This window comes from Talpa europaea (assembly GCF_964194135.1).
Source record: "Talpa europaea genome assembly, chromosome: 7".
NCBI classification, from domain to species: Eukaryota; Metazoa; Chordata; class Mammalia; order Eulipotyphla; family Talpidae; genus Talpa; species Talpa europaea.
Window position 1 is genome coordinate 91,536,141 of NC_140074.1, and position 139,102 is coordinate 91,675,242.

A 139,102-nucleotide genomic window follows, 5' to 3' on the forward strand; every position below is an offset into this window, starting at 1 on the left:
CCCTTGTGCTCTTCGCTGTCCTGATCCTTCTCCCTCCTCCTTTCCTACAGAATGTCTCTGGTCTATGGTTGCTTGTTGATTTTGATTTTTACTTTATTATAGTTATTTTTTTTCTGATCCCTTATTTGGTTCTTCTACATTCCTCCTGATACCGGAATTGTCAGGCCTAGTCTCCCAGCCAGGAACAGATCTCAGGCTGCAGGGGCAGCGCTGAGCCCCAGCCACTAGACCCCCACGGGTTGGTGTCTCACGAAGCCGCAGCAGGAACTTTGCAGACGCTCAGGCAAGCAAGCGAGAAGAGGTAGGTTTGTTTAGAGAAAGAAAAAGTTTGTTGAGGAGAAAAAGAACAGAAATAAAGTGGGACTCCCAGGCCAGGGAACCGGGGAACCAGGGCTGGGAAGGGCAAGGAAGCCCAAGTGGAGTCGTGTCCCAGGGAATATAGACCTTCTTTCCCTCATTATTCTAAAGCTCCACCAGTCTCTTTGTGATTGGTTAGTTCTCAGCTGTCTCACTTAATTTGCTACTGAGTGGGGGATCTTCACATTCCTTATCTAACAGCTTTCTCTTTCCCCATTTGTTACTTCTTTATCTTTATGGCCCAGTCCTCTGGATGGGCATCCCTGCATTGAAGTTAAACAGCTGCCCTTCTAAGTTGTCCATAAATTAAACTACTCTCCATTTCTCCAATCTCTGCCTCCCTTTATCACCTGAAGAAAACCAAGGCCAGCATTAACAATGTTGTCCTTGGTCCTGGGATGTTTGTTTTTCCAGGTGGAATTAGTTAGATTCCTCTTGCTGCCCTTATTTCTGAAGCCTTCCTTAGTTCTCTGAGGTCCCCTCCTGCAGTGTCCCTAAAACTGCCTAATTCCTAGCTTGCCCTGTGTCTCACTCCTATAATTATAGTGAAATCATCCAATATTTTTCTTTTTCTTTCCGGCTTATTTCGCTGAGCATAATCCCTTCCAGCTCCATCCATGTTGCCACGAATGGCATGAGTTTATCTTGTGTGATTGCTGAGTAATATTCCATTGTGTATACATACCACATCTTCTTGATTCAGTCATCTATTTTTGGGCATTTGGGTTGTTTCCATAGCTTACCTATTGTAAATAGTCCTGCAATAAGCATAGGAGTGTAGGTGTGGGTGTCCTTTCGAATTAATGTAATAAAAATAAATCTTTAAAAAAAGGAAAGAGGGCCTCCCTGGTGGCGCAGCAGTTGAGCGCCGGGTTGCGAAGCTGCCCGCAGCCTCTGCAGTGCCGGTTCAATCCCCTGCAGCTCCCCAACCACCGGAGGAGGGTCCCACATGGCGCGCAGACCTCTCCTGCCGCCCGCTGCTCCCCTCAGCAGTGTACTTCGGTCCTTCTGCCTGCTCTGCTCCCTGCTCTGGCTCTGGTGAATTCTCTCACCCTCCCGCACTTCTGACTGTACCCAGTGCAGGTATAAATAAATAAATAAATCTTTAAAAAAGAAAGAAAGAAAGAAAGGAAATGTGATCATAATAGAGACTCAGTTCTATAGGACACAACATTTGTGGAGACATTGTTGATTGCAAACAAAATGATCAGTGATTCCAACAGCAAAATAGATTTTTCAGGAAAGAATAACAGACCAGACAGCAGATTGGAAAGTCTATTTATGGCAAGACCCACGTGCACTTCCCTAAATCCAAGGTTCACAAGCTGTTGAAGAACATTTGCAGGACCTTTCTCACAGCATCACCTCCCCTGGGAGATACAAAGCACACTGGGTCTTCAACTTTGCTTCCTCTACAGATGTGGGCGCTATCTTTTCAGCCTCTGGACCTCAATTCAATAGGGTTCTGAATAAATGGGTCTCACAACTTATAAATGAATGCCTAATTTTTTTAATTTTTATTTATTTATACGTACAAAAACTGGGGTACAGGCCAGAGATGAGAGGGTGAGAGGATTGACAGGGACAGAGTGGGGAGCAGAACAGGTGGATCTACTGCAATACACTGCTGAGGGGAGCAGCGGGTGAGACAGGAGAGGTTGCTGTGTCATGTGGGTTTGCTCCCTGGCCAGGGATCTAGCTCATGCCACAGTGGCTGCCAATAGCTTGATAGCACCAAGACTTTAACCCCCTGCACCACCAGAGAGGCCCCTGAACATCTAATTTTTTAAATGAAAGATACATAGCTATAACTATATTTGAAGATGATAGTTGAAAGTTTCGGAGGTAAAGAAAAGAAGATCCAGGCCAAATTTCTCAAAGGTGGGGAAAATTTATTGCACCCCTGGGCAGGATTCACAGACCCAAGGTGGGGTCTCGCCCATTGTCAGGGGAAGGCAAGTTTTTATAGGGTGGGGAGAGGGAAACCGGTCTTGCAGTTGGGGGAAATGATTTGATGAGGAACAGAGTTGTTTTCTGATGGTATCAGCAGGCCCTCATTCTTGCCCCTAGGTGGGCTTCCGCATTCCTGTCCCCTGAGGCCTCCTACATTGACCTTTTAATAGTGGCATAAGAGAACTGATCCCCAACTCTCATAACAGTTAATAAATGGTCTGACATTAACAAATCCCCTACTCCACCTTGTCATATTGAAGCAGGGCACTATGGGTACTAAATCCCTGCAAGGACAGTGTCCAATAGAGGAAACGGGTCACTGTCTGTGAGTTCTTCACCTGCGTGCACTGAAAGGAAACCACTAATCAAATGATATCTTTCCTGTTTCCTGGTAAAAGAGTCACAGGTCTGGTGCAGTAAATAATGCAAAGTAAATGTAAACAAGTTTTGCCTCTCTAAAGCCTATCTAGGGCCTCCCCTGGTGGCCCAGCGGTTGAGCGCTGGGCTGCGAAGCTACACACAGCCTCAGCAGCGCCGGTTCGATCCCCAGTCACCGGGTGAGGGTCCCACATGGCCTGCAGACCTCTCCCGCCGCCCGCTGCTCCCCTCAGCAGTGTACTTCGGTCCTTCTGCCTGTTCTGCTCCCCTGCTCTGGCTCTGGTGAATTCTCTCACCCTCCCGCGCTTCTGACTGTACCCAGTGCTTGTATAAATAAATAAATCTTTAAAAAAAAATAAAATAAAATAAAGCCTATCTAGATGAGATTACCTAAACTAGGTTACATTTTAACAAAGCCAGACAGCTGCCAGGCTGATTGATCTCCCAGGGCATCCTTGAATACCTGTCTTTTGTCACAAACTCTTGTGCTTACCGACCAATGTTATCAATGTAAGATGGTTATGTATAAAAGAAACCCTTTTATACATAAAAGCACTAGAGTGCCAGTGCTCAGAAGTCCCAAACAAAAGCTGTTCCTCCAAGATGAACTCATCCCACCAACAAGCAGCCGTCAAGTTGCTGGGATCCAACTCACCGCAGCTGCGCTGTCTGGAGTGGCTCAGAGATGGGGCTGGTAAAACGAAGCCTCAGCAGGGCCTCCCCAGTGGTACAGCTGGGTGAATCCTTTCACCCCTCCCGCGCCTCTGGCCTGTACCCCAGCTATTGTATAAATAAAAAAATAAACCTTTAAAAAAAAAAAAAAGAAAAAGAAGCAGCCCACAGCAACAGTCCAAAGGTGAGAATGAACATCAGGGACACCTTTCACCTTTGCGGGCTCTTGCTGGCTCTCACGCGAGCGCTCTCTCTCTCTTTCTCTCTCTTTCTTTCTCTCTCTCTCTCTCTCTCTCTCTCTCTCAACAACAGCAACAAAACTGTAGGCAGATTCAGCTGCCAAGCCACCTGCAAAGCTCCTTAGCTTCTCAGAGGTAAATTGCTAGAAGTTTCTTTCTTCCAAGGCCAAGAACAGTCTGCAGTCTGGGCCTCTCCCGTCTTCAAGACTGGACCATTGGCGTGGGGGGTTGGGGGGTTGCCTGGCAGAGTACATGCCTTGGGGGCTTTCTCCTGAGCTTTCTTATCTTTTCAGAGTCACTTCCAGTCCCCATTGATATTTTGCCTATTCACCTTGGTCCTTTCAACCTGGCCAGGACCCCAGGTACCCCCAGGGCAGGGAACGCCCTCATGCAGCAGCCTTTGGCACAAGCAAAGGTCACATTTTCCTAAGCTTTGTAAAATGCCAGTCTTGCCCTATAGTGAACTTCAGGGACCTTAACAATATGGTCGCATAGAATTGGGAGAGCAATGGAACCAGTCCTTTTGCTCAATGAAAAGTTGACTTGGCATGACTTGTACATTGGTAGAAAGCCATTTGGAGAACAGATATCCTAACATATTGCAGACTCAAGTCTCCTATATTCTTTCTTTAAACCTGATTAGTGGAGGTTTATCTAGCTTCCCCAGCCATAATTAGCATGCTCGCTCCTGTCACGCTGACAATACACCTCTATCTTAGCTCTTCCATCATACCGTACTTACATCCTTAACTTGACCACAAGTTTATATGCTTCTTACATGTTATTCATCTTTCCTCTGAAGTGCAACAAATAATAAATTATTGACTTAATAAAAATAAATTATATGAAAGAAACATAAAAGACTGCCAGCAAAATTAAAAAAATATATAGATTGGCAAGGAAAAAAAAACTCTAGTTACAGACAACATCACTATCAACATCAAAAATTCTAAGAAGTCTACACAAAAGTGATGGAAGCCCACAGAGATTGAGTGCCCCCAATTTATGACAGAATTCCCTGCTCTCTCTGCTGCTGCTGCTTCTCCCAGCTTGTCTTCCTCACATCTGTCTTGTTCTAAACCATCGCCTCTCACCCCATGGGCTCCCTTTCTCTGTCTCTGGCTTGTCCGCTTGTATATCTTAAAGCAGATATGTGTTTACCATTGAACTGGGGGGAGATCCTGAGTGCTTGTTAGATTCCTATGGGAGGAGTCGGGAGACGTGAGTCACAGAATCATGTAACATCCTAGGCCACCCCAGCCAGCTGCCTCCATCCAAGGAGAAGAACCGCAAGCCCAAGGAGGAGGGGATTGTTCAGGGCCCCACAGACCATCCAGGTGATGAGTCTGGACAAGACAGCGAGGATGAACATGAGCGTTCACTCACTAGATCTGCCCTACTGTTATAGGACAGGGAGAGGGGCAGCCCAAACCCCGCAAACCTGCCTATTCTAAATGGGTTCTGCCATTCGCTGCATCAACACAAAACATATGCGACTTTAATGGGAAGGAACTTTAATAAAACTAGGAAACAATACAGGTAAGGCAAAGAATCTAGTTTTTAAATGAAGTACCCAGAGTTACCCGTCCCCTCGTGGGTAAAACTCCATCCATATGGGATTGGCCCAGAGCAAGGCCCCAAAGCCTGCCACAAGTCTAAAGCATCTTCCAGTGGGGACCCACAGAAAAGGGTCAGAAACAACCAGACAATCCCAGAAGGAAAAGAGCAAAATCAACATCAAGATAAAAGCTGCCATTGTCACCTCCCCACGGGTCTCACCCACATCTGTGTCACCCAGTCCACGACCAAAAGACAAGCGCAGTTTCTTCACGTGTCTCCTGGCTCCATCCTGCTTCCTTCCTCAGTCTCTTCTGCAGCTTCTCCTCTTCCTGCTCAGTTCCACCCTCCCTTTGGTGGGGCAGGGAACCTGGAACTTTCCCCTTTCCTGGGGACCACCCTGTTACACTACCACGCACTAGCTTTAACAACAGAAAAGTATTCTCTCAGTCTGGAGACCAGAAGGCCAAGATCAAGGTGTCCATTGACTGGTTTCTCCTGGGCTCAGCTGGGCCTCTCTTTCCAGTGAGTGGGAGTGGGGCACATTGACAGTGCAGGCTGTGCTGGGTACACCTTTGTGTTTGAGGCCCCTTGGTGAGGATGAACTGGGGGTGGGAAGGGAAGGGAGGGTAGAACAAGGGACTCCATCTGGATTCTTGCCCTAGGTCTCAAAAATGTTAATATGGACCTGGATTCAAATGCTAAGAATAAGAGGTAACAAAACAAACATGGTTCCTGTCCCCAGGGAAATTTCTCTCTAAAAGGAAGACCAATTATAGACATGCATTAAATGGAAAATAATCTAAGGTCAGGGGCTGATTGAGTGCTTGAAGAAAATAAGAGTGAGGTCAGGGGGAATCTTCCCAGGGGAACAGCCAGACCATAATCTGGAAGAAACAGTGTGTGCAAAGGCCCCAGGCAAACAAGAGCTGAAGGTGCTTGAGAAAGAGCTAGAAGCTGGTGTGTAAAAAGAGGGTTCAATGATCAGAGGTTAGAGAGGTAGGAATATTGTGGGAACACTGAGGGGATGGAAGGAGTTTGAGTTTTACCCTTCTCCAAGAAATGGGGTGACATTGATGAGTTTAAACAAAGAGTTTAAATTAAATGACATGGTTTAATTTCTTTTTTTTAAAGATTTATTTATTTATACAAGAACTGGGGTACAGGCCAGATGTGTGGGAGGGTAAGAGGATTCACCAGAGGCAGAGTGGGGAACACAACAGGCAGACTGACTGAAATACACTGCTGAGGGGAGCAGCAGGTGAGACAGTGTTATAGGACAGGGAGAGGGAAGTTCCCAGTGTCTTTGGCTTTGGCCTGGGGTGGGGGTGGAGTCCACAAAGCCTGTATGGAATTAGCTTTAGGGCATCCTTTTCCCCCTAACAATTGGAGCGGTTTCTGCCCTGCCTAGTGGGTTGTTCCACAGCTGGCAGAGATGGAACCAGCACTGCAGAGGCTACAAACAGCTTCACAGCACTGTGCTCAACTGCCTGCACCACCAGGGAGGCCCCTAATTTCCATTTTTAAAGGCTCATCAGGGTTCCTCTATATGAGGATGGACCAATAGGGGCAAGAGCGGAATTTGGGGCTTCCCTGGTGGCTCAAGGGGTTGAGCACCACACTGTGAAGCAATCCACAGCCTCTGCAGCACGAGTTCAATCCCCGGAGGGCCAGGGAACAACCCACATGGCGTAGCAGACCTCTCCTGTCTCGCCTGCTGCTCCCCTCAGCAATGTACTTCAGTCAGTCTGCCTGTTCTGTTCCCCACCTGTCTCTGGTGAATCCTCTCACCCCCTGCATCTCTGGCCTACACCCCAGCTCTTGTATGCATAAATAAATAAATCTTAAAAAAAAAAAGAGTGGAGTTTGGGGTGGGTGGAAGTTGGTCTAGATGTAGCTGGAAAGAGATGGTGATGGTTGGGGCTAGGGGTTAGCAGTGAAGACAGTGAGGTCAGATTAAAAGTAGATTTTGGAGGAGGAACTGTCAGCTCAGCATTGGCTGGGGACTTCAATGGACCTTCAGACATAGCTGAAAAGTGGATAGATTTAAGTGTGTTGGGATGATGAGAGGGAGTGGATTTGCAAGCAGGGTAGGAGGAAGAATGAAAAAGAACTGTATTAAGGACATGGAAGTGTGAAGATCCTGTTAGACGCTGAGGTGTCAGGAGGCTTAAACATACAATCCAGGCAAGGTCATACACACTCACCCCAATCGTGAGAGCCTTATTCTCCTGAAGAGATACCCCTGCTCCTGCCGGCCAGTCCCTGACCATTAGCTATGCTGGTCAAGGATCTGGATCACCCTCCAAGCTGTGCTTCCTGGGGAGGCTGGCAGGGAAGCCCAAGTCGCTAGATCTCCAGTGCGAACACTGGGAATTGGAGTGTGGGGGACAGGAAGTCCCGTTACAACCACCAAAACAGCAGCTCAAGCTCCTCAAAGTCCCCAGTTGTTTGGACTTGTAACAGGAAAAGGAGAGGTTACAGGTTCCCTGCCCCACCCAAAAGGAGGGTGGAGCTGAGCAGGGAGAGACGAGGCTGCAGAGGAGACTGAGAAAGAAAGGAAGCAGGATGGAGAGACAGAAAGAGACCTGGAGGAGGCGCATGGAGCTGAGAGACACATAAAGAAAATGCACTTGCCTTTTGGTTGTGGACTGGGTGACACAGATTTGGGTGAGAGACCCATAGGGAGGTGACAATGGCGGTTTTTGTCTTGATTTTGATTTTGCTCTTTTCCCTCCAGACTTGTCTAGTTGTTTCTGATCCTTTTCTTTGGGTCCCCACTGGAAGGTGCTTTAGACTTGTGGCAGGCTTTGGGGTCTTGCTCTGGGCCAATCCCATTTGGATGGAGTTTTACCCGCGAGGGGACGGGTAAATTTGGGTGCTTGATTTAGAAACTAGATTCTTTGTCTTTTCTGTATTGTTTCCTAATTGTATTAAAGTTCCTTCCCATTAAAGTCCCATATGTTTTGTGTTGATGTGGCAGATGGCAGAACACATTTAGAGTAGGCAGGTTTGCCGGGTCTGGGGTGCCCCTCTCCCTGTCCTATAACAGACAGATGTTTCGTCTGAGTGAAGACATCCCTGCCTGACCTTCCACCTCCCTTCAAGGGACCTGTGCTGGGAGGTTAGCAGGTTTGTTTTGTTTTGTTTTTTTAACTCTGCTCTTTCTTCTCTTTCTGTAAAGTAGAGCTCCAGTCACTCCCTGAAAGGCCCTTGTGGATCTCATGCCTCCCTTTGTCACCGTCAGCATCAGCACGGGCTGCACTTACCCGCATGCACTAGGTCTGTGGCCCAGTTGACAAAGGCCATGCTCCCCTGGCCCAGTTTACAGAATGCGTGTCACCCGGGACTCTTTGTGGAGTGGATATGCTATGGTGAGAGAACACGTGTGCTCCTGAAACGTCACCCTGGCACTGGGAGACTGAATGGTTGGGCTTGTTAGTCATGTAGGGGGTGTTGGAAGTAAAGGCCAGCATGACCACAGGATTCTGTGTCTGAGATGAATGGATAAGGATGTGCTATCTACTACCGAGCAATTAAAAAAAAAATGAAATCCTGTTATTTGCAACATAGATGGACCTAGAAGCTTTTAAACTAAGTGAAATAACTCAGAAAGACAAACACTACATGGGTTCACTCACATGAAAAAAAAAGAAACAAAACTAATGAACAAAAATGAACAAACAAAACAAAGATAAACATTTAGACTCTAAAAACAACTTACTGCTTACCAGAAAGGAAGAGTAAAGGGGGTGAGTATATCAGGTTAAAGGGGAACAACTGTATGGTGAAGAATGGAAACTAGACTTTTAGCAGGGAATGAAATACAGTATATACAAATGTTGATTTATACTGACGTACACCTGAAGCCTATGTACTGTTATGAATCAATGTGACTTTGATACAAAGAAAAAATTTAAGAAAAAAATAAAATGCTTAGAAAGCAAAAAGAGGGGAGAGAGAGGTTAAGTATATACATTTTGATGGCCAAATATATGAAATTTCAGAAAAGCCAGAAATATAATCAATCAACAAATCACATCAGTAAAAATTTATTATTTACTGTATTATATATTTTTTAAAGACTCTCTGAGGCCAAATACAAGCAGAGGGTCCTGGTGATGGTAGTGCATGCCCACTGCGGGCGCCCTGGTCTTGTGCCCAGGACAGACGCCTGCAGGCACCCTGCCCACAGCACCTGCAGAACCTGGACAGGTGGCCCCGGAACTACGGTCCTGGGTGCATATCTAACAGAAATGCATCTATATTTTCACCAAAACACCTTTTCAGCGTTTATAGCCACACTCTTCGTAATAACCAGAAATGTGAAATTACCCAATGCCCATCAGTAGCAGAGCAAGTGAACACAGTGGGGCCCGTGCACACAGTGGGACATCACTCAGGACGAGCTGTCTACCACCATGTGAAACCACTGAGGTGAATCTCACAATCAACGATGAGTGAAGAAACCAGACTCAACAGAGTACACACATCCGTGTCATTTACTTAAGTTCAAAACAGGCAAAACTAACCTATGCTGTTGGAAATCAGAAATGCAGCAATGACTAGCAGGAGGCCCGGCAGGGCGCTGGAGGGCACACTGAGTTCTTTCTACCATTAGGTTTCTAGTTGAATGTGGCTGTTCAATTTGTGGAAACTGACCTATGCATGTTTCTGTCTGTATGGAAAGAGCAATAAAAATTCTCATCAGTTAAGCGCTGGCATCCTGAACATTCGGGATGACAGCGCCACCGTGTGGTCAAAGCTGCATGATGCACCCGTCTGCAAGGACTGAAACGCTCCTGTCCCCCACAAATATTTTTTTTTATTATCACGCTTGTCTCCAGATAGCTGGAGTGAAACATTAAATAGTAAAGAGATAAATTCTTACAACTTTTCAACAAACCAACTCCTTAGAGCAATTGGCAACTTTTCCTCTGATTATTTTTCGTTCATTACCTTTTATTAATTTCTACTTCAAATCCTACAGGCTTTCTGGTTACTCTGGCACAGATCTTAGAGTCAAAGAAGGTTTACAAAGACCCTGAAAGTGTCAAAGCAGACCCTGAATGTGTCAGGTCTTTACAAAGACCCTGAATGTGTCAAAGACCCTAAAAAATGTGGTATTGTCTCTCAGTTTAATCCCCAGATCTACTGAACTTAAGTTCAGCAACCAAGATGATGAGTTGAAGTCCCAGGTTTACAAAACTCCAGTAAAAAGGAGCCTCTTGGGCCTCCCTGGTGATGCAAGGGGTTAAGCACAGCACTTTAAAGCTATCTGCACCCTCTGCAGCACAAGTTCAAACCCCTGGCCAGCCAGGGAGCTGCGCACATGGCACAGCAGACCTCTCCTATTTTGCCCACTGCTCCCCTCAGCAGTGTATTTCAGTAAATCCTGCTTGTTCTGCTACGCAGTCTGTCTCTGGTGAATCCTCTCACATGCACCTCTGGCCTACACCCCAGTTCTTCTACACAAAAAGAAAAAGAAAGAAAGAAACTGCCACAGACACCAGCCCTCAGCTACTGGCGCCACCAGCGGCTGTCAGCATCAAGGCAAAACCCTCCACCAGCAAAGGTGGTGACTCAGTGAAGATTAAGAGAACAGTTAACTTTTAGTAATAAAGTATTTTTTTAATTAGGACATGCACTTTGGGGGCACAATGCTATTAAACACTTAATAGAGTACGACATAGTGTAAACATAATTTTTATATGCGTTGGGAAACCAAAAGTGTGTATGACTCACCTTATTGTGATACTCAATTTATCCTGGTAGCCTGGCACCAAACCCAAAATATCTCTGCAGTGTGCCTGTACTTGATTAAAGGAACATAAATTTGTTTCGTTACCCAAGTTGATATGTGTTAAAAGAAAAGAAACGACAGGTCCAAAATGGAGTCACTTGTGCTAAGCCTAGGTCACCAAACTGAGATGTTAAAACCTAGTTGAATGATAGCTTCAGCCTCTTCCAGAAATGGAAACTTAAACCAGTTAATCTGGAATTTCCTGGTCAACACTAGTGGGTTTATCTGCTGTTTCCTAACCAATCCACATTTTTACCGGCATATCTTCCTTGTTCCTGCATCTTCTGCCAGGAAAGGTTTTTCATTTAGTACAGGTCCTCAGGGCTCCTTTAGAAAATCTGCTAAACAGAACACTGCCTGATTCATGAAACACTGAATAAAGTCAACATAATATTGAAATGCCTTCAGTTCTATTTTGTTTCTTAACACATGTAGAAGCTACTGACAAATTCTTTCTACCAATGGCCTCACAGGAGGTCCTTGCTCTATAGGATCTCTCGCCCTGCTGACGCCCCTCAGTTGGTTAAGAGGGAAGCCTGCTGCTGCCCACCCAGGACGGGCCCAGAGGTTCGGCTGATACTGTTTCTCTCCTTAGGCCTTAGTGCAGAATGAGCTGCTGAAAGGTCGTGTGTAGTTTTCAAAGGGCCAAAGAACTCCTTTAGAATAAAAAGATTGAGTTGTCAAGTATACCTCAATAAAACTGAAAAAATTAAAATTAACTTAAAACATATTTTAAAAAAAGGGGGGGGATCAAAAGCTTAATCTTGGGCCTCCCTGGTGGCACACGGGGTTAAGTGTCAGCATTATGAAGTTATCCACAACTACTACAGCAAGAGTTCAATCCCCAGCCAGGGAGCTAACACACATGGTGTAGCAGACCACTCCTGTCTCACCTGCTGCTCCCCTCAGCAGTGTATTTCAGTCAGTCTGCCTGTTCTGTTCCCTTCTCTGTCTCTGACCTGTACCCCAGGTTCTTATATGCATAAATAAATAAATCTTTTTAAAAAAGCTTAATCTCCTTCTTTTGGAGGCTTGGCATCATCAGAGCCTCCCTTACAGACAGAGCTCTGGCTGTGGTCTGCTGACAAGGAAGGTGCCAAAGGGCGCAAAGTGAAACCTCCACGAGCAAAGGATGAGGCAGGAGAAGCAACCTGTGTCATGCTACCAGCCACTATAACAACACTCCACAACCAGGGTGGCTTAAATAGCTGACACTAATTTCTCATAGTTTTGGAAGGTGGGAAGTCCAAGATCAAGTCACCCATAGACTCGGGGTCAGGTGAAGGCCCATTCCCCAGTTTGCAGACAGCTGCCTTCTTGCTGTGTCCTCACATGGTAGTGAGTGTGTTCTGGTCTCTCTTGCATCTTATAAGGGGCTCTACCCTTCGGATCTAATTACCTTCCAAAGACCTTACCCCCAAAGACCATCACAATTGTGTCCATAGAGTCAACCAAAGAAAAAAAATTTTGGGAGGGGGCACAAACATTCAGTGCATAACTCCTTGTATCAATGCTAAGGCCTGGAATGGTTTGTGGGGGAAGCCAGGTTTGGCACAGGTTGAAGGTGTCCCCTAAACAAATAGAAGCCTAGAAGATGTGGATTGAAAGCCACAGCTGAGCAGGGATATGAACCAAAGTGTTATGTGTTAGGGACCCAAAGACACAGAAGGAGCGGGGCACTCTGAGCAAGCTGTGCAATGGCAGTTAAAAGGTTGAAATGCTCACAGCCCAGGCATCTAGTGGCTTAAGAAGGGCCAGAACTGAATGCAAGAGGGGAGGGATAGGGCCTCCCTGGGGGCGCAGCAGTTGAGCACTGGGTTGCTAAGATGCGCGCGGCCTCTGCAGCGCCTGTTCGATCCCTGGCTGCTCCCAGACCACCAGAGGAGGGTCCCACATGGCGCGCAGACCTCTCCTGCCACCCACTGCTCCCCTCAGCAGTGTACTTCGGTCCTTCTCCCTGCTCTGCTCCCTGCTCTGGCTCTGGTGAATTCTCTCACCCTCCTGCGCTTCTGACTGTGCCCAGTGCTTGCATAAATAAATAAATAAATGTCCCTCTAGCATGTTAAAAAAAAAAAAAAAAGAGGGGAGGGGTAGACGTTCCTCTTCCTTTTAAGCCTTGAGAACTATAGCCAGACCCATAGTGGCAGCAGCACAGCCACAAGCAGGGACCTGTTAGCAGCAGCAGCGGGTGGCATTGGTGGAAGCAATAAGGCAGTAGAAAACAGAACCGACTGTGGACAAATGAAATTCTCTGGGTATCTCCATCAAGGCATACGGAGGCAAGTCAAGCCCTTTCAAACCTCATAAACCTCTATGGGTCTTCTGAGAACTTGACAAGAGACTTCCCACTAATCTGGACTTATGAGGTCTTGAACAATAACTTTAAATACAAAAAAGAGAGATTACCTTAGTTGTACTCCAAACTGGGGGAGTCAGCCATGTCAATGATTGTCTTCTGTCTCCCATCCTCCATGACACAGAGAAGAACAGCAGCACTGGGAATTAGTGTGGTATCATTTAATAAGGATAAAAACTAAGCCCCTACTCAGCAGGAAGGTTTGGGATGCTTAAATAATGGGAATTGGTAAGGTTGCTGTAGAAACCAGGCCATAGGACTGATCACTTTGACCATCAACGCGGAAGCAGTACAGGACACCTTCTGTCTCAAAGGTCAATGCTCAAGACGAGACAGCCCAGCAAATAACTGGCCCATGAAAAGTCTGCAAAAACAAATTATAAAAGGGAGCCCCAAATCCTCCTTCACACACAGATCTTTATTTCACCCACAGCTCCCTTACAGGGTATTTCAGTAAATCTGACTTTTCTGTTCTCCCATTCTGTCACTAGTAAATTCTTTCACCCCCGTAGATCTGGCCTCACCCCAGTATATCTTCCTACTATATGAATGAAGAACTAGACTTGGGTTCTGTCTCTAATAGCTACAGTTGATGACCTTGCTATCATTTAAACTCTTTGAGACTCAGTGTCCTCATATACACCTCCACCTACAAAATCAAAGTCATCTCACCTACCCAATAAGGTCATCCTTAAGACTGAGAGTGTAGGGCCTCCCTGGTGGCACAAGGGGTTGAGCACCACACTGTGAAGCAGTCTGCAGCCTCTGCAGCACAAGTTCGATCCCCAGGTGGCCAGGGAGAAACCCACATGGTGAGACAGACCTCTCCTGTCTCGCCCGCTGCTCCCCTCAGCAGTGTACTTAGGTCAATCTGCCTGTTCTGCTCCCCGCTCTGTCTCTGGTGAATCCTCTCACCCCACCCCCACATCTCTGGCCTGTACCCCAGCTCTTGTATGCATAAATAAATAAATCTTTTAAAAAAAAAAAAAAGACCGAGAGTGTGTCTATAAAATAGTAGACACCTAATAAACCCTCAATAAGAGTTCCTTCCTTCTTAACAGGCGGCATATAACATTTCCAAGCCTTCTAAATTTAAAGTAAATAAATTTATTTAAATTTAAGATACATGACTATATTTTAATTGCATCTCTAAATATCCATAACATTTTTCTCTCTTTCCTATAAAGCTTATAAAATTCTGCCTTGGATTAGCTATTTGTGCATTTGCCTAACCTTTTTTTTTTTTTCAATTAGGGTATAATTGACTATAACATTATATCAGTTCCAGGTGCACAACATAATGATGCATCTATTTGTGTATCTTGAAAAATAATCAAGTCTAGTTAACAACCATCACTATACATATAGTGGGGGGAAATAGCAGGGTGAGGCAGGTGGCATGGGGGTGAAAGGATTCACCAGAGATAGTGAAGAGCAGAAAAAGAAGATTTATTGAAACACACTACTAAGAAAAGCAGCAGGCGTAAAGGAGAATTTGAGGCTCTCATTTATACTCTGTTTTAATGGGCTTTCCAAGTTAGGGGTGCCAGTTCGCACTGGTTATCTGCTGGGACTTCTGGTCTCCAGCAATGACTTTTGACATGTGCCAGAAATATGTCCTGGACTCTGCTTCTGCATTCCTGGAGCTGGTCTGGTTTTTCCGGTCATGGTGGTCTGTCTTATGGCCTTATCCCCCTTATCAGTTCCTTTTCAGCCACCTTATCAGTTCCCTTATCTATTCAAGCCTCCCATGCCTCCCTGCTGGGCAAGGAGTAGAGGCTTGGTTTCTAACCTCATTAAATTATACCCCCACAATACATAGTTACAATTTTTTTTCTTATAATGAGGACTTTCACTCTCTATCCTCTTAGCAAGCTTCAAGTATGCAATACAGAATTATTAGCTATGCCACACACAGCCTTACAGCGCCATGACTTAATTACCTCAAAAATGGAAGCTTGTAATTTTTGATTCCTTTCACCCATTTCCCCCATCCTCCATGGTCCCAGACCCCAAACCCTTATCCCCGCCTCTGGCAACCACCAACCTGTGCCTGTATCTATGAGCTCAGGAGTTTTCCGTTTTGTTTTGCTCTTTCATTTGTTTGGGGGTTTATTGTTGGTTTGTTTTGTTTTGTTTTGTTTTGTTTTGTATTCCACAAATGAGTGAGTTCATGTGTTTGTTTTTCTTTGTCTGACTTATTTCACTTACAAAATACCCTCACGGCCCATTCATGTTGTGGCAAATGGCAAGATCAAAAGTCTTAGTTTGAGAAATAACTTTCTTAAACACACAGCTAAATCGCTTAACAAAAATACACAAATTTCCGCCTTGGAAACCATAGTAGATTGTACCTCATGCCTGTCTGTGTAGACTAGAACTCTTGTTGTGTTGTAGAGCAACCCCGATACTAAACGGGGTGCCTGACTGTGGGTCCTCACCCACGTGCTTAAAAGGACTTATCATTGCTCTACTGCAGGCACATGCAAAAGGTTAATAAAAGGTTTATTTACAAGGGAAGGGGAAATGAGGAAATGTACAGCTCTGGGAGAAAAGGGGGAGACAAAGTTTTAAATGAGTCCTACCCAATCCCACGATCAGGAATCCCAAAATGGCGCTCTAAGTTGGCCGCCAGCCAGGAGCCCTGAAGCTGGGAGGCGAGCGATTGCGAGCCAGAGAGAGACCCCAAAGCCCACGTGTTTGGTTTTTTTTTTATATATAAATATAGTAAAACAATTTTATTGCATTTTAAATGGGTAAATTTATAGCATTTGAATTCTATCTTTTTTTTAAATAATAAATTTTATTTTTATATTCCCCCATACAATTGCAAATGCCCCATTCTGACCCCAATCCTTCCCCTCCCGCCCCCCACCCCCCAAAAACTGTCTCTGGTTCATAGTTTTCTGTTGATTTTGATTTTCACTTTCTTATATTCATTTTCCTGGTCCCTTATTTAAGTTCTCTAGATTCCTGCTATGAGTGAGACCATCCGGTATTTTTCTTTTTCTTTTTGGCTTATTTCGCTGAGCATGATCCCTTCCAGCGCCATCCATGTTGCTGCAAATTGCAAGTGTTTATCTTTTTTGAATGCTGAGTAATATTCCATGGTATATATGTACCACATCTTCTTGGTTTTTATATCCAACCTGGCTGCCCAACTCCACCCTCAGGTCCCAGCCACCCTCCCTTTGGTGGTGATGGGATTTGTCTTTCCCAATGTCCTGATGGCTTTGGTTTGGAGTGGGAGTGGGGTCCACAAAGCCTGTATGGGATTAGCTCAGGACATCATTTCCCCCTAACAGTTGGAATTCAGGTTTTAAATGTTTGTTACAGTTTGTATCTTTAAATGTTTAAACCATGTAAATATCTCTTAAAGGCTTGTTTTTAAATGTGCACCCCTCATCACCAAACACAGAAAGTGCTGATAATGAAGAATTCATTTATTCCTAAAACAAATCTAAGCTTTTATGTCCTCTCTATTTTTTGAAGTACTTAAAAGTGCAATAAAAATACAATTAGTCAGTCTACCTAACGGATGTGTTTAAGGATTTAGTGTCTCACTTGAATAACGAAACATAGAGTTCAATTTTAAAAAGTCCTTTTGTTAAGGAACATTGAAACATCTGCATTGTATTCCTAAACAGTATCCAAGAAAAAGAACTCCAGCTTTTAAATTAAAAAAAAAAAAAAAAAGTCACGGTAAATTGGGTTGAAGCTTGAAGAACTAATTTTGCATCTCAGGTTTGCAAGGGGTTGTCTTTCCCTCCATGAAAAACGCCCCGCTGTGGAGTAGAGGGAAGGCAGACGGTCACCCTGGCGATAAAGCCTTCAACCTCAGCGGGGAACGAGGCCGGCAAAATCCAGACCAAAGTTAAAAGCTGCCCACTGAACTTTCACCTCAGGAATTTTTCTACAGAGAGGAAAAAAAAAAAAAAAACCCACTAAAAATACAACAAAAGCTTGTTTGATAGCAAAGCCCTGCGCGCTTTCTGCCTTGAGGAATGCGGGTTGCTCCGACCTTGGGGCCTTAGGTAGGAGGGGCTTGTGCAGAGGAAAGAAGGAATTTCCTCTGCTCTGGGATTTGGAAACTGCAGGGCTGGGCCAGAGCAGCCCTTTAACCATCGCCCATCTAGAACCACCGGGTCAGAGAGCGAGGTCAGTGTGCCACATAGTAATGTTATTGATATGCGTGTACTAGAGATTCTGTGATCACCCAGTAAGTCCAAGTATCTTGAGTGGATGAAATCTGATCTCCACCATGGTCCATACTCACAGACCATTGAGATGATACCAGAATTTCCCTAGTCTGATGCAGAGATCATGTAGAGGAAGAATATGAACGCTGGACCTTGGGGGCTCGTGGGGGTCGGGAGCTGAAGGGAGGACCAGCCGGTCACCCAACGAGTAACAGTTTATCAAATCAATTTATCAAATGTGGTCACTGCTCAGGATCTAGGTTTGCCTTCACTGCCTCAGTCCTTCTGCCAGCACCAGCACGCAGGTTCAGAACCGCCTGTGGCTTAGAGAATGAAAAGACTAGTCACACTGGGAAAAAATATTTGTATAACACAATGATCAAGGACTTCTATCCAAAATATACAAAGAACTCTTAAAATTCAAAAATAAGAAAACAAGGTGATTCAATTGAAAAACGGGTAAAACATCTGAACAGAGACCTCACCAAAGAAAATGTACAAATGGAAATCCATATGTATACACACACACATATAGATACACACATGAAAATATGTCATTAAGGAATTCAAAATTAAAACAACGGTGGGAAAAAAGACACTCTCTCTTTGCCGCATCTACTACGAGAATGAAGACCATTTTCAGCCATCAGACTGTTGACATTCCAGAAAATGTCTCCATCTCCCTGAAGGGTCACACTGTTACTGTGAAGGGCCCCAGAGGACCCTTTAGAGGGACTTCAACCCCACCAGTGTTGAACCCAGTCTCTCTGGAAAGGGAAAGAGGCTCTGGGATGACAAATGTTAGAAAAGTAGAAAGGAACTGCCTACTGTGGAAGCTATCTATAGTCACCTTCTGAACGTGATCAGGGTGTTGCAATGGGCTTCCATTACAAGATGAGGTCTGTGTGTGCCCACCTCCCCATCAACACTGTTATTCAGAGAATGAGTCTCTCATTGAAGTCTGAAATTTCTTGGGCCTCCCTGGTGGTACAGGCGGTTAAGCGCAGTGCTGTGAAGCTGTCTGCAGCGTCTGCAGTGCGGGTTCAATTCCTGGTGGGCCAGAGAGATTCCCACATGTCATGGCAGACCTCTCCTGTCACACCCGCTGCTCCCCCCAGCAGTCAGTCTGCCTGTTCCATTCCCTGCTCTGTGTGTATTGAATCCTCTCACCCTCCCGCGCCTCTGGCCTGTACCCCAGCTCTTGTATAAAAATAAAGAAGGGAGGGAGGGAGGAAGGAAGGAAGGAAGGCAGGCAGGCAGGCCTCCTCTTACTTCATTTAAAAAAAAAAAGAAATTTAAAATTTCTTGGTTGAAAAATACATTGACAGGGTTCAGATGAGGCCAAGTGTTGCTTGTTCAGTATCTCAGTCCCAGAACGATGAGTTAATTCTTGCAGAAAATTACATTAATTTGTATCAAATTCAGGTGCTTTGATTCAGTAAATCACAATAATTAAAAGCAAGGATATTAGGAAATTTGGGATGGTATCTGCGTTTCTGGAAAAGCAATGTGTTCAGCCAGCTGATGAATAAGACTTAAATTGTCCAACTACAGAAACAGCAAGAAGCTGGGCGATTTCTCAGACCTATTTGTGATACATCTTTAAGATACAATAAAATTCATTATTGAATAAAGAAATAAGTGAATAAATAAAAAGTGGGATACCAGGCTATACCTATTAGAATGGCTAAAATCCAAAATACTAACAACAAATGCTGGTGAGGCTGTGGAAGAAAGGAATGTCCATTCACCACTAGTAGGAATGCGAAGTGCCACAGCCACTTTGGAAGACAGTTTGGCCTTTGGAAGACAGTTTGGCAGTTTCTTTACATTTTTTTTTTAAAGATTTATGTATTTATCTATTTATTTATACAAGCACTGAGTACAGTCAGAAGTGGGGGAGGGTGAGAGCATTCACCAGAGCCAGAGAGGGAAACAGAACAGGAAGACCGACGAAGTACACTGCTGAGGGGAGCAGTGGGCGGCAAGAGAGGTCTGCGCGCCATGTGGGACCCTCGATCGGCAGCCGGGAATTGAACCAGCGCTGTAGCGCTGCAGAGGCTGCAGACAACTTCACAGCCTAGCGCTCAACCGCTGCGCCACCGGGGAGGCCCCAGTTTGGCAGTTTCTTACAAAGCTAAATATAGGCTCACTATACAATCTGACAGTCACACTCCTAGGTATTTTCCCAAATGAGCTGAAAACTTATGTCCACGCCCAAATCTCTGCACTCTAATGTCTATAGCAGTTTCATTCATAACTGCCAAAAATTGGAAACAGCCAAAATGTCCTTCAGTAGCTGAATGGAAAAACAAACTGTGATATATTCAGTAATAAAAGAAATAAGTTATAAAATCATGAAGAAACTTGAATGAATATTACCAAGAAGCCAGTCTGAAAAAGCTACACAACTATTAGATATGATTTTCTGAAAGAAAAAAAAAATTACTGAGACAGTGAAAATAGCGGTAGTTGCCAGGAGGATTGGGGAAGGAAGAAGGAAAATTTTGGCCTTTTTATAAAATCCTGACGTGTGTTTTTCTTTCTTTACTTCTAATGCCATTTCTTCTGGTATTCAATGTGAGTTTGCAGACATTCAAGGCTAGCTTGATTTTTGTCTCCTATAAGTGACTTGACCCTTTTTCCTGGTTGCTTCAAAATTTCTTTATTTTTAAAATTCAGTAAATTGATCAGTTTTCCCTGGCATGTTACTTCAATGTTTAGGCTTTTATTCAATATTCAATATTTCAGGAAAACTTTCTTAAATTATACATTTAAATGTATGTTCTGCCTGTTGATTTGATTCCTCAGAGAGCCATTTTGGATTTTATTTGCATGTCATATATATAGAAAACTAGTATATAACATCAATAACTAATAAATAATATGTGTTATATATGTTATATAATAAAACACACAATTTTTCTCCTATTCTTTTTAGTGCCACCTTTATTCCCACTGCATTTGTTCACCCTTCTCATTTCTATCCTTTTTCTATCCACCTTTTCTATCCACCTTTCTCATTTCTATCCATTTATGTCCTTTTGTGACTATTCTCCATTATGCTGCTTCCAATTTCATTTTCTTTTTTTTTTAAGATTTTTTTTTTTACTTATACATTCAAGAACTAGGGCACAGGCCAGAGGTGTGGGGGTGAGAGGATTCACCAGAGACAGAGTGGGGACCAGAACAGATAGGTCTACTGAAATACACTGCTGAGGGGAGCAGCAGGCAAGACAGGAGAGGTCTGCTGTCCCATGTGGGTTACCTCCCTAGCCAGGGATTGAACTTGTGCTGCAGCAGCTGCCAATAGCTTCATAGTGCTGAGCTTAACACCTTGTGCCACCAGGGAGGCCCTCCATTTCCATTTTTTCTAATGTTTGTGTTGTCTTCCATTTCTTTCTGAAATTCAAACAGTTCCTATTTTGTTTACTCCTGTTGTCCCACCATCTCTTTTCTGAACTCTTGCATTTCTGCCTTATTATTCCTTCTTCAGAGTGATTGCTTAGTTAACTTTTTTTAATTCACAGCAAAATGTTTAGTCAGTTTCAACTGGACCATAGCAACAATTTTTCTGGTTAGCATTCTTCACCTGGAGATGACTTCTACTGCCACGTCCCACATTGTATCCTTTGGGGCATCTTACCAGGACTGTGCAGCTTCACTTATTTAGGACCATCCTGGAATGGGGTTCCAGCCTCTCCTCAGTTTTCTCTAAAGTAAGCCCCACTGTGGGATTCCTTATGGGACCCAACACCTCTGCTCCCAGTCTTGCTCCCACCAATTCCTGCTAAACCCAGCAGTGCCCCAGAGGGATCTTCTCACCTCAGGAAGGTTGTTTTTGCTCAGGTTGGGGATCCTTCACTCTCTTTCCATGTTTCCTACTTCTCTTTCTCCTAATCACAGTTTCCGTTTATTCACAGCAAGGATTTTAGAGTTTGTCAATGCGCCTGTTTGTCTAGTTTTGCTGAAAATGCAATTTCCCTTTTTTTTTTTTTAATTCTCCTTATTTTAGCTGATTTTCAGATGAACATTTTAAAGCTGACTATGCAGACATGTTTATCCCTTTTGAAGATTTGAGGATGTTAAAAAACAATCGCCAGCATCCCTGGCTCTGGCCTTACTAGGTATGAGAATGAGTGAATGACGCCAGCAGGCGGGCAAGGATGGGGGAACCCTGACAACATGCGGGTCCTTCAGGGGCCCCCACGCTCAACTCCATTCAAGTCCTTCACGGAGCTTGATTCTATGGGTTAATAAAGCCTCCCTTTTGTTCCTGTCACTTCCAAACAGGGAGCTCTGACCAAAACAGGATGTAGCCACACTCTCGAGTGCTCCTGCCTCGTACGCCAGGTTTCTCAGCTGCCAGCCCTGGGCGCTGCCGGCCCTGACTCCTCAGTGTCTGATGCACCACAATAGAAGCAGAAAAGAGGTCACCTCCCGTGGCCGGCACCATGCGCAGGAGCAGGATTCGAGAGATGGTCAAGCATTTGAGTCCTTAAATCCTCCCACCTTTTCCAGCACGTCAACGTGCATCCTCCGGGCACTTTTCACTCGCTCCCCTTGTTCTCACTGGCCTGCCTGCCCGTTCCACCCTTTCATGTCCACCCCTCCTAGCTGCATCCAAGCTCAGGATGATATACTAGCCAGGGGTGCTGGAGCCACTGGTTAGAAAGACTTATTATAAAATTATAAAAGATCCAATTTCCCTGGAAAATACAGCAATTGTAAAATTATATAAACTGAATGAAATAACCCCATCAAATAGAAAGGAAAAACTTGATAGAACAAGAGATAAAGTGACAAACCCACCAATTTGGTGGAAGATTTCAACATGCCGCATATAACTATTGAGGTCAAGTTTTTTAAATAAGGAAGATTTGGAAAAACCAGTTTAAAAACTTGATTTAAGACCTCCCCTGGTGGGCTATGAAGCTGTCCACAGCCTCTGCAGCGCCGGTTTAATCCTAGCCGGCCGGCGAGGGTCCCACATGGCGCGGCAGACCTCTCCTGTCTCGCCCGCTGCTCCCCTCAGCAGTGTATTTCGTCATCTGCCTGTTCTGTTCCCCACTCTATCTCTGGTGAATCCTCTCACCCTCCCACGCATCTGGCCTGTACCCTGGTTCTTGTATAAATAAATAAATAAATCTTAAAATAAATAAATAAATAAAAATAAAAACTTGTTTTAATGACATGTATAACCCTGCTCCAAATAATTAAAGATTATAGGGAGGGGCGGGGAGAGGAAGGACTAGAGTCAAAATAAGGGGGGGTGCAATTGTATGGGGAATATAACCATAATGAAAATGCATACATTATGCGAAGATGAAAATGATGTAAGAATTATATAAAAAAAATATTAAAAAACAAATAATTAAAGATTATAGTCAATTCAAGCACACTTGTACTCTATGTTAAGCTGACCAAGTAATAGGCTATAAAGCAAGTGTCAACAAATTTCAAATAAGGAAATCATGTAAATCTTTGACTAACGTGCAATTAGTAAGAAGCCACGAACAGAAAAATTCAAACATATCTGTAGAGTTAGAAATTTTTAAATCTACTTCTAATATCATGTAGATCAAAGAAAACCATAACAATAAATCTTAAATACTTAGAATTCAGCAATGTTGCAAAGATTATAGATCAAGACTCGTTGGATACAACAAAAACAGAACAAAGGAGAAAATTTTATTCTGACATCTTTATATTAGAAAAGTATGAAGATTAATATCCTCATTTAAAGTTTAATGAAAGAGCAAAATAACCCAAAGAAAGCCAAAAGGAGATAAGAAAACTGAGAACTAAGACAAATTAAATAGAAAACAAAGACTATCAACAGAGTCAAAGTTATTTCTTTGAAATTGATAATATCTGAAGACACCAACCAAGGGAAAAACTGGAATTAAAAAGGGGTGTAATTCCAGATACAGCAGAGATTTAAAAAAAGGTGGGGGGCCTCCCTGATGGCGCAAAGGGTAAAGCACAGCACTGTGAAGCAATCCGAAGCCTCTGCAGCACAAGTTCAATTTCTGACCTGCCAGGGAGCAACCCACATGGTGCAGCAGGCCTCGCCTGACTCGCCCGCTGCTCCCCTCAGCAGTGTATTTCATTCAGTCTGCCTGTTCTGTTCCCCAGTCTGTCTCTGGTGAATCCTCTCACCCCCTCCCACCCCCTCATCTCTGGCTTGTACTCCAGCTCTTGTATGCATAAATAAATAAATCTTAAAAAATAAAAAATTAACATGCATGTGTCTTTTCTTAAATATGTCATAAATACATAAACCTAAACACAAAGACCTATAAAGCTAGATGTTGGGTACATGGGACTTAAAAAATCTTTTTCTTTACATTTTTCTGTAGGTTCATATTTTTAACTTTTGTTAAAAGATTCGTAACATTAATTTTTCATTTAAAAAAAGGATAAGAGGGGAGGAAGCAAAGCCAGTGAAAAGGGGAGCTCTAAAGGGAGGCAAAGAAGCCAGAAGTGGCGGAAGTGGTACATGTTCGGCAGTGTGGGTGGCTGAGATGGAAATGAGAGTTTGTTTGTAAGCTCTGGGGAGTGATCCTGTCGGGAGAGAAAATATGTGGACACAGAAGAGAGGTGAGCCCTGGAATAAGTACTTGAGTGTGGGCGCCAAGTCCTTTGAAGGGAGCAGAGAGATTGCTCCCCTTTAACATGAGGGAAGGTGAGGTGTGTGGGTGTCGACACAGCATGGTAGCTTGGTATACTGGGGGTGGGAAAGTGAGTAAGTCAGGTTAGCTGCTGTCACGACAACAAATCTTGGTGGTTTAAGACTATAAAATGTTTCTCACATCACAGTCTAAAACCAGTCAAATCCCCTCATTGGAGGGACTAAGGAAGGCAGAGTCCTTCATCCATAGAGCCATCGCGGGATCGCACTCATCTGGCCAACCAAGGATCAGAGTTGAATGAGAAGGCCCGGGTGTGGCACAGGGCAGCCAGGCCTGGAGGCCCACAGCTTCAGACATCATGTAGCCAGAATCCAGTCACCCTGCTCCAGCCTGCCCTCCAGGGACGCTGGGAAAGAAGTCCCCGCCCCAGTGCTCACCAGAGGAGATGGGGTTAGGGTGGTCTCCACTACAGACCTTGAGGGGAGCACTACTGCATTGCTTCCATTTTCTCCCTGAAACAAAAAGTAAGGTCATTGACTTGAGTGAGGAGGATCAAGAGCAAAAGAAAGGGACACACAGAGACCTAGTCCCTTGTCTTGCAGGTTTGTTCTGTGCTCCTCGGGCCAAGGTCTCCTCCGCCAGACCCTCAGTCTGGTCAAGAAGCACCCCAGCCTAAGCCCCTTTGCATTTACTGGAGCCAGAAGTGCTGGAGCAGCTCTGCAGGTCATGCATCTGGCTTTGTTCAATATCAGTCGGGACAGAAAGAATAACACTGAGTCCTGGAACAAACTAAGTCCCTATGATCAATACCGGTTCCATTCAGCGAATGTAGATGACAGCAAAGTGAAGAAGGTCCAGGCTTGTAAATGAAACATTTCACTCTACAGCTGCTTAAAATGAAGGTCTTCCAGAAGCCATCTGCACACTTTTCCACTTAACCAGGAAATACTTCCCCTCTAAATGCACAAAATTACATTGATGTGTTGTGTTGGGGTTTACACAGATTGATAAATATCTGAAACTTGGGTGAGGGGAGAAAGAGAAAGAGAGGATGAGAGAGGGAAAGAGAGAGAGAGAGAGAATTTGGGAGAAATGGAGGGTAAATGTATTCACAGAATCTGTAGGATTCTGTGTTGAAAATTCACTTGAAATTGGCCCTAATTTTAGCCAGGCAGCCCATCGTGCTGTGGTGTTTCGGTGGTGCTGGTAGTCCTGACAGCTGCTCAGGTTAGGGACAGAGTAAGAGGAAAGAGCTTAACCAGCACTGGGGTTACTAAGTGAGAAAGACAGGAAAAAAAGGATTCAGGGAATTCAGGGTATGAAAGAAGTACAAGTAAGATGACTTCAAACCCACTGAGAAGGGCGGTGAACACGACAAGGGAAGGGCCGTGTGGAGTCACCGCAATGTCCTCAAGAGCCGAGCTCACCCAAATGGCAGCGCCCTATGAAGGAAAACTTGAGCAAAGTTTTGAAATACTGGACTTTGCAGAATTTTGCTTTAAAAAAAGTCATGGGGGCCTCCCTGGTGGCACAGGGGTTAATTTCAGTGCTATCAAGCTATCATCAGCTACTGCAGCATGAATTCGATCTCCGGCCAGGTTGGTGACCCACATGGCGCAGCAGACCTCTCCTGTCTCGCCTGCTGCTCCCCTCAGCAGTGTATTTCAGTAGATCTGCCTGTTCTGCTCCCCACTCTGTCTCTGGTGAATCCTCTCACCCCCCACACTTCAGGCCTACACCCCAGTTCTAGATGTCCCACTATGGAGGTTGAGCGTTTCAGGAAAGTCTATCCCAAACTATACATTTGGAAAAGAAATAGGAAACGCATCGATGGCTTCTTGTTCTGTGCTGTGTGAAAAGGAACTGAATGCATTTGCTTCTAGGTATGAAATATTTTGGTATCCTGGCGTCTACTTTCCTTTTTGGTTGGTTTTAGGATTACAGAAAGAGAGCTATTTATACCTGTTATTATCCTGACAGAAATGGCAACATAAGCACCTACCATTGAAAAAAAATCTGGCTATAGAATGAACTTAGCCTACAGGTATGTGCTGTGCTGAAGGTATTGAATTTGGTGGAACGTTTTAGAAAACCAACTGATAGCAACACATTGAACAGTCAGACTTAGTGACTCATTTAGGGGCATTAAGGTATTATCCACAGGAGGTTTTCCACCATGCAGGTGGAATGCATTCTGTAGCTATTTCAAAAGTGCTTATTTATGGTAAAACATGTGACGTTAGAAAAGAGAAAAAGTGCTTGGGTTTCATTTCATAGAAAAGTGTTTAAGCTTTGACACTTGAAGTTTTTACAGTTTATTAAAACTGTAAAAGTTTTACAGTTTATTAAAGTTTTTACAGTTTTTACAGTTTATTAAAACATTAGGTGTAGGGCCTCCCCAGTGGCGCAGCGGTTGAGCGCTGGGTTGCGAAGCTGCCCGCAGCCTCTGCGGCGCCGGTTCGATCCCCGGCTGCTCCCCGGCCACCGGAGGAGGGTCCCACATGGCGCGCAGGCCTCTCCTGCCGCCCGCTGCTCCCCTCAGCAGTGTACTTCGGTCCTTCTGCCTGCTCTGCTCCCCGCTCTGGCTCTGGTGAATTCTCTCACCCTCTCGCGCTTCTGACTGTGCCCAGTGCATGTATAAACAAAAAAACAAACAAACAAATAAATAAATATAAATAAACATGCCTCTATAAAAAAAATTTAAAAAAAAAATAAAAAATAAAACATTAGGTGTAGTCATAGCCCCTTTGTACCTATTTTGCTATTTCTTACCCCAGTCATATGAAATATAATTTTTTAAACAGAGTTATTCAGAAGTAGCATTCCAGACCTTCAAATTGAGAAAGATAGCACAGAAGAAATAAATTACTTTCATTCTCAAATATTTCTAGAAAGTAATGAGGTCAACGAAAGAGGTAGCAACTGTCCCACCACCATTTACTGCATCTTTTCTCCTCTGAACCCAAACTTCTCCTCTGTTATTAAAGGAAAACTTGTCTCCTCTATTCACCCAATTTCTGAGAACAAATGTGTGGGGCTTTGCCCCACCAACCCATTCTCCAACTCTACAGACACCAACTGGGTATCCAACAATTCTACCGCAACCCTAACCACATGGAGTCAGTACGGGTGAGGGCTCAGCCCCACAAGACTGTCCCCCATTGCAGTTGCCATGACACAAGTGCTAGGTTGTTACCCATGACCAACCAAGTAGAGATCAGGGGTTCCCATAAGCCCTTCTTCAGATTTTATCATTTACTTTAACTGATCACAGATCTTGAGGAAACACTTACATTGACTGGCTTATTATGAAGGACATAGATGATCAGTCAGATGAAGAGCTACATAAGGTGAGGCCAGACAATTTTTGAGCACAGGCACTCCTGTCCCTGTGAAATCTAGAGAGCACGCAACTCTCCTGGCACATGGACATGTTTACCAACCCAGAAGCTCTCTCTCTGAACTCTGTAGTTTAGGCATCTTATGGAGGCTTCTTCACGTAGGAGTGAATAATTATTAACTCAATTTCTGGATCCTCTCCCCAGAGGATGGAGGTGGAGCTGAAAGTTCCAAGTTTTTAATCATGGCTTCGTCAAATTTTGCTGACCAGCCCCCATCCTGAGGCTGTCCTGGAGCCCATTAGAAAACAAGGCTCTCCTATCACCAGAGAGTCCCAAGGGGTTTAGAAGTAAGACACTTCTATCATCCCCATCCCTCAGGAAATTATAAGGGATTTAGGAGCTCTGTTTCAGAAACTGGAAACAGAGACCAAATACATACATACATACATACATACATACATACATACTTACATACATACATACACACACATATATATATAATACATATATATTTAAAGATTTTTGTTTATTTATGCATACAAGAACTGGGGTACAGGCCAGAGGTGCATGGGCACCTCTGGGTGAGAGGATTCACCAAAGACAGAGTGGGGAGCAGAACAGGCAGACTGACTAAAATACACTGCTGAGGGGAGCAGCAGGAGAGACAGGAGAGGTCTGCTGCGCCACGTGGTTTACTCCCTGCCTGGCCAGGGATCGAACTCTTGCTGCAGTGGCTGCAGATTGCTTTATAGTGCTGTGCTTAACCCCTTGTGCTGCCAGGAAGGCCCCAAATATATATTTCTTATCATGTCACAGCTATCTACTAAATTTCTCTTGTAAAAAGGGATATTCAGACTGAACTGACTCTACTTTGATGAACTTTTAAGTAAAAAAAAAAAAAAAAAAACCTATTTATTGACTAGCAACAACCAGTTTCCAGCTAGACATGACCCCTGAGAACTGTGCAAATATAATTTTTTTTCTTTTTCTTTTCTTCATAGTAACCAAGACAACCTTGAGTAAAAGCCAATGAACTAAAGGAATGTAATCTATAACCAAACCTAGTTCTTGGTCAATTCTATCTTTCTTCCTCCCATTTTTCCTTTAAAACACCCTGAAACAAAGACCCCAGCTGAACAGAGTTTGTGTTGATTACTGAATTTGTGCTCCCCAATTTGCAAATATAAGAGCATCCCCAATAAATGCCATTATTTTATTTTTGCCTCCTCGTGTTTTTCTTGGAAGACATTGTATGTGCTTGGATGGGACAGAGCTCTATTGTTCCACTTTCCACCCCACTTTTTACCCTCCCCTATCACCACATTTCTGTGAAACTTCCCCCTCCTTCCTACGTGCTGTTAAGCAGCCCATGACATGACCCTGCCCTTGGCTTCCATTCAACTGGCACATTGTTAGTCAGCTGACCCCAGAGAGCCAATCAGTGTCTTCCCTGAGAACCTGGGGTGGAAAAGAGAATTAACATGTAAGCTACAAAACTCAGGAATGTTGTAAAGATGTGAAAAATAGAGAAGCTTGTCTGCAAAAAGAGCGAAGAATGAGAGTGTCCTGCACACAGACACACAAGTAAACACAAAGTTGTGAAAGAACTTCCTGGGTGTGCTCCCGAGGCACAGTCCCCACTTTGATTCACCAGGCCCAGTTGCAGTCCAGCCCAGAGATCCCATGAGACACCCCACAAGCCTCTGATAAACTCCCTTCTTTGTTCCAGCTGGTTGTGCTCGGATTCCTGTCACAAACAAGCCAGCCCAGCTCATTTCCTGGATCCCTTTCTGGAGTCTATTGTGTGTCATCAGCTCACCTGCCCATTCCTATGCCAGTGCCAAGCATGTGTTACTTATAATATATTTTAAATATCTGATCAGACAGATCCTCCTGATTGTTGTTCTTTTTCAATTTTTCTGCATTTATTCTTCCAGATAAATTTAGACTCTAAATTTATTATTATTACAATTATTTATTATTTTTTCAAATCCTTAAAAAAAAAATTGGAGAGCCTCCCTGGTGTTGCAAGAGGTTAAGCACAGCACTGTGATGCTATCCACAGCCTCTGCAGCACGGGTTCAATCCCCGGCCAGCCAGGGAGAAACCCACATGGTACAGCAGACCTCTCCTGTCACGCCCGCTGCTCCCCTCAGCAGTGTCTTCTGCATGTCTGCCTGTTCTGCTCTCTGCTCTGTCTCTGGTGAATTCTCTCACCCTCCTGTTCCTCTGGCTTGTACCCCAGTGCTTGTATAAACAAATCTTAAAAAAAAAAAAATTGACATCAAGTTGCTCTATTCTGGTCTTTTTGTGACCTCCATTAGTTTTGGCCCTGTTTTCATGCACATGGCTCATATTTCCTAAGTTCATCCCTAGGCATTTTATGTACAGGATGTCCTCATCCTTCTTTCTTGAGTTTGGGTGTGGAGCTTGTAGCAGACACCTCTATCCACTATATCACATCCCCTTGACTACCTCCAATGGGCGCCCACAGCTTCTCATGCTGATGCCCTCCCCCCTCCTCCAAGCTGAGCACACCTCCCCCAGGGCCTCTCCACCTCACAAGGAGCTGGGCCAGCACAGGAACAGCCCAGAACTGCTGGGCAGTTCCCACCCACTCGGAACCAAGCTGGTGGAGACACACTCCCTTCTTTAGTTCCTGTTTCTGTAAGCTTAGGGGGTGCTGGCAAGACCCCTTCCCAAGGTGTGTAGCAAACTTGGTGATACATCCCCTCTGGTCTTTCCCTTCCCATCTCATCTCCCTCTCCTTCACCCCTGCTCTCTAGAATCAGCTCTGGAGAAAACTCCCTCCCTCAAGCCTTTCAGGCTCTGCTTCTGAGGAACACCCTGAGACACAAATTCTGTTTCAAAGTGAGGCAGTTGTGTTTTATAGGAGAATAGTTTGGGCCAGTTGGTTTCCCCACTCAGAAAAGCACCACCCCAGATGTTGAACAGAGCGGGGACCAGTCTGGCCTGTAGTCAAGAGCTGTCCCTGCGTCACTTGAGATAGAAGAGAGCGAGCACTGGGAGAGTCCTCCTCTCAGGGGCCACGGTGAGGGCAGGAATGGCTGACTTGGCCCTCCAGAGAGCCAGGGTGAAGAAACCAAAAACTCCTGATGTATACAATATCCTCCCCTCTGACTCTCCTTCCAGCTCGTTCATGCACACAGATAGACACACAAGTAAACACAAAGATAGGCACAGACACATACACACAAAGGCACACACATGTCAGGCTGTAAACCAAATAGCTCCATCTTCTCTTGTCTCTGGAGTCTTGCTCCTCCTTAACAGTCTGACCAGCTTACAAATCCTCTGCAACACTGCAGCCCTCGTTGGCCTGCCTCCCCCAAATCCAGGAATGACCCCTTCAGTGAAGAGGGAGAATAACCAGTGGCTAGAGAGGGGCCAGGGAGTCAAGTGGGGAATTTTGGTGAGAAAGTCTTGGAACATGGAAAGAATACAAGAGGGTCAGCTGGGGGTGGGGGATGGAGGACCAGGATGAATATTCAGAGAAAAACAACAATCACTGGTGTGAGTTAAGGAAATATAGAACAATTGTGAGGGTGAGGACTACTTGGATAGGATTATCATGTGTATTATTTTGCAGCCTGAATTTTTTACTTAATTTCTTTAAGATTTTAAATATGACCCCCATCCCCGTTCCAGCTATCACCACAGATTTTTGTCATACATTCAAGAATCAGTGTTCTGGGAGAGGGTCCAGTGAGTCACAACTAAAGTGCATGCCCGCCCCCAGCTCCACCAGGGAGGAGACAGGGAGAATGTGCTTCCTTTGGCTGCTGTGTCCCCCAAATATGCATATCACAAAGGAGCCCTTAAAACAGAGGGGACAAATGTCTACTCTAACACCCTATTTCTTTATTGGGTTGCTTTTTTATTCTTGTTATTTACATTAGACTTTATATTCTGGATATTAGCTACTTGTTATAAATGTTGCAAATATTTTGTACAAGTCTGTTGATGGTTTCTAATTTTAGTTGTCAAATCTGACTGTCTTTTCTGTAGAAGCAAAATATTATTGCTCCATACTACACTTGTAAAAGATCTATTATCTATTGCAGTAAGTGCTATCTTTAGGCCCTGCAATTTCTGATTCAGCCCTCCTGAATAAAATAAACACAAAAGTTGAGAGAACAGGGCCTCCCTTGTGGCACAAGGTGTTAAGCACCACACCATGAAGCAATCCACAGCCTCTGCAACACATGTTCAATCCCCGGCCAACCAGAGAGAAACCCACATGGCGTAGAAGACCTCTCCTGTCTCGCCCACTGCTCCCCTCAGCAGTGTATTTCAGTCAGCCTGCCTGTTCTGTTCCCCACACTGTCTCTGGTGAATCCTCTCACCCACCCACCCCCACATCTCTGGCCTGTACCCCAGCTCTTGTATGCATAAATAAATAAATCTAAAAAAAAAAAAAAAAGCTGAGAGAACAGTATAATGACCACTCACGTACTCACCGCTACTTCAAAAACCATCCCCATGTGACCACCTCCAAATTATTTCAGAGCAAATTCTAAACCTGTAATTGCACCTGTAAATATTCCAGCATGTATCTCTAAAATAGAGAAGCCTTTGGCTTTAACATACCACAATACTGTTATAACTAAAATAATTGATAATAATGTCTTATTCAATTAGTACTCATATTTACCTGATTTTCCCTGTCTTTTTACAATTGGTTTGTTCAAATAAGTGTGCAAATCCCAGCATCAATTGTACCGGATATGTCTCTTAAAGCTCTTTTATTCTAGAACAATCTCCTCCCCCCCTCCTTTTTTTTAATTGAAGAAACCGGAAGTCATCTCTGTAAAATCTTCTACCCTCTGGATTTGTAAGATGCATGGCTGTGTGAGTGCTCACCTTTCCCCCTGAATTTCCTACAAACTGATAGAAGCTTAATTAAACTCAGGTTCAGGGTTCTCAGAACAAAATCTTTCACAGGCAGCTCCCATTGCATCACAATAGGAGAGGTCTTGTGTCTGCACATCTCTAAAAAGTGAACCTCCACCCTTCTAATATTTGTATTCTTTTTTTTTAAAGATTTATGTATGCATACAAGAACTGGGGTACAGGCAAGAGGTGCAGGGGGTGAGATGATTCACCAGAGACAGAGCGGGGAGCAGAATAGGCAGATCTACTGAAATACACTGCTGAGGGGAGCCACGGGCGAGACAGGAGAGGTTTGCTGCAACATGTGTGTCACCTCCCTGGACAGGAATCGAACATATGCTGCAGAGGCTGTGGATTGCTTCATAGTGCTACAACTTAATTCCTTATGCCACCAGGGAGACCCCTAATGTTTGTATTCTTATTTCTCAGTCTGCATCCACCTCAAGGGCATGATTCATCTCAATCTGGGCCCTCTCAGGGGACTGTTCCTCATCTCTCCCATTAAAGCCCAGGAAGCGTGGCGGCCGAGGTGCATGTGTAGCCTCCCCCTGAACCAGAAGTCAGCTTTGAGTTTCTCCCACTCCTCAATCCAAGGCACACTCCTGGCTTCAGTCTGCTCAAAGTTCTTTGGTTTTGATGGTCCTCTTTCATCCGGGTGGCACTCTTCTAAGCTCCTCCCTTCCTAGAAGACCCTCTTAAATGGGTTTGACGTGTCCTTGAAAATATATGCATCCTTGAAAATTATTAGAGCTATGGGGAGGAGTGGAGAGGAGATGTTGATTTTATCTCTCTATTGTGTGCTTGAGTATCCTGCTTACTTTTTTTTTAGCATAGAAGAACTGGGGTGTAGGCCAGAGGTTTGAGGGAGTGAGAGGATTCACCAGAGTATGAGCAGAGGAGGCAGATTTTGCTGAAATGCACTGCTAAGGGGAGCAGTGGGCGAGACAGGTGAGGTCTGCTGTGCCATATGGGTTAGCTCCCTGGCCAGGGATTGAACTCAGGCCTTAGCAGTGATAGCACTGAGATTTAACCCCTAAGCTACTAGGGAGGCTTTTCATTCAATGCTGATTTTAGGTGTCTCCACACTGCTGTGTGTATGTGTACTTCTTTTTTTCTGGGCATTCCACTTCAGTTGCTCTTTTTCTCCATCTTTATGAGGCACAACTAACAAAAACCTGTCTATACTTTAGATCTTAAAACATGATTTTTAAGGCATACAACATTGAGGGTATAATATACATATACACTGTGAAGTGATTACCACAATCAAGTTAATTAGCACTTCCATCACCTCACATAGTTACCATCTGCCTGTGTGGTGAGAACACTTAAGAGCTAATTCTCTTAGCACATTTCAAGTATACTATACAGTGTTATTAACTATAATCACGGTGCTGTACATTCAATCTCCATAACTTACTTGCCTTATAGCTTAAACTTTGTACCTTTTTGAACAACTTCCCCCATTTCTCCCACAGGCCCTAACCCTTAGCAACTGCCATTCTACTCTGATTCTGAGTTTTACTTTTTTAGATTCCTCCTAAGTGAGATACAGTATTTGTTTTCCTGTCTGACTTATTTCATTTCGCATAATGTCCTTCAGATTCATTGATGTAGTCACAAATAGCAAGATTTCCTTTTTTATGACTGAATAATATTCTGTTGGATATATAGATACATAGGACACATTTTCTTTATCCAATCATCCATGAATGGACTCTTAGGTTGTTTCTAAGTCTTAGCTGTGTGAATAATGCTGCAGTGAACATGAGGGTGCAAGTACCTCTTGAAATACTGATTTCATGCCCCCGGATATACCCAGAAGGAGAATTGCTGAATCATATGTAAGTTCTGGTTTAATTTGTCAAGAACACTCCATGCTGGGCCTCCTTGGTGGCACAGGAGTTGAAGTTTCAGTGCTATTAAGCTATCGCCAGACACTGAGGCGTGAGTTTGATCCACATGGCACAGCAGACCTCTCCTGTCTTACCCACTGCTCCCCTAAGCAGTGTATTTCAGTCTGTCTGCCTGTTCTGCTCCCCACTCTGTCTCTGGTGGATCCTCTCAACCCCCACCCCCACATCTCTGGCCTGTACCCCAGCTCTTGTATGCATAACTAAATCAATCTTAAAATTAAAAAAAAGAATCTATGTGTTGAGAATAGTAGAAGAACAAAATAGAAGCAGCTGAAGTCCTAAGAGACTCTATCATAGATCTTGAACTTTTGCCAACTGTTTATACTGAATTATGTCATTTTTCTTTTGTACTCCATTAATTCAGTCTTCTTTACTCCCTAAGTATATTTTAGTAATACATTTTTCTGATGCTAATCCAGCTTTGAATTCTTGGCATACAGACTACTTAAATGTGTTATCTTTTTTTCACGATTTATTTATTTATGCATAGAAGAGTTGGGGAACAGGCAAGAGGTGCAGGGGTGAGAGGATTCACCAGAGACAGAGTGGGGAGCAGAACAGGCAGATCTACTGAAATACACTGCTGAGGGGAGAAGGGGGTAAGACAGGAATGGTTTGCTGCGCACTGTGTGTCACCTCCCTAGCCTGGGATCGAACTTATGCTGTAGTGGCTTCATAGTGCCAACACTTAACCCCTTGTGCCACCAGGGAGGTCCATTATCTTTTTTAATATACCATTTGATTGGGCTATAACTCCTGTAAGTCCTAATATTTTATATAGGATTTTTACATGTCTGGTCATTATAGTGAATATTCTCTATTTGAAATTTATTTTAAAAAAGAAATTTGTGGAGGGTGCAGAGCTGTGAAGCTGTCCACAGCCTCTGCAGTGTGGCTTTGATTCCTGGCCCACCAGGGAGATACCCACATGGTGAATCCTCTCACCCTCCTGCCCCTCTGGCCTGTACCCCAGCAATTGTATAAATAAAAAATAAATCTTAAAAAAAGAAAAAAGAAAAAAAAAAGAAATTTGTGGGGCCAACTGGTGACACAAGGGGTTAAGTCAACACTATCAAGCTATGGGCAGCTGCTGCAGCAGGAGTTCGATCCCTGGCCAGGGAGATGACCCACATGGCGCAGCAGACCTCTCCTGTCTCACCCGCTGCTCCCCTCAGCAGTGTATTTCAGTAGATCTGCCTGTTCTGCTCCCCACTCTGTCTCTGGTGAATCCTCTCACCCTCTGCACCTCTGGCCTGTTCCCCAGCTCTTGTATGCATAAATAAATAAATATTTGAAAAGAAATAAATAAAAAGAAATTTGTTAAACTTACTTTATACCCAGTATTTGCTCAATTTTTCAAAAAAGTATCCCAATATACTTGAAAGGAACCAGTAAGTACAATGTACTAAATACACCTATTAGATGGTAATGGTTCCATTTGGGCTTCAAAATATGTACCTCTAGTTTGTTTTTGTTTGTTTGTTTGTTTGTTTTTGTCTGCTCTATCTACAAATTAGTCAGAGAAATGTATTATATTACAATCTTTCACTATGAATATAAATTTGTCTGTTTTTTTCTTTTCACTTTATATATTTTGTGACCTTGTTGGTCAGTGAACATATATTTAACACTAATGTAGCTTCCTGTTGCATTAAACCTTTTACTCATTAGGAAGCTACTCTCTTTATCTCTAGTAATACTTTTTGTTATAAAATATACTTTAGGGCTTCCCTTGTGGCACAAGAGGTTAAGAGGCAACCTATGAAGCTATCTTCAGCCACTGCAGCACAAGTTCGATCCCCAGCCAGGGAGCTACCCACATGGTGCAGCAGACCTCTCCTGTCTCACCCGCTGCTTCCCTCAGCAGTGTGTTTCAGTTGATCCACCTGTTCTGTTCCCCACTCTGTCTCTGGTGAATCCCCACCCCAACACCTCTGGCCTGTACCCTTGTTCTTGTATCCATAAATAAATAAATATTTTAAATATATACATATATATACTTTATATGGTGATTATTTTGGCAAAAATTTGTCTAACATATCTTTTTCATACTTTTATTCTCAACCTCTGTTTTAGATGGATCGCTTGAACATATAGTTGAACTTTATTTTTTATTCTGTCTGGAAGTTTTTTTCTTTTTTTTATAGCAAATTTTTTTTTTAAAGATTTATTTATTTATTTGTTTATTTATACAAGCACTGGGTACAGTCAGAAGCGCGGGAGGGTGAGAGAATTCACCAGAGCCAGAGCGGGGAGTAGAACAGGCAGACTGACGAAGTACACTGCTGAGGGGAGCAGTGCGCGTGGCAGGAGAGGTCTGCGCGCCATGTGGGACCCTCGCCTGGCAGCCCGGGGAGCCCTCGCAGCCCAGCGCTCCACCGCTGCTGCGCCACCAGGGAAGGCACGAAAATTGTTTTAAAACAACCCACAATCTCAGAATAAAGTGCTCTCCTTTTCTAAATCATTTGACTTTTTCAGTTTGATTCTCTATTGAACTCAAAGTTATCTACAAAGATGTTAAGAAATTTATATACTAGTAAATCTTGTGTTCATGCTGCTGCTGCTGCTTTTTTTTTTCCTGCCCCAGACACAGACCCGGATGAAGCCCCACAGGGTCTCCCACCCACACCCCGAAGCAATTGCTTGGCCTGTCAGATGGAAAAGTGTTCAACTGCGCTTTCAACACAGCAGTGCAGCGATTCCAGAGCCTGTTATTATGTGGATTATTGCTTTTTTTTTAAAGTCTTATTTATGGACTAATAATTTGTCACTTTTTGTGGGTAAGCCCATAAGTGTCTATAAGGCCTGTTTGTCCTATCAACTCCCACCCTGGACTGTGAACTGTTTAATTGGAGCTTCTCTTCCATGGTACTGATTTTCTTTTTTGTTTGGTGATCCTTGCTCCTTGCTTGTGGGCTGATCTTTGCATCTATCTTGGAGCTACCTGTCTGTGGACACTGCTTCTATTCACCAGAAGACATGCAACAGTCACCCGCAAGTAGCATTCAAACCCTCGGGGTAGGATGTGTTGCACTCAACACATCAGGGTAGTTCTGTTCCTGGGGAGACTGGTGCAGTTAGAATAGTCCCCAGGGGGGCCTCCCCGGCGGCGCAGTGGTTGAGCGCTGGGTTGCGAAGCTGCCCGCAGCCTCTGCAGCCTCTGCAGCGCCGGTTCGATCCCCGGCTGCTCCCCGGCCACTGGAGGAGGATCCCACATGGCGCGCAGACCTCTCCTGCCACCCACTGCTCCCCTCAGCAGTGTACTTCGGTTCTTCTGCCTGCTCTGCTCCCCGCTCTGGCTCTGGTGAATTCTCTCACCCTCCCGCGCTTCTGACTGTACCCAGTGCTTGCATAAATAAATAAATAAATCTTAAAAAAAAAAAAAAAAAAAGAATAGTCCCCAGGGACAATACTGTTTTACAGTCAAAACTCAGAGAGCAGAATAACTTGCCCTGACATATCTGTGAGTTACAAAGCCAGATCCCTAACCCAGGCTATCTGGGTTCTGAACATGCCCTGCTGCCTGCCCAAGCCTTCCTAGTGCCAGCCTATCCACTCCCGATTCATACTCCCCAGTAACCAGACAACTCATAGAATGTTTAGTATTTTTCTCTTCTTTTGACTCTTAAAAAAAAAATGACAATAATAACCTGCAAACTGCAGAAAATGGCATGGGTTTCAATCTCCTGGCCCTCCAAACATCATTCTACATTCCTCAGACACCATCCTCTCCCCTGCCCTTAAGATCCTAGAGGAAAATCCCGAGAAAGAAGAGATCCCCCCCAAATAGGAAGATTTCCAAGCTCGGCCCCTTTAGCAGGTGAAGCATTGAGGAAATAAATTAAGGGGAGAAGAGGCTCCTAGCTGGTGCTGTCCAGCCCTGTCTCACAGACCCAGCGGTAGGGCCTCTGGCAGAAGTCATCGTTCCAGCGGCCATCATCTGTGAAATGGGCACAGTCCTCGCCTCCTCCTAGTCCGTGCCCATGCCAGTCATCAGGCTGGTCTGGTCTCCAGTTCCTACAAAGACCAGATGGACGTGGACCCCAGGAGCCCCCTTGGGCCCAGGAGGAGGGGCAGGGCTGCGGGGTGGCACACACTCACTTGAAACCCTTCTCGTAGTCCGACCCATCTACCCATCTCCAAGGCCCATTTTGGTCAGTGAGACCAATCCAAGTGTTCACAGGACCCGTGTGGTGCTGGACAAATTTCTGGTGAGAAAGGGAGGGGATGTTGGTGACCTCTCTTTAGACCAGTCAGCCTCCCAGAGGAGCCCCGGTGCCTTCACCTGCTCCTCCATGGAGCTGATCACCACCAGGTGGGCGTTCTCCAGCCGGCAGTAGTTGTCAGCCTCGGGCCAGGCCTTCCCAGAGCGAGAGAACCAGTAGCAGCTGCCTTCATACTCCACCCAGTTCACTGGGCAGCAGGCCTTTTCAGAGCCTGAGTGGGCAGAGAGAGGGAGTGGGGGCTGAGGCACTGGCGAGAGAGGAAAGGGGGCAGGAAAGCAGGACAGGAACACCCGCCTCTCACCATTGCCCTGGAGGACTGCCATCTGACAGCTCAGGCCTCGCAGGTCAAACAAAAACTGTTTCACGTGGAGCAGCAAGGAGGCGTGATCTGGGGAGACCCAGGCAGGGGGAGGAGAGGAGAAGGAGTCAGTACAAACATGGGGGTTGGGAAGGTCTCTCTCTGCTGATCCCAAGATCAGTCACAGCTGCCCCTCTTTCAACTGAGACCCTTGGTTTGGCCTGAGGGGCCCGATGCCCTGCACAGGCCTGCAATGCTTCTCTGACCTTCTTTCAGGTCGTGCTGCTGTCTCTCCACCTGGGACTCCAGGGATTTCATCTTTCTGCCCACATTTTCTCCTAGGAGAGAAACGTGCTCAGTATCCCCACATCCCTGCCCTCCACAGACTCTCAGCCTCCCAGCCCCAGCCTCCCGCACCCTGAACGTTCAGGTCCTTGACTTTGACCTCCGTGGTCTCTGTGAAGTTGCTGATCGTCTCCCTCAGAACCTCCATCTCCTCCTTCAGCTTGGAGTCTGCATGGGACAGAGTGCACATGGGATAAAATAAGGTGAGGGGGTGTCCACCACCACAGCAGCCAGCACTCCCCAAACCCACTCCTCACCAACCCCCCAACACTACTCCCTTCCCAGCGCACCCCACCCCAGGGCACCCACTTTGGGCTCCAATCACACAGACAACCACCAGCAGCAGGACACTGAGGCCCAGGGAGAGCAGGAGGAGGCGGGGTCCGGAGCAGAGACGCCGAAGCAGCGGCTGGGGAGGAGCCGGCACTGCAAAAGGAGAGGGTGCGGGGCTCAGGGACTCTGGGGTCTGAGGAGGGAAGGATGCTGAGGCTGCACTAGTAACCCAGAAGCATTTAGATTAAGAAATTTGTGTAGTGGGTGACCTTGAGGGTCACTGGAGGGTGAAAGGAGAGAAGGTTAGGAAGGGGTGAGAGGCTTTGACCTGCCCTAGCCCTACCCAAGCCCTAAGCCTTTGTTGACACCTAGTGGCCTGGCCAGGTCACTACAGCTGATGAACTGAGCCTTGGGGATGGAGTTTAAGGCTGTGACTTGGGGAGTGGGCAGCCAGCTAGGGGGTCATGTCCCCACCCCACCCCACGGCAAAGCACTGAGAAGGAGGCTTCTTTCTCTCTCCATGAATCCCACTCTGCTCTGGGTGTAGGGAGAGACGGCAGGGTCCCGGATGACAGGTCTCTTGGTTACTCCCAGCCTGGGAGTCCTGTCCCCTGTGAACTAGAGTATGGGGCCTTCTCCCTTCTCCCCTTTCCTGAGGCGCCTTCCACCATCAAAGCACATGTCCACTGCCATGCCCCAAGAACTTCAGAATTCTTTCTCAACCAACCAACATCTTTGCTCCCGTGGGGGCGGGGCGGTTTGAGATAGTAGAGCGTCCCTCAGATCAGAAGGCCCTCTGCCTCTGCATACAAACCTTACCCCCTTGAGCAAATGGATCACACACACACACACACACACACACACACACACACACACGCAAAGCCAAAAGTCTTAGCTGGTGTTGGAAGAGGGAAAGAGAGGGAGCCTAATGTCATCCGGTTACTCACACCCCCTCCCCAGGGTCCTGAGAAGCAGGTATCATGGTGAGGGTCACAAGGCACATGGAAGTCATGGGTATCCGTCACCAAGAAAAGGAAGCCAGCCCCACACCCTCACCTCTCCTAAGGCTGGCAGCTCAGGCCGCACATTCTGTGAGTGGAACAGACCCAGAGAGCGCACCTGAGTCACAGAAGCAGGAGCTGAGACAAGGAGGCTGTCTCCAAGTGCTCATCTTTCAGAAGTGGGGGGCGGCATCCCCTCACCTTTTCTGAGCTGATGGTCATTGTCCTCGTCCAGATGCTGAAGATCTTGGTACTCCTTTGTCATGGTGGGGCAGCAGGCTGGACCTGGGGCTAAGTCAAGGCTGGAGCTGGGTTGTGGGGTCTACTCCCTTTCTAAGTGATTATCAAGGTACATGGAGACCTTTCTTCTTTCCCCCTTTCCCTCCCAGGCCTGGCATCCAAAATTCATCCACTGAATTTGCCCACCCAGCCCCCACCCCTCCTGACATGAGGTCTCCTCCAGGCCCTCCCTCCCCCCCACCTCCCCAGTCACTCCCCCTGCCTTTCTTCCCCTTTTACTTGCTGAAACTCTTGAAGTTGACTCCTGGGTCTCTAAATGCTGTGCAGATCTCAGGCTAAGGAGAGGACTGAAGCCTGGAGAATTTAGGGTGTGTGGACAGCCCTAGATAGCTGAGCAGGTCAGACCTGGCATCTCTAGTGCCAGGACTTTGGACGGTAAACAGAGGTGAAAATGGATTTGGACCTCAGAGGGTGTGTGGGGGTGGAACCAGGGGATGGGTTGTCTTTGCTTTCCTCCCTGAGAGGGGAACTCCTTTGGTCTGTCCTCCCACACCCCCCACAGGTTGGTCACCTCACTCACTCCACACTGCCCAGTTTGGGAGGGGGTGCTGAGCCAGGAGGGGCCAGGGGTGTAGTTTGCTGTTCCCCCTCTGTCCCTCCCCCATTTACTTCCTGCCTCTAAATTTCCCAGAATTGTAGGTGTCTCCAATTATCTTGGCCAGGATCAGAGGGACACAATCTCTGTTCTTACCCAATGCAGGCCTGTAACCCTGGCATCTGAGTAAGGCCCCAGTTTCGTACAGTCCCGATTGCCAAGCTGCTTGGTTGAGGCTGACTGGCCTCACTCTCCTGGAGAGTCCAGAGCTCAGGCAGCATGAGAGCAGGGAGGAGGCAGGAGAGCAGCTTACCCACCTCCACTGGGAATGGTGTCTACAATCCTCCTGACTCCTGCTATGTGCTGGAGCTTTGCCTTCACTAACCCCTCTTATTACCATTACAGGAAACCCAATTTGCAGAGGAGGAAACTGAGGCCTCCACAGAAGTCACCATTCACCCAGCGTCATACCGAAAGGAAGCAGCAGAGAGAGGACTGGAATTTGGGCAGTTCTGACTCCAGGACCTGAGGGCTGGCCCTGAAACCACACCCAGGATGGGGATACCATTTCATGGCTAGGCCAGGACCCCAGTGATGCCCCGCACAGGGGACTCAGAAGGGGTTGTGCTCAGAGAGGAGTAATTACGCTAAGGTAGAAATTGGGCAGTGTTGGATATTAATGTTTCCCTTTTGTTACCAAAGGTGAAGTCCTGCAGTTATTTCCATGAGAAAACTAAAATTGAATTGTGAGAGTTTTATATTGTGAGATATTTAAAAGTATGTTCCTTGCATAAAATTGGAAAGCCCTATGTACCCCTCATTTGTCTCTTGAAAACACCCCCCCCCCGTACTCCCCCTTCCCATTGTTTGCATGTACTGGGACTGTGGCTAGTCATTTGGTGGCTGCTGCACTGTTAAAGTAGCATTCACTGATATTATCTCTTATAATCTGGCTTACTCAGGCAGGTCGGACTAATGGTTTCACTTGAGAAGTACTGGCTAGAAAGAACCTCAGGGGGGCTGGTTGCATGGGTATGATCAGTGTGAAACTGTGCAAGTTGCACACTTAGGATCTGGACATTCTTCTGTTTGCATGTTATACTGGAATACTGTTCTTGCAAGCTGGTTTCTACCCTATGACCACATTCCCTAAACTCATTGGTTAGGAAGCAGTGCTGGGAACAGCACTGAAAAACACCTCCAAAGCCAAAGGTCCCACTGATAAACACTGGAAAGAAAATCAAACAACATGCTATGTGGGTCACTAACTTACAAGCTAGCCCCCTGCAAAATACTAGCGATAATCCTGAGAATCTAAAAAGTAGCTAAAAACAAAACTATACCACAGCCATGGTAGATTTATATTCTGTGAACTTGTTCCTTTAAGAATATATTCATTGAATTACGTAAAGGACCTCCCTGCTCGTCTGGGGGTTAAGTGTCAGCACTATAGCCTGAGTTCAATCCCCAGCCAGGGAGCTGACCCACATATGGCTCAGCAGACCTCTCCTGTCTCACCCGCTGCTCCCCTCAGCAGTGTATTACAGTAAATCTACCTGTTCTTCTCCCCACTCTGGTGAATCCTCTCAAACACACACCACACCACACCACCCCCCGCCATGCCTCTGGATTACACCCCGTTCTTCTATGCAAAAATGAAACAAAATAATAATTTCATATATATTTATATATATATATATATATATATATATATAAAACGCAGGGTGTTCAGGGACAAAGCATCATGTATTAATTTCCTATTGCCAAGCAATAATGCACCACAAATGCAGCAGTTTTAAATCAATACTCATTTATTAGCTCACAGTTCGGAGGGCAAAAGTCCAAGCACAAGTCATGGGTTCCATGCCCAGGTGCTGGTAGGAATGTGTTCCTGTCTGGAGGGGAAGGAAAAGAATCTGCTTCCAGTTCCCTGCATAGTGCGGGTATGAGGTCCCCACTTTCTGGCTGGCTAGCTGGCTGTCAGGGGTCACCCTCTGCTCAAGATGCCTCATCATGTGGTCCCCTCTATCTTCAAAGTCAGCAACAGTGCATGGCCCCCTTTTCCTGCCATCTCTGATTTGCTCTATTTTTAAAGGCTCGTGTAATTAGATTAGGCCCCCCTGTTTGCTGTCACCTGTGTATGCAACATATTTATGTGAGTATAGGTATGAACACATAGAAGATCAACAAGACAGAACATAATTGTGAGAATTTCATCTTATCTATAGTTTCCAAGGATGACAGTGAGGGCTTGGGGACCACATTCAGAATTCTGCCTATTGCACTTCACACAAAGCAACCCGTCAACTGAGTACTTCCCAGGAGAATGCAGGCGGGGTTCTAAACATGTTAATACATCTCCAGGACGATCCAGAAAGGCTCCCTAGAGGATGTCTATAAGGTTGACCTGGGAAAGCAGTCAGATCTTATCAGTGGTTATAAGCAAGTACTGGGGGAGAGGGAACAGTAGCAGAAGAGAAATGGTCAAGAGAGGTAGCTTCCAGATCCAGGAGGATCTGGAACCTCAGAAGGAGGCATTTTCAATGTCAGTCAGAAAGCAGTGGTCTCCAAAGTGGGGGGACCTGCACCCCTCAAGGATTGCCAGATCATTCATTATGAGTGTGGCAAGAAAATATTAGAACTTCATCTATGTATTTTTTTTTATCCCCTTTCTTTAGATTTCTACTTGGTAATGTTTTGTAACATACAAGAGACTTAGACAGTGGTGCATATTATTAGTGACAGTCGCTAAAAATGATCACCTCATAACTTTGCAACTTAAACAGGGATTATTTCTCATCGCACTCCTGAGGGCCAGGAATCTGGGTACAGCTTAGTAGGTTGATTCTGGCTCTGGGTCTCAGGAGGTTGCAGTCAAGATGTCAGTCAGCACTACATTCCTTTAAAGACTTGATTAAGACTGGAGGACAAACTTTCAAGGTGACTCACACGCCTGGCAAGTTGGTACTGTCTGTATGTGGGACGCCTCAGGTCCTTACCACCTGGGCCTCTCCACGGGCTGCTTGAGTGTCCTCACAACATGCCGGCTAGTGTCCACCAGAGCAAATGATCCAAGAGCACAGAGGGAAGCCATAATTTCTCTTATGACCTGGCCTCAAAGATAATGCTCCATTATCTCCACAGCCTCCTAGTGGTTGCATAGGTCAGCCCTACTAGGTGCAGGTGACTAAACAAGGGCCGAGATACCAGGAGGTGAGAATGAGTGGGGCCACCTTAACGACTGACTACCACATGTACAGAATTATAAAGACGTATATATATGTTGGGGTAGACACTCAGAAACAAAACTGCTGGGGCACCTGAACAACTAAGATGAAAGACAGACTGCAGGGCCCTATGAAATGTTGCAGGCCAGGCAGTAGTGCAGTCAATGGCCTGACCTGGGAGTGGGTGAAGATTCAGGGATGGATCTTTGAGAGTAAGGAGTTCAGTCAGAAAGCTGCTGTGTTGGTCCCAATGAGAAACTGTGAGGCTTGAGGCCAGAGGAGGATCACTTGGGTAGTTTAGTAAAGGAATGGAATGGACCTGGAGACTACTGCGCAGGGGTGAGGTGGGGGGGGCGGGGCTCTAAGTACACAGGATCAGGAGACACTTGAGTGTGGCCGGGTGTGATGGACCCACCCAGTGACCAAGCACAGTGGGAAGGAAGCAGCTGTTGCCTGTAGGAGAAGCAGAGGAGTGAGCCCAGGACTGCCCATATACCAGCCAGGTAGTGAGGGTGCCCTTCATTCTGGGGACCAGGTGTGCCCAGTGAAAAACTGCCAAGGAACAAGGGGAAAGGACCTCCTCTAGAGTAAGTCAGAAAGAGGGATGTGCTTTGCAGACTGCGGGGGGGGGGGGGGGGGGGGAGGGGGGGGAGGCTGAGCAGTTAGTGAACAGAGAAAGGACTGATAAAAAGACATCACATGGGCCTCCCTGGTGGCGCAGCGGTTAAGCGCTGGGTTGCGAAGCTGCCCGCGGCCTCTGCAGCACCAGTTCGATCCCCAGCACCGGTTCGATCCCCAGCACCGGTTCGATCCCCGGCTGCTCCCCGGCCACCAGAGGAGGGTCCCACATGGCGCGCAGACCTCTCCTGCCGCCCGCTGCTCCCCTCAGCAGTGTACTTCGGTCCTTCTGCCTGCTCTGCTCCCCGCTCTGGCTCTGGTGAATTCTCTCACCCTCCCGCGCTTCTGACTGTACCCAGTGCTTGTATAAAAAACAAACAAACAAAAAAAAAAAGACATCACAGACACCAAGGAGGAGGATGAGGGCCAGAGGTGCCAAGAAATGATGTTATGGAGCAAAAGACAAGGCAGCAGAAAGAGCCCACAGACCTCTGGCAGAGGCCTGACTTCACAAAGCCCTCATGTGGAAAGTGAGATTCACGGCCATCTCTGAGTTATTGTTAGTTAAATGAGAGGAGTGACAAGCACTTAGCACAGTATTCAGCACTTACCAGTGCCCAGCATCAGCTAGCAGTTTTTAATTTTTTTAAAAGATTTATTTATTTATGCATATAAGCGCTGGGGTGCAGGCCAGAGATGTGGTGGGGTGGGGGGGATGAGAGGACTCACCAGAGACAGAGTGGGGAACAAAACAGGCAGATCCACCAAAATACACTGCTGGGGCCTCCCCGGTGGCGCAGCGGTTGAGCGCTGGGTTGCGAAACTGTGCGCGGCCTCTGCAGCGCCGGTTCGATCCCCAGCTGCTCCCCGGCCACCGGAGGAGGGTCCCACATGGCGCGCAGACCTCTCCTGCCGCCCGCTGCTCCCCTCAGCAATGTACTTCGGTCCTTCTGACTGCTCTGCTCCCCGCTCTGGGTCTGGTGAATTCTCTCACCCTCCCTCCCGCACTTCTGACTGTACCCAGTGCATATATAAACAAAATAAACAAACAAACCAGCAAACAAATAAATAAAGCATGCCTCTATTAAAAAAAAAATTAAAAAAAAAATACACTGCTGAAGGGAGCAGTGGGTGAGACAGGAGAGGTCTGCTGCACCACATGGGTCACCCCCCTGGCAGGGGATGGAACGCATGCTGCAGGGGCTGCGGATAGCTTCATAGTGCTGAGTTCCAACGCCCTTGTGCCTCCACCAGTGAGGCACCTCTATTCTTATTTTCATTAAAACTAGAACTAGACTTCAGGTGTCTCAATATCTGGAGCAGAAGTGTCTCTCCCCATAACCCAGAGGGTAATTAGCAACTGGGACAGAGCTGGGGCCCCAGGGTGTTGTTTAAGACAGCCCTGTCCCCTTCGATGGAGGAGACCTGGGTTGAGCAACCTCAGCTCTTGCCCACCCTCTCAGGGTACTTTCAAATTCACATTTGGAGTGGGCCTCGCCCTTGCCCCATACCCACAGGGCTAGGGCTACACCCCATGGCTCTGGGCCAGAGTTAGGTACCCAGCATCCTTCAAGAAGCCTAGACAAATGGGCAAAGAGACACAGTGATAATATTCCAAAGAGGGAAGCAGAATGGCCTGGGGCTGGAATATGATGGCCACTGAGCACCACTTTAAAATGTAAACTGGGGGTGGGCCTCCCTGGTGGCCCAAGGGGTTAAAACACAACCTATGAAGCTATCCACAGCCACTGCAGCTCGAGTTCGATCCCCGACCAGGGAGACACCCACATGCGTGGCAGATGTCTCCTGTCTCGCCCGCTGTTCCCCTCAGCAGTGTGTTTCAGTCTGCCTGCCTGTTCTGTTCCCCACTCTGTCTCTGGTGAATCCTCTCACCACCCAACCCCCAATACCTCTGGCCTGTGCCCTGGTTCTTGTATGTATGAATAGGTGGGTATTTGGGAAAAAAAAGTGTCAACTGGGGGGCCTCCCTGGTGGTGCAAGGGGTTGAGCACAGCACTGTGAATATATCCGCACCCTCTGCAGCATGACTTTGATCCCCAGTTGGCCAGGGAGCTACCCACATGCCGCAGCAGACCTCTCCTGTCTCACCCACTGCTCCCCTCGGCAGTGTATTTCAGTCCATCTGCCTGTTCTGCTCCCCGCTTTGTCTCTGGTGAATCCTCTCACCCCCCGCAACTCTGGCCTGTACCCCAGCTCTTGTATGCATAAATAAATCAATCTTAAAAAAATAATGTAAACTGATGAATTGATGTTCCTCAACATTCCCTCCCTTCCAGTAGCCGGACAGAACTTTCCTGCAGGGTGGGCCTGAGGGCCTTATCTCCATAAGGGTCTTTCTCTATCCAGACTCACCCCTCCCCAACGCCACTTGCATCTACCCCAAGCACACCTCCTCAGCCTTGGGATAATGGAGATTGTGGCCCACAACCCTCTCCCCTCCTCTTTCCTATTTGTTAGAGGGTGAAAAATTAATTCCAAATGTTTCCGAGTTTTATTTAACTTTCAAATTTACCAGAAAATGAGAATAGACCAAGAGGCTAAAAGCAATAATTATCGTGTTCTCACGTGCACTGTCTGCCAAGAGCTTTACATGTCTTACCCCTTTATTCCTCACAAGAGCCCAGGGAGGTATTCCCATTCACAGCTAAGGCAGCAAGGGCTCAGAAGGCACTCTCTTTGCCCAGTCAGTCACACCATGACTCTCATCTAAAGCTCCTCACCACTGCCCAACTGGCTCTTTGAATAAAATTCAGAGTCCAGCAGCAGGCCTTGCTTCCTTCTCTGACTCACCTCCTATTTCTCTCCCACCCCACACCCTGCTCCACCTCAGTGACCTTCTGTCCTCTGACATTCCAAACTTCTTCCTACCTTGCCATTCTTCTGTACCCCCACTCTACCTGAGCCCAGTCTTCACCACAGGTCAAATCTCAGCTCCAGTGTTTATCCAAGCAGAGACCTCCAAACTAAACTAGCAAGACACAGACCCAGCAGCCATGCTTAGCTTAAAGCACCATCGTTACTTTAAATGATCTATATTCCTTTACTTCCTCAGTCTGCTGTCCCCACTGAAGAGACCCCAAGTTCCCAGAGGGTAAGGACGTTGCATTCCCAGCATTTCAAGCACTACCTGGCCAGAGGAAGATTCAAAGTATTTGTTGAAAGAAAGAGAGGGTGGAGGAAAGCGATTTAAACCCAAATCTGTCTGGGAATCCAGTGCTCTTATCCACTTAAGCACAGTCTCCTTAAACGGCCAGGGAAGCACTCCTGACAGATTTGGAAGAATCCATCCCACGCTGCTAACAAGCTTCCCTCTGAGGAGTATGTGGAATGAGATGGGGAGGGAACTTTCTTTTTAACCATATGTATTTCTATATTTATTTGAATCTTTGTAAGATACATACATTACTTTTGTAATTTTAAAAATAATGCATGTAGAATTAGGTGATTTATCCCTTCTCCATGAATTCTCCTTAACCCCTTCGGTCCAGACACATTACCTGCACACACCTTCCTCAGCTCACAGATTTCTCCCTTCAGCCAATGGTAGAAAACAGCACAGCCTCAAACCATCTGCTCCTACGCAGAACCAAGCTAAAAGAAGGATTATTTGAAAGACATCCTCTAAAGCAGTACTCCTCCACCCAGCAAGGCCTCAGAATCTTCTGGAAGGTTTCCTGAAATGCAGACCCCTGGGCGCCACTCCCAGGGTTTGATGGGCTGGGTTCTGATGGATAGAGTGCTGCACAGAAATTTCTGCAGGGTTGACCACAGAGAGGACAGCAGGTGTGAGTGACATGCCTCCGGGATTTCTGCCTCTATCCTTGATCGGTTTAGGCTGTAGCAGCCATCCCTCCCCATAACTGCTGTTCCTTAGTCAGTCTTTGGCATCCAACTCTGAATTTCTGCTGCGGTGGCCCTTCTGCATTGTTCAGGATTTAACCACCACCACTTCCAGCACTCTCCACCTCAGTCTTCCCCTGTAGGGCTCCTGACTCAGAGGAAGAAAGGGGTGGTATCACAGCTGGTGCCAGCAATGGCTCATCTAAGCTGCAGCTGAAGCCTTCATAGTAAGAGCCTATCAAACACATGAACAGTAGTAGAAGGAAACCTGAGTGGGCCTCCCTGGTAGCGCAGGAGTTGAAGTCTCAGTGCCATCGGGCTATCACCAGCCAACCAACCAGGCCCTGCAGCATGAGTTCAATCCCTGGCCAGGGAGCACCACAGGTGCACCAACCTCTCTGTCTTGCCCGCTACTCCCCTCAGCAGTGTATTTCAGTCGATCTGCCTGTTCTGCTTCCCACTCTGTCTTAGGTGAATCCTCTGGTGAGAGGACTCCTCTCACCACAGGATTCACCCCCTGCACCTCTATGCACCCCAGTTCTTGTATGGACAGATAAAGGTAAATCTTTAAAAAGAAAAAAAAAGAAGGAAAGCTGAGAGCCAATGTTCTACATAGTGGCATCTGAGAAGCTTCAGTTAGGACATAAGGTCAGGCAAGTCTGACTCCCTGAAGTACCAAATTATTTTTTCCTTCATATCACAGAATCAGGTAGTAGACCATTCCCGTTTTTGCCCTACCAGGAAGCTCAGAAATCCTCACTGCCACTGCAAGTATTTCTCCTATTTTCATCTTTGGTGTCAAGGTTCTATTTTCTATCTTCATCATTTGCAAAGCTGCTTCAAATCTTTCCTTAAGATCAAATATTTCCTATAGAGATGGAGCATAACGAAATCCAATGTCTAAATATTTACACAGCATACTATCAGCAAACCTCTGTAAAAGGTCATCACCAGGGCCTCTCTGGTGGTACAGGAGTTAAAGTGTCAGCACTATCACCCCCCTGCACCTCTGGCCTACACCCCAGTTTTTGTATGCATAAATAAATAAAACCTTTAAAAAAAAAAAAAAGGCCATTATCAGATCCTCTCTGTCTAAAACCCCACGAACATAAACAAAGGAAAATTCCTCTGCATTTTCCTTTAGAGATTACTCAGCTTCTCGATAGGACCAAGACAGTCCAGGGGAGTGATTAGGATTGGGCTAAATTCCTAAGGACAGTGCAAATTCTGGCCTCCTCTTTCTGTCAGGGACTTGGACAGAGCCCCCAGCCTTCCCATGTCCATTCTTCACTATCAGCCCTGGGTCCTTGTTCTCAGATTCCCTCCAAGGCCCTGTCCTCTCCGGGGTGGGGTGAAGAAGGGTCTGACTTTACCAGGCCCAGCCTTATGTTCCCACCCTGTCTCCCTCCTCACCCAGGCCCCAAATAACCAGGCCACACACCGGGTTTCAAGTATCTGTCTCTTCCTTTCACTCTCTCAAAAGAAAAAATAAATAATTGCAGAAGGCGGCAGCATTTCCAGTCTTCCCCTGGCTCCCTGACACCCAACCCCCAACCCCTGCCCCCCACCCCCCTCCCATGTTCCCCACTCCCTAGACCCATCCCTCCCCTTTCCCCAAAAAAATCCCAGGAAAAAAAAAAAGCCACAGTTAGACCTTCCACTCATGCAAACCAGCAAAGAAAAAAGGTAGGGGGCATGTGGAAGGCAGGGGGCCCAGAATGGAGTCCCCCTACTTATCCCCCCAAAAACCACCTTTGAGAAGAAAAAAATGGAAAAAATAAATGAGAAATCAAGGGACATGGGGAATTATGATGGGGCAGGGGTGACCCCAGACCCTGCCTCAGGAGAGAGCGGAGGCCTGTGGCTCTATATCCCTGCAGCAGGGTGCTCCTTGAGGGGGGCCCTGACTTCTGGAATGTATATGGGAGAAATGGGGGAGGGCAGGTGACCCCCAGTGGGTTTGTGTGTGCGTTGGGGGTGGGCAGAGTCTAGGGGTCCTAAGGAGCAAGGACTCGGGACCAGGAGCCCGGCTCCCCCACCCAGACCTCAGATTCCTGGGGTTCAGCAGCCCAGTTCTGGGGTGTGGGTATACATGCAGAGGAGTGTCCCCCCTCCAATGGACTGGATCCAGTTAGAAAGGAAATAAATAAGAAGGGGTGGGAGGGAGGCAGGGGGCGCAAAGGGCTTGGGCAATTGAGTCCAGACCAAGGGGCCCGGGCGATGGAGGCAGGGCGAGTCCAGGCCAAGCCAGGGCAGGAATCAGAGTCTCTCTCGGGCTGGGACCCAGATGTAGGGGCCTGAGAGGTCCTCGATGACACGCTTCACCTTGTGGTAGATCTCCTCAAAGCTGTCTCCCTCCACGATGGCTGGGGGTGAGGTGGAGCAGGGCGTGAGATCAGATGCCCATTCAGGGGAGTGGCACCAGCCCCAAGGAAGGGGCACCTTTTTCTAATTCTGTAAGCCATGAACCACAGGGCTACACCCACCCACCCAAAGATAGGACAGCTCTTTCCAAATCATCCACCCCGTAGAGGTATCTTTTTTCAACATCAGCAAAGGCGCCTCGTGTGCAATAGATGGGCTCGCTGTGCCTCACCTGAGAAGCACTCTGTGAATTCCTGCTCCAGCTTGGTGGCTCTGTCGAAGGCTTTACGGGCTTGCTCCTCTGTGATCCGCTTATTAATCTCTCTGTGAAGAGTGAGAAAGATGCAGATCTGAGGGCCTTGGGTCCCATCCTGCCTTTTACCTCCTCTTTTTAAGGATGTTATATCACAACCAGAACTTTCTAATTTGGAACACGTAGCAAAAAATACAATCCCAAATATCTTCTGGGGTCAGGTACCCTTAACCCCCACCTCGTGACCCACCCCAGCCAGGTGTAGCAATTCCAAGGGCCTCTCTGGAACCTCATCCTTCCAGCCTTCAGCTCCAAGTGAAGGGATTCAGACTCTAATTCCCAACAGCCCCAAGGCCCTGGCTTGCCCCAGCAGATGTGTATCCCAAGGGCTGCTAGGAATTGTAGTCCTGCCTACAGCAGAGGAAAAGAGGGACAGGAGAGGAGGGAAAAGGCCCAGCATCCTCTGGGATCTAGCTCTCCTGTGCAGAACCCCTTTGGGGGAGTACTGAGGGGGGCTACTAGAGCAGCTGTCCAGGGTTCTGAGGGAAAGGTCAATGCAGAGGTCTCCTGAGGCCCATGGCCACAGGTGTGGGGAGCAGAGGGGAGAGCCCCTGGGACCATACTCACAGCACATTCTCCAGGGAGCGGGGGCGGATGAAGATGGCGATAGGGTGCAGGTGGGCCGCCTGCAGCCGCCGCACGGCATTGGCCGAGACGTCGAGGATGCAGTGCTTCCCCTGGGGGCAGGCAGGTTGGGTGGAGGGGGACCAGCAGGTGGTGCAAAGGACAGACAGAAGTGCCAGGACAGGACACAGTACACGGAAAGGTGGGGAATGGAAGGTTGGCCAAAAGGGAAGTGACATGGATGTCAAAGGACACATGTGGAGAGTCAAGGTGAGAAGCGGGTATGAACAGAGTGAAAGACAGAGAGAAAAAGGAAAGGGGCAGAGGGAAAGCAAAGCAGAGGCAAGCACAGGCAGGGATGGAGGAGGAATGAGGAGCAGGAAAGGAGGGGACCCAAAAGATGGGGGCAGAGCAAGGCGAGAGAGACAGTGGAGTGCAGGATGGGGGGAAAAGGCAGGAATAGGACAGGTGGAGCAAGAAAGCAAAGGAAAAGGAGAAGGAAGTAGGATAGAGGGAGGAGGGAGGGGAGGACGGACAGAGGACAGACAGATGGAAGGAACAAGGAGAGACAGATGGGAAGGAGGAGAGGCAGATGGGGGAAAAAAGCCATGGAGAGAGAGGGCAGAGTGGGGGGCAGCAGGGAAAAGGAGGCAGCACAGGAGTGGGAGAGGGGAGTAGAGGCCCCAGGAACAGGAGAGGGGAGTGGGCCAAAGGGGAGTCAGGCAGAAGGGAGGGAGCGAGTTGGAGCAGCCAGACCACCAGAGACAAGGCCACAGGAAGAGAGGAAAAATGGGGCAAGGAGGAGGGAAGGAGAGGAACAGGGGGACAGATGGCGGTGTGGAGTTTGGGGTCAGGAAGCAAGGGAGGGAGGAGTGGGGGCGGGGCACAAGAGCAGGCGGTCAGACAGAGTCGCCCAAGAGAAGGAGGTGGAGGAGCAAGTCGAGACCCAGCAGGGAAAGAGACAGAGAGAAAGAGAGTTAGAGAGAGCTAGAGGAAGGCCATGGGGTGGGGAGAAGGGAGGAGGAAAAGGACTGGGGTGCCCGCAGGGTCCTACCTGCTCTGCCACCTCTCGTACGGACTGGACGCTGGTTCCATACAGGTGGCTGTTGTACTGGCCGGCCTCAATGAACTTGTGCGCCTGAATGTCCTTCTCCATTTTCTCCCGGGATGACACAAAGTGGTAATCCCGGCCATCTATCTCATACTCCCGCTTGGGCCGTGTCGTATCTGCCAGGAAGTCACCCCACCCCCCAAAGATCTAACCACCATCCCTCTAGCTTAAAGCCTGCCTACAAACCCCTACAGTGCCCATCTGGTCCTCTAGCACAAGGGGGCTGGGGCTGCTGGGGAGACCAAGACTAAGGAGGAGCAGAACCACCTTTCCCAGCACCCTCGGGTTCTCTAGGTCTCTGGAAAGGCTACTGTGGAATATGAGGATGCTGAGAAGCATCCCTTCTCTGTGTCCTCCCACACCCCAATGTCCACAGGCAGTCTTCCTACTCAGTGAGCAAGCTCCTCAGCCCATCCCAGTCCACCCCTCCTCCACCTCCACCAAGGCCCAGCACTCACGGGGAACACAGGATCCAAATTTGTCGGGGAACTCGGAGAGAAGATCATCATTGGCGCGGTCCTTGGTGGGCCCAAGGATGATGATGGGGCGAGCATAGTGCACTGAGGAGAGAGCTGGCTTAGATGGAGAACGGAGTCAAGGAGCAGAAGGGATTAGGGTCAAGGCACAAGCCAGGGCTCACCTTCCATTTGTGTCACTGTCTCGTAGCTCAGAACTGAGTCTTCTCGACCTAGAAGGTAAGACATCTATGAGGAGCTCTGAGACAGGGGACTCAGAGCCCCGTGATACCTTCCTGTGGATATTAAGAAAAGTTCAAGCCCCTCTCCCCCCAGGTTTTCCCAAACTGACCCTACCTACCCTGTGATCCAGAGCTTGAGCCCCAATCCTAGAAAGGAAGAGCAGGCCATATGGTTGGTTGAGTTCTGTCCCAAAAGTCACCTTCTTTCCCACCCACACTCCCCACCCCTTCTACTTACCTTGGCCTTTAACCTTGACCACTCCCGTCGCTCAACCCTGTGGAAAACATGAAGGGATGGGGACTAGAGGAATGCCCAGTGAGGGTCCCAGGGCAGGTGATAACCCCATCTCCCAGCAGCCCCTGCAATGTGTGTCCCAAAAGCTCACAGGAATCATGATGCCTGGGAGGGCCCAGCAGACAGACCCCAAGTAGTCAGAAGACAGACCCATGCCCTGTTGGCTGCCCACCATGAGAACCCTGGGAACTTAGGTGCCTGTGGCAGGAAGGCTGCAATTCCTGGGAGCCTCACCGTCGTTTGCTGGGGATAAAGCCAATGTCATCGGTTTCACTGTCAGAGTGGACTCGCCGCGCCTGCCACCACTCCTCATCACTGGCATCGATTACGTGCAGCACATCCCCAAAGCGGAAGCTCAGGGCCTGGCTCAGGAAGCCGCAATCCTTGGTCTTGTCGTAATCGAACAGGGCCCTGCAGGACAGGTGGTCGTGGGTCAGAGCTTGGCTGAGAACTCCAGAAAGGACACATTGGCCACCCTGAGACCCATTCTGAATGTTCTGGGCAAAGAGTCTACAGCAAAGAACAGGTTGCTGATGGTTCTCCCACAGGTGCTGTGGAGTCTGAGGAACCCAAAAACTAGGAGAATCAAAAGCTCCACTGTCACTCTCAATCATCACAATTAACAGTCATTCAGTCCATGCTATGTCCCTTGACTGGCTGTGGATCTGTGTAATTTCTAAAGTGAAAGCTAGAATTTCCGAGAAAGCTGTCCACAATACACACACACACCAGTCACAGGAGTGACTTAGAATCTACCCAACTTCATGAGGGAAAAACAAAGATGACTCTTTGCAAAGTCTGATTATCCTTATCAGGATCAAATTCCTGTCAGTCAACTGCAACCCTTACGATCAGGACAGGGAAGGAAGGAACTGAGACAGCAAAGATGGAGGCAGAGTAACACCAGAAAGAAGGGAGAGAGTCCAGGACTGTCCAGTGTCACTGGGAAGTCAGAACTGAACAACCTGGGGGGCACACTGGACCCCAGCAAGGAGGGAAGAGTGAGTACATTTCCCAGTCGAGCCGACTGTCTGGATGGTCAATTCAGCAAGAGAGAAAACACCAGTTCATCAAGACAGAGCACACAAGCACACAGGAAAAAGATGAGCTCAGTATGGGACATGTTGAATGTGAGATGCCTGTGGGACATCCCAGTGGACATGTCCAGAAAGCAGATGGCCAAACTGCAGGGTTGCACCTCTGGGAGGAGGTCAATCTAAAATTGACAGCTCCATGACATCTGCAGAGCAGAGCAGCAGAGAAAGCCACGTGAGTGGACAGGAGCCCAGAGAAGGTGAAAAGAAAGGGGGCAGCAGAAGCTACAGTGACTACACTTGGGAGAGCGAGAAAGAAGAGCTAATGGGAGAAATCTTAAAAACGAAGCAACATCCACAGGAGAAAGACGAAAGAGCTGAGCTCAGTCCCCCTGGACTAAGCTCCACAGAGATGTGCAGACTGGGGCAATATTCCAGATAGCCTGGAGGACTCTGCTACGCCTGGCACTAACCTCTGAGTTGCTGAATTGTGAGGCAAACTGGAGGCCCTAAGGGAAGTGCCAAGGTGACCAGGGGGCCCTCCCTGGTGGTGCAAGCAGTTAAGATGCAGCACTATGAAGCCACCCGCAGCCACTGTAGTGTGAGTTTGATCCCTGGCCAGGAAGGTGACCCACATGGCACAGCAGACCTCTCCTCTCACCCGCTGCTCCCCTCAGCAGTGTATTTCAGTCCATCTGCCTGTTCCGTTCCCCACTCGGTCTCTCGTGAATCCTCTCACCTCCCCCCCACACCTCTGGCCTGTACCTCAGTTTTTGCATGCATAAATATATCTTAGAAAAAAAAAGCAATAGGGTTACTTGAGACAAAGGCTATTTTTCCCTTTGATATGGAATATTGCAAAATACTACAACCTGTGCAGCTGAGTGCACGAACACCAACTCAGCCTCAGACATGGGAGAGGAGCTGGAGACAGGCAGGGTTTAGACGAAGAGCAAGAGCTGGCCTAGGGACATGGGTGGGGAATTCAGAATGAGGAGCCCAGCCCAGGGAGTGTCTGACCTGATGTAGAAACCCCTTTTGGGGTTGCTCCGCAGGGAGGCGGTCCCTGAGCCCAGGCTGCTGTTCATGAGCTGCTCCCGAAGGTCATGGATCTTGGCCTCGAATCGGCTATATTCTGGGGAAGAACAAGAAGGTTCTTGGGCCCTGGCCCATCCTACTGCTGTCCTCCCTCAGTCAGCATTAAAGCCACAGAGACAGAGTTCTAAGGACCATTATAGCCCACAAGTAGGGGGAGCTCAGGCCTGGTACCTTCTGGTTTATACTGAGCAATGATCGTGACCGTCTGACCCGCATTCTTCAGGGCAATGGCAGCCTGTTCATGACTGGCATTGCGGAGGTCAACACCGTTGACCTAGACAGAGGAGAGACTGAGTGGCTGGATATAAGGACCAGGTACCAGCCTACCCAAGAGCTCTGGACTACACCCCAGGAAGGGGGTGATACAGGCAGGGGCTGGCATTCCCTTACCGAGAGGATCTGGTCCCCTTTCCGCAGCTCCCCACTGAGGTCCGCAGGGCCCCCAGCCAGGATAAAGGAGATGAAGATGCCTTCACCATCCTCGCCACCCACGATATTGAAGCCCAGGCCCGTTGAGCCCCGGTGGATGACAATGCGCCTCGGGTCTCGGGGAATGTCTTCCTCCCCCAGCAGGTCCTTGGCCACTGGAGAGTAGCGCCGAGGGGAAGTCGGGGTCATGGCTGTGGGGTAATCAGTGCCCAGGTAGCTGCTGTGACTGATCTCATTGTCCAGGTGTTGGGAATAAGCTGAGGAAAGATATGGGAGAAAGGATGAGATGGACATGCAAGGAAAGAGACAGCACCACTACCCTACCTTCTCCCTAGAGAGAGCCGGACTCAGGTGCAGGGAAAGTTACTCTGCCAGAGATACAAGGGTAGAGTGTTAAGTCAGGTCACATCAATGTTGGGGATCAGGTTCATAGGTGACATCAGGGCTTGACTGTCCTAGGGGATAATGGGTGCGAAGGTTGTTACATGTCCTAGGTGGAACAAAGAACAATCACATTTGGAGGGTTTTCATTTAGTCACTGTGTCTGAAGTCTCTTAATCTGTAAGATTCCTCAACAATTTTTTTCTCTTGACCGTTTATTTGTTGAAAAAATTAGGTTACCTGTGGAATATAATTTTCCACATTCTATTAGGGAAATTCTATCAACAGAGTGTGTGGCGGGGGGGAGGGGGGTGCTTTCTGGCCCACAACTCTTGGAAATTGGTAATTCATTCTAGAGTTCATCAGATTCAAGTTCAATTTTTTGGTGGGGCCTTCCTGGTGGTACAGGGGTTGAAATCTCAGTGCTATCAAGTTATTGGCAGCCACTGTGGCATGAGTTCGATACCCAGCCAGGGAGCTAACACACATATGGGGCAGCAGACCTCTCTTGTCTCACCCACTGCTCCCCTCAGCAGTCTATTTCAGTCAATCCACCTGTCTGCTCCCCACTCTGTCTCTGGTGAATCCTCTCACCCAAACACACCCCACACCGCTGGCCTATACCCCAGTATTTGTATGCATAAATGAAAATAAATCTTTAAAAAAAAAAAGAACAGTTGGGCCTCCCTGTTGGCACAAGGGGTTAAGCGCCGCACTGTGAAGCAATTTGCAGCCTCTGCAACACAACTTCAATCCAGAGAGCAACCCAGCAACCCAGGATGGCCAGGGAGCAACCCACATGGCGCAGCAGTCCTCTCCTGACTCGCCCGCTGCTCCCCTCAGCAGTGTATTTCAGTCAGTCTGCCTGTTCTGTTCCCCACTCTGTCCCTGGTGAATTCTCTCATCCCCCACACCTCTGGCCTGTACCCCAGCTCTTGTATGTATAAATAAATCTTAAAAAAAAAAAAAAAAGAACAGGGCCTCCCTGGTGGCACCAGGGGTTAAGTTTCAGCACTATCAGGCTATAGGCAGCCACTGCAGCACGAGTTCGATTCCCAGCCAAGGAGCTACCCACACAGCGCAGCAGACCTCTCCTGTCTCACCCATTGCTCCCCTCAGCAATGTATTTCAGTACATCTGCCGGTTCTGCTCCCCACTGTGTCTCTGAATCCTCTCACTTGCCCTACACACCTCTGGCCTACACCCCAGCTCTTGTATGCATAAACAAACAAAATAAATCTTTTTTTCTAAATAATGGGTTTTTTTTTTTTAATTTTTTTAAGTGGGGTACAGGCCAGAGTAGTGGCGGGGTGGGGTGGGGGGGAGATGAGAAGATACACCAGAGAGAGCAGGGGGCAAAACAGGCAGATGTACCGAAATATACTGCTGAGGGGAGCAGCAAGCGAGACAGGAGAGACCTGCCGTGCCATGTGGGTCACTCCCAGGCCACAGACAGCCTCACAGCGCTGTGCTCAACCACCAGTGCCACCAGGGAGGCCCAAACAAAATTTAAAAAAAAAAAAAAAACACTTCATAGGTGATGCTGCTGGGTACTTTCTACCACATCACCACAGGATGCAATGTCTGGCTGGCTGTTAGGTAAAATTAATCAGTAGGTTTGGGTATTGACAGCCCAATCTATCCATTATAACATTCCCCATGAGCCTTTCACCTAAGTTTTAGCAACCACTGATTAGCAGCACCTGGCTCTGATATTTCATTGGGGACTACAAAATAATGAGACGTTACTTTTTTTTTTTGGAGAGGGAGAACTTTTTAAGGGGAGTTCTTACATAAATTTCCCCTTATAAGCCATATGGTTAATTTGAAGTGTAGTTTTTACAAGAAAAGGAAGATAATTGCTCAACCCTTTCCCTTTATTTGCCACTTTTCAAAATAAATGGGTTCCCTAGCATCCTCCAAAAGTACCCAATTGTTCTTAAGTATCATGATGATCTCATTGATTTTAACATATTTAATGAGCTTTCACTGAAAGGCCAGTAGGAGTCCCTCCTGTGTCTTTAATGTGACCCTAGTAGTTTTGGATATGTTCCAGGCTTTCCAGTATGTTACAAGCTCATCTTGTACATTTTTTGCCCAAGGCTAAGAATCAGCCCTTTCTCCAAGGAGTCAAAGTTCCTTTTGGTAGGTTATGGCATTTAGAAATAATTCCATGTGATTTTATTATGTTTTTAAAGTATGGTTTCATATTTGCTAGGGGTAGTCATGCCTCATTATTCTTTTCCAAAAATTTCTTTGCTATTCTCCCAAATGTATTTTTCCAGTTGAACTTTAAAATCAACCTGCCAAGTTCCGGGAGGGGCAGGGGGAGATTAAAATGCTGATTAGGGCTGCATAAAATATATAGATTAATTTGGAGAGAGTTGAGATGTTTAGCATACTAAGCTTTTCCATCTGGAAACAGGATGTGATTCTCCATTTCTTCCAGTCTTCTTTTGAGTCCTTTAGTATACTTTCATCATTTTCTTCATATATATCTTATACATTTCTGGTCAAAAAACCAGAAATCTACTTCCAAGAATTCTATAGATTTTTTTTCCTGCCAAAAGAGATCTTTTTACTCTTCTTACACCTATTGCTGAGAAGTTACTAATTCTCGCTATTAATCTTTCATAGCTACATTCTTCACCTTCCAAATTATTTCTAAGTTTTTCAATTGAAATTTCAAGTTCAATTGTCCATCAATTAGATTTTAATCTAGATGGATAAATAAGGATGTTTGTTCTCCTTTCTTATTTATTTTTTAAAAGATTTATTTTATTTATGCATACAAGAACTGGGGTACAGGCCAGAGGTGTGGGAGTGAGAGGATTCACCAGCGACAGAGTGGGGAGCAGAACAGGCAGATTGACTGAAATATAGCACTGAGGTGAGCAACGGGCCAGACAGGAGAGGTCTGCTGTGCCATGCAGGTAACTCCCTGGTCAGCTGAGGATCAAACTCCTGCTGCAGAGGCTGCGGATAGCTTCACAGCACTGTGCTCTGCTGTGCTTATTAACTCCTTGCGCCAGCAGGGAGGCCCTCTCCCTTTTTAAATGTAGTATCTATCCATCCTTCTTGCCTTACCACACTGTCTGAAATCTCTAAAGCAGTGACTCCAGAGCCTCCCTGGTGGCACAGGGGTTAAGTCTCAGCGCTATCACGTGATCTCCCATCAACTATCCCTTCAGCCTGAGTTCAAAATCCTGACAGGGAGCCAATAACCCACATGGCACAGCAGACCTCTACTGTCTCGCCGGCTGCTCCCCTCAGCAGTGTATTTCAGTCAGTCGCCTGTTCTGCTCCCCACTCTGTCTCTGGAAAATCATCTCATTCCCCCCACCACCAGTGGCCTACACTCCAGTTCTTGTATGCATAAAAAAAAATAAAAATAAATCTTAAAAAAAAATAAAGCAGTGACTCTAAATCAAGGTGATTTCGCCTCCAAAGGGACATTTGGCAGTATCTAAAGATATTTTTGGTTGTCATAAGTGGTGCGAAAGGATCTTATTGTCATTTGATAGATAGAGGCCAAGAATGCTGTTAAACATCCTATGGTGCATAGAAATACCCTCTATAAGAAAAAAATCTCAATTCTCGAAATGTCAGTAAGTACAAATGTTCAGAACACCTGCTCTAAAGCAATGTAGAATATCAGCAACCACAGTCATCCTTGCCTACGTCCAAACTTGATGGACATACTGCAAGGACTTTATCATTATGAAATGTTCATTACTGGCTTCTGATAACTAGTCTTCATCATGTTAAGGAAAATTCCTCTGTTGCTAGTTTAGTAAGTTTTAACCCAAAAACAGATGTTGGATTTCTCCAAATGCTTTTCCCAGTCCTATTAGAAATGACCTTAAGGGCCTCCCTGGTGGCACAGGGGGTTAAACACAGCACTGCAAAGCTACTCACAGCTTCTGCAGCACCAGTTCGATTCCCGGGGGGGCCAGGGAGCTACCTACATGGCACAGCAGACCTCTCCTGTCTCGCCTGCTGCTCTCCTCAGCAGTGTATTTCAGTCTGCCTGCCTGTTCTATTCCCCACTCTGTCTCTTGTGCATCCTCTCACTCCCAGCACCTCTGGCCTATACCCCAGTTCTTGTATCATAAATAAATAAATAAATCTTTAAAAAAAAAAAAAACAAAAACAAAAACCTGTCCTTTTTTAAAAAAAGAAAAAGAAATGAATGATCTTAAGACATCTTTTCTTGGACCTCCCTGGTGGCCTAGGGCTTAAGTCTCAGCGCCATCACCACTATGGCCTGAATTGGATCCCTGATTCCTGGCCAGGGAGTTCACCCACATATGGTGCAGCAGACCTCTCCTGTCTCACCCACTATTCCCCTTAGCCATGTATTGCAGTGAATCAGCCTGTTATGCTCCCCACTGTGTCTCTGGTAAATCCTCTCACCCTCCACCCCACCTCTGGCCTACACTTCAGTTCTTCTACGCAATTCTTTTCTTTTTTATACAGGAATCATATTAAGAGGTTTCCTAGTATCCAGTCACCTTTAGTTTTCTGAAACAAACTCTACTTTGCACCGTTTGCAGCTGCATATGGTTTGCTATTATAGTACAAACTTTTACATCTCTATTCAGAAATAAAAGCAGTCTATACTTTCCCTCTTTCACGTAGTTTCGTGACTATTTGTACTGACCTTATAAAATGAAACATGAAACATTATTTCTTATACTTGGAAAGAACGTAAGATCTGAAAAAATCAGCCATAAAACCATGTGGTCTGGTAAAAACCATACAACCATGCAGGGAAGAGACTATTGACAACCTTTTCTAATTCTTCCATGGTAACTGATTTCCCATCTCTTCTCCAACCACAGAAAATAACAGACATTGTGACTATTTCATGGGGAACAACTGAAGAATGGTCATCAGAGGTGTTACCAGGTTAACTGGGATACATCATGGGGAGCTTTAGGGTTTGGAGGGTTCTCACAGGTTGTGATGTCTGGGGGAGCATAGCTGTCACTCAGGTAGGCATTGCTGGGCTTGGCCACCTTTAGGTAGACAACGTCATATGTGTTCTTCAGGGCTGCCACAGCATCCTCATGCATGACGTCCTCCAGCCCCACACTGTTGACCTAGGGTCAAGGGAAGCAGAGCTCAGACAGAGCCAGAAACAGCCCCAGACAGATGCACTGGGGGTGAGGTGAAAGGGAAGTCTGGGCCTGCCCAGGGTCAGTAGGTGAGACTCAAGTGCAAGCTAGAAAACTGATGGAGGTCCTCACCGCTAAGATCTTGTCTCCAATCTGCAACCTCCCATCCTTGTGGGCTGCACCACCTTCAATGATCTTTGTTACATAGATGCTATTATCTCCAGGAATGTGCTGGTTCCCAACACCCCCTGCAATGCTGAAGCCAAGACCTGGAAAGCGATGACAGAGGTGGGTACCTGGGAAACAGGCTTTGGGGCAGAGGACAGTAAGGACAGGAATGTCAACATAAAGGGTTACTACCTTTAGGTCCTTTGATGAGCTTGATCTCCATGAGCTTCTCAGCTGGTGGTTTCCGGCGCATGACATAAAGGCGGACAATGGAGCCTGCTTCCTTGAGGGCTTCCACTGCAGCTGAGTGTGTCACCTCCCGAACATCCACTTCATTTACAAACAAGATGCTATCGTTGACCCTGGGGGCAGCAAGGTGGGCCTGAGCCAGGAGCTTCCTGCTGCCCTGGCCCTTCTTTTCTAAGGAAACTGAATCCTAACCCCTGTCTCCTCTCCCCACCTGAGACGGCCATCCTGGGCTGCAGCCCCGCCAGGAATGATCTTGGTGATGAAAATGGATGGGTCGTCACCGATGTGTGGGTTGTCAGTGCCACCTGCGATGCTGAAGCCCAGACCTGAGTTACCCTGGGCAGAGAGAAGAGAGGGGCAGCTCCCTCACTGCCCACTCTGGGCAAAGTGAGTAGGAAGGCAAAGGGTTGGGGAGCTGCAGTGAGCAGGAAGGTACAGGGTTAAGGGCTGGCCACCTACAAAACATGGGCACAGAGAGAAGCACAGACAGGAAGCCAAGGAGATACAGGATGGAGAAACCTGCTCACCCTTTCCAATGTGATCTCCTCGTATTCCATTTCCCCCTCGGTCCCGTTCACCTGCAACTCCAGCACGGACCAGAAACACAGAAACAGTGAGACAGACATTCCGACCAGAGAACCTGCCACATCCTGCTACTAGGACGCAGACCCTCCCTCGCTTCCTCCTTTCTCCAAGGACCCAAAAATCTAAACAACTCACATATCCTGGGGCTTCTAGGGTGTCTGTGTTGACAATCACAGGGGGAGAATTGGCCTGTGAGGGGAAAAAAATGAGAAACTGCCTGAGTCTTGGCTCAAGAGGGACTCTATAAACAAGGGTCCCAATAGCCAGGTTATCCTTCAGCCTCTTAAGCAAGGCTGCTCTACTCCTGGAGCCCCTCAAGGACACAAGTTCAATCATATTACATATATACACATGCACACGTGCACGGACCTAAGTCTGCCCAGCCCAGGCCACCTGCATGTAGAAGGAGGTGTATGAGAAGCAAGAGAGAGACAGCCAGACGGGGGAGCAGCAGATGGTAAAGAGAGAAGAGGGAGGGGCAGTGGGGGTGGGGACTAGCTTCTCACCGGATGTAACACCACAGGTTGTTATATGCCTCATGTACTACACACATACACCCCAGGGTTTATGTCCACCCGGGTTCTGGGCCCCCTGTGCCTACATACACTCAGATACATTTATAAGTCCCCCCTCAGATTTGCCTCTCACCTTCACACACATTTGCTTTTAATCCTCCCACCACTCCCCGAATCTGGGGTTCCCCCAGAATCAGACCCCTCCTTCCATCTCGCCCACCGACAGCCAATCCGCCCCTTCCTCATGGGACCCTGTTGCCAAGCAACAGTATCTCAGTCCAGCCAAGGCCTGGGGAGACCCACCTCCTGGAGGCCCGGTCGTCAGGACAACGGGGGTGGGGGAAAGGGGAGAGAGGGTAGGCGTGGCCCAAGGGTGACCAGCCTAGTGATCGGCGAGGCCCTCCTCTCGTGCCCTCGGCCCGCCCCCCGTTAGCCTGGCCAAGAGTAGTCCAAGCTGAAGAGGTTTGTGGTAGCAGCGCAAAGCAAAAAATCTCCCTTCTTCCCTCCCCTGCACCCCTCACACAACGCGGTGCAAAGGACGTCAGGAAAGGGGAGTGGTTAAAGACATCCGGGTTCCATGCCTCTCATTTCCCTGCAGCCCCTTCACTCAGGAAAGGGTTAACGTGGGGCGTGCCCAGGTCCGTGACGTCAGTCGCCTCGTCCCGGCAGGGTCTCTAGACACTGGGGCGGGGCCAACTTTAGGCCGGTCCTAGGGGCTTCCCCAATTGCCAAGGCAACCGAAGCCACGTCTCCATGGCAACGAGGGGAGGAAGCCAAGCGCCTCCTTCCGGGGTCCTCAACCTATTACCTTCTTAAATAAATATTTGGAGCCTATGAAGTGCGAGGCACTCATCAAGGATTCCCCAGATTCATTCTCGCTCTCCTATTCCAAAAAGGTCCTCCCCCCAACTGCTCTTTCTCAACACTCGTTACCATTTTCAAGCACTATAACAGATTTCAAACCCACAAATCTATTAACACCATCCTCCGACCCTTTAAAACTCGGCAAATGCTGTTGTCTCAATAGCCACTGACTGCCAAAACCTCATCCACACCCAGCCTCTCCTCAGTCCCCGCCGGCAGCTGCATCCTGGGCACGCCTTCCCGGGCCCCATCATTCATCCCTCTCTACCCCAGCCCACATCCTCCCTCTACACCTTGTCCAAATTTCCACATCCCACCCTTCAGGTTTCATCTCCCAATGCCAGCCTCTTCTCCATCCACTTCCTTGTGCCTATCCCACTCTCCAGCCCCATTCCTTGGCATTCCTTCCCTTATCCTCCATCCTCTTTTCTGACTCCCCGGGAGATCAACACCACTCTCCCTTACCCCATCTTCAAATCCTCAAGATTCTATCTCCAAATCATAATCCTCCAACTCTCAGCACATCCCCCCGCCCCGCCCATCTCCCCAAAATTGGGACTTCTCCTCTACACCTGCTCAGGTCTCCTCCTGAGCCCTCCCACACCACACCTATAGCCTCCAGCACTCTCTGTCCTCTTCCCTTTGCTTTCTGAAAGTTCAGATTCCAACACTCCCTAACACTGTCCTTACTACCCCTTTTCAAGCTCCCATAGTTGACTGTCCCCCTCCCCAGGTGTTGGAGACCCCTAAGGTATAAAGTGCTGAAGCAAAGAAAGTCTCAAAGACATGACTGGAAGATCGGTCAACATGGGCTGGAAGACTGGCCCATGTCCAGACCGTGATGTCCATCCTGGTATCAGCTAAGTTTAACAGGAAACAGGTATGGTAACAAAGCAACCTGAAAACGCAGAACCTTGGCGGTGAATGTGTGCCAGATTAATGCTGAATACCAAGAGAATAAATCATTGTCTTGTAACTAACCCAAAAGGGAGGGGGGTGCAGCTTGTCTCAATAAAAATGAGTTGCACCCAGCACTCGGGGCGCTTGAGCTTGCAATGAGAACCCTTGTGCCCGTGGAGTCCCGCTTCTCTTAAACTCTGTTTTGTGTCTGTCATTTCTTTGTTTCTAGGTTCTTTCAGATTCCTCTCCTCAACCCTGTACACCGGAGCTGGTTTCCAGCACCCAGGGACTTAAATTAACTCCATCTCTAGTCCTTCTTCCTTCACTCCTTGCAGCCCCCAGAGTAGCAAAGGAACCCTGCACTATCTCCCCAACTCAAGGGCCTCACCTTCCTTCCTCTCAACCAGCTCAACCTGCTGCCCAGATTTCAGACTCATGGTTGTCTGCCCACTGCCCCAGGACCTCTCACCTTCTGTTCTCTGTTTTGCCAGAGAATAGTTCTGCTATCCCCCTCCAATGCCTCTCCTGCCACCTCCTTCTCACCCCAGAACCTGCTGCTGCCCCTCCCTGCCTCCTCATCCCTAGGCTCAGAAAGCTTCTCCCCATCTCTCTGATGAAATGTCAGCAACCTCCCCCTTCCCAGGGCATACCACAAGATCCTGCAGTCCCACCCGACCCACAATGTAACCACAACAGCTTTCCGGGTGTTCTCTATTCCTCCCCCATCTTACAGTCCCAGACAAGACTGAGGGGAAAGAAGATGGAAAGTGGACCGAACACTAAAAGGTCTCAAAAACAAGGCCTCCCTAGTCCCAGCGAAGGGAACACATACTATGAGCAGAGGAAGAGGGAAGGGAAAACAGGTGGTAGTAAATAATAACAGGAGGGCAGAGGAGTACAGAAAGAAAGTCTGGTTGAAGGTGAGGGCACAGGAGGATGAGAGAGGGGGAGGCCTGGGAGGAAAGAAAAGACTTGATGAATGGGAAGGGGTAACTGGGTGAGGAAGAGCAGGCAGGATGAGGATGATGAGGGCTGACCAAAGCTGATCAGGCTGAGGGGAAGAACTGATCAGGCTGCAGAGGGCCTGAGCTGAGGATCAGGGAGAGAGAGGAGAGTGCGTGGGAGGGAGAGAGAGACAGCATCAAGAATTAGCGAGCCAGCCAGCAGGGAGAGAAGGGAGGGGGAGGGAGCACAGGAGGTGAGCAAAGGCCGGGGCAGGGGATGAGGCAGAAAGGCCCCATGAAGTCTCAGGCCAGACAGATGGAAAGGGCTGGAGACTCAGGAACAGGGAGAGCCAGGCCCAGAGGCTGGAAGGGGGGGGTGGGGGAGGAGGGGAGGCAGGGCAGGCACAGGAGCAAATGAGGGCAGCAAAAACTCTGAAGAGAGCTCTGGACGCAGAAAACAACCAGAGGTGGAGGCAGTGAAGGAATGAAGACGGCCGGGGCCTAGAGAGCATGCTGGGGGAAGGCACTTAGAACACACACACAACCTGCCTTTAGGTTCTACACCCACTCCCACTAGCCTGGCCTCTGCCTCTCTGTGGAACAAGGTATTTCCAGGCACCAAATGGCCCCTCTCCCAAGCCCCAGGCCCCCAATCCCAGCCTCCCCCTCCTACAGCTCTGCAAGCCCTACCGGCCCTTTGGGGTGGTTGTAGCTCCGATGCTCCGAGGGCCGCACTGGGGAGGGGGCCGCCTGAGTCTCCTACCTTGAAGGGGGAGAAGTGGGTGTGGCCCACGACCCCATGGACGGCCTCGAGGTGGGACAAGTTCCTCTCCGCCACGTGCATCAGCTCGGGGGCGTTTACCTGGTTGGGGAGGTGGGCCGGGCTGTGCTCCAGAGGGGGCGTGTCTTCATCTTGGTAGCGGTATTTCTGGGGATGGGGACAGAGGCGTCACTGGGGCCGCCCAGTGCCTCAGGCTCCAGGCTGCCAGGCCTCCCAGCCGCCTCCTCTTCCCCAGTCAGTGCAGTGCGGCTGGCCCTGGGGCCTGACCAGCTCCTCCCCCCTCCCTCTCCTCCAGCCCATTGGTTCCCCTCTCTCCACCTTCCCCACAGCCCCCTCTCCCACCGAGGCCTCAGAACCTCTCACCTCTTTCCAAATCCCCAGCCCTCTCCCCCACCCCCTCCTCTTCACACTCAAGGACCCCCACCTTCTACCCAGCACTCCAGTTTCTTCCGCCCCTTTCCCAGGTCTTCATCTTCAAGTCCCTCCATTCTTTCAGAGCCCCAGGCCCCATTCTCTACTCCATTCATCCTCTTTGCTTCCTTCATCATCTTCTCATGCTTCATCCCACTCCCCAAACTGTAACCTCCCTCTTCCATACTCCAGTTGCTGCTCCAGCTCTAGTTCCATCCCACCTTCACCCCATCTTCACTGCCTCAATCTCCCCACTGTAGCCTCTACCCTTTGAGTGGCTGTGTCTCTAGCAGCTTGCATGCCCCAGGACCCCAGTCAGGTCCTTCAACTAACAAGCACTTGGCATCAGCCCCACAAGCAGAACAAAGTTAAATCCATGCAGTTCTTCCACTGGCCTCCTTGGCATCTAAGTAGTGGTAAAGGGGCCCCAAGAGTCAGCCCCACACCTACAAATATCCTCAGCCCAGCCAAGCCCAGCCAGCTGATAGGATGTGTTAGAAAGGACTGGGGGAGGAGGAGGGAGGAACAGGGGTGGGAGAGCTCAGGAGGGGGGCAGGAATGGGTGCCTGGCTCCTAGACTGGGGAAGGGGGCAGAATGCTGTCCCAGGGTGAGTTCCTGGCCTCCCTCCAGCCTTTTAGAGTGAATGACCAACACAGCCCCTGGCCCCCTTCCCAACTACCTGCCATTTCAAGGGTTCCCAGACTAGCTTAACAGGAATACCAGTAAATGAGATAAACTGGGGACCAAAGAGAGGAAAAGGGCAACTGGAGAAGAGTAATGACAGACAGCAACCCCGCCTGGGTCCTCCCACATCTGCCTCTGCCGACACAGAAGCAGAGACTCCCAAACTCCATTCTCAGAGAAAGATGAAGAACAGGGTGGTATGTGATGCAGGGCACCCTTAGGGACTAGAGAAGACAACATACACTCACTCGCCATATACACAGGCAGAAAGAGAAGGGAGGACTTCCCTCTCATAAAAAGTATCTCAGAAGCTGAGAGTTAGTACCCCAACATTTGGAGAGCAACAATTTCAAAATCAAACTGGAGGAAGCTTATCAATTGCTGATACTAGAGTATGATTCTAAAAATTCTGAGAATGATGAACCAATGCTGTGGATATAAGGGTATATATTTGGCTGTAGCTAAGGGTATAAAAAGAGAACAGGAGGGAAATGGTAGTGTGACCATAAAGACCCTCAAGCCCAGGCCACAGAGACCAGGAGAACCAAGGAACACCTTGATATACTTGAAGCGTCTGAAAGAAGGAAAATAGTTGTTCATCTGGATACACTCCATTTCCTGGCCTCCTGGATTCAATGCCAAGAGCAAGAAATGTAGAGACGGGGGAATATGAGCTAAATAGCCCTCCTCAAAGACTCAGCCCTCTTGAACAACAGGGTTCCAAGAACTGAAAGAGGTTGTTGCTCATTACAAGCCCTGAAAAATTGGTCTTCACCCTGGACAGTGCCCTGGAAGCGGAGGGTCCTGGGAGAGGGGCAGAGGCAGCTCTCCTCTCTCACTTCATAACACTTCAAGTTTTGGAGTCTGAAGGAAGGTTTGAGCCTAATGTCCCTCCATTTTCACCCTACCACAGAGAAATTTCTAAATCTGATGAAGAAATGTCAAGGTGTACATAAATAAAATGAAAGAGTGGAAAGGAACATGTCATCATTTATTCTAGAGGAAATGATGGTAAACTCTCAGTAAGACTGCAGACACCTCTCCCTGCCCCACCCCCTGCCTCATAGGGGGTAGGGAAGTAATAGGACTAAGGAAAGGCTTTCTCAGGAATTTGGGGGAAATGTGAAGGAAATGGGGAACAAGGGAAAAGTACCAAAGTTCCCAGAATCTGGCTGAAGGAAGCAAAGGCCTATATTCAATCCCTGGACATTTTCAAAGTAGAAAGAAAGGAATTTACAAAAAAATGCCTGCGGATAGGGAAGAGTAATTCCAAAAGCGCAAACTGGAAGTTGGGTGTCTGGGTCAGCACCTCTCAGTCCCAGATTACAGGGAATTAAAGCCGGATAGGCAGCAACCAACGATCTCCTTTACCCTACTGGGACTCAGGGCCTGACCAGCAACAGTCCAAATGCTATTGGGGAACAAGTCTGAGCCCCATATATTAGAATATAATGCCAGTAAAAAAAAAGGCCTAGGGGTAGGTGTTGTTCCTTCCCCCCTAGGCCCCTCAATGCCGGAGCCCCAGTTGCACAGAATGACCTGGAACCGAGTCTTGCACCCCCAAAACAGAGGGGTGTGAATAAAAGTGGATGATGATAAGAGGGGCGACCCACTGCTCCTGTCCGCAAGACACTGCAACCCAGAGACCCCGCGCCAAGCATAAGGAAGAGCTACAGCACTTGAAGCTTGCACCCTGAGATTTGGGGGGTCCGGGAAAAGGGGAGCGGGACCGGAGCCCATACCGCTGCACGTACCACGCAGAGACACATGGAGGCGAATCTGTTCCGAGCCGACATGGAGAAGGGGAGGGGGACTGAGGGGAGGGGATGGGCGGGAGAGCAAGGGTCCCAGGGTTGGGGAGGGGGAGGGGCAGAGGGGCGGGGGCTGCGGCGGCCGCGGCGACTGGAGTCTGCGGCCGGAGGTGGGGGGGAAGGCGCCTGCGCAGTGCGGGTGAGCGTCACTGATGGAGAGAGGGGGTGAGGGGAGACCCTCTTAGCCATCAACTTTCCCGGTTCTAGCTGTTTTTGTGGACTTCACCTCCCACATTATACTCCTTTTCCGACTTTATAGAGACACTCCCAAAATTTACCGATTTATAACTCTGATTCTCAGGGACCCCCTTATTTCATCTAATCTCCAATGCCTAAAATCACCAGGTCCCCTAAACCATTCCAAAAAACCTCGGACTCCCGGGGTACAGGGAAGTAAGTAGCGCTTCTCTGTCACTTCAGAAGGACCCCTAAGGGATCTAAACAGCCTCTGACAAGCCCCTCCCCCACCTCCCCAAAGACTGTTAATGTGAACAGCACTCCTCAGATGCCAAGATCTCCTGTTCTGTCAGTTCAGCCCCACCTGAGAGCCGAACATGCTTTTCCACAGATCATTGTTTTTGTTCCCAAATTAATCGAATCCTTAAATCTTTGCTTTTAAAGTCGTACTATCCCCCAAGCCACTAACAGAGACCTTGAAATTCGTGCACTTACCCTTGCTCTAATATAAACATCCAAATAAACTACCCAAATTCATTTTGGGTCCCCTGTCCAAATCCCTGTATATAATGAGAAGCTCATGACCTTCTAATACCAATTCCCAGTATCACCAGGCCCCAATTTCAGGGAATACTTAATGCACCTTAAAGCTGACCCTCCAAATTCAATCGCAACCTCTTCAATTTACTCCCAGGCCATTAAATTAAGAGATACTCCTCTATTCCTTTGCTTTTGCTCCTCAAAATCATACATTACCCACCCAACAATTTCAATATTCCCTCTACGATCCTGAACTTCAACCTTGTTGGAAAATTGTCCCCAAATAGATCTATCACCCCATATCTGTCTCAAAAAATGTTCATCAAAGTAAAATATGGCGTGCAATATGCAGTGACCCACACATATTCCAAAACACTCCAAACCGACCACCTCAGGTCTCTATAGAGGCTTCCATTTTCTACCAAACAATTGAACCCGAAAGTATCTCTTTCAAATATTCTCCCATTCAACGCCCACCTTTCCAATTCTTAAAGCATAGCGAGCAATCTGAAATCTGCTTTTCTGGTTTCTCTAAAATGCCCACAACGTGTCAAAAAGACGGACTTCCTAGCATCTCGCGCAGGCTCCCTCTCTTCCCGTTGATTAGAGTCTGTTAAATGCGCCCCGAAGATGACCCCCAATGCCCTAGTTTCATATCTGGAGAGAAAGCTTGGATCCTCAGGAGTCAGTGCAGTGGGGGCAGTTTTTGAAATTCCTTCAAGAATAGAAAATGTACAGGCCCTATTTCTCCACCAGTGGGCGCTATGGCCAATTAAGACCCTCTCCCATCCCCCATTTCCTTTTTCCCTCCATTTTCCGTTTCCCTGTTGCCCGGCAACGCAGCAATCAAGGACTTCGCTGTCGCCTAGCAACCGTCTCCCTGGCACTTAGAGCTGAGGTAGGAGGTTGTGCTCTGATGAAATCTGAACAGACCTCCATCTTAGAAAAATTGAGACGTCAGATCGCCCAACCTCCGGATTCTCCTTTCCAAAGACCACCCCCCCGCGCCCCGCAGTTATTTAGACAAGCCCTCAAATCCCGTCTCTTCTCCGCACATGGGACTACGCCACGCCCCTGCCAGTTCAGTCCCGCCCCCATTTCGGTCAGGTAACCTAGCGCCAAGGCCCCGCCCCTTTCCGAGTGTCGCTGCCCGCCTCCTAGATGGAGTATGCCTGACCCCGCCCACCTACCTCCGGGAGACCACGCCTCCGTCCACTTCCCGCCCATTTGCTCCCCGGCCTCGCCCACACTGTCCCTCCGCCACGCCTCTGTCGGCCAATGAATGGGATTGTTGGCCACACTGCCCCGCCCCCAGCATTTCAGCTTTGCCCAATAAGGACCACCCGGAGGGTTTAACCGCTTCGCCTCCGGGGCTCTGGCCAAATGCCCCCGGTCTTTCCAACTTTCCCACCCTCCCCCACTTGTTCTGCTCCGCCCTCCGCCACCCTCGCCCAGCCCTCAACTCCACCACGCAACATCAGTCGTCGCCGGTTACCATGGTAACGGAGTCAGCAGCGCGCAGAGAAGGGGGGAGGGACGGGGGCGGAGTGGGAGAAAATGCTCAGAGACAGAGATACCGGCAGCGATACAGGCACGGATTAAGACTAAGTGATAGCTGTAAAGGCAGAGTTGGAACAAAGCACAGGCCTGGCACGTAGCTGATATTCAACAAATATTCCTTAAATTACTGCAACAGGAGTCTAAATATAGGCAATGAAAGATGGACGACTTTCAGAGGGAGCTGGGACGCTCAAAGCGTCCTCAAAGTCTGAGCAGCACCTACCCTACCCAGCATTGGGGGGAGGGGGCAGGAGCCATGTGACCCCTGCTGGCTCTTCAGGAGCTACCCTCCGCTGCCCTGGATAGAGATGAACCACAACTCCCAACAGCCTCACGGGCAGCAATCCTTTAATATTGAGGGATCTGTGCCTCAAGGCCTTATGGGAGTTGGAGTCCCCACCATCCGGAGACTGACAAGTTTTGCGTCCAAGGAATGTGGCAAGCCTGGGTCTCCACGCCTCAGTAAAATCCAAATGCATGATCCTCTCTGCGCAAGGCTCCTTCCATCGGAGATGCTCAATCCTGGGCTCTATCGAAGATGCAGGAATCTGGAAGGGAGCTGAATAAGCACCCCCTACCATAACAGCTGCCAATGCAGCCAAGCCCATCACCCTCACTGGTATATTTGTGTTCACCTATTGGAAGCGAGCCCACACACGCATTCCAGTTGGCTTTCTATGTACACCTGTAAAAAGCTAAGGCTAAGAGGCAGGCTAAGGGCAGGAGACAGGAGAAGCAGATCAGACAGACATTAAAGGAGGCCAAGCCAGAGAAACTGAGGCACAAAAATTCACTGAAACTACAGGGGATAGGGGAAGAAGCATCTTGGGAGAAAAGCCCAAGGCCCACAGACTAGGGAGTGGGGACCCAGAATCTAAAAGTCCTCAACCCCCAATTGCATTCATCCATGCTCACACGTGCACAATGCATGTGTACACACATGTGTGAGTTTGTGGCAAGGAACATGTGTGTCCTTAGCTCCCTCCCCTGAGAAGCTGCAGTTCCCACTAAATATAACCCCCTCCCCAGCCTGTGACTCACCCGGACCCCGCCTCCCCGGCCCCCACTTCCTGTCCCACCCCCCAACCCCCAGCTGCCTGCCACCCGCCCAAGCCTCCCTCCACACACCAGGCATCCAGCTTTCCAGTCCTAGTCTCACAGCCAAGACCTAGGTATTCTGCATCCCACCAGAAGCTTGCTTGCAGTCCCCATCCATCTCCTGCTCTTTCCAGCAACAACCAACCACAAGGATACCCTTGTACAGAGCCTCACTACCACCAGTCCTGCCCTCCTCCTACTCCTTTTCACCCCAGTAACCTTAAATCCAGGTGTACTCCCCTACCTTGATCCCAAGTATCAGGGGAAATGGGAACATTCCCCTCCATCTGCTCTTCTCCTACTTCTTCAACCAGGGGTACACACAGTGTGGGAGGAGGTTCAGACATTGGGCACCTGCCTGGGTCACCCCCCCCCCCCGATTTTGCACCACCCATCTGCCCCCCACTCCTCAAATCCCCTCTCCCAAAACCTATCCTCTACCTCCTCCTCCTCCTTCTCCTCTTCCTCCTTAGAAGTTGACAACCTCAGATGCTGCAACCTTCTACCTCCCATGGGAGTACCCCAAATCCTAACCTCACCTGGTCCAGTCCCTCAGGTGAATCTGTCAGGCCCAGCCCTCTGACAACCCCCAACTATTTCCATTCCATAAGCGCAAAACCTGAATTAACAATTTCCTGGAATTGAGAAAGCACCTCCAAATGTATCTACCACCAGATGCTTGTTCTATAGCCTGAAGGCCCACCCCTTCCCTGCCAGCTGACACCCCCAGACCAGTCAGGGACTCACAACCAATAACCTATCCCCATGCCAGGAGCCCCCTGAAATTGGACAAAGCACCTGGAACACAGCTTATCCCCCAGGATAGAAGAGGACCCCCCATACACACACGTAGCCCACTGTCTACCTACAGGAGCAGGACTCCCGTGTGAACCAGGCTTCTCCTTAAGTAAGTCTCCCTCAAACAAACGCAAACCTACCAGGCCCCCAAAATCATAGAATACCCCAAATTAACCATTTCTCTACAGGTATAAAGGGATCACTCCAGGGGGCACCTGTGGCCAAACCCATAATTTTTAGATGTAAACCTCCAAACTGAATTATGACCCCCAAATGTATTTTCTCATACTCTCACTCTAGGGCCCCCAGCCCCAAATTAAGGCTGCCTAACCCCTCCCCACAAACTCATACCCTCCTCCCAGTTTATAGCCCCCCTCCATCATGCTTACCTTGGTTGTCACTATACAGAGACAGTCCATGTTGGGGGGCCTGGCCGCGGTGGCGGGTAAGGGGCTCTGACTTCATCGGAGTTTCCTTCCTCCCCTCCGCGGGTCCTCACCCCTCCCCCCTCCGCACCCCACTTTTGCAGGGGGGGCCAGGATGGGGGGAGGGGTGAGAGGGGAAAGAGGGGGTTGGAGAAGAAGAGGATAGGGGAACGTGGGAGGGAGGGGAAGGGGGCCCTAAAAAGGGGTCCCCAATGGAGGGGATGGGGTTTGGGGCACACACCCCGATTCTCAGGAGGGGCGAGGGCACCACCGGGGGCTGGCAGCCCCGGAGTTCGGGGGCTGGGGCATGAGCTAAGGTGGGGGAGGGGAACTGGATTTCGGGGAGCCCCGGGATAGGGGGGGATCTTGCCTAACGGCCAGGGGCTAGGGGCCGTGGCGGGGAGTGGGGTGGGGGGGTTGGAGGCGGCAGCGGCCGAGGGAGCCGTGGAGCCTAGGAGGGAAGGGGAGAGAGGAGGAGAGAGGAAGCAGGGGGAGGGAGGGAGCGAGGAGCGAGAATGGGGGGGTGCCTTGGCAGAGTTAACTCCTTCAATGCTGGCAGGAACCCGGATAATGGGAAAGGACATTAGAAACCAAAGCAGAGAGGCCCTGAGGTGAACAAGGAGACCTGGTCTGCCACCAGCAACGACAGCAGAGGCTGTGCGGGTGGATCTCATTTCTTAGAGGAGAATGCGCCCCATAGATGGGCTGAGAGCACCACGGTTGTTTAAATACAGGCGAGGCCAAGGTAGAGGGTAGGGGGTGAGGGAGGGGCTGCCAAGGGGAATCCCTGGGGGCTTAGCTCTCCTGCCGAATTCTCTTGAGGAAGCCTGAAAAGTAATTATGTCTTGGACTCTTTAGTGCCTGAAATTGGGACAAGCAAAGAAAAGAGGGAAGCAGGAGGAGAAGGGGCTGCAAGATGGAGAGAGGGCATTCTCTGTGCCCCTGACTCAGGATTTTGTTACCATGATCCCTAAGTCTTCAGTTTAATATTGGCAACACTTTGCTCTCCTCCATCTCTGCCTGCTCCCTCAGAGTGAGGCCCCCACCCCACGCCCTTACCTGACTCTCAGAGATGGAAGCCTCATAATAGTCCAGGATATCTGTCAAAGGAACAGAACTGAGTTACCCTCCCCCACCCCTGCCTCCCTGCCATTATCTGTTCTGGTCATCTGGCTAGGGAGGAGCGCCTCCAGCCAAGGCTGATAAAATGCTCCATGTAGAACATGGTCTGCATGACCCCTAGTGGGGCCCCTGCTTGAAGTAAATGATCTCCAGGATCCCAAACAGCCCCCAAGTTCAGTCAGTCCTTTTCCCCATTGCACCTCAGAAAATCAGGGCTACTCACCCAGCAAGGCCTGGAAGAGGTCACTGTGCAGCACTGTGAGGAGAGGGGGTGCCCATCGCAATAGTGGGGGGGCCAGGAGCCAGAGGGCTGACCTGGGAGCTGGCAAATGCAAGTGAGGGAGTATTGGAACAGGGAAGAGACAGACTAATACATTCACACACTCTCTGCCCTTTCACCCCAGACTCTATGAAAGGGTTCAAGGAGAGGAATCCCAGAGGGATTCACAGCTCCCCACTTTAGCCCCAGATCTCAATTCCACAGACTCTTGTTTTTCACCTCTTGTTCTCTCGGACATCTCTCTGTTCTCTTGCTTTAATCTCCCTAATCCGCTGGGATTGACTGGAGCTGCCTTCTCCCCACACAACTCTAACCATTAGGTAAAGTAAATAGTCTCTGGACCAACTGCTGTCCCATTTTCCCCAGGTCCCCAGGGACCACCATCACTTTGCCCTACACACCATGGCCCCTTTCCCAAAGCTAGGCATGTCTTAGCTTCACTTTCATGAGGAACTAGGGAAGAGGATCATTTCAAGGAGGCTCTCTCCCATGGGGCAGCTGAAAAAGAAAGGAAGCTGAGTCCTGTCTTCTCTAGACTGGCCTGTCCTCAAAGGTAATGGCAGAAAGAGGATAAATTACCTAGAACTTCTTGACCCAAGACTAGAGAAGTGAGGGAGAGGAGTGGGGGCGGGGGTTGGGGTGCAGCATGAGAATTCCTTCTGTTCCCCTCAAGCCTGAGAAGAGTCCCTCTGCCAGAGGTCTAATCTGAACCCATGGTTTAGGGAAGGTACAGAGGCCAGAGAGAGAGAGATGTTCAGGAAGGAATCCCAGAAGCCAGGGGGAGGCATGAAAGATGGAGGTGAGGGGTCCTTCCTACAGTGAAAATTGAGGTGTTTCCACAGTGAACAACAGTATCTCCTAGGTCTCAGGAGAATATGCTTGGGACATACATACGCCCCAGCTTGAGTCCCCTACCTCACCATTTTCCTCTTTTGTGTTATGAAGACGATTTCACAAAGGCTCACATGGAATCCCAAAGGGTTGTCTTTCCATGCCTCTCCTCTGCCTTAACACCTCTCTTCCCACTTCTCCCTGGAAAGTCCTCCTTTCAATCTATCCTCTACCCCTCGGGCCGCAGTCATCTAAGCTCCGCCCTCTTTCGGACATCCTACCCCGTCACCCCTCCCGACGGCTACACTATAGTTCCGACAGGTGAGATGAAGAAATCTGGGGGAGACAAGGGACGCCTGCAACCACCCTAGGTCACTAGCTTCTGGGGCTGGGGTGAGCTCTGGAACTACGGCTCCCAGCATGCGCCGCGACCGGAAGCCCCGCCCGCCGGCCTCCCGGTGCATTGTGGAGCGTGATTCAGGGCTGGGGAGACCCGAGACTTTGGCTGACCGGACCAGTGCGCTAGGTCAGCGCTCGAGGCAGTAGTGTCCCGAGCTGCTCGGATATGCAGGCGGCGAGGATGTACCCGCGCGTCGGGCGGCAGCTGTTGAGCTTGGGGGGCGGAAGGTGTGTGTATGACAGGAGGGACGGGGATAGCGGGCCTGGGCGCGGGGCCAGGACTAAACTCCCACTCCCCACAGCTTGCGGCCCAGTGCTCTTCTGGGGCAGCCCCGGCCCGGCCCGGCCCACCGACCCTATGCCAATGGGGCCGCTGAGGTAAGTGACGGCGGCCTGGGGAGCGGCGTTTGGGAGTGGGAGTCCTCCTCGGCGCCCACCTCCCCAAGCCGGCAGGGGTCTCCCTCCTCGTCCCAGTCACCTGCCTACAGCCCTGGCGCCGAAAGTAGGGGAAAGGGCAGGCCTAGGAGTCCTGGGGACGAAAACTGGAGGAAAGGTCGCCGAGCCCGCCCAGCCTTGGCATCCAGCTCTTCTCTTCTGCTCCTTGGCATTTCGGAAGTCTTGCTTCGGTAACTATCCCTTTCCCCAGGCGGTTCTGGACAAGGCTCAACCCCTCGCCGCCGATGCTGCTTCGACCAGGGAAAAACCGGCCAAGGCAGTACGTCACCCCGAGGCTGGGAGTAGTTCAGCTAGGGGAGATCCACCCTAGCCCGCTCATTAAATCTCCTGTGTCCATGTATAGGAATCAAAGTCCTTTGCTGTGGGTATGTTCAAGGGCCAACTCACCACCGATCAGGTGTTTCCATTCCCGGATGGTAAGGGAAGGAGCCCCCGAGGGGTGGGGGGGGAGGAAAAAGGGGTACCACGAAGAGGGTGGTTAGCATTGCTGCCTGGCCTGGCCTGACCTGCCCTTTCCTCTCCTACCCTACTGCCCACGCAGTGCTCAACGAGGAGCAGACACAGTTTCTCAAAGAGCTGGTGGGACCTGTATCCCGTTTCTTCGAGGTGGGCTGGGGAACAGAGGCCTTGGTGGGGGGGGGGGGGAGTTAAAGAAATTAAAAGGGAACCTGGATGTGGGATCCTTTGACTTCCCCAGGAGGTGAACGACCCTGCCAAGAATGACATGATGGAGCAGGTGGAGGAGACCACCATGCAGGGCCTCAAGGAGCTCGGGGCCTTTGGTCTGCAAGTGCCCAGTGAGCTGGGCGGTGTGGGCCTTTGCAACACCCAGGTGAGGGAGCCCCCAGGTAATTGCCAGCCACTGCAGAGCTCAGTCCTTAATCCTGAGATTAAAATCTCTTAAGAAACTGCCCTTGGGGTCTTGTGGGATGAGGACCTTGATGTGTACACTCAAAATGAAATACTGTCATCTTCTAGGGCCATGAACTTCAGGATTCCAAATCCTGATGAATCTCTAAGGTGGGGGCTGCCCGACAATGGGGTAGAACTCCCTCCCACAAAACCTGGTACTGATACCATTATTCTCTGTCTGTGTCTCCTCTCCTTTCCCTTGGCTTACCCGTTCCACACTGTCAGAATGCCCAGGTCACGTCCTGACCTGCTGCCCACTTGACTGCTAAGGGCAAAGTTACAGCTCCAGATTTTTGCTTCCCTTCCAGTATGCCCGCCTGGTGGAGATTGTGGGCATGCATGACCTTGGTGTAGGCATCACCCTGGGGGCCCATCAGAGCATCGGTTTCAAAGGCATCCTGCTCTTTGGCACAAAGACCCAAAAGGAAAAATACCTCCCCAAACTGGCATCTGGTGAGGCAGTCCTAGGAGACCCAGGAATTGGGGGTGGCCTGGGTTGGGCACACGAGGCCCGTGGTACAACACAGCTAGGCCTGTCCATTGGCGGGGGGAGATCCTAGAAAAGCATCACAGAATGCTGGTGAGGGAACTGCCCTGTGGGTAGGCGGGTGCCTTTGCCCATCAGCACCTGGTGTAAAGGAGCTCTCTCCCTAACAGGGGAGACTCTGGCTGCTTTCTGTCTCACCGAGCCCTCGAGTGGGTCAGATGCAGCCTCTATCCGGACCTCAGCTGTGCCCAGCCCCTGTGGAAAATATTATACCCTCAATGGAAGCAAGATTTGGATCAGGCAATCTTCCTCCCATTTTTGCCCTGCTCACTACCTCCCTCCAATTCTAAGCCACACTGCTCTGTCCTCTGTGCCCTGACTGCCCCCTCATTTTTCCACAGTAATGGAGGCCTGGCAGATATTTTCACGGTCTTTGCCAAGACACCAGTTACAGATGCAGCCACAGGAGCTGTGAAAGAGAAGATCACCGCTTTTGTGGTGGAGAGGAGCTTTGGTGGTGTTACCCAGTGAGTGGGTGTGGGGAAAAAGGGGTGGGGCCAGGGAAGGGGCAGTACTGAGTTCCCTGGCTTATGCTGTTCTAGGTCACCCTGGGAATGTGTGCAAAAGCCAAAGCAAGTGGACATCATGTTCCCCTTGGGATTACATATAAAAATGATCCAAAGTTTTGGTTTCAGCCAATGAGCCCCACCCATGGCAACAGGATACAGCCAGGCCTCCTCAACCCTCAGGTTATGCAGAGTACTGTTGACTGTACCTCCTGAATCTGGGAGTTGTAGCTTGTTCCTGGTTCATAAGGAATGAGGGAGCAAAAGTTTTCCCTGTGGCAACTTGTTGAACATACCTCTTTCTCTACCCTGCCCTGTCACAGCGGGCCCCCCGAGAAGAAGATGGGCATCAAGGCCTCAAACACGGCAGAGGTGTACTTTGATGGAGTTCGGGTGCCGGCAGAGAATGTGCTGGGCGAGGTTGGGGGTGGCTTCAAGGTCGCCATGCACATTCTCAACAATGGAAGGTTTGGCATGGCAGCAGCCCTTGCAGGCACCATGAAAGGCATCATTGCTAAGGCGGTGAGTACCCTGCCTGAGTTCCTAGCTAATCTGAATCTAAGTCACCTTTCCAGGTACCCCTGTCCCCCTGCAGGTACTCCCCCTAGCAGACTGCCATTCTTTGCCATTTGCTCCAGACCTGACAGGTCCAGGGCTCCATCCAGCCTGGACTGATGTTTTGGCTGTGGCCAAAGCCCAGCCCACCAAGCCCAATGCAGTCCATCTCCTATGGAGGCTAGCGAACACAGTGTTCTTTTCCAGGTGGATCATGCTGCAAATCGTACCCAGTTTGGAGAAAAAATTCACAACTATGGGCTGATCCAGGAGAAGCTGGCCCGGATGGCTATGTTACAGTATGTGACTGAGGTGAGGATCTCCCCACCCCTTTCTTTCCAGAGCTTATGGTCTTCTCAGTCGGTTAGACTACAACCCCCAGCAGCACCTGGGGCAGTGGGTCTCCAGCTTTACACCAATGCCCTAGGGGATGCGGGGAGGCATAGTCAGCTTCTGCAGAAGGGGCAAAGCCATAATGTTCTGCTGGGGTGCTTCCAGAGGTACCCAAACTTTATTCTACCCCCACCGTCCTCACCCCCTTCAAGAAAGCAAATACCTGGAAGCCCCTCATGAACTGACTCAGGGACCAAATATTCAACATGCTGGACACATGGAGTTAGAAGGTGAATGCAAGAGCCGTGGGGAGCTAGGTCAGACCTGGTCTTGGAGAATTGGGTGATAAGGTGGAATCTGATGCAACCCTTTTTCATTTTCATTTCCTTGTCCTAACCACACAACCTCAGTCCATGGCTTACATGGTGAGTGCCAACATGGACCAGGGATCCAAGGACTTTCAGATAGAGGCCGCCATCAGCAAAATCTTTGGTTCGGTGAGGTCCCAGGCCTGCTGGGAGGGAAAGTCCTGTCCTGGAGCTTGGCTCAAAAACCAATCTTGAGTGTTTTGTTGTTGTTGTTCTTAGGAAGCAGCCTGGAAAGTGACAGATGAATGCATCCAAATCATGGGGGGCATGGGCTTCATGAAGGTATAGGAGGGTTCTCTGTGGGAGTAGGGAGGCTCATCTCAGCAGGGACCAATAATCTGTCTTCCCCTGTGGTAGGAGCCAGGAGTAGAGCGTGTGCTCCGAGATCTTCGAATCTTCCGGATCTTTGAGGGGACAAATGACATTCTGCGACTGTTTGTGGCTCTGCAGGGTTGTATGGTAAGAGGGAGGGGAATGGGGGGCGGGGCGGGATGGGACACTGCCAAGTCCTAACTGACAGTCCTGACTGTTAAGATTCTCCTTCCCCACAGGACAAAGGAAAGGAACTCTCTGGGCTTGGCAGTGCTCTAAAGAATCCTTTTGGGAATGCAGGCCTTCTGCTAGGAGAGGCAGGCAAACAGCTGAGGCGGTAAGCTTAGGGGCCAGGCCAGGGCAGGGCAGGTGGAGTGTGACAACTCACCAGTTACTCTCCCCCTTCCTCTCAGGCGGGCAGGGCTGGGCAGTGGCCTGAGTCTCAGTGGAGTCATCCACAAGGACTTGAGTCGGAGCGGTGAGCTGGTAAGTAGTCATGAGAGACAGCCTGTGTCTAGGGTTGGTGGGGCTAGGTCCCACTCTGAGACCTGGGTGCCTTCCCCATGTCTTTAGGCAGTGAAAGCCCTGGAGCAGTTTGCCACTGTGGTGGAAGCCAAGCTGATAAAACATAAAAAGAATATTGTCAGTGAGTAAGCTCTTCTACGCCATGCCCACCCCCTCCTTTTCTTCCTCCAACTAATGACCCCTCCCTACCCATCCCATCTACCTGATAGATGAACAGTTTCTGCTGCAGCGTCTGGCAGATAGTGCCATTGACCTCTATGCCATGGTGGTGGTTCTCTCCAGGTGAGGAGGCAGTGTGGAACGCCTGAGCCGCAGGGGGTGGGCAGAAGGGTGTCCTGGGCTAGTATCACAGCCCAGATTTGATCTCCTGCTTCCCACCAGGGCCTCAAGATCCCTGAGTGAAGGCTACCCCACAGCCCAGCATGAGAAAATGCTCTGTGACAGCTGGTGCATTGAGGTGAGATTCTAGGTTACCATGTGCAAATGAGAGGTTCAAGGCACAGGCCTAAACTCCCACCCCTCTGTCCTCAGGCTGCAGCCCGGATCCGGGAGAACATGGCTGCTGTGCATTCTGACCCCCAGCAGCAGGAGCTCTTCCGAAACTTCAAAAGCATCTCTAACGCCTTGGTGGAGCAGGGTGGCGTGGTCACCAGCAACCCCCTTGGCTTCTGAGTACCCCCAACCAGGGCCTAGTCCAGAACGTGCCTTCTCTCAAGCCAAAATCCAGGTTCCTTTTCCACAGACCCTGCTTCTGCCTTGAAGGGCTTCACCTCAGGAGTGTGCCTGCTCTCACAAGGAGCACTTACTGCCTCACAAATAAAGGTCCTAACAAGTCATGCTTTGCTGCCACGTCTCAGTCCTTCACCTCGCTGCCTGCCTCCCTCCCAAAGAAAGGAGTCAGAGGCATGGGAAGTTTGCCCCTATTGCTTTATTTTTGGTGTTTTATACATGTGACTAAAATAAATAGGATAACAAAAGCAGCTACACAGCCCCCAAATACCAAACACCCCAGCTTCCTTTCATTTCTGTCTAGTATAACAGAACCCCTTCCTCCCAGGGTACCACTGACCACCGCCCCATTCTGTGCAGGACAGTACTGACTGGGTGAACAGAGTAGGAGGTCACATTTTGGGTCTAGAAGGGGCCCTGGAGACAAGAATTCTTCATATAAAAGAGAAAATGTCTACTACAAATATAGTCTGAAAAATGTACGAAAACCTATTTTAACCCCAAAAAGGCTTATAAAAAACAGTAAAGCTAAAAATAACCAAAGGTCCCTTGTACACCCCCAAAGGAAGGGGAAGGAACCAGGCACTGCTGGTTAAGTCACAGTGGCAACAGCCTCACAGCAGGCAGCAGCCCATAGGACAGGCTGAGCCCAGGCACCAGAGGAATAATGAGCCTGTGATGGACAGAACACCCAGTCACAGACCAGGAGCACCAAGCACTGCTGGACCAACCAAGTGCAGATCCAACTCAGCCCCATTGTGGGCTCTACATGACATCCACAAAGAACTCACTGGGGTTGCCCATGGCCATGTGGAAGCTTTGGCGGCTGGCTGTCAGCTCTGGAGGCACAGAGCCCAGGTCTCTGACAGGAGGGGCCCCTGGGGGCTGCACTGCTGGGGGGACTGGAGGTGGGGGTGGGGGCATCATGACCACCATCATGGGGTTATAGGGGAGGGCCATGCCAGGAGGTGGTCCATAGGGATGGAGCCCTGGGTGGGCTCGAAGATTGGGAGCACCCCCTGAAGAGCCCCTGGATGGGGGAGGACCCCCATCACCAGTCCCACCAGGTTCCCCACCCCGACGAACACTGCCCCCCCGGCTGGAAGGCTCCGACTCACTGCCGCTGCCAGACTTGGACTCAGGGGCCCGCTCCTCGGGCCTCCCTGTGCGCCCTGCCCCCCCATCGCTTCGAGTTGACCCACTGCTCCGGCTCCCTGTGGGGGAGAAGGGAATGGGGACAACTGAGCCTTGGGCGAAGAGACCTCGGCCTCCCCAGACTCATCCAACCTCTCCTCCCTAGTTTCCCTTCAGGCCCCTCCTCAGGATACTGACCCTGACAGTCAGTATCTGGCAAGGACTTAGACTTACCCTCACTGTGCTGGCTGCTGGCACTGCCTCCACCATACGTGTAGGATGAGAGCTCATGGTATGGTGGGGGCTGTGGGCTGTATGGATGTGGGGCTGGGTACTGGTAGGAGAAGGTGGGCAGCAGGGGCCAGGGCGTGGCCCCAGGCAGAGGGGCCAAGGTGTCCTGGTCCGAAGCCCCACTGGAACCATCATTGTCATTCAGAGACAGGTTGACTAGGTCTGGAATAGAGATTCACTGCTTTGAGAGACCAGGACACCAACACATTGAATAAAGAAAAAACAGGAAAATGTTTCTCTAGACCCATCCACGATGGAGGTTAACGGACTCACAAAGGTTTCTGATAGGAAATTCCCCACCTGCCATTACCATCAGGGAAAGAGCACAGCAGAGGAGCCACAAGCCCCGTATTACGTCTATGAAACTCGGGAAAAATCACCTCCCCCCAGCAGACCCAACCCCACCCTGGCACATGACTTATCCAGCAGAATGTGATGAACTGGAGGCCCACTTGGCCCCCAACTGGGTCAGCACAGGGCCAAGTGCAGGACATGGTAACCCTGGCCGGTTTCTAGGCTAGGTCTAGAGTTGGGAGAGGCAAGATGAGGCAGCCCTAGTTCTTCTCCCAGGACCAGGACAAAGGGACTCACAGCTTTCACAACCGCCACTGAGGTCTCCAAAGACGTAGTAGCACTGCTCAGAGAAGGTGATCTTGTTCACGGTGTGTCGGATAAGGCCTGCCTTAAGCAGCCCGCTGGCATACTTGCGGGCTTCTCGCCGCTCAGGAAAGCCCTCCACGTGATGGTAGAGCCAGTCAACCACATCAGAGCCTGGGATCACCCAGAGCAGAAAATGGCCTCAGGTTCTTCTCCCTGGCTCTAGTCCTTATCCCTGCCTGGTTCATTCCAGGCTTTGGTTACCTCCCCCCAACCCCATGCCCTCTGCTCAGTACCCAGCCATACCGAGAAAGGCATTAGGAATGGTGATCTTGAGCCACATGCGGTCGCGAACTTCCAGTCCAGACTCTGGAGCTGCCATGGCCTTGGTCACAGATGCCATGTCCGTGTGGATGGAGAGACCTCGGCCCTCACAGCCTGACATGAAACAATGGGTAATCAGAAGTAGGGCACAGGTCACACCACAAGAACAGGTCACACCATTATTGGAAGGCCTTCCAGGGAGGCTGGGATGAGGTGTGTCTGGGGCTCACCATCAGGCAGAGAGGACCCAGATGTAATGGTGCTCATGGACGAAGAACCGGGATAGGCTGGGAAGGTGCCGGTCAGTGCAGCAGAGTGTGAGACCCAGGCAGCAGGGTCAATCGGCTGGATGGGTTCATCTGGGACAGAGAAGGCCACTAAAATAATCACTTCCCAATCCCAGAAAGCCAGCCCTGTCCCTCCTTAACTCCAACACCTGTCCCACCTCTGCCTTGGCCCCTTCTCCAACCAATCCCCATGGCCAAAGGCCTTCCTGACCATGACTCACTTCGGGGGAGGGTAAAATATGCCTGAGGAGAGGGATCCCAACACTTGGCCACAGTCAACACGATGGGGCTGTGAGGAAGAGAAGACCAGTTAAGCAGGGGTTGGGGAAGGCCTCAGGAGGACAGTGGCCTGGAATGAGAATGGGTTGAGGAACAGAAAGAAGAGAAGAAAAAGCACAGACATGGCTGGGCCAGAGACAGTGAGGGTGGATAGCTCCACCATGTGGATAAAGTATCAATGTGGCTACTCTTCAAAAACGTATTACTGACTAGAGAGAACACTGTACAGTTCCATTCAGACAAAGTCCGAAAACAGGTAAAACTAAACGCGCTATTTAATGATACACAAATGGGTCGTACAACTACCAAGTGAAGTGAAGATTATGTTTATTCTTCATTTGACCAAAATGAGAGGAGTGATTATCGCCTCTAAGGAAAATGAGGATGGGAGCAGGAAGGGACATTTGAAGGAGAAATTCTGGGAACAATTTTCTATTTCATGATCTAGGCCACAGTGACACGGACACTAGTCATATCACTCGACTACTCATCACGTTCCGAGCTTTTGTCTTATGTACTTCTTAGGTGAATGCTAAGCTTTACCACTTTTCAAAATTACAAAACAAAGGAGAAAAAACAAAGCCAAGAGAACAGTGGACCCGACAGCAGCAAAGCTCACCCTGGCTTGTGAACAATGTCCCTCAGCACCCTCACTGCATCATCGTTGCTCATGTTCTCAAAGTTCATGTCATTTACCTGCAAGTGAGGGGAATAGGTCAGAGGCAGGGCAGAAGAGGCCAGGAGCCCCTGCCTGGGCCACACTGGTAGCCCTGCCCCAGCACACCTGCAGAAGCATGTCCCCTGGTTCGATGCGCCCGTCAGCGGCCACAGCCCCACCCTTCATGATAGAGCCGATGTAGATGCCACCGTCTCCCCGCTCGTTGCTTTGGCCCACAATGGAGATGCCCAGGAAGTTGTACTTCTCTGTGGAGGGAGTCCATGTGACCAGGGGAGCCCCAGCTGCATGACCCCCTTGAGTCCTGGAAACCAGGTCCTCCCCAGCCCCACAACCCCAGGCTCCCTCCTTACCCATATTTAGGGTGACTGTGATGATGTTGAGAGACATTGTAGAGTCAGTGACACTGCTAAAGGAGGAGGTCTGTAATAAGAAAAAGGTAAGGGAGGTGGCTTGCCTTCAACAACCCAGGGACAAGTTCTGTGATTCTCACTGTAGATGCCCTTGTAGCTCCCAAACCAAGGCCCATGGCCTCAACTTCTCTTAAGGCCCAGCTATCCCCGAAGAATGCCTCACCCTCTCCAAGCGGGGGGGTCGCTGTTTCCTCCGCCTTCGGTGACGCTTAAGGAGGCGGGAAGCACTGCTCTGCTCAGTGGAGCTACTAAACCTGAGGAGAGGTTTAGAGGGAGGGCATGTGGTATGTGGTCAAGAGAAAGGATAAGAGGACTAGCTGGAAGAGGACAGATCAGGGAAGCCATACCTGCTCATGGTGTCGTCCTCATCCGAGTCCCCCAAGCTGGTGCTCTCCAACTCACTAGTCATAAGGGTAGAGGAGCTCTCATACCCAGCCAGGTGGCGCTCCAGCCTCGAAGGGCCGCTGGGTCGGTGGCCCCCCACTGGATATGAACAGGAACCTCAGGAACCAGGCCTCAGGCTCCTGACCCTCATCAAGGCATGAACTTGGCCCAACCTTTCCCCAGCTCCCAGACTACCCAGCCTCAGGATGGGCCCTCTCACCACCATGCTCACTGCTGTCTCTCCTGCGAGGTCGCTCCCGCCGCAAGGACACCACTGACTCGGTTTCTGTCTCAGGCTCCAGATTTTCACGGCTGCTGGACACATTTGGGCTAGATGGGCAGAGATGGTTTCCAAGCAAGTCAGTGGGATAGGGCTCCAAATCCTTAGCTTCCCCTTCCAGGATATTCAGAATTCTTCACCTCCATCCCCTGGACTCGAATCTTGAGTACTCACTGGAAAGATGGAGGCCTGGAGTCACCAATGCCACTGGTCCTTTCTGGTGGCAAAGGGGGTAGTGGTGGGGGCGGAGGCACCAGTTCCGTCCTAGGCTCATGGACTGTGGAAGCCATCTCAGGCTGGGGGTTATCTGATGACACTAGCTAAAGGGGTGCAAGTTATTTAGAGAGAAAAAAAGGGCTCAATTGGGAAATGACACGTATGGGATGGGAGAGTAAGTGAAAGGACTGAAAAAGGGGACAGGGTCTGAGACAAAAAGACAAAAAAAGCAGCAGTAACAGAAGCTCCAGAAGAAGCTGGTGGGGCTCTAGCTGGCCCTCCAAACAGGTAGGGAGGCAAAGAGCCAAGGCCTCTAATAACCAAGCAGAGAGAGAGCTACAAAATAAAGCGATACTGGGAAGAGCTTGGCAATGTAGAGGGGACTGGGCCCTCAGACCAGGGCCCCTTACCCAGGACACCACCCTTCCGTTGAAGCAGGGAAGGTGAGCACTGTCATCTGAAATTTCTTCCTTCACCACACTGCCAAGAAACAGGACAAAGGTCAATGAGACTGAACTAGCATCTCCTATTCCCAAACTTCTTCCAGCTGAAAAATGTTGACTTTCTCCCACTCTATCCAAGTCATCTCCTTTTATACCTAAGATACCCTCCAAATTCAATGCCTTTTCCTTTTTCTCCTTTTCTCCCCAGCTCATCCTGAGGCTCAGTGTTACTCCAAAGACTTCTTGAATCAGATTCAAACCTCTCGGCTGAAATTCAAAGGTCATCCCCTAAGGTTACCTCAGGTACCCAAAATATATAACCTTCGGAGCCTTTGTGTTGGCATCCCGACCTCCACCCTGTTCCTCACACATCTTCTCCAAAAAGGCTTGGTCCTCATCTAAGTCTCTACTCTTATGCTTTCCTTAGTTTTCTCTAACTCACTTCCAGATAGTTATCCAAACATGCTGTCTTGCCTATGTGAAAATACTCATTAGACCAAAGAATAATGCTTTCTCGTTTCCATTTGTTCCGGTGTTTCATGTGACACAAAACTGCACCTAAGCAGTCTACTCTACCTAACAGACCCTAAAGTCCAGCTCTGATTCTCATCTCTCCCATGGGTTCCTCACTGTGCCTGGGCTTGCCTTTTTTCAACTACTACATTAAATTATTACTAACTATTCTCTTCAATACCATGTCCAGGTAGCACAGCAGAGACGCTGGCATTTGATAGGTGTTAACAAGTATTTATTGACTCACGGGATAAATATATGTCAGTGTCTGTCTGTCTTTCTCTCTCTGTCACACACACACGACACACAAACACACACCCCGTTCTCCCAAATTAGAACATCCTGTCTCAATAACCCTTTACCCTAATATGATTCTGGGAGCCTGGATATATGCCAACTTAATCTCACTTGCTATCAATGTGGCAACACAGCCCAGTCCCTACAAATCTTCCCAATATAATCCAATCTCAGCATATCCCAGTCTGCCAATTTACTCTATTTTGTACCAATATGACCTGGTTTATGGATTAGTCAACCTCAATATGACAATTATATTCACCAAGAATTTACTGTGTGCCATGCAACTGTACCAAGAATTTCACTCTTATTATCTCCATTTCACAGAAGCAATCAAGGAACAAGTTAAATAAATGGCCCAAGATTACAAAGCTTGACAAATAGAATAAATTAAATCCAAGGAACTAAGGTAAATCAGAAAACTACCACTTTTCCTGTGTGCAACAATCTTTCTAGGTAAAGCCCAGACTTTCAGCTCTTCTAGAGCTCAGTCTAATCCAGTTTGTATTCAAGAGTTGAGGTTGAGGACCCAGAGGACTCATTCCCAAAGGCTATCAACAATAATACTCTTCATTATTTACAGACCCAGTCTAGTCCAGAATGTCCCAAATTACCCCAGCAGAGCCCAATCTATTCTAGCACAGCCTAGAATATCCTAACATGCAGCTGTCTGACTAATATAGATTAGAATATCCCAATACAACTGCCTATACTAGCAAAGATCCTAACAACCCTGTTTGCTCCTGCATCAAGTGTCCCAATAAAAACTAAGTCCCAATAAAAAACTAAACAACCGGGCCTCCCTGGTGGCGCAAGGGGATAAGTACTGCACTATGAAGCAATCCACAGCCTCTGCAGCATAAGTTCGATCCCCGGCCCGCCAGGGAGAAACCCTCATGGCGAGGCAGACCTCTCCTGTCTCGCCAGCTTCTCCCCTCAGCAGTGTATTTCAGTCGGTCTACCTTTAATGTTTCCCACTCTGTCTCTGGTGGATCTTCTCACCCTCCCCCCACCCCCATCTCTGGCCTGTACCCCAGCTCTTGTAAGCATAAAAAAAAAACCTAAAAAAAAAAAAAAGTAGAAATCCAACTTTAAAAAACACATACACACACCCCCCAAACAACCAATACAATCCAGTAGACCCAAGTTTCTCTAGGACACCCTAATCTACTCCAAGGCACCCTAGAACATCCCAGTAGAGCATTCTGCATTGGGGCAAACTATAATATCCCTAAACAATCCTGACAGTCTCAGTACATGCCAGAATGTTCCAAGTTGCCCAATATAACCCAATCCACATCAAGAAATTAGAGAATAGTCCTACTTTGTCTGTGTGCTCCAGGATTGCTAAGAATGCACTAAAATACCAGAGAAAAGCTCAATCTACCTTAGCACCGTCCAGAATATCCCGAAATAAGTCAGTGTGCACCGCTCTGTTCCCACATAGCCTAATCCTCTCTAATCTGGTTTAGGCGAGTCAAGTCTGTCCCCTACCGCTCCGTCAGCCTCAATCTGTCCAAGCATAAGCTTGTTCGTCCCGGGATATCCAATCAACAGTAGAAACTGCTCCACTAAAGGCCAAAAAATCCCAGTATGGACCAAAGAAGGCCTGTGCTCCACAATATTGGCCAATCTACTGCAGTAAAGCCCCCATCGTTCCCGGTTTAGGCCTCGCGCTCACCCGAAATCCTGATCCATAGACTTGAAAAAGTACTTAGCGCCCGCGGGCCGCTGCAGGACACTCTTGAAATCACCAAGGGTGATGCGCTCGGCCGGCACGGGGATTTTCACCAGGTAAGGAGTCTCTTCTTCATCCAGGTGATAAATCACCTTCGTCTCCCCGACACCACCGCCCCCCGCGCCGCTGCCCGCCATGGTTTCGCCCGCGCGCTCCCGGGCCCCGCCGCCCACCCAGCCGGGCTAATCGCCCCCACGCGCCTGCGCACACCCGCAAACCAACGCGCTAGGGCCGACAGGACAGACCCAATGCCAAGAAAAGTGCGACGGGAAAGAAAGCAGGGGTCAGCGGGGTGGCGGCGGGGGGGGGCGGGCCGTGCAAAGGACCCGAAGCCGCGGACTCGGCCCGCCGCGCGCCACCGCCGCCGACGTCGCTAGCGCCCTCAGCGCCCCGCCCACCTCTCCCCATACCACGTGACCTAAGCCAGCCCCTCTGGCTCTTCTCGTAACGCCCCTAAATCACGTGGCCGTCCCTCGATCACGTGACACCCCAACTCCGCCCAGCACCCACCACGTGACCTGTGCTTTCAGCAACCGTCTCCCTACCCTCAACGGGCCCGCCCCCAAATGTGTCCCCACCCGCGTCCTCCCGAGTACTCGGGCTATGCTGGCCTCATCTCCCAAGGGGCAACCTATTCACTTACCCCCCCACCCCATCTCGGAGCACCAGGCAACTCCGATCCGTTGGAGCGTGCGTGGAGGGACCGGGGTGGAGGAGGTTCTGGACTGGGTGCAAGGTGGGTGGCAAAGCCGCTTAGGGCCACGGGGTTGGCGCGAGCAGAGCAAAGCTGGTTACTTCCAGCTCCGACTTTGAGAAGTGGGTTTCAGTCCGATCGCACCCCAGTCTTCTGCCAGCTTTTCCCAAGCAGGACAGTCAGTGAGGGTTATAAACACAAAAAAAGCCCACTCTGATTTATTTACAACACGCAGGCTGTCTGTACAAACAGCTGGCCAATGTTATTAAAAACAAGAGGTGAGAGAATCATCACCTTTCTATTTTCCTTCCTCTCTCGGCCAGGCTCTGGTTGGTACGCCACCTCTGGGCTACCATGCCCAAAAGGGGAAGTCCAAAATTAAAAATACAACCGGTGTAGAATAAATGGGGAGAAAAAAGATGAGGGAGGGGAGTGCTATATTTACACTAGAGTTTTATAGACAACTGTCCCATTCCATCCCAATTCCAACCCTGGCCCAGAAAATGAGGTGGCAGATCAAGAGACAGAGATTAACTGTTTCAGACCCAGACAGCCTCGCACTCCCAATTGTAATGGGTCCAACTTCAAGTCCACAAGTTGGGAAGGTAGGTTAGGGTAGGAACACGACACTCATTTCCAAACAAGTTTCCCTTGGGATTTCCTGCCTCGAAGTGGGACAATATCCAAGCTCCAGGGGATAGGCTGAGGACCCTGAGGCTCAATTCCCAAACCATATTGTCATTTGAAGTTCCAGCCTAGAGATGGCATTGTCAGGGTTCTCCAGATTTGGGAGGCCCCCCTAACCGCCGTGCTTCTGGTCGCAGTTCCTTGCATTTCTGGCAGTAAAAGAAGTCAGGGACATTGGTCTTCTTAATCTTAGCACAGGAAAGGTGGATCCACGTCCCACACAGGCTGCACTCAATCATGGGCCGCCCTGCAAAGGGCTTTCGGCAGTAACACGTGATCAGATCCCATGAGTCATCACCTAGGAGAAAAAAGATCTGTTCGGTATTCTGCCTAAGCTCTTGGATCTCCCATACCCTCAAATCCATTGTCCCAGCAGCCCCTGGGTGAGCCCAAACTTCTCACCTGATTCTACCATGATGTCCTCATCCATGACCCGCATCTCGCCTTCACTGGAGCTGGCATCTCCATCTTGGCTTGTTTCAGTGCTGCCCACCTCCTTACTTTCACTGTCAGTGGGAGGGGCTCCTTCAGGGTGCACTGTGGCAGGGGGCCTAGGAGCCTCAGGGGGAGTTGGCAACACAGGGGCTGGGGCTTCACCCCCTACCACTGCTACCATCTCTTCCTCCTCTTCCTCCTCTTCTTCCTCCTCCTCCTCCTCAGAGTCTGTATCACTGGGGGGTGCCCGGGGAGGCCCAGGAGGTGGGAGTCTATCCCCCCGATCTGCCTTTTTCAACTTCCGCTTCTTGCTCTTCTTGATTCGAGACCTCTTTTCCCCATCCCCAGGGGTTGGCCGAGGCCTCCGAAGCACCCCAAAGCCAGCCCCCCCTCCTGGCCCCAACTTTCGGTTCTTTCGGTCCTTCTTTCGAGGTGGCTGGGAGAGGTCCCCCTGAGAAAGGGGCACTGGGGTGAGAGCAGCAGGAGGCCGCGAGGCATGTGTCAGGGAAGTGGGGGAAAGTGGAGATGCCATTTTAGGCCCATCTAAATCAAAGAGAGAGTCCTTGAGCTTCATCTTCTCAAGTAGGGTGGCACTATCAGGGGCCTGCAGACGTGAGAAAGTGGATCTTGGGGGTCCTGGCTGGGTGGGACCTGCTTGAGCTGCCCTTCTCTTGGATGACTTTGCTTTCTTAACAAAGGTCTGGATAGTTCGGAGATCTGAGGGGGCTGAGTCCCAGCCATCACTGTCTGCCGCACTCTCACCTCGCAATGGAGAGCTGGAGCCAGAGGCTGGCCAGTCACTTTCCTTAAAGAGGGGAAGAGACCAGGGTCAGCAAGGGGCCCTTTGTCATCTTAGCCTCTCTACTAACACAGCTAGAAAACCAGAGACTAAACCTACTCCTAAATATCTTGCGAAAACCACCAATTCTCACTCAGAAAATTGATCCCCACTCCAATTCCCATCATCTCCTCTGGAGAGGTTTCCTCTGCCTTTAAGTTCTAGCTATCTCCCCCACCTCCCCTACCCATAGTCTTTGCAACACTGTATCTCCCAGATCAGTCATTTTTCTTGAGCTATTTCTGCGCAACTCATTTGTTACCATTTTTAGCTTCCTAAAATTTATCCAAAAGCACCTCCCCATAACAACACCCCAATGAAGACCATTCATGGCTGCTCAAGCCATTTATCTCTATTATCCCCAACCCCTACCCCATATACTAATTTTCCCATCAGAGCCCACAGGTTTCCAGTTCCCCTCTTCATATAGGTTTCCATCTGGTGGGCTTTTCCCACAAATACAGATTGATATAACTCAACAGCCCCTCTGTAGTCCTGGGACACTGCCCTCAAATCAGCTGCCCTCCTGTCCCTACCTCTTTGCTGGGGGGGATATAACCAGCATATGCCAAGACAAAACTGCAGAATTTGTTGAAATCCTCAATCGTTCTCCGTCTTTTCTCTGGTGGCTGAAAGGAAGGAAACCGACATTACATGGAGTTTAAGAATGATATTTCCAAAAGCACAGTCACGGGAGTTAAAAATCTGGAAAGGGTAGGAGGGCGAGAGAGGGTGAAAGGGGGTCCTGCAAATAACACTAGGCTGAAAAGGTAAGGAAAACCTCACCTGAGTTTCTGGCTTAAGGGTCGGAGGTGGATCTGTGAAAGCAATAAAAGCTGAGTCAAGGCACGGGGAAACTGTGAGTGCAAAAACCCCACCTCTGACCCTTGGAGGTCCCAAGTGAAACCTTTTTCTCTGGTCCAGACCAGCAGGCCCCCAGCAGTGCCGAACCCGCCCCTGCACCCCCTTCCGCCCCGCGTGGGGCGGAGTCTGGGCGCGGCGCCCTCTCAGGTCTCGCTATAGCGCACCCCTTCCCCCCACTGGAGGCCTGGCGCCCCGCCCCCCCCAACTCACGGTTTCTCTAGACTCCAGTCTACTCGAATCTCTCAGCGCCCCACCCCGCCATACCGCTCCCAGGACAGAGCTCAGGCTGCCGCCTGCCGTTCCTTACCACGCGCCTAGCACCCCGAGTTCCTACCGAACGCGCTCTACCGCCTCGGGCCCTCGGAGTCCGCACATGCCGCCGGCCGGCCCCCAGGGTCCAGAATGACCACGCCGAACCGCTCCCCGCCCTCCGGCCCCTTCTCCTCGAGCACGAGGCCCGACGCGCCCCTCACCCCAACCCTGAACACAAGCAGGCACACACATCCAACGCCACTTCGCGTCCGGAACAGACCAGAGAGCTCTAACCCGGACACGGCCCCACCTGCCCCCCCCCACACCGCGCTCCCCACAATTTCGCCGTCCCTCCGCCCCCATCCGGGGCTTTGGCCCCTCCCCGTCTCGAGCTTCTCGGGCTCCCCGCCGGGCCCCCGGGCCCAGTTCCGAGCTCTCCGGCCGCCGCTCCCCCCTCTACTCACCACCAAGTCACTAGGCTACGGACCCCTAAACTCTACCCCCCCCAGTCAGCTACTCCCACCTTTCACAGAAACCCCGCTGCTGCCGCCGCTACCCCCCTCACCCCCGGCAACTCCCAGGTTCTAACCCTCGCCGACCAACCTGACTGCCCCCCCCACCACCCGGCGCCCCCGCTCCCAGCAACTCGCCGGTCTTAAGCCCCCACCCCCACCCCGCCCCTACAACTACCCGGCTCTCCGCGCTTCCCGGCTCTGTCCCCACAACTACCCGGTACAAGTCCCTCTACTGCAGACAATACCCAGATCCCCGCTTTTCCTCACAACTATCTGCCCACCCCTCCAACAATCACCAGGCTATCTCCAGCGACAACTACCGGGAGCTCCGGCACCACCGCCACAAACTCCCCCACCTCGGCGAACTACCGGACTCTTCACTCAGTCCTTCCATGCCCTCTCTCTCCAACAACTCTCCGGTCCCCAGATCCCCCCAACCTCCAAGTTCCAGGGCCCCAACCTGCCGAAGGCCCTTTTGGCTCCTAACCTCCGAAGCTCCGGGTTCCCAGCTTCCACTCCCTCGCCCTCCCCCCTCCACACACACAGTGTCTGATCTCCAACTACCCCAGCCCCGATTCCCACTCCTCTTTCTCCAAGGTCTCTCAACTCGCGGCGTTCCCACCTCCAGGGGCAGGCCCCCGGCCCCCTCCCCGCGCTCCCCTGCTGAGCGCTGGGGCTCGACCTCCAAGTTTGCCAATTGATTCCTCGCCCGCCGGCTCAGCGCTCCGCGCCGGTCGAGAGCTCACCTTCGGGACTGGGCTCCGCCATGGCTTCCAGCATCGCCCCCTCCCCTCCTCCCGGTCCGGCGCCCCCCTCCCCTGAGTCGGGGATCCCGGTGCCGCCTCCGGTGCTCAGGGCACCTACTGCCTCGCTCCACAGAGATGCCTGCCTCGACCCGGTGGGGACTCGAGTCCGCTAGCCGCTGCCGCCACCTCCCTTTACCACAGCCTCCCGCACTCCCGGACCGGGCCCCCTCCCCCCGCGTCGCCGGCCGCCTGCTCCCTCCTCCTCCTCTTCTCTCTTCCCTCCCTCCTCCTCTCTCCCCCCACCCTTCGCGGGCGCTAGCGCGCAATGCATCAAGGGGCTTGTAGTCTGTTGGGAGGCAGCGGAAAGGGGCCTGCATAAGGCCCTGGAACTTCATTTCCCAGCAGGCCACGGATTGGCGCAGACGCACTAAGCCACTCCCCTCCCCCGGGGAGTGGCGGGGAGATTGGGAGTAAAATCATGGAGCGGAAGAGCGCGCGCAGGCCCCTGGGAAATGTAGGCTGGGCGGGACTAAGAAAGAAGGAAAAGAAGGGATTAGAACTCTCGGCCACCATACTGCCTCCTTCGGCAGCTTCTTTCTCCCCCAAAGGACCGCCTCACTTCCGGCCAGACGGAGAAGTGGTTGCTGGGAGATGAAGTTCCCTTGGTAATAATGGCTCCCTCCTCCCGGTCTTGTCCCTCCCTTGAATTCCACTTCACTAGATCCCACAGCACAGCACAAAACCTAACCAAGTTACGTGCCACCGAGGACGGATCCTTTTACCAGCTCCTAAACAAGAAAGTCTCATCCATAATAACCCAGGAGGTAATAACAAACTTGGACGTGTTTATCTAAAGCAGGTACTGTTAAACTTTCCTCATAGGAAACCAAAGTTAAAAAAAAAAAAAGTATTTTTTACATAACTCAGTAAACACATATAAAGCTGAGTTGTCATGAAACGATATACTGAAAATAGTCCATCTCAAAAAAAGTACCCTTTTTATGCACAGGGGATACAGCCCAAAATGAAGAGAATTAACCAAAATACTATCCCTCCAACCTCCTCTTTCCCCACCACTTAACACAAAAAATGGTGAGGGAAGCAACACAAAGCAAAATCCAGTTCAGCTTGGTGGTTTCCTCTTTATTGATGTGCCTTCTACCATTCCCCCCCCCCCGCACAATTTCAGTCCCTTCCATCTACCCCCAAAAGAGAAGGTAGTGAAAGGAAAGGCTTGTTGGGGTTCTGAGCCCCTTGGGCAGTTAGAAAGGGAACAGAAACCAAAACAATCACTGGATGTGACAGAGACTGACAATCAAGAAGTCTAAAGCAAAAGTGGTAGAGAAAGGGAAAGAAAGGAGAAAGGAGAGGTACTATATGCCATCTCCCTCATTAACCCTCCTGTGGAGAGGGCCTGAAGAGAGAGTCTCAAACATTAGGAAGTGCAGGTCCTGAAGAAGGGAGGTGGTGTTTGAGCCTGAAGAGGAGTACGTCAAGGAAAGGGGGCCACCTCTCTCTCTGTAGAATGAGACCCCCACCTCAGGGGTAGCAGCTTCACAGACCGTAGACACTTTCATCACTGTAGGCAATGTATAGAAAGAAGTCTTCTTCATGGTGTTCCTGGGGTGAAAGCAGAAAATGATGCTAGATGCACCTGGCTTTAGATACATGAAACACCCACTGTCCAGACACATTCTTCAAAAAACAATCTTTTTGAAGACCCCAAAACTAGTGCCTTGATTCTCTCCCTCACTTGATCCAAACCTTAGCAACCAAGCAATATTATTCCTAGCAGTAGTCCTGAGCAAAAAGATCTCAAACTGTTCTCTGCTTCCTTCAAATAGGGAAGGAAGGAAGGGTCGTGACTGAAACAGCCTTTCCATCTTTACTGCTCCAGCTTACTGTTGTCCCCTTCTCTCTACTTCCACAGCTCCATCTAAACTCCAACTCAGGACTACCCTAAAATTTCAAGACCAAAGATAAAATTGAGAGCTAAGCAACTCAGTTTACTCAAAGAACTGCTTATTTAAAACTTTCTTCCCCTCATTCTCTTCCAACTCATCTCCAAAGCCTCCACCACTTCCGAGTCACCATACCTGGTATAATTGACCCATCGTGGCACTGGTGGGTGGAATGACATTGTTGACAAAGAAAAACAAGGCATCCTCAGCTCGTAGATGAATTCGCTTCCGGATCAAGAAGTAGAACTGACCAACTGCCAAAGATGCAAGATGCAATAAAGTCACAGAGGTCACAAATGCCTTAAAAAGAACAGCTGCTATCGAAACCTCTTCCCACAGATTGCACTCCCACCCACTGGAAGCAATCCTGGGTCTTAGGTCAGATTCCTACCTGTGAGATCAGAAGGCACCAGGTATTTCTTTTTGTCCAGGTCTCCTATACGAGCTTTGGGGGCCTTTTCTACTATCACCTGATGAAGGGAAAATGAAAATTAAGAGACATTAAGTATACAGTGCGAAAGCTCTACCTGTCAAAAATTCAAAATAGCAGTCTCACTACCACCCAAACCTACCCCAGACTCATTTCTCTTTGTCTCTGCACACGCGGTGTATCCCTGAGTCCAGAATTCCTGACCCCACTGACTCAAACTCTCCTAAACACACAGTATTCCTACAAAGGACGTCATAATAAACAACTATCTTAATTAGAGGGCGATGACTTCCCTGGGCAGATCAGCGCTTTAATCTCGAAAACCTACCTAGCTGGAGGATTAACCATGTGAAGACCAGACTGTCAAACTCCCTACAGCCTCCGACAAGAAAGCCAATGTCTATTTCTCTCATCCACATCCCCTCACCCTTCCCTCTACTGTAACCCCACTCCTTTCACCTTTTTCCCAGAGACAGCAAATTCAGACTAATTCTCAACCCCGCCATAATCGGCAGCCTGCCCGTCCCGCACCCAAATCAGGCTGTGGCGTCAAGTGCCAGCGCCCTCGGCCCTAGCTGCTGTCCTCACCGGGACCCGGTCCGGGTATTTCTTTCGGATCTTCTCGCCCTCAGAGCGGCGCTTCTCGAACGGATGCTCCTCTTTATACACGAACTTCATCCTCCCGGGAACCGGGCTGGACCGGGCTGGGCTGAGGGAACCCGGGGGGGGGCCGGGACAGGGGGCGGCGGCGACGGCAGCGACGCGCGGGCGAATTCAGCGGAGCGATCCCAGGACTTGCGCCACTTCCCTATTCACAGCCCCGATGCAGCACAACAGGGGCCGCCCCACCAGCTATGTTACGCCTCTAGCGCAGTGACCCTAACGCCACTAGCGTGGCACCACCTACTAAAGGCCCCCCCCCACGCCATCAGCGTAATTGCTCTGGATTCAACTTGTGGGCTACGCAGTTGACGTAACCAAGGTGATTGTATTTTGCTATCGTTGAAAATAACTGATAACCTATTTCCCAACCTTCCCCCACATGGAGCTAGGGATGAAAAGGGGTAGGGGACTAGGAGATGACAATCATAATTTGAAACTGGGTTCTCCAAAAGTTCTTTTCGGAAATAACGTAGAGGAAAAACAGACGAGATAATTACAAGGCTAGCTATTCACGAACGTGTTGGTACGCTGGAAGCGGCCGTTGACACCAAAACAAAATAGTACCTAGGTGGAGATGGTCCCCAGAAATAAAGGAGGACAGCAACAAAATATACATTCGGAGATGCACAGAACACTTAAGTTCAAGGAATGAGTAGCCCAACAGGGACAGGAAAGGAGGTCCAAAAGGTAGGGACTACGTCAGCGCGGAAGAACACTTTCAGCATTTGCAAAGCTAAATCATGTGATCTCAGAGAAGGGCGGAGCGTCACGTGGCGGTGCGAGGAAGTAGAGCCGGCTTGGGGAGGAGGGTGCTGTGGAGGTGGAGCCCGTAGGGCGGGAGGTGGAGCCCGTAGGGCGGGAGGTGGAGCCCGTAGGGCGGGAGGTGGAGCCCGTAGGGCGGGAGGTGGAGCCCGTAGGGCGGGAGGTGGAGCCCGTAGGGCGGGAGGTGGAGCCCGCAGGGCGGGTGTCCAGTCTTGCCCAGGAGAGTAAAGGCCAGTGGAAGACCTGGGACACCGGCCGCCTGAGAGCAGTACCCACTTAGCTAATCCTTGTGAAGCCCAGCTTTTCTCCTGCAGTATGTCTTCTGGCATCCGGGTTTCCTTGCCGTCCAGACTTGTGTGTCTTGCAGCTCTGCCACTCAATTTCCCTCAGGACACACAGCTGTCCTTTTGTAACCCATCAGGGAGCCCATCCTATCACAAGACCCTTCTCACCAAAGCATTTGATGTCGATATTCACTGCCCCATCCCCACAAAGTCAATACCACCACTCCCCCTACCTCTCTTGTCCAACAGCAGTCTGCCTACTCTCAGGCTGGGGGGGGGGGGGGGATGTGAACAAAGACCCCCTCCCTTCATTTCCCAGACACCCAGAGAAGGACCTAGGGCAGCTTTGGTTTCAAAGTTATAATGCATGGTTAAAAGAGGAAAGAAAATAAGACAAAGCTGGTTACAGGTCTGAGGGAATCTAGGAAGAAGGGGAAAGTGGGAAAAGTAAAGTTTAGGGAAATCCAGTGGCCCAAAACCCCATTTTCCCACCCACAGCCCAGCCCTTGGAGTGAAGAATTAGATCAGTTTTTTACAAGAGTTTTTAAAAAATCAAATCACAACAAAGCTGGCTTGGCTTCACTTTGAGTCTCCCGGATTACCGAATGTCTGTTTTTCACTCTGGCCAGTCCTGTCTCCATCACAGACACTGTTTCAGCTCTCCTAAGCCTCCGCTTATGTCCCAGTCTGGGGTTTCCAGGGAGTGCGAACACGAAGTTAGAGTGAGGCTGCTTCAGCATCTGACCCATGTGTCCATCCAGACTCCAAGTGGAGTGCAGGGCTCCCAGGGCAGAGAGGGGTGGGAGGGGCAGACCCTGCCCAGGCAGTCCTCACCATCAGACAGGGCATCAGACGGCATCCTGAGGGCTCACCCCTCCTTTCCCCCCCACCCCAACTCAGGTGGAGGGGGAGCAGCTGTCACCAGAGCCTATGTTGGTGAAGATTTCGGCTCAGCACAGAACGAACATCAGCGGTGAACCTGGGATGACAATAATTGCATTGGTAGAGTCCTTATAGTTGATATCCTCACAACGCTAGTGTAAGGCAGTCTCAATGGAGATGTGGGGCAGAAATGACTGCCATTTTCACGTGGTGAGACTGAGGTTATTTGCCCAATCCCAATGGCTAAAAGTGATGAACTTAATGTAAGACTTGAGTTCAAATGCTATGTTCTTAAAGGAAGAGAAATTAGTTAAGTAAAACAGGACAAACTTTTATTCCCTCCTGGGATCTCCCACCACCTCCTTTCCTCAGAAATCTAAGTGTCTTGCTTCCCTTACCTGAGGGCATCCAGCATCGGAAGCAGGTTAAGAAGGGCGGTATCACTGGGGTCACTGAACCAGGATTTGATGGGGATGGCATTGTCTAGGGTGGGTAAAAATGCACATGAGAAAAACAAAAGATTCAAGAGAGACAGAGTTTTTTTCTTTTATTTGAGGGTGGGGATCATTACTTCAAAATATATACTCCCCCCCCACTGCCCCCCAACTCAATGACCTAAGTAAGACCTTCCTGATTTATCCTCCAAAATAAAATTTAATTTTAATCATCACACATTATACTAGTATGAGGTTTCTAACTGAAAATACTGTCTTTGTGTCTGACCTAAAACAAGCCTGACATGAAATACCTGATAAATGAAACAGACAAGGGGGGATGGGTGGGGACATCTCATTTAAGAGAAATAACTTGCATCTGAACCTATAATAACCCAGGGAATCCCAGTTCCATGCATTTAAAAGACATCCTCAGAACCACTTTCTGGTCATGCCAGTCTCACCACCTTCCCCCATACCTGGATGGCTCCTATAGGCCCCTGGGGAGTTATCCAGGATCACAATGCTAGAGAGGTCACTGTGGACCACAGAGAGGTCCTTGATGTAGCTGCCCAATTCCAAAGTGCAGTGCTGGAAGGCAGGGTGAGCTCAGCATCAAAAGGAGACTCACCCTCTGTGATTGCTTTCCCAATCCCAACAACACCCATGGAAAGCCAACTCACACCAAGGGGACTGTGCAGAACACCTCCCCACACGCCCAGAAGCTATCACTTCAGGACAGTTGCCTGAAATGCAGATCCCTCCCTGATGGCCTGACTCCTGAGCCTCACTCTTAGACCTGGATTCTCGCCCCTTACCTGTCTGTAGTATCTCCTCTTGAGAATGCTTCTGCTATTGTCCAGTTTATCTGCCACAGCAGAGCCATAAATCTCCATGCTTGCTGTGAACACCACTAGTTCATACCACTGGCTCACCTGAAATAGATCAGGGAAGAGAGAGTTGTCAGACAAGGTGCTCAAGCATTTAGACATACAGTTCTCATTCACTAGGAATTCAGTCTCATCCTTCAGGCCTTTTAGCAACATGGAGTATCTTTGGGGACACAAAATTCTGAATGAGTCTCAGACACCATACAACCCTAAGGGTCAGAGATGTAAGAACAAAAGGGCAAAAATTATACCAACACAACAATGAACCCAAACTACTGAAAGCCATTCTCTAACCATGCTACAACATCCCCCCCTCCAATACTGCCCGTACCCATTTCTCCTTACTGTTTACCTCCTCCAAAACCTCTACATTTAAAAGCTGTAAAGCTACTTCTTTATCAGAGCTCCTTTTAGCTTCCACAAACTCACCACTTCTAAGAAGAAATCCACATGAGGCCTCTTATGTACAAAAAACCGGACAGGATGTTTGTCTATTACCACCTATAGAAGAACAGGGAAGGGCTGTCCACAACACAAACCTAAAGGACACCCCACCCTCCCACTACCTGATGCTAGTGGAGGGGACATGGAAGGGGACAAGACATGCTGGGATTGGGAACGGGGATCCAGGTATAAGCAGAATAACAGCTGGAACTATTTCATCTCTTCTTATCCCCACACACCTTGAGAATGAAGTCCGGAGGCGTTCCAGGCCGAACTGTGGGCCTCAGGACCCCATCATGATGGGAGTGAATAAGTGTTTCATCCAGATCCAGCACCAGGATCTTCTTCTTCACCTGGCCTGAACCACAATGGGAGGGATAATACCAACCAACCTCAACCCAGCCCTTGAACCCTACTTCACATTAAAGGAGTCTTCCCAGTCAGCACACTCACCCAGCCGATTCCGGGACACAGGAGACAAGGGAAGAATATCATATCGAACAGTTTGGTACTGAATTACCTAAAAATGGCAGGAAAGCATACAGGATTAAAACCCTGGACAAGGATGGGGCCTACCTGGTGGCACAAGGGGTTAAGACGCAACCTATGAAGCTTGCCACAGCCGCAGCCGCTGCAGCACAAGTTCAATCCCCGGCCTGGGAGCTACCCCCATGGCTCAGCAGACCTCTTCAGTCTCACCCACTGGTCCCCTCAGCAGTGTACTTCAGTCAATCTGCCTGTTCTGTTCCTCACTCTCTCTGGTGAATCCTCTCAACCCTGGTTCTTGTACATATAAATAAATCAATCTTTAAAAAAAAAAAAAAAAAACCTTCACAAGGAAATCTTCCTCTTCCCCAGTGACAATAATAGGTGGTACGTGTCAAACATTTACCATATGCTGGGCACTATGTAAATTACTTAATTCTCAAAACCACCCTAATAATAATGTAACATCTGTTTCAGTGATGAAGAAACAACATCATCTCTGCTTTAAAGATGAAGAAATCCAGGGTTGGAGAGATTAAATACACAGATAGGAATTTAATTGTTTGTCCCCCCCACCCCAAGTTAGAATGCAAACTCTATGAGAATATGGTTTGTTTCAATCATGGCTGTGTTCCCAGAACATTTTAGCAGGGTGATCAGCTAATAGAATCAATGAAGAGGTGGAGATTGTACTCAAGCAATCCAACCCAAGAACTTGCCCTCTTTCCCATGATATTATACTGCTTTGCTAAACAAAGAAACACAAGACCCTCCCCACCTCCACCCCAAGGACTCTTTGTGATCATTCCCATCACCTCCAGTTGGGAACTAAGAGCCTCAGATTCCTGAGAATGGAATTCCTTGGGAGAGTTAAAAGTCAGGAGAGAAGTTCCTTGGGTCCTTAAAGAAATGGAGGATGAGGGAATCCAGGGGTTGTCAGGTCAGCTAAGTTCCTCTGGCCAGGGGCCACTAGGCCTATTTTAACCAGCCACCTGTCCATTTCTATCTCTACTAGCCAAGTCACAAGTTGCAGAGGACCTCAGTCCACTGAACAGCCTCCTTATCTTGGTACCCAGCACAAGGCAGAGAAACTGGGAAGCCCCACCTGCCAGGCTGACAGGATATGCAGAAGACCAGAGTGAAGGGTTGTGAGTGAAAGATGAGGAAGAAACAAGGACCTCACCACCTCAGCCTTCCAGCTTCTCCAAGCTTTCTTTAGAAGCTCCAATTTCTACCCTTGGGTCTCCTCTATGCAAAGCCTGGTCAATCTCTCCTCTCCTCTGCTCTCTTCTAAGCACAAATGCTTTCAGCCCATCCCTAGGCCTGAGCCCCCACCTATCAAACCAAAGTGCCTTCTTCCCCTAATCCCAAAGCATCTGCCCTTCTTTTCTCCCTGGGCCATGATGAGGGCTGCAACAGCTCGGGTGTCCTGACCTGCTATCTCGGGTTGCACATGCTGGGCATGTAGGGAATGCTCCAAGCATCTGCCAGACAGGGGGTGGAGGGGAGAAACCAGATTGGAAGGAAAGACAAAAGGCTGTGGGGTCAGCGCAGCCTAAGGAGAGCAGTTTTGCAAGTAACTAAGCATTGATTGTGTTATAGCACTAATCCTTGCACCCAGAGCAAAAAACTGATGTATTAGGGGAGACCAGGGGATGTATGGAACAGGGTCAGGCAGAGAGAATGTCAACTAGCACATAAAGAAAACCCCAGGAGCTAGCCCCACATACATCTCAGCATCTCTGACCCCAAATTCTTTTTGGTTCCTAACTTTTGTCTTAGGGTAACAGTCCTACCTACAACTATGACCACCCAGAACAATCTTCATCCTAAATCAGGAAGTAGAAGCAGACCGCTAAGAGACTGACTCCAAAGCAATGACCATTGCCCCAAATCAGTAAGTCAAGCACCACAACCACCAGGACTTTCTGGAAATTCTTTGACCTAGGCAGCCCCTTCAAGTTTTACAGAAATATAATAAAGAGTACAGATCAGAGACACTCACCCCAGTTCACTGAATTCTCCCCAGACTCCTTTAGTGATTTCTCCCGGGTGGTGATGAGAGCACAACAGCACATTCATTAATTGTTAGTCTATGAAGCTTTGACCTTGAAGAACTATGGGGGAGGGAGCCCAGAGATACTTGGGTTTGTCCACAGTCTCCACTCCTCAGAGTACCTCTCACAATATTAAGGCCTCTTGGAGAAACATGCAAGTCCTCAGATTCAAGCCCTACAAATGACAAGTAGTCTCCTGATAGGGACACCCTCAAACTTTAATGGTTCCTTTCCACAACTAAAGCAGTCTCTTTTTTTAGTCCCAAGATCTCATTAAATCCAGATACCACATGCACACTATGAAATAAGTATTCCGGACCGTGGAGGAGGTGGGGGGCTGACATTCAGAGTTTTTCCCAAGTCTCCATCCTTGCCTGCCCTCCCACCATCACCTTTGACACATAAGCCTTTCCCTTGTTATAAGATCAAACACACACGGAGATTCCTAAAAATAGGAGGCCTTCCACAAATCCACATCAACACACAGGCTGCCATCAAACAGGTGTTCCCCGCTTCTCGTTTTCTTCAGCAACAACTCCAGCTTTCTAAAAGTGCGCTCCACCCACACCCTAGCCCCCAAGAACTGCCAAATCCGTTTCCCGTCTAAGTCCCCCCAAATCTCAGTTCTGTGATAGTTTCCCTCCTCCCCATCCCACCTCAAGCCCAATTAAAGATGCCTTAATTCTCTAGCGGAGAAGGCACTGCCAGGACACCGTTCTTAGGCCCAGCCACAGGCCCGACACTTTCCGAAAACCCTTGAGCACCGCTGACTGAAGTCCCCACCACCACGACCACCCATCCAGGCTCACCGTGCGGATCTGCCTCCGCAAAAGGTAAATGAAGAAGCTCCACAGCTTGGCAGCGAAGGCCACGAACGTGCGCAGCCCCAGCAGACACTGCGTCCGCATCATCCCGATGACCCCGGCACCGCCGGCCCCGGGGCCCCCGCGGCCCAGCTCCGCCAGCCCCCCGGGGCAGCCCCCCGCCGCCGGGAGGGGGTACGGGGGCCCCGAGTGGCAGGAAAAGCGATAGAGAGGAGCAAGGAGCGGAAGGCTCAGAAAGCCACCCCCGACGAGGGGAAAGCCCAGCGGAACCGGGAGCTGGGGGACAGGCGTGGGCAGCCCGCGGGGGCCCACATGGGCGGGGAATGGTACAGACCGCTTCGCGGGGGCTGCGGGATGAGACAGGTCGGGCTAGGACGGGGTCCTTCGAGACCGGGAGGGAAGGGGATGGAGAATTGGGGGAGGGGGTAGTGGGGGAGGGGGCTAGGGAGAAAGGAGGGAGGGAGAAGGGGGAGGGGAAGGGGGAGCGAAGGGTGGCCCGCTGCGCAGGCGCACTAGGGGGCTGCCCGCGGGAAAGGGGCGGGCGGGGGCAGCGGCGCTCAAAGGGCTGCGTCCGCAGAGAACTGGACAGCTGAGCGAAGGAGCAAGAAAAGAGGGGGAGGGGGAGCCGAAGGACGAGGACGGCTGGACCGGAGCGGCCTCCCCCTCCCCGAGGTCGGTGGTGCCTTAGCCGCTGGGAAGCGGGGCTACAGCCTCTGCAGCTGGATTTCCCACTCTGACAGGCGCCATTTTACCGCCCAAAGGGCTCCCTCCTCTCTTCCCCCCTCCTCTTCCCCTCTGACACTACTTCCGGTGGTGACGTGTATTCGCTTCACCGGGACTTCAGTTCCCCTAGCTCGGTCTATGGGGGTGGGGACAGGAAAATGGAGTGCGTTCCCAACAAGGCCGCAATATTGCGCACGCGCGGAAGATGGCGGTGGGCGGGGCCTGAGATGAAGCCGGCCTCGCCTCCAGGGGCGTGGGCGGGGCCGAGTGGAGGCTCTTGCCGGAGAGGTTCCGACAGTCTGCGACCCTCCCCCCCTCACGTTGACAACTGCCCCAACGGCCCTTCCCTTCCTCCTTCCTACTCATGGTAAAAATTTAGAGTGGGCGTCGTCCCTACATCTGCGACCAGGCTCAGGAAGAACCCCTCCGCATGAGCCCCCTGGCATCACTGACTATGATCACCGCACTTCGGCCTGTGCCAGGTTTTAGCGGGAGGAAACATGCGTGCCCCGCCCCTTTCTCTTGGAGGGGGCGGTGCAGCGGCTCATGACGCCATCAGAGGGCGTCGGAGGAGGGAGCGCGACGCCAGCTGAAGATGTTGGAATCGCTTTTGGGTTTTGGTGGTCTGGTGCTGCTTCGGGGTAAAGACCTTGGGTACAGGACGTTAGGAACCCGGCTGAAGTGGCGCAAGTGGAGAAGCGTCACAATTCAGGGCTAGCGGTCGCAACGGGTTCGGGAAGGTGGAGACCCCAGTGTTCTGACAAAGTTTCTCCATCTCTCCCCAGACTCGGTGGAGTGGGAGGGGCGCCGTTTGCTGAAGGCACTTATCAAGAAATCTGCACTGTGGTGAGTTCCACAGTATCTCCCCCTCGTCGCTGGGAAGGGAGCCTGGGCTCCACTCTTTGACACTCCCCCTTATTCTGCCTCAGTGGGGAGCAAGTCCACATCCTGGGCTGTGAAGTGAGTGAGGAAGAGTTCCGTGAAGGGTTTGACTCCAACATCAACAGCCGGTAAGAACAAACAGATTTAATTGGATGTGGGATTTCTGTTACTAAGGAATTTCCCATACAGCAGCATGCGCAGTATCTGGTGTCTAATAGCAGTTAGCTAAATATTTAGTGATTGAATATGAGTCTCTCAAAGAATTAGAAAAAGCGGCAGGTGGGGTGAGTATCTGGAAAATCTAAAGCAGAGACCATAGAAGTTGGTGTTTTTTGTAAGATTTATTTATTTATGCAAGAACTGGGGTACAGGCCAGAGGCACTGGAGGGTGAGAGAATTCACCAGAGACAAAGCGGGGAGCAGAACAGGCGAAGACACTGCTGAGAGGAGCAGTGGTCGAGGCAGGGGAGGTCTGCCGCGCTATGTGGGCATCTGCCTAGACGGCCGGGAATTGAACCCGCTCTGCAGAGGCTGCAGACAGCTTCACAGCGTGGTGCTCAACCCGCTGTGCCACCAGGGAGGCCCTAGATGTTTTTTGGTTGTTCTTTTTTTTTAAGATTTATTTATGCAGGCCTCCCCTGGTGGCCCAAGCGGTTAAGCACTGTGCTGTGGGGCCCTCTGCAGCCTCTGCAGTGCCGGCAATGGTTCCACATGGCGTGGCGGACCTCTCCTGTCGCGCCTGCTGCTCCCCTCAGCAGTGTATTTCGTCAGTCTGCCTGTTCTGTTCCCTGCTCTGTCTCTGGTGAATCCTTTCACCCTCCTGCACATCTGGACTGTACCTCAGTTCTTGTATAAATAAATACATAAATAAATCTTTTTTAAAAAGATTTGTTTATGCATACAAGAACTGGGGTGTAGGCCAGAGGTGATGGGGGTGAGAGGATTCACCAGAGACAGAGTGGTGAGCAGAACAGACAGTTCCACTGAAATACACTGCTGAGGGGCGCAGCACTCAAGACAGGAGAGGTCAGCTGCCTGGCCGCAGATGGAACTCATGCTTCAGTGGCTGGCGATAGCTTGATAGCTCTGTCTTTAATCCCTGCGCCACCAGGGAGGCCCAGAAGTTTAAAAAGAAATAGTAATAAAATACCAACTACAGTTCAGCACTACAGGCTTTACTGGAGGATAATAAAAATGCATTCTGCCTTTTTAGTTATTCAGAAACTGGTAATATTTAAACCGTACGTGGATTCCAAACTTCCATCAACACTCTGGGACATAGCATAGAGATGGAAGTAACGGCATGTGCCAAGTTAGGAAGATACGGTAGGGCATATCTGTTCATGGAAGAACTTCCTGAGGTCAGAAAGATAAAAATGTATATGATAGTAAAAAGCATTACAGAGCATGAAAAGGAATGTATTATTCTTAGGGTAATGGAGAATCATTTGAAAATTTGGAATAAAGCGGTAACATCATCCTGTTAGACAAACCCAGTGACCAGTGTGGAGAATTGGTTGGAAGGGGGCAATTTGGAGACAGGGACTGAGATATCTATGTAATGAGCATCAGTTGTGAACCAGAACTGCTAGGCACAGGAGATATAATAGTGAATGAGGAAAATACAGTTCCTGCCCTAATGAATCTTAGAGAATAATGACAGATGACAGGGATATGGCTTAAAGCAACAGCAGTAGGAACAGAGTTTAGGACAGCTGTAAACAGACTTAGCAGGTAGAATTCCCAAGACTTACAGAGTCTGTCTCTGTGAGACAGAGAAAAGCATCCAGATCACAAGGTCACTGAACTAATTTACGTTGCTTGATTAAGAAAGATCACTTCCTGGGCCTCCCCTGGTGACGCAGCAGTTGAGCGCTGGGCTGCGAAGCTGCCCACAGCCTCTGCAGCGCCAATTCGATCCCCGGCCACAGGCAATGGTCCCACATGGCACGACAGACCTTTCCTGCCGTGCCTGCTGCTCCCCTCAGCAGTGTATTTCGTCAACCTGCCTGTTCTGTTCCCCGCTCTGGTGAATTCTCTCACCCTCCTGCGCTTCTGACTGTACCCAGTGCTTGTATAAATAAATAAATAAATCTTTAAAAAAAAAGAAAGAACACTTCCTGGTCTGGACAGCCCATTAAATGATAATAGTATTTTATATTTATTTGTTAAGACCTAACTTTTTATCAGCCATTGTTTTGAGAGAGGTGGTTCTATATGTTAAGATGATATTCACGTGGGAAGCAGAACAGAGAAAGGGATTATCTAGTAACATGTTCTACTACAATGATTTCAAGCCCATGCCATTCTGCCTTTCTGGATTGCTATTTTATCTGTAGTTAGTACCACATGACTTAATTCTTTTTTATTATTCTTTTTTATTAAAGATTTATTTATTTTTATACAAGAACCGGGGTACAGGCCAGATGCACGGGAGGATGAAAGGATTCACCAGAGACAGACCGGGAACAGAACAGGCAGACTGATGAAATACACTGCTGAGGGGAGCAGCGGGCTAGACAGGAGAGGTCTGCTACGCCATGTGGGATTCTCACCGGCCGGCTGGGATTGAACCCGTGCTGCAGAGGCTGTGGACAGCTTCACAGTGCAGCACTCAACCGCCTGCACCATTAAGGAAGCCCCATGACTTAATTCTTAACCTTTCATAAACTTTACTATGGATAGGAACCATGTCTCTCATTCTTTCCTTTCCCTTCAACCATCCAGAAAGTGATTCACTTTAGATACCACTCATAATATAATTGATAATAATGATAAGTAGCACTAATCAAGCATTTAGTTTATGTCAAGCACTGTACTACATGTTAAGAGGTTGGTATTCCTATTTTATAAATGAAGAAACTGAATCTTAAGTAATATATCCGGTCATCTTAGTCAAGTAACAAAGCCAAACTTGGAGTTCAGGGCTGTCTGACATCAAAATCTTTTTCCAGTCAACATATTCTACCTGTAAGTAATAATTTTCATCAATATTTAGGATAGTAGCAAAAATTGTGAAAAAAGCCACAAAGATCAGAAGATGACGTTTGAAATGGGGGGGCATAGGTCAATATTATGTTGTCTCCCGTTCTCCCTTTGCAGGTTGGTTTACCATGACTTCTTTAAAGACCCTCTCAACTGGTTGAAAACGGGGGAAGATGTTGCCAGGGGGCCCCTGGGAGCATTGAGAGCCATATGCAAGAGGGCAGATCCTGGTCCTGTCACCATTGCTCTTGATTCACTTAGCTGGCTGCTGCTTCACCTCCCCTGTGCTTCACTCTGCCAGACCCTGAATACTCTAGGCCATTGGGACTCCCGCCCTGGTGAGACCCCTGCTTCCCCTCATTCATCTCTCCCTGCTAAGGAATGTGCCCCTTTCTACCCTAAGGAAAAACATATCTGAGACCGCGTTCATCTTTTTAGCCTTTATTCTAGTTCTTGACTTCTTCATAATGATATCTGTCAGTCACCTTTTCTCTTTTCCAAGTTCTTTTTTTCCTTAAGATTTATTTATGCATACAAGAACTGGAGTACAGGCCAGAGGTGCAGGGGTGGGGTGAGAAGATTCACCAGAGACGAGAGTAGGAACAAGAACAGGCAGATGTACTGAAATATTCTGCTGAGGGGAGCAGCAGGAAGACAGGAGAGGTCTGCTGCTCCATGTGGATTAGCTCCCTGCCCAGGGATCGAACTCATACTGCATGGCTGAGGATAGCTTCATAGTGCTGAGACTTAGCCCCTTGCACTACCAGGGAGGCACTTCAAGTTCTTTTTTACTCATTCATTTCATTCGTTCAGTAAACATTAAATATGTATGATGCGTTAGATACAATTCTAGATAATGGGAAAGTAAAAGCTAACCATAGTCAGATACTTGTCTTCTAGAAGTTCAAAGTTCCATAAAGGATACAGGCAGGTAAACAAGCAGCTATGAGATAGTCTGATAAGGGCCATCTATCATAAAGGAATATGCACAGAGTACAAGACAGTAAGGAAGGAACTGTCTTGAAGAGCAATTGGTCAGCTAGGTAAATTTGATCAGGCAAGGGGCAGTGGTACTCTGAAGTACAATGAGGGTACTACAGTGGACTTTGGAGTTAAAACACTCAGCTTTGTATCAAGGAATCAAATACCCAGCTTACTTTCAATGCTTTCATTTGCTCTGTAAAAATGGGGGAAAGGAGGGTAGAGTTTATAGTATTAGAACGAACCATTTGGAAATGTCTTTTTTTAAAGATTTATTTATTTAAGCACTGGGGTACAGGCCAGAGGTGTGGGGGGTGAGAGGATTCACCAGAGACAGAGTGGGGAACAAAACAGGCAGATTGACTGAAATACACTGCTGAGGGGAGCAGCGAGCAAGTCAGGAGAGGTTTGTTGCACCATGTGGGTCACCTCCCTGTCCAGGGATTGAACTCATTCTGCAGTGGCTGCGGATAGCTTCATAGGTTGCCTCTTAACCTCTTGCGCCACCAGGGAGGCCCAGGAATTCTTTTTTTTTTAACATAGATTATTATGCATACAAGAACTGGGTTACAGACCAGAGGTGCGGGGGCAGCGTAAGAAGATTCACCAGAGACAAGAGTGGGGAGCAGACCAAGCAGGTGACTGAAATACACTGCTGAGGAGAACAGCGGGGAGACAGGAGAGGTCTGCTGCACTATGTGGGTTAGCTCCCTGCCCGGGGATTGAACTCATACTGCACCTCTGAGGATAGCTTCATAGTGTTGAAACTCAGCCCTTTGCGCCACCAGGGAGGCCCTAGAATTGTCTTTTAAAAAAAAAAAAAAAAGATGATTTATGCATGTAAGAGCCGGGGTGTAGGCCAGAGGTGCAGGGGTGAGAGGATTCACCAAAGACAGAGCGGGAAGCAGAACAGGCTGATTGACTGAAATACACGGCTGAGGGGACCAGCAGGCAAACAGAAGAGGTCTGCTGCGCCATGTGGGTCAGCTCCCTGGCCAGGGATCGAACTTATGTTGCAGTGACTGCTGATAGCTTCATAGTGCTGAGACTTAACCCTTTGAGCCACTAGGGAGGTCCTCTGGAATTGTCCTTTTTTAAGGTCAGATTTGGTCAAATATTAGTTGTTTTACACATTTCAACCTAAAGATGCTGACCTTTGTAAGGTTGAAATGTTAAAATGTTTAGTTCAGTGCTTGACACTAAGTGTTCCTCAGCAGTGTATTTCAGTAGATCTGGCTGTTCTGCTCCCCACTTTCTCTGTGATGAATCCTCTCACCCCACCCCCACACCTCTGGCCTGTACCCCAGTTCTTGTATGCATAAATAAACAAATCTTTAAAAATAAAAAAATAAAGTTGAGGGCTGAAAGGATCAGAGCAGGGCAGTGAAAATGGCCAAGATAAATTAGGATTGTGACTGAACTATGTTTAATATGGACATCCTTTCTTTTTTCCTCTCCACTATTTTATCTCAGGACTACCCTGAATGCTCCTGACTGGCTTTCATGGCTTATATTTCTTGTCCCTCTCCAGGTGGCGGCTCCCCATTGAAACAGGTGCGTGTGCTAGGCCTGTTACATGAAGAGCTTCATGGCCCAGGCCCTTTGGGAGCATTGAGCAGCCTTGCTCAAACTGAGGTGACCCTGAGAGGGACAGCAGGCCAGACCTCAGCCCACATCCTCTATCGGAGGCACCAACAGCGCCCAACCCATCAGGTCAGAGCACCAGGTGGACTGGAGATTGGATCAGGCAGGGGAAGTCTTGATGGGAATAGCCCTGAAAATGCTGTGATTAAGCACTTCCCTGTGCTTTCATCATTTCATCCATTCCCTTATTTAATCCTCACAACTACCCATGAGGTATTGTCCCCATTTTGCAGCCTGGGCAGCAAAAATCCAGGAAGAATGAAGTTTTAAGTTACTTAACCAAGGTTATAGAGAGAGTAAGTTGTAGAGCTAGCATTTGAACTCACATTTTGTCTGAATCAGACCCTGTGAGTTTATTTAATTTTTTTATAGAGGCATGTTTATTTATTTGTTTGTTTAAGGGTTTGTTTATACATGCACTGGGTACAGTCAGAAGCACGGGAGGGTGAGAAAACCCACCAGAGCAGGGAACAGAACAGGCAGAAAGACCGAAGCACACTGCTGAGGGGAGCAGCGGGCGGCAGGAGAGGTCTGCGCGCCATGTGGGACCCTCCTCCGGTGGCCAGGGAGCAGCCGGGGCCGGGGATAGAACCAGCGCTGCAGAGGCCGCGGGCAGCTTCGCAACCCAGCGCTCAACCACTGCGCCACCGGGGAGGCCCCCTGTGAGTTTATTAAACCATAAAAGATACTGCTTTCCAGGAAATGGAAAAGAAGAGCCAGGAGTAGTTACTAGTGGGGAAAAGGAAGAAGTCTTATCTGGGGAGCCTTGTTGGAGGGATTAGAAGTAGAAAGCAAGAGCTAAAAGGACCCAGTTACAGAGATGCCTGGGAGCTCGTTAGTTTCTAAGTGCTCTGGTTTATTGAGTAAGATGGAAAAAGTCTGTTAAATGCTCTTCTTTCTTCTCAGATTCATTGGTTCTCCATCTTGTCTGACTTTAGTTTGGATCTCCAAGGAGGACCACCCCTAGAGTCCCAGGACCACCTAGATCTTCACAAACTCCAGGTATCTAAGAGTGCCAGGGCCAGGACAGGGAACTGAGTTTGGAGTCTAGCAAAAGGAGAGACTAAAAATTGCAGACTTTGGGGTGTGGTCAGGGATTCTAGCAATGGGTCATTGGCAGCATCCTTTGTACCTACAGGTGGACCCCACGACTCATTTGACCTTTAACCTTCACCTGTCCAAGGAAGAGAAAGAAGCCAAAGATAACTTGACCCTCCCCTTCCAGTTCAGCTCTGAAAAGTAAGGTTGGGGCAGATACCCAGCACCTGGGCCTAAAGGGTGGGGCAGCAGGTTATTGATTAACCTTCCAGACTTTATAGGGGTTGAAGTCCACCTCCAGAGACAGTCTAGGGAGTGGTTCTTTACCCACCCGTACTCTAACAATAGCAAAGGGCTTTTATGTCTCTTTCCCATATAGCCTTGGGTCCCACTTCCACCATTGTCTCCAAATAATCTGGGCTTGAGCAGAGCCAGGTATTACTAGTAGAGCAGTATAGGAGTATATCCCAGTACCAGACCCTGGGAAGAGACCCTGTCTCTCGGCAACAGTACTAGACTAGGAAGCTAGATGGGTACTACAAAGAGATTTATCGGGCTTAGTAGGTACGTTTTTCTGTGTGTGTGGGTGGGTGAGGCAAGACTACTATAGGATCCTTGCCCTCAAGCTGCTGAGAACTTGGGTTATTATTAGTAGAGGAGTATAGTAGTATATCCCAGTACCAGATGGTGCTTGAGTACTAACTAAACGAGGAAATCAGAGAAAGGGACTTGAACCAAGACAGAATAGAGGCCAAAGAGGGAATCACATTCATTGGGAAGAGGGTATCCAGACTACCCATCCTAACCAGCACCAATTCCTCCCTTCTCAGGCAGCGGGCTCTTCTGCACCCTACGCCAGGCCGGGCTGTCAGCCATATCTTCTATGAACCAGATGCTTATGATGACCTGGACCAAGAAGACCCAGACGATGACCTAGATGTTTGACTGGCCAGGAAATTTGACTAGATTATAAGTAGACAGGAAGGAGGAAGACCTTGGGCCCATGACCATCCTTCCATTGTTTGGTTGGCCTTACTTTGTCCCTGTCACAACTTTGTTCCATGTCTGTGGAGGCCCTGCGCTATGACCATGAGCCCAGAATCATTGTGCAATAGGACAAAAAGTGGGATGGAGTTCTCATAGAAGGTGAAAGAAAAAGAAACCTCCCCATGCCTAATAAAAATCTTAATTTTTTATTAAAGAAATTTTGGTAGCTATTTAAGTAAAAGTTGAGAGAGGACTGATGGATGGGAATTGATGAGGGACTCTAAGCACCTGAAACTTTGAGTCAGTAAGTGTTGGAGTCTGAATAACAATGAAGGGGTGGAACACACGGATGGTCAAGCATACCCCTGGTGCTCCATCAGTGTTTTTTTTTTAACTGACTAGGTATACTTCAGGGCCCAGGCAAGGATCTGAGAAGAAAGCAAAAACCCTGAAGGGGGAAAATCCAACTTTCTAAAACACACTTTTTATTATTGTACAAAAAGCACACCCTCCCCTCCTTTTGTCTTCCCACCCATTGTACATGATGTGCAAGGTTAGAGTGACTGGGAGGCTGCCAATCACTCCACATCCTGCCCACTCACTGCCATCTCTATCCCAGGTCCTGAGATTTCAGTTATCTGGACACACATAACCTTCAGTCTGCCACAAAGGGGTCCCAGATCACACATACTCCTTGTTAGAACTGGGCTTAGGGTAGGAGTGGGGTGCCCGGTATCCAGTCTTGTTCTCATTCCTAGGACAGGAACATGAGAGCAGCGAACCTCCCAGGATGACCAGAGCTGACCCTGCCCAGCCAATAAAGATTGCAGGACCAAACTCAAACCTGTGGAAAGAGGATTGGGGTCAGAGATCCTGCCCTCCCTTTGCCCACCCCAAACCTGTCCCCTTAGGAGGCAAGACTGCCGAACTTACTTAGTATTCATGATGCCCAAAGGGTTATAAAAGTCTCTGACAATCTGGTTGCCATACCAGGAGCAAACTGTCAAAGCAACGAGACCTGGAAAGAGGAAGAATTCCAATACATTAAGCCCCAAGTCACTTTGCCCACTCTTCGTCCAAAATGGGGAGAAGGGAGAAGGGCCCTTGGGCCCACCTTAGTTCTGTGACTCACCAGCCACGATGAAAATGATACCTCCGGCCATGGCTATACGGGCCTTTTTCGTTTTGTCATCTCCCCCACAGTTTGTGCACTTCATGCCCATCGTGGCCACGATCATGGCTATGAAGCCCAGCACCAGGGATACCACCATTAGGGCTCGAGTGGCCTGCACAGACGCTGCGGGGTAGGGAGAACGACACCGTCATTGCTGGAAATGGCAGTACTCGGAAGATTTGGAGTCGCCGGCTGCGCCCACCGACCAGCAGGATTCTGCGCTACCCCCGTACCCCACCCCCTGGGCCCCGCTCCGCGTCCAAGTCGCGGGCTCAAGCTGGTTAGGTCCTGCCCCCGCCTAACTGCGAGGCCTTTCAGCTCCGCCCCGCCCACTCTATCCTAGTACCCGCCCGGGGCAACAAGGTTTCGATGAAACTGTCCGAGTGGGGGGAAGGGTGAGAGAGGCCGCGACAAAGGGGAGGTAGCACCCGGATCCCCCGCACGGGCCGCACATGCCGTCCCGCGTCCCAGATCTGACCCCACTATCTGGGCCACAGGGTTTGTGGCTTCGACTAATCTGCCGATAAGATTAGAGGCCGCAGGCAGCGGCCCATGTCTGACCGCGCGCACGCTCCGCCGCCCTCTGTCGACCCCGCAGCTTCCGCCAGGCGCGGCCTTTTTTGTAGGAGAGAAAAGGGTGGGAGATGGCGGAGGCCGATTCCTGGTCAGGGCGGTGGAGCAAGGGACCACCCGGGTCTGGGACCCCGCTTTTCGAGTGGGTTGGGCCGCCGGGAGCCGAGGCCGAGCAGGGACGGAAGAGGGGGTGCAGCTGGCCCTTGCGTACTGGCCCACGTGCCGCCCAGAATCCTGACCCGCTCCCGCCCAGCCCCTCTGCTCCCGCAGCTTCCTCTTCTCCCCGCCTGCTCCCGAGCAACCCAAGGCGTCCAGCCCTGGTGACTCCGGCCCTGCCCGGCACCCCACCCCGCGACCTCGGCCCTGGGCGCGTCCGCCCCGTCGATTTCTCTGACTTACCCGGCAGGGCGAGCACCGAGTCGTATATTTTGCAGCTTATCAAACCCGTGCTCTGTGTGACGCAGTCCATCCACAGCCCCTGGTATACGGCTTGGGACGTGATGATGTTGTCGCCCGCGTACGAGCTCATCTTCCACTTCGGGATGGCTGTGGCCGCCAACAGGCCCACCCAGCCAATCAGGGCCATGGAAAACCCCAGCAACTGCAGGCCCGAATTGGCCATTTCCGCCCTCAGAAACTGGGGACGCCGGGCAGGCGACCCTGCAATAAAACAAACTTTAGGGGACTACCCCACAAAAGACCACTTGGTGGTCTTAGGTCGCTCCCAAAAAAAGCAAGAAGTTTTAGTTGAGTGACCGCAGATCTTCTCACTACCCGAAGTAAACACAAATCGACCCCCTCCGGTGGGGCGAGGGTCGCAACAGCAGAAGGAACAGGCTGCGCCTAGAGGACAGGTAGCAGACAAAGGCGATCCGCGAAGGTCCGGCGGTTCCCTCCCCAGCTCTCGGCGACCCTGCTGGAACAAAAGGTGGAGGGCCCTACTGGGCGCGGTCCTGGGCGCTGGAAGTCCCCAAAGTACCCTGGGCTGTCAGCCCCAGGCCGCTGCACCACGGAGAGGCTCCTCAGCGGGTGAGCGGGCAGGTGCGCGAGGACAGGTGCGGCGCACCTGAGTATATATATGTAGGGCGTCGGGGGCGCGCCCCCGCGGGCATCGCAGCGCCGCGGGCGGGGGGGGGGCGGGGGCGGGACCGGTGCGGAGGCCGAGGTTGACCTGACGTCACCGAAGGGACACTTACCTGAACCGGAAGTCCTGGCCCCTACCCCTCCTTGTTCAGGTAAAGAGGAAGAAACCTGAGCCCCGGTGTCACGCCCCTTCACTTGCTGGGTTTTGACCGTTGGAGGTGGGGAAAACCGAGGCTTGTCGGGAGTCCTAAGATCTGGGGCAGCCCCTCTAGACTACATTTCCCTTGGACACCAAGAAGCCCCGTTTCCTCTCTCCACCTGATGTACCTGGAACGCTGCGCAGCCGGGTGGGGAGGAGGGGATCGTCCCGGGTCAGCCTTGACTGCGCCTGTTCCCTGCCGCGGAGACTTTTGGTTCCCACTCTAGGTGCTCTTGTCCGTCTCTACTCCCCTACCCCCCACTCTTAATTTACCTTTTTTCTTTTTACGCCCCATCCCCTCCCCCCCTTATCCTAGCTGGTCCTACTGTCAAGAGCCCTAGTGTCAAGGGCTTACTGTTCTCCCCACCCTCGGTAGGCTTCTGCCTCAGTGGTTTCTTCCTTCAGCTAAATAGACCCTGGATGTCGGAGGGAATAGTGACCACCCTAGAGGTGGGTGCGAAGGGCCCAATCCCCCAGAACTCCCCGCGCGTCAGCATCCCTCCACTTCCACAGCGCCTCCCCCTCTGCCATCCTCGTGCCTCTGTCTCATCTGTCGGTGGCCCTCCTGCTGTGTCCTCCACCAGAACTCCACTTTCTTGGCCTCCATCCCCATCCCTGACATGACTTAAAGCTTGGGCCCTTCGCACCCACCTCTAGGGTGGTCACTATCCCCTCCGACATCCAGGGTCCATTTAGCTGAAGGAAGAAACCACTGAGGCAGAAGCCTACCGAGGGTGGGGAGTACAGTAAGGCCTACACCCAACATTCCCCTCTCTGGGGGTCTTTCCAAACCTGTCCACCTTTACCTCCCCCCTTTTCCCCCAGGGACCCCCCAGCCATATGCCATATCCTTGGTTCCCAGCCTGGACCTGCCTAATTTGCATGGACTCTCCCATGCTCCCACCATTCTATCCTCCACAACTTCTGGGATTCAGCCCTGACTCCACTTCACCCTCCTGTTCCTCTCACTCTACCCCTCTACCCAAGATGTCCCCTTCCTCAGGACATGTCTTCTAAGCATCCCTCATTTGCTCATTCCTGACTCATCTTTTATTATTTCCTTCTTCCTGCCTTTTCTGCTACCTGTTTCTCTCCCCTCTTTAATCTACTTTTTAAAAAAGATTTATTTATTTATGCATACAATAGCTGGGGTACAGGCCAGAGATGTGGGGGGTGAGAGGATTCACCAGAGACAGAGTGGGGAGCAGAACAGCAGATTGACCGAAGTACACTGCTGAGGGGAGCAGTGGGCGAGACAAGAGAGGTCTGCTGTGCCATGTGGGTCACCTCCCTGGCTGGGGATCAAACTCGTGCTGCAGAGGCTGCAGACAGCTTCATAGGTTGCATCATAACTCCTTGCGCCACCAGGGAGGCCCTCGTTAATCTACTTTGTACCCTATCTCCAGCTCCCCTGGAGTCAGCATCCCCAGGTAGTCCTTCTTTCTCTTACGTGTACTCTTCTTCCTGTGTGCACATTACTCCCCCATTCTTGCCCAGTCTCCTTCCAATCCACCTCTTTTCAACCTTCTCAAACCTCTGACTTACCCACTTTTTTTAAGTTCTCATTTCATTTTTCTCCCTTTTTTTAACCTCTCCTGTCACATTTTTTTCATTGTTCCTCTTGAACAGTCTCTGTAAGTCTTCTTTTATTCAATAAACTTATTAAAGTTCTCCTCACACTAAGCTAATCAGCCTGGTTTTTTTCTTCAAAAAGCAGACTGTAATGAACTCATTTTTATCATTCTACTTTTAATTAATGGTGAGTTTTTTTAAGGTGATTTCCAGCTATAAAGTCCCATGTTTCTCATTACCTGAGTACAGTTGATCCTTGAACAACACAGATTCCAACTGCATTGGTCCACTTATATAGATTATTTTCAATAATCTATAAATGTACTTTCTCTTCCTTATGATTTTCTTTTTTTTTTTTAAGATTTTATTTATTTATTTATACAAGCACTGGGTACAGTCAGAAGCGCAGGAGGGTGAGAGAATTCACCAGAGCCAGAGCCAGGAACAGAAGAGGCAGACTGATGAAAAACACTGCTGAGGGGAGCAGCGGGGCGGCAGGAGAGGTCTGTGCGCCATGTGGGACCCTCTCTGGCGGCCAGGGATCGAACTGGCGCTGCAGAGGCTGCGGGCAGCCTCACAGCCCAGAGCTCAACCACTGCGCCACCAGGGGAGACCCCCTTATGATTTTCTTAATAACATTTTCTTTTTCTCTTTCTCTTTCTAACATTTTCTCTAAATAACATTTGCTTTATTATAAGTATACAGAATATAATACATATAACTGTAAACATGTTAATTGACTATGTCCTTAATAAGGCTTTCTAAGCTATTAAATTTTAGGGGAGTCAAAAGTTATATACATGGAAAAGATAGATTTAAAAAGTTATATATGAATGTTCGACTGTGAGGGAATGTCACCACCCCTAGCCTCCACTTTTTTCAAGGGTCAACTGTATATCCAACTGCTCTCCAAACTCACTTGCCCCACCTCAGACCAAGTCACCATCTTGCCAGATGACTCACTTTAGTTATGTTCAAAGCAAAGTCCTTGATTCCCCACTTGTCCTTTGTTGTTGTTGTTTTAGAAAGTTGGGTCTTGTCACTATCTGTTTGAAATCTTCCAGCCACACTTCTTAGCTCCTACTGCTCCACTGGATTTAGCAAATAAGTACCATACCATAGTATGGCTATGGTATCGGCTCTGTGCTTCAGCCACACTGGCTTCTGTCTTCCTGAAATGTACCATGTTCCTTGCCATCAAAATGCCTACGAACACTCTGTTCTCTATGCCTGGATGCTCTTCTCTCTACTCCCACCCCTTCTTCTATCCCACTAACCAACTCATTCTTCAGCTATCAGCTCAAATGTCGCCTCTCCTCTGGAGCCTGATCTGACTACTCCACCCTCAAACTAAATCAGATCACCTCCTCAATGCTGTCACCACTACTTCTGCTTTTCTTTCAAAGATTTTGTCAGAGTTTGAAATTATTTACTTTGTGTGGTCATTTTTTTAGTGTCTGTCTCTCCACTGTATTATATATCCCAAGAGGGCAGAGATGTATGTTTTATCACCAATAAATACTTGATGAATGAATGAATGAAAGGCAAATAGTAATGTTTCCATCTACTTGTTCAACAGATAGTTTCTGAGTCCCTGTATAATGTACCAGACACTGTGCTTAACACTTGGATACAGTTATAAACAAGATAGATAAGGACATTGTACTCATGCAATTAGATCGAGAGGGAGGAAGCAAGCAATAAAAACATAAACAAAAGAGTACATGTTTCATAGGCAATAAAACAGGATAATGTGATGAGGTTGGATCCACTTTAGAGTGAAGGCAGGGAGACCTTTCTGAGGGAGTAACTGAAGGAAGTACTTCTGAGGAAGTAATAGTAAGCCAGTCATGAGAGAATCATATTTCAGGCAAAGGGAACAGCAAATGCAAAGACCCTATGTCGGTTGCTCCTTGGAGACTTGGAACAGTTAAAGCAGCATCTCTCAACCTCAGCAGTATCACCATTTGGGGTCAGTAATTCTGTTGTAGTTCCTGTGCATTGTGGGATATTTAGTAGCATCCTTTCTTTCTTTTTTTTTTTTTTAAAGATTTATTTATTTATACAAGCACCGGGCACAGTCAAAAGTGCTGGAGGGTGAGAGAATTCACCAGAGCGGAGAACAGAACAGGCAGACTGACGAAGTACACTGCTGAGGAGAGCAGCGGGCAACAGGAGAGGTCTGCGCCCCATGTGGGACCCTCCCCTGGCGGCCTGGGATCAAACCAGCGCTGCAGAGGCTGTGGGCAGCTTCACAACCCAGCACTCAACCGCTGCGCACTGGGGAGGCCCTATTTCTTTTTTTTAAAGATTTATTTATTTATGCGTACAAGAACTGGGGTATATGCCAGCGGCGGTGGGGGGGTGGGGGGCAAAGGCGAGAGAATTCACCAGAGACAGAGTGGGAAGCAGAACAGGTAGATCTACTGAAATACACTGCTGAGGGTGCAGCAGGCGAGACAGGAGAGGTCTGCTGCGCCATATGTGGGTCAGCTCCCTGGTCAGGATAGAACTCATGCTGCAGAGGCTGGCATGGCTTGATAGCCCTGTGTCTTTAACCCCTGCACCACCAGGGAGGCCCAGCATCTTTATTTCTATTGTTTAGATGCCAGTAGAACTCTCCCCTGAACTCCAGTGTGACAATCAAAAATGTCTTCAGACATTGCCAAATATCCCAGAGAGGGGAGGGGTAAAGCTGGTACCAGTTAAAGAATCACTGGTATAAAGTATGACTAGTCAACATCATTGTGAATTTTTCCCTCTAGAAGCCTTCAAGTAGTTGGGTGCAAGGAGTGAAAAATGGATGGTTGGAAATAACCAGGGGTGGGTCTTGCTAAAAAAGAAAAGTAAGGGGGCCTTCCTGGTGGCGCAAGGGATTAAGTCTCAGCACTATGAAGAAATCCACAGCCACTGCAGCACAAGTTCAATCACCCCACCGGGAGCTAACCCACATGGCACAGCAGATCTCTCCAGTTTTATCGCTGCTCCCCTCAGCAGTGTACTTCAGTCAATCTGCCTGTTCTGTTCCGCACTCTATCTCTGGTGAATCCTCTTACCCCCCACACCTCTGGCCTGTACCCCAGTTCTTGTGAACATAAATAAATAAATCTTTAAAAAAAGGAAGACCATGAATCAGGTGCAAAAGCTGTTTGTGAATGTGAGTAAATGACCAGGCTGGAAAACACTAGCAACCATTAGAATTGGTGGGTAATACACTTCCCGACTCCTTGTCTGGAGTTCCAGAACTCCAAGGAGCAGAGGATTTTGTTTATTTTTTTAAAAAAGATTTATTTATTTATGCATACAAGAACTGGGGTGTAAGCCAGAGGTGCATGTGTGTGTGTGTGTGTGTCTGTGTGCATGCATGCGTGTGTGTGTGTGTGTGTGTGTGTGTGTGAGAGAGAGAGAGAGAGAGAGAGAGAGAGAGAGAGAGAGAGAGAGAGAGAGAGAGAGAGAGAGGATTCACCAGAGATCATTGGGGAGCAGAAAAGTCAGATGAACTGAAACACACTGCTGAGGTGAACAGCAGGCGAGACAGGAGAGGTCTGCTGCCTGTGCCATGTAGGTCAGCTCCCCGGTAGCTGAGGATCAGGGGATCAAAATGGTGCTGTAGTGGCTGGCAGTAGCTTGATATCACTGTCTTTAACCCCTGCACCACCATGGAGGCCCAAGCAGAGGATTTTGAAGGAAAAGGAAGATTAATGTTCTAGATGCAGCATTGGGGAGCAACTCGAGACCCTGAAGTATAGGGAGTAAAGTCAGAACATAAGCTTTATTAAGAGGGTTGCCAGGGAAGTGTGTCCTCCAAGACAGCCAAGTATAGGAAGGGAACAGTCAAAGAGGCTGGGCATATAAAGATGATGGCAGTCATTGAGTCCAGAGATCACAGTAGAAAAGTTCAAAAGATCAAGTCTGCTTGGGAGATTGGGTCAGATGAGCATATATACCACAGCATGGGGATGATGAGTAATATTAAGAGATAAGCAACCTGATCTAGGAATCCAGCTGACGTGTTTATTTTGATGGGAAAAATGTGTTATGAGTTCTGAAAAATAAATGGACTTGAAAACTTGCAGTATTATTTTAATAATACGTAGTATTATTCAAAAACTAATAACTGTACTGGTCACTGGTTATTACTTTACTGATCAGACCAAGAAGTGTTATAGACCCACATAAACCATTCCAGGTTTTAATTACACCTCACATAATTATTCCTGAGCCTCAGTTGACACATCTATAAAATAGGCATCATAATATTTTCCCTGCTTAGGAAATGGGAGACTCAGTCCAATAATCTCCCCTGGCTCAGCCTAGAATGCATTTTGAGATACAGATTTGGAGAATGTGTAAAAAAGTGACTTGCTCTTTAAAGAGGCTAGGGTATTCCTGCCTCTGAAATCAGGATATTGTATTAGGATAATACAAGAAAGGTATTAATATTATAGAATCATTTCATCTTTAAATATGAGTGCAAAAATCAAATAGTAATAAAATATTACTTAACTGGATGAAATTAAAGAGTAAAATATCAAAACTGGAAAGTTTACCCTAGGAATACAAGGGTTTCAATACTAGAAAATCCATCAATGTAATTCACCACATTACCAGACTAAAGAAAAAAATTAATATATCTTAAAGCATTTGATAAGGCTCAACATCTACTTATGATAAGAACTCTTAAAGATTAGAAAGGAAATTTTCATACTTAACGAAGAAATGTTTTGATTCATCTGTTTTATGATTAGGAAAAGGACAAAGATGTCCACTATTATCCCTTTTGTTTGATAGTCCCTTGAGAAATACTACAAGGAAGTAAAAGGAGTAGTGCAGAGGACAAAATAAAACTAATTTGCAGATGACATAGTCATTTGCTTAGAAAAGCAAATAGATCAACAGAGACTATTAGAACTAGCAAAGATGTTCAACAAGATTGAGATCAACTTACATACACACACCAAAAAGTCACTAATATTTTACTGTACTAGCACTAACCAATTCGAAATGTAATAAAAAATAAAATTGAATTTGCATCAGTGGCAAAAATTATAAAACATCTCAGAAGGTAACCTAGACCTTAGAAAATCTCAGTGGGAAGTTTTTTTGAAGATTTACTTTATTTATGCATGCAAGAACTCTGGTACAGGCCAGAGGTATGGGGAGTAAGATGATTCACTAGAGAGAGTGGGGAGTGAAACACACAGATCTACTGAAATACACTGCTGAGGGGAGCAGCAGACTAGACAGGAGAGGTCTGCTGCGCCGTGTGGGTAGCTCCCTGGCCAGGCAGGATCAAACTTGGGCTGCAGAGGCTGCCAACAGCTTGATAGTGCTGTGTCTTTAACCCCTGCGCCACCAGGGAGGCCCTCGAAAATTTTATTTTAATTCTAATAAAAGAACACATAGAGAAATAATTCATGCTTTTAGTGTGATGATTTAACTAATAAAGATATCTGTTTTCTCCAGAACAACTTACAATTTAATATATTACCAGTAAAAAAAAGAAAAAGCCCAGCTATTTTTTTTTAAGATTTATTTATTTATTTATACAAGCACTGGGTACAGTCAGAAGCACGGGAGGGTGAGAGAATTCACCAGAGCCAGAGCAGGGAACAAAACAGGCAGACTGATGAAATACAGTGCTGCGGGGAGCAGTGGGCACAGCAGGAGATGTCTGCGTGCCATGTGGGACCCTCGCCAGTGGCCAGGGATGGAACCGATGTTGCAGAGGCTGCCAGCAGCTTCGCAGCCCAGTGCTCAAACGCTGCGCCACCAGGGGAGGCCCCAAGCCCAGCTATTTTTTAAAGAACTTGATAAGTACACCCCAAATTTGTATGGGACAAGAAAAAACCACAGATGGTTTAGTCTGTGGAAGAGTAATAAAAAGAATCTTGCCCTTCCAGAAATTTAAACTTGCTACAATTCATTATGAAGTACAGCAACATTGACCTTGGAGCACTAATGCTAGAACAGATACATCAATGGAACAGAATAGAGCTCAGAGACAGACACAAATATATATCAGAATTTGATATGTGAAAAATGTAGTTCACTAGGGAAAAAAATTAACTGTATCCCTAACACCCAAAACAGGGATGAACTACAAAAAAATTTTTTACAAAGACCTAAATGAAGAGACTATAAATACAACGTTATTGGAAGAAAAGGTAAGAGAATATATTTGTGTGCAGAGATGGAAAAGAACATATGCAAATTTTCAAAATCACAAACCATCGGGGAAAAAAATGGTTAGTTCAATTACTCCAAAATTAAGGATTTCTAGTCAATGAAGTTCACTAAGGAAAAATTAATAGGAAACGACAGGGCCTCCCTGGTGGCGCAAGGGATTAAGCACCGCACCATGAAGCTATCTACAATCTCTGCAGCATAAATTCAATCCCAACCGCCAGGGAGCTACCCACATGGTGCAGCAGACCTCTCCTGTCTCACCCGCTGCTCCCCTCAGCAGTGTATTTCAGTCAACCTGCCTGTTCTGTTCCGCACTCTGTCTCTGGAGGATCCTCTCAACCCCCACCCCTGCATCTCTGGCCTGTACCCCAGCTCTTGTAGGCATAAATAAATAAATCTTTAAAAAAAAAAAAAGAAATGACAAAGTGAGAGAAAATATTTGTAAAGTCCAACTATGACAAAGAACTAAGGTGTTTTTTTTAAACACTTGCCAATCAAAGAGAAAAATACTTCAAGAGAAAAATAGAGAATATAAGGAGGGAACGTATAAAAGAAGAAAACCAAAGTGCTAACCAATGTTCCAAACCATATCACATTTCCTATTGAATTACAAATATTAGAATCCAAGCAACTTCTCATTTATGTCATTAAAATCTCATGTAGTCACATTGTAGATTTAAAAAGACTGTCTTAGGTTCACGAAAATGTGAAAGAACTGGAATTTTCATACATTGCTGAAAATGTAAAATGGTACAACCACTTTGGAAAACAGGCAGTTTCATAAACAGTTACACAAACACCTATTATACAGTCCAGCCACTCCACTACCAGGTGATTTCCCAAGTAACAACATATAGCTATACTGAAGCAGGAAGTTTCCGATGCCTGCTTCTTGAGAGTATCTGATGTTTAGTTTCTGCTGCTTTCCCAAGCCTGCTGCTTGGGGGAGTCTACGGCTTTGATTCTGCTGCTTGCTGGAGCGGAGAAGTTGCTGGGTGTACTGCACTGCTTGTTCACAGCGGTAGCCATGACTACCTTGAACCCCCTTCTGGAACAATAAAGAATGCTTATGCTATGATGGATGGGATAGCAAGTTTCCTTACAGAAACTGTATGAAACCTTGCCATTTTTACTCTTGGGTGCTCAACGCTTTGGGGAGCGATCCCACAGAGCCCCCCCCCCCCGCCCCCTCTCCCCCGTGGGATCAACCAGGACAATGAAATCTCTCTCTCTCTCTACCTCTCTGAGTGCTGTCTGATATCTCTGGGAAATTGCCCTAACAATACAAAGACTTGTGCCTAACCTTTCCTAGCAATTTTATTTACAATAGTCCCAAATTAAAAGTAACCCAGGGACCTCCCTGGTGGCGCAAGGGTTAAGAGGCAGCACAAAGAAACTATAAGCAGCCTTGGAGCTGACCCACGTGGTGCAGCAGACCTCTCCTGTCTCTCCCACTGCTCCCCTCAGCAGTGCATTTCAGTCAGTCTGCCTGTTCTGCTCCCCACTCAATCTCTGGTGAATCCTCTCACCCCAGCCCATCTCTGGCCTGCACCCCAGCTCTTGTAGGCATAAATAACTAAATCTTTAAAAAAAAAAAAAAAAAAGACTTGCATATGAGAACTTTAAATAAAAAAAAAAAAAACCCAAATCTTCATCAACAGGTGAATGCATAATCAAACTAATTACTATTGGTAATCAAATCAATGACTTTCACTAATAAGAAGGAATTTTTAATTTATGCAACCACATAGACAAACCTCAAAATAATTGTTATGTGAAAGAAGCCAGACAAAAGAAATACATAAAATTCTAGAAAAAGCAAAATTGTCTTTAATGACAAAGAGATTTGCCCAGGGATGGAAGAAGGGATTGAAGGGAAGGATTATAAAAAGGTACACAAGAAACTTTGGGGATCATGGGTATATTCATTGTGTTGATTGTGGGAACACTCATGGGTACATATGTATGTCAAAGAAAACAATTTAAATATGTGCAGTTTATTGTTTGTCAAGTATACCTCCATAAAACTGTTTTACGAATATTATTCAATTTATTCTAAGCACTAGATGAATATTATACTCTTCACCTTCATTAAAACCCTAAGATGTTGATTCTACTATTATCTCCCATCTCCCTATAGAGAGGTAAATAAGGCACAAGGGACTTAGGTGACATCCTTAGGGACACAAAGTGAATATGAGAGCTGGGGCTCAATCTCAGGCAGTTTGAGCTGAGTCCATATCCTTTGCTAACTGGGAGGGTGTAATGGTAACAACATTCTAGCACTGCAGTTGGTAGTGACAGTCATTCTGAAGAACAAGCTGGCAGTACTTAGTCAAATTAGGTCTACATATACACTATGACTCAGCAATTCTGCTGGAGATAGATATAAAGACAGATAATTTTCATGGTGAATTTTCAAAACACACACAGAGTCAATTTCTTTTCCTACCTTCCATGCCATTTTTGTTTCTTCCTCCCAATTCTCTTATTCCTGCTGTCTCCTCTCCTACTTTCCCATCACTTCCACACTCTTCAAATTACTCTACCTCCTATATCTGCTACTGACTCACTTTCCTTGATTTCGCTTCCTCTGGGGTTTAAACTTGGATGGGTTCCTGAGAAACATCAGAACCAAAACCTCTCAAAGAGGAGGAATGTACATTGCCCTAAGTGGCAGGACATACCCTCAGCCAGCTCTCTACCCACTAAGCTTACTTTTCATCTGCCCCCCAAAGGGTGCTGTTCTACTCCTTTCCCTCTCCCTGCCTGCCTCTCTTTATGGTATTTTAGCATCCCTGCTTCTCCTTTTACCTTGCTAGTAATCACTTCTGCTTCTTTCTGTTCACACATGTTTCATTCTCCTCAGTGTTCAGACCTTGGTTCTTCATCTACACTGCTTTAGTCAGATAGTTGGAACCAGTCACCAAATGGCTACCTTTTTTTTTTTTTTTTTGCTCCCCACTCTGCATTCTTGGCTATAGGCACTAACCTTCATTTCATTTATTCAGCAAACATGAACTGAATGCCCACCCTAGTCTAGCTACTCCCGTTCTGGGGACAAAGTGGTAAACATAGCAGCGGTAAATGATCTATTGTTAAGATGAAGTATGGAAAAGAAACAATAACAATAAACTATTCTGGGAACACACGACTTTCTGGAGCAAAGTCAAGGGAGGTTTCACAGAGGGGCAAACTTGTTTTGAAGGGTGAATAGGAACCCCTGGTATTTCAGACTGAGAGATCAGTATAGCAAAGACACTGTGGAGTGAAACATGAAACCCTAAAACTTATATTCAAGGTTCAAGAGGTATCAATAGTTATCAACTTAAAAAGATATAAGTCATGTGAGGCAGAGATAGGAGGGGAAAGGCAGGATGGTTTGTTCTCTCTGAAGATGAGTTTGAACTTGACAGTCGGGGCAACAAAGAGCCAGTGACTTTGGGGGCAGGAATGATGTGGTTGAATTTCATATTTATTATCTACCCTCCATGTAAGAAAAGACTTGTCAGGGTGATGGTTGTGTCCATCAAAGTGGCAGCAGGATATGTGGAGATGAACTGGACAGTTTAGGCCGTCAAAGCACCAAAGTTGGTAACTAACTGGATAAGGTGGGCGCAGGACAGAAGGAATAAAGCATGACTTCAGGAGGGATAGGAGGGGCCAGAGAATGCCCGGCCAGGTCTCCGCTCTCCCACCAGGGGGCGCTACAGCTCCACGCTTCCGAGGCTGCTTTTCCCAGCCGCGCGCTCCCAGTTCTTCCTTCGAGGGTTCGGCTTCTCCGGACGCGCCGACTCTGGTTTGTACCCTCTCTGCTGGGCAGGATTTAGCTGGAGAGTCAAACCCGGAGCGGCCTCCAGAGAGCGTATCTAAGAGGTTTCTCGCCGCCAGCACACTCGTCGTGACTCAGGGACATCTGGGCGGTTGGGGGAGTCGATGTGACCACCAGTGCCCTCGGGTCGCCTCCAGAAACCAACGAACCTGGGAACAGGTGTGGGGATCAGCCAAATAAGCGGCGCCCAGAGCAAGCAGGGATGCATGGGAAGACCATCGAGCCCAGACATCGCCCTGCTAGGAAAGGAATTCCTAGCGGGTGGGTACCCCGGGGTTACCCCCGCGTGGGGAACGCGTCGCGGACCCTTTAAGGCTCCATCATCCCTCCCCTCCTCCGCGCCGGACGGGCCAGGTCACTCGGGACCTGACATTTGGCGTCTCCCAACGTGGGAACTAAAAATAACCTCCCCGGGTTACTTCAGGCCACTCCTGCTCACCCACCCGGCGCCTCGGCTCCCGCGCAGTCCCAGGTCGCCCCACTTCTTCCCCGGGCCACTCCTTTCCCTCGGAACCCCCAGTCCCGACCCGCGGCGCTGGGCTTCAAACCGCTTCTCCGGCCCCAAACTTTGGGGTGGGCGGAGCATCCACACGAGGCGGGCCGGGCTCGGGGCGCGGCTCCCGGGCACGCGGGCGGGTGTGGCCCGGAGCAGCCCGGCGCCCGCGCAGGCCGCCCGGGGGGCGTGGCCTCCCGGGGTGTGCGGGCTCCTGGCCAATGGGTGTTGTGAAGGGCGTGGCCCGTGGGGGGCGGGGGTTCCGTGGGGGCGCTTCGGGTCTTTTCCCCCTAGCCGGGCTCTGCCAGATTCCCGGGATCCCTGCTGCTCTCTGGCTCTTTGGCTTGTGGCTGTGGATCCCGCCAGGACCGCCCTCCGCACGTCGCTCCGGGACCCCAAGCGCCCCGCGCCCTCTGCCCTTCAGCCCAGGCCGCAGACCCCTATCGCCGCCTCTGGTCGACTGCAGCTCCTGCGCCCCCAGCTGCCAGGACAAGATGCCGTCGGGCTTCCAACAGATCGGCTCAGAAGTAGGGTTCAGCTTGTTGGGGCAAAACGGGGGTGCGCATCCTGCTTTGGTCGGGCCGGGGTCGCGGTTGGGGTCAGCTAGGGGGCGGTCCCTGCGCAGGCGCAGGGGGAGGCGGCAGGAGTCGCTATTTATATACCTGGACCGTACACCCCGTGACCGTCGGATTCCAATCCCTCCAAGGCAGAGAGGGTCTGGGGGGCGCTTCGGGGGCACGGGCCACCGTGGTATTCCGCGAGTTCAGGGTTAGCCCCCTTCTCTAACGCGCGGCGCGTTCCTCGGGGGTCGGGGACACCCTGCCCTCTATCCAAGTTGAGAAAGCAGATTCAGGCGGGTCTTGTCCTCCAGGACCTGTCCGTCTGGCCAGGACCTGGGGCAGTTTTTCGAGGACGGGAGGCTCTCCGTGGGCCCCCACCCCCATTCCTGGCCACCCTCCAGGACGCTGAACTTTCCTTTGGCCCCATGGTTGGTGGAGGGGCGGAGGGGAGTGTCAGGCCCCCCCTCCCCCAGCTCAGGTTTCCGCTTGGAGACAGACTGTGCCGCCAGGGAGCGGCCACCAGTGCCACCGCCCCTCACACCACCTTCCCGCCCCCAACCCCTGGGCATGATTCTTCCAGGCAAAAGCCTGTACGGCCCCCTCAGCCTTCCTCCTAGTTTGGAGGGGGAGGGGAGGGGAGGCCAGGGCGGAGACAGAGAAGGCCACCCCAAGGGCCACAGGCCAAGAGGAATGACCGAGATGTCCTTTTTGGAATTGCCCTTCTTGAGCCTGTTGGGGGCCTCCAGGAGCCGCCGGCTGAAAGAACCCCTCGTGGGGAGGGAAGAGGACACAGACTGACGATGATAATGCACTTGTTAGTTTATAAAACCGGCATTGTCAGAGAGACTGTTAACATCTGGTTAACATTTGGTTTTCACACTTTCACTGTCGGGCAAAACAGGTAACATTGCCCCTATCTCACAGAAGAGGAAATCTATAAGTTCAGAGTAGGGAAGTGACTTGCCCAAGGTCACACAAATCTGAACTCAGGTCTCTTGAGGCCAAGCCTGTCCCAAGGTCACAGAGGAATTGTGAGACCTAGGTCAGCCTGTGCGACTCAAACATGCCGTTTCTCCTCCATGCCAGGGTTACTGTTGGATTCTTCCTGCTCCTGTTTATATTGAGATCCCTAAGCTATTCCTAATATGGCCCAGTTTTCCTCACCCAACATGTTGGATGGAACCCAGCATCTTAAAACTCCAGCTAGGCCTGGGTGCTTGACGGAGGAAAGAAACCACATCATTCTCATGTGACATGCCTCTTCTCTGCTTCTGCCTGCCCAGGATGGGGAACCCCCTCAGCAGCGCGTCACAGGGACCCTGGTTCTCGCTGTATTCTCTGCTGTGCTTGGCTCCCTGCAGTTTGGCTACAACATCGGGGTTATTAATGCCCCGCAGAAGGTGAGGGGCCTGCAGCTGGCAGAGTGGGGGTACCCAAACAAGGAGGGCAGGGGGCATTTGGATAAACAGAGAGGGACGATCTGCAGGAAATCAATTTATGCCGTCCTCCAGGTGATTGAACAGAGCTACAATGAGACGTGGCTGGGGAGGCAGGGGCCTGAGGGACCTGGCTCTATCCCACCCAGTACCCTCACCACCCTCTGGGCTCTCTCTGTGGCCATCTTTTCTGTGGGTGGCATGATCTCCTCGTTCCTCATCGGCATCATCTCTCAGTGGCTGGGAAGGTATGGGACTGGAGGGCAAGGGTGGGAGAATAGGAAGGGAGCCACATCAGGGTAAGACTCTAACTCTCAGTCTTATTCTTTGCCTTCCAGGAAGAGGGCTATGATGGTCAACAACATCCTGGCAGTGCTGGGGGGCACCCTCATGGGCTTGGCCAATGCCGCTGCTTCCTATGAGATGCTCATTCTTGGACGGTTCCTCATTGGAGCCTACTCAGGTACCTGCCAGCACTATGGCTTTGCACAGTGCCCTATTCTCCTTCACCATCGCTGGGCTTGGGGGCAGGAGTGGGCAGCTGCCCTCAGCCCTCTTCTCTTCCCTCTGCCCAGGGCTGACATCGGGGCTGGTGCCCATGTACGTGGGGGAGATCGCCCCCACTCACCTGCGGGGTGCCTTGGGGACACTCAACCAACTGGCCATCGTCATAGGCATTCTGATTGCCCAGGTGACTGGGCCTGGCCTCAAGGGGTCTCTGTAGGGGGTTGGGGTGAGTCTCTGGGTAACAGGCTGAATGGCCTGCCCTCCTTCCTACCCTGCTCCCACAGGTGCTGGGCTTGGAGTCCTTGCTGGGCACTGCCACCCTATGGCCACTACTCCTGGGCATCACAGTGCTGCCTGCCCTTCTGCAGCTGGTCCTGCTGCCCTTCTGTCCAGAAAGCCCCCGCTACCTCTACATTATCCGGAACCTGGAGGGGCCTGCCAGAAAAAGTGAGCCTCCCCCCATCTTGCTAGTACCGGCCTTTCCAGACCCCTCCCTGCCCTCTCAAGTCTGACCCTCTTTGCCTCCAGGTCTGAAGCGCCTGACAGGCTGGGCTGACGTATCTGGAGCACTGGCTGAGCTGAAGGAGGAGAAGCGGAAGCTGGAGCGCGAGCGTCCCTTGTCTCTTCTCCAACTGCTGGGCAGCCGTACCCATCGGCAGCCCCTAATCATTGCAATCGTGCTGCAGTTGAGTCAGCAGCTCTCGGGCATCAATGCTGTACGTATGCAGCAACCTCTGGGCAGGGCAGGGGTAAGGAACAGCTTAAGAGGAGGAGAGAAGGGAGTAAGCCCCTCTCATAACCCCAGGGTGAGTTCAGCTTGGTGTGGCTGCAGGGGAGGGAGGAACATCCCTGCCATCCCCTTTTCTTCTCCTTCACCTGTAGGTTTTCTATTATTCAACCAGCATCTTTGAGACAGCGGGGGTAGGGCAGCCAGCCTATGCCACCATAGGAGCCGGTGTGGTCAACACAGTCTTCACCTTGGCCTCGGTAACTGCTAGCTTCTGGAATGGCCCCCACCATTGACTTCACATCCCAGGGAGTCTTGGAGGTTCTACTTTTGGTTGCCTCCCCACCTGCCCAATCTCTCCCACTATCTGTGCCCTGGTCCTAAGTCCTCAACTCTCCACAGGTGTTCTTGGTAGAACGGGCCGGGCGCCGGACACTTCATCTGCTAGGCCTGGCAGGAATGTGTGGCTGTGCCATCTTGATGACTGTGGCTCTGCTTCTGCTGGTGAGGCCTGGGGAGTAGGACAGGGAGTAATGGCCCAATCCATGGGAACTGCCCCAAGAGGCTGTGTGGCCAGCCAGGGCCATTCCTTAATGTACATGCCTTGGGTTCTGGGTGTGCCAGGACCATGATCTGTGCTCCTGAGGGAGCCAGACTGTACCAGGGTCTGCTCTGGAAGAAAGCTGGGGCTCAACTTCAGCAGCCAGAAAGGAGATCTGTTACTAAACCTCAGGAACAATGAACCTCAGGAACTCAGGAGGAAAATAACTTAATAGTTTAAGAGCTGAGAGGCTATAATTTTCCCTCTACCCAGAATTGGCATGGGGCAGACAGCTGGATGTCAGTGCTCAGAAATGCTCAAGAGCTTTGAGCATTGTGAGCTCCCACTGTGAGCTGCTGAGAGGGGTAGATTTCAGTTCTTTGGGTTGAGAGCAAAGGAAGTTTCAGGAAGCCCTGACCAGAATTCCCTCCCTGCCTGTCCCCCAGGAGCGGGTTCCAGCCATGAGCTACGTCTCCATTGTGGCCATCTTTGGCTTTGTGGCATTCTTTGAGATTGGTCCTGGGCCCATCCCCTGGTTCATCGTGGCTGAGCTTTTCAGCCAGGGACCCCGTCCGGCAGCCATGGCCCTGGCTGGTTTCTCCAACTGGACCTGCAACTTCATCATTGGCATGGGTTTCCAGTACGTTGCGGTAGGTCCTCTGTCCCCATTCCAATTTTCCATACCATAGAGCAGAGGAGGACAATTCACAACGAGTCCACTAGCTTTACAGTCAGGGACCCCCCACCCCAGCCCACAGAATACTCACCTGGGGATCACTTTGGTAGACCACATGGGCCCCCAAGACTACCTACTCCACCAAAATCAAAGGAAAGAAGGGAGCTGAACTAGACTGGATAGTAACAGAGGTGTCGTCCAAACAAACTAGTGGCCTAACTTTAGACCAGTGATAAACTGCAATGTTAAACTGCATATGAATGCTGTGAATGGCAGGGAATCCACACTCACGGTGGAGTAACAGGATGGAAAGAAGGTAAAAACTAACCAGAGAAGAGTTGGGGCTCAGGGAATCCCTTTTTTCATGAATTCTCACTGCTGGTCATTTCTACTGCCCTGCCAAAGAGCCACCTGCTTTCTGCAGTGCTCCCACCCCTCTTCCCTTTGCCAACACCTTTTTCTCCACCTGTCCCAGGATGCTATGGGTCCCTACGTCTTCCTTCTTTTTGCGGTCCTCCTGCTTGGCTTCTTCATCTTCACCTTCTTAAAAGTGCCTGAGACCCGAGGCCGGACATTTGACCAGATCTCAGCTGCCTTCCGCCGGACACCCTCTCTTTTAGAGCAGGAGGTGAAACCCAGCACGGAACTTGAGTACTTAGGGCCAGATGAAAATGACTGAGGGGCCAGGCCTGGGTGGGAGACCGTGTTCTCTACCTCCCAAAGACCCCCTCCTTTCCTCCGCAGCACTTTAACCTTCTCTTCCCCATTACTTCCAGGCCAGAGAAAACCCCTGCAGCCTGATAGAATTGGGAAGCTAGAAGGATGGGTGGTCTGAGCACCCCCTCATTCCCCGTGTGTGACTCTCTTGGATTATTTATGTGTTGTGGTTAGGCTGTGGCCATAAGGGTGGGTCATTCTCCCCTTTCCTTTCTTCCATAGTCTACCCCTACTCGCCTCAGTTCCAGAATGCTCCCCTCCCCCCAAAGTAGAGAAGGGGGATTAGAAGGGGAGGTTCAAAGACTGACTTTTTAGTGGGCTGAACTGAAGCCAAGAGCAGGACAGAAGTGGTTTACTGCCACCTTGGACTCCTCTCACTATCTGGCACTTTCGCTGAATTCTTGATACACAGACTCTGGGTGAAGGGGGCTCTGACTTGACCCCTCCAGGGCAAAGGACATGCCCTCCTAAGGTCTAACCTCTCCTCTCTCTGGACCTTCCGGGGCAAGGGGAAACACATGCCCATAGGTGACAAGAGAAAGGGATAGCAGGATCCCACCTCTAGATTTAGGCCTCTGGGCTCTACCCTGACTGCTTCCCAAGGCTGCTAAGGGGGCCCTAGCTCTTTCTGCTTCCTCCCCCATCCTAAAAGGGTGTTGTATCCACAGGCTTTTGCCCAACTAAGGGAAAGAGGGAAATTTGCCTGTAAACCCTAGGGTGGAAGAAGCCGTCAGATATTTTTGTATATGTTTGAAAAGAAGGGACAGGGAGAAGTCAAAGGTTTGTTTTACTAAATGTGTATGTGTGTATATATATATAAATATATATGTGTGTATATATATAAAATATATATCTATATATATATAAAAATACGTCTATAAAGTCACTGTATGAGACCGGTGTCCTATTGTGAAGGCACTCATGGATGGGCTGAGATAGGGACTGTTACTCTACCCTTCTCCCAACTTTAGCTGGAGGCCGGAGAACCTGGGTGCTGGTGTTCCATGTTCCCACTTAGTTTTAGCCATTGCTTTTATTAAAAGTAAATGCTCAATAAATTTCAGCTACAAGTGCCAGATACTGCTCTTGGCACTTTACAAAACACTCATTTTGCAAGGGAGGTTCTCCCCGTTTTACAGCCAGGCAAGTGAAGCTCACAGTGACAGTGACGAAAGCACTTGTTGGGAGCTGTACAACCAGAACCCTGGGACAGGCCCTGCCACTGACCCCTCCTCCTCCCCAGTGCCAGCCAGTTGCCAGCAGTTCTCTGAACAGAAAAGAGGCAGAAACCAAGACAACAAGAAAGCCTGTTTTTGTTTTTACTGGAGGCTCAGGTGGCACATGACAGTTCATAAAATGGCTTCAGAGGTAGGGGTAGAGGGGAAACAAAAAATAAACTGGGGTGGGAAAGAAAAACCACCAGGAGGAGGTAAGAGCTGGCTGTTTCTTTCTCAGCCTGATTTAGGGGCAGGAGTTGGTGCCTCTGAACAATAAGGGTGGATCCCTTCCTTCAACCCTTGGTAGGGGAGAGAAGGAAAAAAGCAAAAGGCTGTTGCTTTGGCCCTCCTGAGTCTCTAGGAAAAGGGAGGAAAGCTGGTGTTTTGATGTCATGAATTATGGGTAAGTGGGGAGGGAGTGCTGGGTAGGGTACAGGTCAGTTGGAAAAACTGGCAGATACCTGACAGAGGAAAAGAAATAAGCAAATCACGACTAGCAATTTATCACAACCCAGCCCTAGCAAGTTATCACAACCCAGCCCCCTACCCGTTTGGCTCTGGCCCTGCCCCCTGCTAGCCACTCACCAGATGGTGGCTCTGGGTGTCCTTTGAGTTGGAATCACTCCAGTATGGTGGGGGGTGGGTCCCCACTGTTGATAGGGGCTGAGGTCTAGAAAGAACAGGGATGCTCCATTGAGACCCTCTTGTTCTTTAGAAGCCCTAACTTCAACTTTCTCCTACCTTTTATCTCTCCATTCCTTCCCCAACCAGTTCCCCCAATTCACATCATAAGCTGCTGTGTCCCCAAGCAGAGATGAGGGGAGTGCTGCAGGGGGTCATATGGTTTGATGGCCTCTGCTGGGGTTTCCTGGTAGGTGGGTTATCTGCCAGGGGTGGACCCAGCAGCACTGGCTCTTTGGTGTCAGGCTGCATGAAGGGGATAGGGTGGGGGCAGAGCCAGGAGAACGAGGAGAAAAGAAACAGAGTGAGAAGGAAGGGAAAAGGTTGAAAAGGGAGAGAAAGAATTTGACCTTAGCCTTTTCATCCCCTCCCCATGGTGGACATTCCAAGGTTCTCACCTCCTGGGCTGTGGGCTGCCTAGGTCCAGGGGGCTGCTGCCTTCGCCGCTGGAAATAGGGGCGGTTTCGTGGGCGCTGGGGCTCAGGCCGGGAACCATCAGTGGGGCCTTGGCTGGGTTTGGTCTCACCATCCCCTCCTTCAGTGGTAGGCTGCTGGGGTGGCCTGGGGCGGAAAGGCCTAGGGAGAGAAGGAGGACCCTAAAAGGAGCAACAAGCCCAGTGCAGACTGCCTCCCTTGCAATGCTTGTTTCTTTTCCTCTGTCAGGTATCTGCCAGTTTTTCCAGCTGACCTGTACCCCACCCAGCACTCCCTCCCCACTTTCCCATAATTCATGACATCAAAACACCAGCTTTCCTCCCTTTTCCTAGAGACTCAGGAGGGCCAAAGCAACAGCCTTTTGCTTTTTTCCTTCTCTCCCCTACCAAGGGTTGAAGGAAGGGATCCATCCTTATTGTGCAGAGGCACCAACGCCTACCCCTAAATCAGGCTGAGAAAGAAACAGCCAGCTCTTACCTGCTCCCAATGCAGTCACCCCAGGAGTGACTGCTGCCCCCAGGGCACTTAAGCAGTAAACACAATATACCCACAAGCATGACTCTGAATGCTTCCCCTTCCCACCCTCCAGCCCTCCAGTCTCCTTCCCTTAGGGATGAATATATGAATACTGAAGATGAAGAGGGAGTCTTACCTTCGGTACCTGGGCCGGAATCTGGGTGGGGGGACCCGCTCATCTCCCTGCTGTTGGTCCCCCTCCAATGGGGTGGTCTCTTTGGGTTCTACCCCATCAGTGCCCTGGGAACGTACAAAGGCCTGGGTAGAGTGAGGGATGTCTGCTGCCCAAGCCTCTTCCCAGCCCTCAGTCCCAATTCCCCCCAGGGAATGCCTCTGTCTCCCCCCACTCACTAACTCCCACTCTCTTTCCTAGACTCGGGGAGCTGGTTCCCACCTTCCCAGTCCCCCTCACCTCTATAGGTTGCTGCTGGTTGGGTGGCCGTGGGCCTCGCACAAAGCGCCGTCGGTAGAAGAAGGGTGGTGGGCGCCGTCTTCTGGGCCGCTGCCCAGAGTCTTCAGCTCGCTCCCCTTCACTGCCTGGTTCTGTCCCGCCTGAGGGGGCCTCTGCCACCATAGGTGGTGGGGCAGCTGGGCGAGGCCGGGGGATGAATCGGCGGAACCTACGTCTATTGGGGGCATAGCGGCTGCCCTTCACTGGCACCCCTCCAGGCCCAGTGACATTAGCAGCTTCTGCACCCTAGGGTGGAGGTGGGGAGGAAATAATGAGAACTCACCCCCAATAACTGAGGCACATTTCCTAACTGACTGGGATCATTAGTGTGCCAGCTAAAATCCCTTCTCAATTTCCCTTCCACTCCCCACAGGGAGGGTGGGGAACAATGGCGCCAGTTTGGATGCTTCTAAGAGGGGCCACCTCTGTAACCGGTCCTTTTAAATAGCTGTTACTGATCCCCCACT

General features: G+C 49.4%; 11 protein-coding genes across 20 annotated transcripts in view; 3 read left to right on the forward strand and 8 right to left on the reverse strand.

Annotated features, from left to right (window-relative positions):
- Positions 1–38,180: 38,180 nt before the first annotated feature.
- LOC311174384 (asialoglycoprotein receptor 1-like) lies at positions 38,181–40,728 on the reverse strand (the record flags this gene model as incomplete). 2 transcript variants are annotated; one of them, XM_084238698.1, is made up of 8 exons in its annotated part: positions 38,181–38,337; positions 38,422–38,528; positions 38,606–38,757; positions 38,848–38,934; positions 39,111–39,182; positions 39,262–39,357; positions 39,499–39,615; positions 40,665–40,728. In XM_084238698.1, the coding sequence occupies 8 exons, from the start codon at positions 40,726–40,728 to the stop codon at positions 38,181–38,183; spliced, it is 852 nt and encodes a 283-aa protein (XP_084094824.1). The 2 variants fall into 2 exon arrangements, with proteins under 2 accessions (XP_084094824.1, XP_084094825.1); XM_084238699.1 differs by lacking the exon at positions 39,499–39,615.
- A 10,535-nt stretch (positions 40,729–51,263) lies between these two features.
- Positions 51,264–76,561, reverse strand: DLG4 (discs large MAGUK scaffold protein 4; the record flags this gene model as incomplete). 5 transcript variants are annotated; one of them, XM_084238212.1, is made up of 22 exons in its annotated part: positions 51,264–51,370; positions 51,601–51,692; positions 52,249–52,358; positions 53,300–53,472; positions 53,815–53,916; positions 53,997–54,044; positions 54,173–54,200; positions 54,292–54,328; positions 54,583–54,759; positions 56,403–56,517; positions 56,652–56,754; positions 56,871–57,166; positions 62,251–62,395; positions 62,543–62,679; positions 62,771–62,940; positions 63,039–63,163; positions 63,355–63,405; positions 63,548–63,601; positions 67,399–67,563; positions 75,981–76,021; positions 76,267–76,365; positions 76,543–76,561. In XM_084238212.1, the coding sequence occupies 22 exons, from the start codon at positions 76,559–76,561 to the stop codon at positions 51,264–51,266; spliced, it is 2,394 nt and encodes a 797-aa protein (XP_084094338.1). The 5 variants fall into 5 exon arrangements, with proteins under 5 accessions (XP_084094338.1, XP_084094342.1, XP_084094341.1 ...); XM_084238216.1 differs by lacking the exon at positions 76,543–76,561 and having other exon boundaries at positions 67,498–67,563; positions 76,267–76,360; XM_084238215.1 differs by lacking the exons at positions 75,981–76,021; positions 76,267–76,365; positions 76,543–76,561 and adding an exon at positions 74,886–74,915 and having other exon boundaries at positions 67,498–67,563.
- A 1,158-nt stretch (positions 76,562–77,719) lies between these two features.
- On the forward strand, positions 77,720–82,897 carry ACADVL (acyl-CoA dehydrogenase very long chain; the record flags this gene model as incomplete). 2 transcript variants are annotated; one of them, XM_084238217.1, is made up of 20 exons in its annotated part: positions 77,720–77,781; positions 77,856–77,931; positions 78,200–78,268; positions 78,353–78,425; positions 78,551–78,615; positions 78,707–78,841; positions 79,230–79,374; positions 79,579–79,708; positions 79,810–79,935; positions 80,298–80,496; positions 80,737–80,841; positions 81,273–81,359; positions 81,450–81,512; positions 81,588–81,689; positions 81,782–81,879; positions 81,956–82,028; positions 82,116–82,188; positions 82,277–82,349; positions 82,449–82,524; positions 82,599–82,897. In XM_084238217.1, 20 exons carry the CDS (start codon positions 77,720–77,722, stop codon positions 82,737–82,739), a joined length of 1,971 nt encoding a protein of 656 aa, XP_084094343.1. In that variant the 3' UTR covers positions 82,740–82,897. The 2 variants fall into 2 exon arrangements, with proteins under 2 accessions (XP_084094343.1, XP_084094344.1); XM_084238218.1 differs by lacking the exon at positions 78,200–78,268.
- A 533-nt stretch (positions 82,898–83,430) lies between these two features.
- Positions 83,431–90,811, reverse strand: DVL2 (dishevelled segment polarity protein 2). Its single transcript, XM_084239267.1, has 15 exons — positions 90,612–90,811; positions 88,088–88,157; positions 87,636–87,781; positions 87,402–87,511; positions 87,145–87,280; positions 86,961–87,051; positions 86,738–86,807; positions 86,493–86,632; positions 86,328–86,404; positions 85,651–85,718; positions 85,373–85,501; positions 85,125–85,256; positions 84,813–84,992; positions 84,165–84,383; positions 83,431–84,010 (listed from the first exon to the last, which is right to left on the reverse strand). The coding sequence occupies exons 1-15, from the start codon at positions 90,803–90,805 to the stop codon at positions 83,562–83,564; spliced, it is 2,211 nt and encodes a 736-aa protein (XP_084095393.1). The 5' UTR covers positions 90,806–90,811; the 3' UTR covers positions 83,431–83,561.
- A 1,321-nt stretch (positions 90,812–92,132) lies between these two features.
- PHF23 (PHD finger protein 23) lies at positions 92,133–95,733 on the reverse strand (the record flags this gene model as incomplete). Of its 3 annotated transcripts, none has more annotated exons than XM_084238390.1 (5): positions 92,133–92,347; positions 92,452–93,088; positions 93,859–93,951; positions 94,109–94,140; positions 95,700–95,733. In XM_084238390.1, the coding sequence occupies 5 exons, from the start codon at positions 95,731–95,733 to the stop codon at positions 92,133–92,135; spliced, it is 1,011 nt and encodes a 336-aa protein (XP_084094516.1). The 3 variants fall into 3 exon arrangements, with proteins under 3 accessions (XP_084094516.1, XP_084094515.1, XP_084094514.1); XM_084238389.1 differs by having other exon boundaries at positions 92,452–93,289; XM_084238388.1 differs by having other exon boundaries at positions 92,452–93,289; positions 94,085–94,140.
- Positions 95,734–96,878: 1,145 nt separating this feature from the next.
- Positions 96,879–98,768, reverse strand: GABARAP (GABA type A receptor-associated protein; the record flags this gene model as incomplete). The annotated part of the gene is made up of 4 exons (XM_084239069.1): positions 96,879–97,319; positions 97,796–97,914; positions 98,052–98,130; positions 98,679–98,768. 4 exons carry the CDS (start codon positions 98,766–98,768, stop codon positions 97,254–97,256), a joined length of 354 nt encoding a protein of 117 aa, XP_084095195.1. The 3' UTR covers positions 96,879–97,253.
- Positions 98,769–100,534: 1,766 nt separating this feature from the next.
- CTDNEP1 (CTD nuclear envelope phosphatase 1) lies at positions 100,535–105,903 on the reverse strand (the record flags this gene model as incomplete). The annotated part of the gene is made up of 8 exons (XM_084236652.1): positions 100,535–100,778; positions 101,080–101,164; positions 101,595–101,706; positions 101,934–102,050; positions 102,435–102,506; positions 102,689–102,807; positions 102,903–102,969; positions 105,802–105,903. 8 exons carry the CDS (start codon positions 105,901–105,903, stop codon positions 100,718–100,720), a joined length of 735 nt encoding a protein of 244 aa, XP_084092778.1. The 3' UTR covers positions 100,535–100,717.
- A 1,216-nt stretch (positions 105,904–107,119) lies between these two features.
- ELP5 (elongator acetyltransferase complex subunit 5) lies at positions 107,120–115,103 on the forward strand (the record flags this gene model as incomplete). Of its 2 annotated transcripts, none has more annotated exons than XM_084237017.1 (8): positions 107,120–107,180; positions 107,325–107,385; positions 107,469–107,549; positions 110,524–110,744; positions 112,919–113,100; positions 113,938–114,033; positions 114,152–114,270; positions 114,900–115,103. In XM_084237017.1, the coding sequence occupies 8 exons, from the start codon at positions 107,135–107,137 to the stop codon at positions 115,012–115,014; spliced, it is 921 nt and encodes a 306-aa protein (XP_084093143.1). In that variant the 3' UTR covers positions 115,015–115,103. The 2 variants fall into 2 exon arrangements, with proteins under 2 accessions (XP_084093143.1, XP_084093144.1); XM_084237018.1 differs by having other exon boundaries at positions 107,135–107,180; positions 114,170–114,270.
- Positions 115,104–115,578: 475 nt separating this feature from the next.
- On the reverse strand, positions 115,579–117,425 carry CLDN7 (claudin 7; the record flags this gene model as incomplete). Its single annotated transcript, XM_084237209.1, has 4 exons — positions 115,579–115,900; positions 115,990–116,074; positions 116,189–116,353; positions 117,203–117,425. The coding sequence occupies 4 exons, from the start codon at positions 117,423–117,425 to the stop codon at positions 115,738–115,740; spliced, it is 636 nt and encodes a 211-aa protein (XP_084093335.1). The 3' UTR covers positions 115,579–115,737.
- Positions 117,426–130,665: 13,240 nt separating this feature from the next.
- SLC2A4 (solute carrier family 2 member 4) lies at positions 130,666–135,297 on the forward strand (the record flags this gene model as incomplete). Its single annotated transcript, XM_084236831.1, has 11 exons — positions 130,666–130,698; positions 132,015–132,131; positions 132,243–132,415; positions 132,506–132,630; positions 132,743–132,858; positions 132,959–133,121; positions 133,203–133,390; positions 133,557–133,661; positions 133,804–133,905; positions 134,389–134,592; positions 135,094–135,297. The coding sequence occupies 11 exons, from the start codon at positions 130,666–130,668 to the stop codon at positions 135,295–135,297; spliced, it is 1,530 nt and encodes a 509-aa protein (XP_084092957.1).
- A 1,874-nt stretch (positions 135,298–137,171) lies between these two features.
- YBX2 (Y-box binding protein 2) overlaps positions 137,172–139,102 on the reverse strand; it is a gene marked incomplete at its 3' end in the record, with an annotated part of 5,793 nt that continues 3,862 nt past the window's right edge. Inside the window, exons 5-8 of the mRNA XM_084237210.1 lie at positions 138,597–138,881; positions 138,321–138,424; positions 137,632–137,809; positions 137,172–137,222 (exon numbers count right to left, since the gene is read on the reverse strand). Coding sequence (XP_084093336.1) covers positions 137,172–137,222; positions 137,632–137,809; positions 138,321–138,424; positions 138,597–138,881 — 618 coding nt within the window. The remainder of the gene's footprint in view (positions 137,223–137,631; positions 137,810–138,320; positions 138,425–138,596; positions 138,882–139,102) is intronic.

What these genes read in the sequence shown, in the direction of transcription:
- DVL2 (XM_084239267.1), bottom strand. Translation starts at nt 90,805, where the DNA reads ATGGCGGGCAGCGGCGCGGGGGGCGGTGGTGTCGGGGAGACGAAGGTG. An exon ending in ACGGAAGGGTGGTGTCCTGG is followed by an intron (nt 87,782 to 88,087) that starts GTAAGGGGCCCT and finishes GCACCCCTTTAG; the next exon opens with CTAGTGTCATCAGATAACCC. An exon ending in CAGTGGCGGTTGTGAAAGCT is followed by an intron (nt 84,384 to 84,812) that starts GTGAGTCCCTTT and finishes TCTCTATTCCAG; the next exon opens with ACCTAGTCAACCTGTCTCTG.